Raw genomic sequence first — 111200 nt, forward strand, 5'->3', positions numbered from 1 at the left:
TCCTTCATGCTTCATGTATGTTTATAGCATTTGTACATTGTCGAATAAAAGCTATGTTGAAAATCTTATTTTATTTACGTCTTTAAATTGTATATGTGCGGAAAATGTTCTATTTGCTCGAGCATGAAAATATTGTATTAAACTGTTAACCTTTGGGTGTCTTATTAATTAGGATTGCTTTACCTTTGAAAATTGTTTCTCATATAATATATTCTTTTAAAAGTATAACATACCCAATGTTTTACTGAGCCGTCCAAAAAAAATCAATGTTGGACCGCTGAGTGAGATATTGGACCGCTCTTTTTTTTTTTTGGACGTCAAACTGTAAGTGGGATCAGTTATATCTTTTCATATATTATCGCGAACATGGAAGCCAGCGCCAAAAAAAAAAAGGTAGAAGGTATATAACAAAATATTTTTTTGACTGTGTTCTCGGGCAAAATGCGTTTTGTCGATCCCTGGAACCAAATTTTTGCCTTTCCCCCCCCCCCCCCCCCACGACGATATAGACTTTGGAGTTTGAACGATTTACCTTTCTTTGCTTGTCAAAGTTTTTTCACGTAAGTTGTCATTTTTTCCCTGCACCCCCTCAGCCCCTTTCCTACTACGATACTATGTGTCTCTAATATCTAGCGGTTCCTATATGCAGTCTACTGAAATGTAAGCAAAAAAATGGGGGTCTTAAGGAGAGGACTTTCTAAGTTTGCAGTAAATGCATGTATATATCTACCGGTGATTTTTAATTGCAGATGGATTAAGTGTATTCAAACTTGCCAATACAGAATATTTGGAGATAACATAAATAAACTTGATGTTAAACACTAGCTTGATGTATTCTAATCGTCCAAAAAAAAAAAAATCTACAGGATTACCGGTGTAACGACGAAAAGTGACCGCCGTAGAATATTGACCGAGGATCATTTTTCTACGTAGAAATTTGATCCTCTATGCTATCTACATATCTACATGTAGCAAAATGACACACCTTTTGTAGAAACTATGGCCTTAAGGTCATTTTTCTCCATGAGACATGTAGAAAAATGACCCTGTAGAATAAAGACCATGTGTCATTTTTTGATACAAAAAATGCATGGATTTGAGAGAAGATTTCCTGTTAGGCAAATACATAGGTGTTAAATCAAGCAGCCTTATACATGTAATATGAAGTGTTCATTCTTAAAAGCTTTAAAGTTTAAATGAGAAAATTAAAAGGTTATACTATACTGTACATTAATAATACACTGTAAAAGATGTTTTATCCCCATTAAAGGAAAACCTAACAAGGCTATTAATGAGGTTTTATCACTATTAGAGCAAGAATACGTACATTCTTTGATTTGTTTTGACACATTTAATAAAATAAGTTTCCACAGTTGTAATTATTAAAAAAAAAAAGATCATTTTCTAACTAGTGTAAGAAAGAGAAACATATATACATGTAATTAAAAAAATGCAAAGCTTCCATATTGTACATGTAGCTTCCATAATTGTAATTGTTTTTCTTTGAATAAAGTCTCTCAAACTTCTTCTCATAAAAAATATAGGGAAGATTAAATTTGTGAAAAACTAACACGCAGAACTAAATCAATATGCATCTGACCTTCGATATCAGGACACAAAAAGTGATTAATTCAAAATTTTTACCGATGTCTTTTGTCGTTTGCTAGTGTCAATAGTCTTTAACAAAATGAGGCTTTTTACATCAAAAAATTTGATTAAAAAAAAGAGGTGTTTGGTATACCAAGAATTGACACCAGTCCATTATCACGGTAGTATCGTCTTTCCTCTTTCTAGTTACACATGTTACATGTACATGTAAAAAAAAAAATAATAAATAAATAACCAATAGAATAACCCGAATGTTGCTTTATGAAAAAAGCTTCTGTCTAATTTACATAATTTTTTTCCTAGGTATGATTGGCAATATCAGCACATTTGAAGGTGCGTGTGCAAAAAATATAGAACTGTACCAAAAAGTATCGTAACACATTGTGTTAGAATCAAGTACCATGCGAGATTCGTATGAGCGTACATGTGTACATATAGTGGCGAGTTTTGAGGGGAGGGGGTTATACGGGGTTGTAAGGTCCCGCCCTATTTGCTAGCCTATAGGAAAAATCCTTCTGGTCACGTACATCTTTCCTATAAACAAATTAAGCGTTCTTGCTGTCTGATACGAGGTTTAAAAACATAAAAGGGTTTTTAGGATAAAAGTGAAAAGAAATCTTTTCACCGAATATACTCTTATGAGGACTTTATTTACATAATGAATATATATATATATATGCATTGTAATGCAGGTTATACATAGGTATGTCTATAGTGATCAAGGAAGGGGAGTATATTGCCAGTATTTCTATCACAATCGTAGCTAGGGCACTATTAGTATTTTGTATGCCCCTGAGATCGGGGAAATATTGATTTAGTCTCGTCTGTCTTTCTGTCCTACAGTCATTCAGTCACAAACTTTAACTTTCCTTCAATGTATTGAAGGAAAAAAGTTATTATGGTGAATTCATAGATATGTATGAAGGCTGAAATATCATTTACTCAAATCTTAACTTTTGTCCGTTTTAGGGGCATAATAATGTAAAACACTATACTCCCTTTCCTTCGGAGCGGGGTTATTAATATTCATGTAATAATTTAAATAAGGGTGAAGAACATAAAATATAGGGAAAAAAGGATATAGCTTGATTTTAAATGCAGTGAGTGATAGCATCTCCTTATGGTCGTGCTTGTTCTGATTTTTTTTTCTTCTGTTAAAAAGTTTTAATGCAATACTTTTGATTCAATGCATTGGTGTATCCAGAAACTGATAAAAGATGGGGGTAGTTTGAAAGCAAGCACGAAATAATATAAAGTTAAAATGGTTTGTAATAACATTCCGACAGGTATATATATCGTTGTCAGAAACATATCATGTCATTTTCGGAACAAAACATTTGTTGAATAGCCTAAAAAAAAATTATATGAATGACTCTATTATTTTACACATTGAGCGCAGGGTTGATAACTTATTGTAAATAAGATTGGCTTGTCTCCAAATCATGCACTGCAGTATAGGTCTCCCTATTTTTGCTCCTGTCATATAAATAAATTAATTTTTTGTTGGCTTCTCAAGGAATTTCGAATTTATAACATGTTCGCTCCCCCTCCTCCTTCACCCCTTGTCCTTTTCATAACTTAAACTCTTCCTTCAGACTAAGAATGGAATGCTTGTTTAAAATATGTTTTACGATTTACAAACTTTATCTCTTTGATGTTACATAGCTTGAGGAGGGCGCGACAGAGGCAACCTTGTAATAATTTTTATGCACACATTTTGCATGGCTCTCTTTTTATTGAATGACTTTACTGCTTAATGGAATGATTGTAATTTTCCCAGAAGCATGGCTGAGGCCTGTTATAAGGTGAACATTTACTCAAATTACACTGATGGCCCAACGGTTAATCATTTAACACTATCCATTCAAGAACGTTAAGTGGAAATCTATGGTTAGTAGAGTAGAACCATGCAACACGTAAAGGTTTCATGTAGGTTTATCAAAAGTACGCATTTGAATAAAGCACCAAACGAACATATTCATATGCAATGAGAAAATGTGACATACCGGGTAATGCGTAGAACATTCAACGCAAAGATACGATGTCTGAACAGGACAAAATTATAAAAATATAATATTTAAGTAAACTGAATGCATACAAAGGAAAGCGATAGTGAATGTAAAACCCTAATTACATACTTGTTATTTTATAGACCTCCTTTCAGCATGTGGATAATTTAGGGCATCAGCCACACATCTACTTTTCATAACGGTACAACAAATAATATCCAAACAACGCAATGATCTAATTGTTAACTGGTAAACAGTATTTTCTGTTTTGTGAAGTTATCGCCCCTGTAATTTTAAATTATATTCATTTTTTGCATAAATAAAAAATTCTATTAAGTCCATTTTAAAGTAAAGAGATCAAGAATAAACATTTTATAATTTCTTTTAAAATAATGGTAAGAGTTTTCTCCTTGTTGTAGAGTAAGTATTTTTCTGTTAATTTTTATTATATTAACTATGAAACATCTATGTATTGTGCATATATATAGTTATTTCACATGTTCTAAGCAAAAATGAGTCAGACAAACAAGAAATAAAAGAGAGAGGTAGAGAGAGAGAGAGAGAGAGAGAGAGAGAGGAGAAAGAGTGGGGAGAGAGAAAGTGAAGGGGAGAAAGAGTGCACGTGGGGAGGGAGAGAGGGGAGAAAGAGTGGGGAGTGTGAAAGGGGGAGAGACTTTGGGAGAAAGAGAGAGAGAGAAGGGGAGAGAGAGTGGAGTGAGAGAGGGGAGAGAGAGTGGAGTGAGAGAGGGGAGAGAGAGTGTGTGGGGAGAGAGAGAGGGGAGAGAGAAAGTGAGGAGAGAGTGGTGAGGGAGCGACAGAGAGAGAGAAGGGAGAGTTGGAAGAGAGATTTGATAGGGAGTGGAGAGAGGGGGAGGAAGAGTTGGGAGGGAGAGAGACAGTGGGGAGATATTGGAGAGAGAGGAAGTAGAGAGAGGGGCAGAGTGGAGTGAGTGGGGAGAGAACGAGTAGTTGTGGGGAGGGAGAGAGAGAGAGGTGGGGAGAAAGGGAGTGTGCATGTGGAGAGAGTGGGGAGGGAGAGAGAAGGAAAGAATGGGGGTGAGTGAGGTAGGGGAAAGAGGAGAGTGGGATGGATAGAGTGGTAAGAGGATGACTGAGTGGGAAAAAAGGGGGAGAGAGTGTAGGAGAGACGGAGGGAGAGAGAGAAAGAGCATGGGGAGGGAGAAGTAGGATAGAGACAGTGGAGAAGGGGAAAGAGCGCGGTGAAAGAATAAAGAGAGGCGGGATAGAAAGAGTTTGAAATTGTTTTATTTTTAAAATTTAAATTTCGAACAAACAACTAGGCTGACTTTTTGAGTATTTTTGATGTTGTAAACTTAATGTAAATATCTCCGATATGGGTACTTCAATATTTACTCCTATTTTGATCCGCTTGATATCGTACTTATATATTTCGTCTACTTGTAATGTATAAACATGATATTTAACTTGAATGTGTTGCAAGTTACCAATCAGTTCTCTACATGTTTTTCAGTATTCACAAATCTCACATATCTACAAAAGTTAAGTCTACAAGTTTGTCGATTTTTGACAATGAGAAATTATGGAGAGATAACAGTGCCACAATTTTAAAATCCCCCCCCCCCCTTAATTTTTTGTCTTTCCTAATTTATTTCTTTTTTTAAACTTTTATTTCTTATTTTAATTTCAACTTTTAGTTTAAGCTGTCCAGTTTAATATAATTTTCTTAATGTCATTTTATTTAACGATATTTAACGATAAGCGGGCTCATGTAAGTTTTACCACTTTACTCCCCACTAAAATATTAACAGCCGTGACATAAAAACTTCAGGAGTATTGTGCAACAATATATTTGAGGAGTGGTGTAAATCAAATGTGGAAAATTTTGAAAAATTCAAAGTCACAAAATTTTACAAAAATCAATGACAGAAAAACTTTTCAAATCTATAAACAACCATTCCCCACGAAAAATTAAAGTCCAGGCTTTTTGACATCATCGACAGCTGCTTTTTCAATAAAAAATGGAACTAGTAAATTTAGTAACCTTGACATTGGTCATTTGCAAAATCATTTTGTTAAAAAAATATTCTGATTTGTACACACAGTACTCGATCTGAAGTTGATATAAAAAAAGATGCTTGAGTTTCTGATTGACAATATCTATGTGGTTTTTGGAGACCCAGGATCATGAAACAGACTTCGACTTATGTAAAATTTTCAATCGCCTGCAAAATGTTTCTTATTTATTGAAATAGTCTCTAATTTTGCAAATAACAACACTTTTGTGGTGCATTATTGTAAAATATTTTAATTTTGGCCTGCTAGACTTATACTACATTTTAGTGCAACATAAAGATTTTGACTTAAGTTTAAGATGTTTCCTGATCCCGGAGTCGGGTCTTCCAACAATCTGTTGGAATTCCCATTGGTACCAACTACGCCCCGTTATTAGCAGCTTATTTTTATATTCATATGAAGCAGAATTTATTCAAAATCTTATAAATGAAGAGAAGAAGAAAACACTTCCTGTGGCTTTCAACTCGACATTTACAATTGTAGATATGTCGACGACGTATTATGATTAAAAATAGTTATTTCCATTCATATGTCGACATGATATTTCCCAGTGAGTTTGAAATAAAATATACTACAAATTCCGGTACATCTGTTTTATACTTGGATATTTTACTAGAAAGAGACGTTAATAGTAACCTAACAACAAAGCTTCGTAATAAACGTGTTTTTTTAACTTTTCTATCGTCAACTTCCCTTACTTATGCAACAATATACCCTTATCACCTGCACAGGGGTTTATATCTCTCAGTTAAAACGTTACGCAAAAGCATGCTCTACGTATAAACAATTTCTAAAACGAGATAAGTTATTGACAAACAAGTTGATGAAACAAGAATATCAACAGTCTCGTTTGATCATCATGTAAGTTCTATGGTCGATACAATGACCTTGTCAGCAAATTAAGTCAAATGCTGACTGATGTTTTTCATACTAATTGTTAGGCCATTTTTTACACACTGGATTGTCGGTGAATTTTTCCGTTATTTCCCGATCATGACAAGGAGCACACGGCGGGTGTGACCGGTCAGCAGGGGATGCTCACTCCTCCATGGCAATTTAACTGATCCCACCTCTGATGCTTTAAAGGTCATTTTTTGCTCTGCTCCTGATTTGTATTGTTTGAAAGGACTTTTGAGCTTGAATACTGTTCGTTATCACCATATTTTAATATGAATTATTTCCCGCTTTTTGCACGGCATGCGGGGATCTAGATGGGTTTCGGTTTTTGAAGGTCTCAGCCGAAAGACCATTGACTTTCAATGAATAGTCACCATCTATATGTATGTTAAACATCTAGGTTTAGCACGGCACTAGAAACTTTGGACAATCGAATTCTGAGCTCCCGTGGCGTATGAAGATATCGTCCATAGACACTAGGCTATTGTGATTAGTGCCCCAGTTATTAAGAACTAACTTAATTGCAATGATATCAGATTCTTAAAAATAGCCACCTAATAAATGTAGGTTCGTGACAACGATTTTCAAGGAAGGGGGGGGGGGCTTCCAAAGATGTTTGACGAGCAAAAATAAATGATCAAAGAAATAAAAATATTTAAATAAACTCCTAAAAACTTGTCTTACTTAGTTGGAGGATGAGAGGTGATAAGGATCTTCCTTTAAAATCCTTATAAACTGTAATAGTCAAAATGAAACCTTTAATTTTAAAACTTTACGATAGAATCAAAATAAGACAGTAAAAAAAATTATCAAAAATGAAATCTAGAGATAAAAAATAAAATTGGAATATTTAAAGAAGAAGTGAAAATTAAAATGAGAAATAAAAATGAAATGATTGATATAAATTTGAAAAAACGAGAAGTTAGAATACAGCTAAAAAATAAAACATTTTAAAAATTTGTGGTACTGATACTCCTCCATACTTTCTCATTACATGTATTAAAATTTGACAAACGTTCACCGGTGTATGGTGACGTCTCTGATACTAGTTTAAAATTCTCTAACAGAGCGTAAAACAACATATAATCAGCCAATCAATCATTTTTCTTTTTTTGAAGAAATGGGTGGAATTACCCGGTCTGAGAAGAAGGTGAGTTTATGTACATCTATCGATACTATGTAATAAAAAGACACTCCTCCCATTTACACTGAAACCCCAAACCCAGACCAAGAGGCTGTGGAATTCACAATTATTAAAGTGACACCTTCAGTTTGCACATCATATGTCTATGTAATTGTTGTCCTTGGTATCTATTCAGGAACAGAGAAGAAGATTTTCGAAGTAATTATTCATTTTCATTTTCACCATATGAATTTCAGTATCAAATTTATTGAAATATTTCACAATTTTGGAAGAAGCATCTTTACTCGTTCATTACCACGCACCTAGTTTACATGTATCTGCTAAATATATAGGGAAGAGAGGACATTTTCAATATATGATCAATAGAGTCACGCTTTTACATCAGAACCCCGGACCTGGGACCAAAAATTTCACAATATAGGAAAAGGCACTTTTTCTCAACATTAATTTATCTGCTATATAAGCCATATATATAGGGGAGAGAAGATATTTTCACTATATGAGCATAAGAGACCCGCTTTTACTTTAGAACTCCTGCCCCTGGGACTATGAATTTTACAATTTCGGTAGAGGGTTCAATTCTTAACGCTTGATGTCCAGGGTAAAGAGGTTTTTTTTTTTAAATTGCTCTAATTTTGATTTTTTTTTAGACACTCCCCTCATGTTCCAGGGGAGCAGAGACCATGAAATTAGCATTTTTGTACCCCTTCACTCATTGATGCTACAGACTAAAATTGGTTAAAATTCATTCAGCGGTGCAAGAGAAGAAGCAGAAAATGTTTGAAAGTTTACGATCGAAGCATGTCGCACAAAAGACGTTGGTCGACGACAGACAAAACCAGATAGCAATATATATATATATATATATATATATATATATATATATATATATATATATATATATATATATATATATATATATATATATATATATATATTAGGGATGGCAATCGAATACAGAATTGCTAATCGGTTAACCGCAAAACGTTCCGACCGAATAACCGGTTAATCGTATCAAACTACACAACAAGGAATACTACTACTTTTTTCAAGTAGCTCTATTCCTATGCACAAGAAGTCTTAAAAAAGATGTTAGAGGTCAAAATCATTCTATTTGTCTTTAGTCTTGATCAGAAAACTATGCGCATAATTTTTTTCAATAGACAAGAAAAAATTCAGAAAACCATGAAACATGCCTGAGATATCGTGGATACATGTAATTTTCCAGAGCGGATGTCACACAAGTTTATTCTTCATTGTCACCATAATCAAAACTAAGTCTAAAATGTATCATTTAATTTACAATGTTTGTATTATAATTTAATTTGATAGATACATGTAACTGCAAAAGATACACACACCAATTCACGGTGCTCAACGGTGATTATTATCATTAAAGAATTAGAGGACAGTCGGGGTGACGACATGATGTTTTAACAGTAATTAACTTATCTCAGACTGACCAATTACCCCGCAATTTTAATCTGGAGAGCCATAAATACCTCACAATCAGTCTAAATAAATATATGAAAACGCTAAATTAAACGTTTTAGGTAGGAATTTCTATTTAAAAAATGAATTTTAGAACACTGCCTTCAATTTTACATACATTATAATTTTTTTTCGACTAATCGATTACAGATTTTCTAACCGATTGCCATCGTTCCGACCGAGTAATCGGTTAACCGGTTAGAAATTGCCATCCCTAATATATATATAATTAATCCGAAGCGGATTATAAAACAGCGTAAACTGACCCAAACCAGGTTATACTCGAATAATTTGGCCAAGAATTAGAGTCATTCCTTATAATTTAATTTTAAAATCATTAAATAACTATGGGTGTAAAATTTCGTTGCTTTTTATTAGTTCAAATTTGCCGCTCAATAATACAACCGTAATAACGGAAGTAAGGGAAGTGATGGGAAGCAAGGGGGGGGGGGGGTAAAAACTGATACATAGGCCTAGCAGCCTTGTTGTTTGTTTACATGTGGTAAGATCGAATCATTGTTTGAAGTAAAAGGTACATTTATTAAATCTGGAATTTTCCATGAATTCCGAGGACTGGAAATGAGAGGATTGTATGGATACAGATGATTCAGCTGGTTGTCAGGGGGGGTGTGTCCCCATACCAAACCAGGTTATACAGAAATAATTTGTGTTCCTTTTTGGATATTAACCAATCAGAGGCTAGAGTACAAACAAAATTAAATTATATAAAGTTATAACTGTAAACTCCAGATTCGACGTCTGTTCGATATAATTAAAATTCACTCCATAATTTTACATTTATTATTTTCTAGAGGATAAGGTGGGAAATTATCTAGTATTTTCTAGCAGATTGATAAATGTAGCATCTTCCAGTGTTCTATACTAATCCGTCTAGAAAATCCAGAATCTGAAAGATGAAAAGGAAAAAAATTCTTTATAACCTTAACAATCAAATTAAGGATTTCGCGAGTACGATGGATAAACCCGGGTGTTTCCCTCCATTGAAACCATCGATTAACAGGAATTTCTATGATTCTGTTGCTAAGTTGTGGTCATATCCAAAGACTGTTTATTAAGGACATTAATTACAAAACTATCGGTAGTCATTGGAAAAAAAAAAGATAATTAGAGGCTGATTAGATGCCTTTACCCAGGAACTGTATTGACAATGTGACAACCAAGAAAGGTGGTCTTGACAGAAATATTGATTAATTAGGAGTATATGAACAAATCTCCAAATGAGTAATGGGAGGGGGGGGGGGCAATGTTATAGTAGTGTAAGACAAGTCACTTAATTCGTTTTCAGGTGAAATGGTAGTTACATTGTATTTTACTCTTTAAAATGTGGTGTAAGTTAAAATTAGTTTATCAAAAATTACTTTATCAATAATTTTTTACGAACTTTGACACGTACATGCATGTATGTTGAGAAAAATGCATCATCACACGAACATTTTACGAATGCTATACCTAAAGAACTCGAAGATCCTCCTACGGCACCGTTTCGAAAAGGAAGTGAAACAAGGTGAAAGAGCACTCTTATGTTTCGCATGAAACCTGTCTTTAATCCTTTCATATCTAGGAGTATTTCTGCTTTCTTTATTTAGCTAATGCATTTTTTATCGCACATATGGCTAAAAGGACAACGGGGAAAACTAATGTTATGTTTAATTAAAAACCTTATTTCCCTTTTTTCTCACGTACTTGGTCTGGGGTTTTTAATTTAGGAATTTTCACTTTCAGCATATAAAATTTTGACACTGAGAAGAAAAATACATTTGTATTCCAAGTATTTGATAGACGCAAAGTTACGGATCATTTCATTTTAATATTTCACTTCATCAAATTAAGACTGTCATAGTACAAAACAGAGATTTTAAAGACAAAAAAAAAAAAAAAAAAATACAAAACAAAACAAAACCAAAAACCAAAAAAAAAAAAAAAAAAACAAAACTAAAAAAAAAAAAACCCACAAACAAACAAACAAACAAAAAAAAAAAAAAAAGAAAAAAAAAGCATAGAAGTTGTTTATGATATGTTACATGTACATCAATATTAATTTCATTAAAGTTTTCTTTTTTTTAAAAGGTTTGTTTTAATATGAAAGTGGAATCTGTTAAGTTAGGAAACGTCCAACAATTTAAACGTTTGAAAATATAACTATTATAATATAATAAAGTAATCAAAAATTTTAATCAACCTCCCAAATTGCCTGATGTGTTAATTGGGATTTCGAGTCTCAGATACATGTAGATTCGAGGCTACCTAAATAGCATACAAGATAAAGCTTCGTAGCCTTGATCGATATCAATAATATTCTTCCCATTTTTTTTCCACTTAACAATTTTGTTTCTTTTTTTCCCCCTGAAAATAGTGTTCAACGTATACACCCTCTTTTCAAAATTCTTGGAGAAGCGTTACGAATGTCTTTCTGTCATTCTGTCGCTGTGGAATACAAGAGTTGTACACTCATTGTGAATGTTGCTGCTGAGCTGAATTTGGTCAATTGTGAGGATGTGTGTAGATGAGTTACATGTTGAGTTTACGATTATGATTATAATTAAATGTGAGTCTTAGTTTATAAAGTTATGCAGTTTAATATATACGTATATGTATATGCGTGTACATCATTTGTTTTTAAGGTTTTACCGTCTTCGTCTAGAACATGTACAAAAAGCAAACCCATCTGAGAGAACTGCTGTAATCATTAGCTTATAATTAACAGCGCACATTTTTCAATGAATTCACTTATGTTAATTCGACTTTTTAAAATTTGTACAAATTTCAAAAATATGAAATGTGAAGATAAAAAAAAAAGGCAATGATCTTTTAAACAATGCAAATTTTGAGCAGTGGCAACATAGACCTCTGAAACAGAGGTCGGATCAGAGGTCATGGAGGAGTAAAAATCCTCTGTCGTCCAGTTACACCCGTCGTGATCGGGCAAACAGAAAAAAATCTTTGGACAATTCATCCTGTGAAAATAATGGCCTAGCAATTTGTACGAAAGATGTCAGTCAAAGTTCGACTTGGAGACAAATTGTATTTGGAAACAAGGTCACTGTATCGACCATAGAGTTTATGAAATGTTGACTTTAAACGAAATTGTAGATACCCTTGTATCATCAGCTTGATTGTCTGTAGCCTGCCTCGTTTTAGAAATTGTTCGTACATGTACATAGAACATGCGAATCGAATCAACTGGGAAACATAACATCCATATGGTGGTGATAAGGGTACAGTATATTGCTTATTTATAAATAAGGGAAGTTGACGATAGAAAAGTTGAAGATATCATAAAGTTACATGATTGTAGACAGGTTTTTTTTCTAATAAGACATCCAAATATGAAACAAATATATCAGACTCTATGATGGTGTCTTTCATTTCTAGTTCAATAGGATATATTGAATTAAGAATCCCCAGATTTTAATTTTAATTTTAATAATTGACTTTCAATATTTCATACGATGTGTATGAAGCAGTTGCTGATTGTTTTGTTTTTGTTGTTTTTGCATTGCATGCCATAAGCATCTTTAATTTGTCTGGTTTCTTTTTCTTTCGTTTATTTTTTACAAAATATTACCAGAAGGCATGTTTATTTGACAGCAAAATTTGTTATTTCACGATGGAGCCCATCAACTTGAAAATACAGCTCTTTGAGTGGTGCAAAAAGCATAGTGAAGGGTCAATTGACTTCATTGTTCCAACCTTGTATTCGTTTTTTGACCAAGAGACAGCCAATTATCAGACCCCGAAGTGAGCAATCACAACATGCTCGGTCTTCCTCATTCTTGATAATGATGGATAAGGCTTCTTATCATGCCCAATTAACTGGGTAATGAAAACCTTAGCAAAATCTGTGGTTGTCTTGACTATAGCAGCGTAATCGATAAATTTTGTAATTCCATGGTAAAGAAAATGTTCATATCTCATCAAATTTACCATTATCTGAGTTATTACCGTTACAAGATTACTTAGGAAGCCATACATTTGAGTTAAAAGTCGGTATAATGCATGTCAAATTGATGTGTTTATCGTCATCAATTCCGTGATTTCGTCACGCCCTTCTTGAAAAGGGGAAATCTGTGGACAATTTTTTATGCAAATCGTTGATATGATAACAGTCCGGCCAAATGAAATGAAATTCCAGATTACAAAGTAATGCACGCTTTGTCCCGGATCCGAAACTCTTCATAGATCGTTATATTTTGAACTTTGTATTTTGAAGTTTAGTGTAAATATATATGCATTTCAACCCCAACACGTTAGTTATAATAACTTTTGATTGCAATGAATGAAACAGACCTTTAGTACTTTAGATTGTTATATCAGCAATTATGATTATTAATACATTTCAATCCTTTCATTAAGTAAATGTTGCTTGGTTTAACTGGTATAAATTTTTTGAATAATTTAAAATAGAATTTATATAAATAGTAAATTTTTATAAAAAGAGCCGTAAGTATTTTTTGGTGTTCAAATATGCTACTTTGTACCATTTCTGTATAAATTTATACAATTTTTTGGACACATTTTTACATTCTTATTATTCAAGTTATCTATATGAACACTTATTGCTGATTTCTGAAGAAAAAAAGTTTGTGTTATTTTTCTTTTAACTTTTGATGAATCACAATGAACGAAACATTTTGCGATTAAGTTAATAATACTGAGGAATGCTCTCCAGCCTGTGGAGATACAAAAGTGAATATCACGTAATTGCGTAAAAACAGGTAAAAAAAATGTAAAATATTATTCTGATTTTTTGATATAATATTAAATTGTTACTTATTGAAACTTTGGATTAACACGATTTTATCAAGGAGTGTAAGGAACTGAGTGACAAGTTTTGTTTACATTAAAACTTCAAATGTTTCTCGAGAAATGCTGTGTACACAATATCATCGATATGATTCGTTCGAAATTCCTCGATAATCGTACAAATCTTTAACTTCCCTGTCCGTCGCAAAGAAATAAAAATAAACACATTGTTTATTTCTAGAAAAAAACCTTCAATGTGATTTTTTTTGTTTCAGATATAAATTGTCAAAATGGTTGTGAGAACATACAATGACGAGCTGAAGTATTTGGAGAAAATTGGAACTTGTTGTTGGAGAATAAAGAAAGGCTTTGTGGAGAACATGAATGTAAGAAAAAGAGAAAGATTTTTTTACAGACTTCAGTATACAAGTTCATGCACATAGTTATAACAAATAATAAACCACTTTTTTGGCCACATTAGTGGACTGGAAATGACAATTATCAATCATTTTTCAATATAATGTACGTGTTTTTATTATTTTTGTAAATATGACTTGTTTTCATCATATTACCATTCCCAGGTTAATTCTTCCAACCCATTTACTACAGCAATAAGATATACATGTAGTACACTTTCCTGCTATGGACCCATGTGTAGAAAAACATCTTGACAAACAATTGAAACCAAAATAAAGTAGTGCGCCCCATAAAACTAACGAGATAATTAAGTGCGCCCAAACCTACCAAAAAATGATGGAATACAGCCATATTTATTTTCAGAAGTAACTCTATATTAATAAAATAAATTCCAAATAGTTATGACTGTTTTTCATCATTATTCTAAAAAATGATGAATTTTAGTCATTATTAAAAATCAATTTTATGACTAGAAATCATCATTTTTAAAAGTCCAAAAGGGAGTTCAAAATGCAATGTATTGAACATGTTAAACATATTTTGTTAGCTCATCATGAATCTGATCAATTTACTATATCTCTTTTATAATTTTGTAGGTAGAGGGCATTTTTTATACAAATGAAACTTTGGAAAAATTGATGTTTGATGAACTTAAACAGTCATGTCGAACGCAGGGATATGGTGGATTTCTGCCCGGAATGAAACAGATTGGAAATGTGGCATCCCTTCCTGGAATTGTTGGGGTAAGTTACCATGGTTACTCTAAATATTACCAATGATATATATTTCAAATTATTATTTGAACCCCTCAATTTTAATCTCTACAATAAAAATATAACTGCCAAATAAAGATTGAGGGCATTGATATTAGGATGCAAAATATTGATGTCCCCTCAATGAGTACTTCTAGAAGGGAGCTGAAGGTCAAGAAATTGGGAATGTGAAAGTAAGTTTAGCATAATATTTTTTAATTAGCATGTTAAGACTTAATTAACAGCAAAGTATATATGAACCCTTAAGAATATGTCCCTCAGCCCCCCCCCCCCCCCCAAAAAAAAAAAACATTACCTGAAGAAGGGAAAGGTGCAAGATGCATGTATTGTTGCTATGAAGTATTGAATTCCATGAAATGCAGTGTTTGCAAGTGTATAAAAGAATCAGGATATGGTTTTATGCTTTTTTGAAGGCCCTATAGATTAGAGTGTGTTTATATATGTTTTAAATTAATTAGGTTGAATGAATTAATAAAATTTAAAGGAGTTCATTATTGAAAGGATAAAGTAATGAGATACGCCTATGTATCAAAAGGTCACAACAAAGGAAAAGTTGCCAAAAAGTGCCCTTCGATCTCCTGCACCCCTCCATTTTCAGATCCTAGCTGGAACACTGAAGGTGGTTTCAAGATATTTTTTGTTTTTATAAATATTGGACTACTTCAAACTTTGATAACTAAGGAAATGGTGATTTAAGTTATTTCACAGCCATGTTACTTTGACCCCTCCCCTCTCTCTCTGGAAAGTAATAAACATCATGGAGAAGCAAGTTTCAAGCATTTTGTAGCTAAAATACAATAACAATTGAATTTTACATATCTAATGATATATACTTGTAAAACATACTGGTCAAAGATGTATACCATTTACATACAATTTAAGTATTTAATAGTCAGTACTAAAGAGAAATGATCTGGTAGGGACGATTTTGATAGGTCTGTCGGTGTACATCAGACGAATCATTTTTTGATTAACCCTAGAGAAACATTTTGTCATTTAATATAAATTTCTCTTAATATCTTCATTATACTTTTCTATCAAAAGAAGCTGGCAGGTCTGTAGGGACGTGGTTCAATACTTTGCAGCCACAGTACCTTGAATTTGAGCATCCCTGCCCCTGCTGTGGGTTGAGGGAGTTTAGGATTCTGCAGCAAAAATGAAACCCAGGATTAATAAGTAATAGACAAAATATGAACCCAGGATCCAATAGTTTAAAAGGGAGGGGGCCTCAGAGAGGAAGGGCTGTCAGGATTTTGCAGTGAAAAAAATTGAACACAGGTTAATAATATGATGACATATAAAATAAGGGTCCAATTTTTGATGGTATCAAAATACATATTTCACATTGTTTGGTTAAGGTGCTGTCAGTGATGAACTTTAAACATTTATTTGAGATTACTGTACCAAAAAAATTCCTGAGGCCAACAGATTTTTTTTTACAAGATTATTAAATTGCTGTCTGAATGGATGTTAAATCTTTATTACATTTTTTCTTTTTTTTGTTTTACAGAAGTCTATTGGTCTTCCTGATGTTCATTCTGGTTATGGATTTGCAATAGGTAAGGTAGAATTACTGGCAGTTTAAAGGTGAATTATAGATTTTTGGCAAAGTGACCTTTTGAAGGCAGTACACACAAAGTCTATGCTCAAATTTTACACTGAACCAGAAGTTTCACATTTTTAGATCACCTGAGTCACTCAGGTGACCTATTCCTATCTGTTTTCGTCCGTCGGCGTGCAGGTGTGCGTCGTGCGTAAACTTTTCACATTTTCGACTTCTTCTTAAGAACCACTGGGCCAATTTCCACCAAACTTGCCACAAACTATACTTGGATAAAGATGATTCAAGTTTGTTCAAATGAAGGGCCATGTCTTCTTCCAAGGGGAGATAATTAAGAATTAGTGAAAAATTAATGTATCTTTAAAAATCTTCTTCTCAAGAACCACTGGACCAGGTAAGATGAAATTTATATGGAAACTTCCTCAGGTAGTGTAGACTCATGTTTGTTCAAATCATAACTCCCAGGGGTAGGGTGGGGCCACAATGGAGGATCAAAGTTTTACATAGAAATATATAGGAAAAATTTTTAAAAATCTTCTTCTCAAGAACAGCTTAGCCCTGACTGCTCATATTTATATTGAAGCATCTTCAGGTAGTGTAGATACAAGTTTGTTCAAATCATAACCCCTGGGGATAGGGTGGGGCCACAATGGAGGATCAAAGTTTTACATAGAAATATATAGGAAAAATTTTTAAAAATCTTCTTCTCAGGAAGAGCAAAGCCATGATGAGTCATATTTCTATGGAAGCATTCTCAGGTAGTGTAGATTCAAGTTTGTTCTAATCATGACCCCCTGGTGTAGGGCAGGGTCACAATGGATGATCAAAGTTTACATAAAACTAGAAATATGTCCATAGGACATGAATGCCCCACCAAGGGTATATTAGTTATGCAACATTTTAACACAAATTGAGAAAAGTGAGGTCAAGGTCAAAGGAAAGGTCAAGGTGAAAAAATATTGATGCAGTTGAATAGCTCTCATCAGTATGTATCAGCATATGAAGTTTGACACTAATTTAAGAAAAGTGAGGTCAAGGTCAAAGGAAAGGTCAAGGTCAAAAAATGTTGATGCAGTTGAGTAGCTCTCATCAGTATGTATCAGCATATGAAGTTTGATAACACTATCTTGAATGGTATCTTAAAAACTGAGCTAAAAACTTATTTAAGAAAAGTGAGGTCAAGGTCAAAGGAAAGGTCAAGGTCAAAAAATATTGATGCAGTTAAATAGCTCTCATCAGTATGTATCAGCATATGAAGTTTGACACTAATTTATGAAAAGTGAGGTCAAGGTCAAAGGAAAGGTCAAGGTCAAAAAATGTTGATGCAGTTGAATAGCTCTCATCAGTATGTATCAACATATGAAGTTCGATAACACTATCTTGAATGGTATCTTTAAAACTGAGCTAAAAAATTTTTTTAAGAAAAGTGAGGTCAAGGTCAAAGGAAAGGTCAAGGTAAAAAAAGTTGATGCAGTTGAATAGCTCTCATCAGTATGTATCAGCATATGAAGTTTGTTAGAAATATCTTGAATGGTTTCATTAAAACTGAGCTAAACACTAATTCAAGAAAAGTGAGGTCAAGGTCAAAGGAAAGATCAAGGTCAAAAAATGTTGATGCAGTTGAATAGCTCTCATCAGTTTGTATCAACATATGAAGTTTGATTACACTATCTTGAATGGTATCTTTAAAAACTTAGCTAAACACTAATTTAAGAAAAGTGAGGTCAAGGTCAAAGGAAAGGTCAAGGTAAAAAATGTTGATACAGTTGCAAAGCTCTCATCAATATCTATCAGCATATGAAGTTTGATAAAAATATCTTGGATAGTTTCTTTGAAACTGAGCTTTGAAGAGAGCTAAATGCAAAGTGTGACGGAAAACAGACGGAAGGACGGAAGACGGACATGACAAACACTATATGCCCCGGCCATATTCATGGCAGGGCATAAATATATATGAAAAATCTTTAAAAATTAGGGATGTCAACGAATATTCGAACATTCGAATATTCATTCGATGAGTTGATATTCGAATATAAATTTAAGATTCGAATATTCGGTTTTATACACATTTTCATTAAAAGAAGTACTGTGATTAATAAATACTGATTAAATATAAACTTTCTTGGAATGTCTAAAAGACGTGAAGAGTATACTTATCAAAATAAATTTACTTGATCATTGAATGAGTGTCTGATAGAATTCGTCTGTAATTAATACTGTAAAGGGCTCAATTTCAGAATAAATGTGTAAATAACTTGATTATCTCGGGTTGTAAATAATCCTGAATTTTATATTCATTATCGGGAATTTAGTTAATTACCTAGGAAAATTGTCTATTGAAATATTTGTTTACACTGTATCACAGATAATAATCATATCTCTTATCAGACAGATAATTGTAATTTATTACACGTATTGAAATCTGAACAGTATACCGTTACGACTATCTTGCCTTTTGTCAGACGACTGGTTCCTCAGTTGGAGCTACTATAAATACATGTTTCATTTGTTAAAATTATACTTTTCTACATTTAAATCATTATTTATTTCAAACATTGACAAATATCAAATGGAATTTCTTATTTTAAACCTACAAAAGTCTTCATACAATTTTACTTCCAATATAAGTATATCTACGCTAAACCTTTCATGAGAGTAGGATGATGCATATTTAAAATAAAACAGATTTTATTTATTTCATCGAATATTCAAATATATTAGAATACTTTCATTGAATATTCGAATATGAATTATTGACAAAATTGACATCCCTATTAAAAATCTTCTTCTCTAGAACAGCAAAGCTGGGATGAGTCATATTTATATGGAAGCATCCTCAGGTAGTGTAGATTCAAGTTTGTTCAAATCATGACACCCGAGGGCTAAGGGCAGGGCCACAATGGATGATCAAAGTTTTACATAGATATATATAGGAAAAATCTTTTTCTCACTAACAGCAAAGCCATGATTGGTCAGTATATGGAAGCATCCTCAGGTAGTGTAGATTTAAGTTTGTTCAAATCCTGACCCCCCGGGGTAGGGTGGGGCCACAATGGGGAATCAAAGTCTTACATAGGAATATATAGGAAAATTTATCCTTCTCAAGAACTGCAAAGCCATGGCTCTGCTGTTCATGATTTGATTTGATCAAAGTTTCATCGAAATATATAGAAATAATATTTAAAAATTTTCTTCTCCAGAACTAAGAAAGGTAAAACTTATCTGGAAACATCCTCAGGTAGTGTAGATTCAAGTTTTTAGCTCACCTGAGCCGAAGGCTCAAGTGAGCTATTCTGATCACATTTTGTCCGGTGTCCGCCTGTCTGTCCGTCTGTCTGTCTGTCCGTCTGTCTGTCTGTCTGTAAACTTTTCACATTTTTGACTTCTTCTCAAGAACCACTGGGCCAAATTCAACCAAACTTGCCACAAAGTATCCTTAGGTGAAGGGGATTCAAGTTTGTTCAAATGAAGGGCCACGCCCTATTTCAAGGGGAGATAATTAGGAATAAGTGAAAAAATAATTGCATCATTTAAAAATCTTCTTCTCAAGAACCACTGGGCCAGGAAAGATGAAACTTATGTGGAAACATCCTCAGGTAGTGTACATTCAAGTTTGTTCAAATCATGACCCCCGGGGTAGGTTGGGGCCACAATGGGGGATCAAAGTTTTGCATAGAAATATATAGGAAACTATCTTTAAAAATCTTCTTCTTAAGAACAGCAAAGCCATGATTGGTCATATTTATATGGAAGCATCCTCAGGTAGTGTAGATTCAAGTTTGTTCAACTCATGACCCCCGGGGGTAGGGTGGGGCCACAATGGGGGATCAAAGTTTTGCATAGAAATATATAGGAAAATATCTTTAAAAATCTTCTTCTTAAGAACAGCAAAGCCATGATTGGTCATATTTATATGGAAGCATCCTTAGGTAGTGAAGATTCAAGTTTGTTCAAATCATGACCTCGGGGGTAGGGTGGGGTCACAATGGGGGATCAAACTTTTACACAGAAATATATAGGAAAATATCTTTAAAAACCTTCTTCTCAAGATCAGTGGAGCCATGATTGGTCATATTTATATGGAAGCATCCGGAGGTAGTGTTGATTCAAGTTTGTTCAAATCATGAGCCCCGGAGGTAGGGTGGGGCCACAATGGGTGATCAAAGTTTACAGAGGAATATATAGGAAAAAATCTTCTTTTCAAGAACAGAAAAGCCATGATTAGTAAAATTGATATGGAGGGTAATGTAGAATGAAATTTGTTCAAATGAGGGCCCCCGGGGATAGGGTGGGGCCACAATGGGGGATAAAATTTTTACAAATGAAAATAGGGGGAAAAATCTTCTGCTCAAGAACAGCAAAGCCATTTGTTATATTGATGTAAAAGCATCATCAGGTAGTTTAAAATTCAACCCCCCCCCCCTAAACTTTTCAATACTGAACTGATTTTTGCTTTTTTTTCCCTAGCCAATATGCTCAGGTGAGCGATGTGGTCCATGGGCCTCTTGTTTCAAATCATGACCCCCTGGGGTAGGGCGGGGCCACAATGGATGATCAAAGTTTTACATGGGAATACATTGGAAAAATCTTCTTCTCCAGAACCACTGGGGCAAGAAACATGAAATGTGGAAACATCTTCAGGTAGTGTAGATTCAAGTTTGTTAAAACCATGATCCCCAGGGGTAGGGTGGGCCACAATGGACAATGAAAGTTTTACATTGGAATATGTAGGAAAAATCTTGAATAAATTCTTTTCTCAAGAACAGCAAAGCCATGATTGGTTATATTTACATGGAAACATCCTCAGCTAGTATAGATTCAAGTTTGTTCAAATCATGACTCTGGACTCTGGGGATAGGGTGGGGCCACAACGGACAATCAAAGTTTTACAAAAGCTTCTTCTATCAGTTTATTTTATACTCTATGGATCTTCTATGGATTGTTGTTTTGTACTCAGGTGACAGTTAAGGCCCTTGGGCCTCTTGTTTTTTTTTTGTTGTTGTTGATTATTATGAAATTTAGCATTGTATCATACAAACTTATGTTAGATTCACTATTTTTGCCATATTGAAATATGTTTACAATAGCATTAAGACCAGTAGCTGGTTTCCCCATTTCCAGTACATGCATATACAGTAAACTTCTTTTATAACGTACTCGGTTACAAAGTATCTCCGGATGTAAAGTAGCCATTCCGTAGTCCCGGCAACATGTCTATATATTTCATTGGAAAAAACACCGCTTACAACGTATTTGTATATAACGTAGTATCGCTTATAAAGTATTAGAAATTTGGTCCCGTTACATAATTACACCTCTCATAACGTATTCTGACACATGGTTTCACACCTTTTCAGAGCAATGACTGCGGATTAGTCATGGTTTGTTGACCTTATAGCTTCTCTGTATGGGTGTTTTTCTAACGAGGTTTCTTTGTTGTTTCAGGTAGATGTATATATTTATAAGACCGCGGAACATTAACTGGCAAAATTGGAAATATGCAGCTTACGTCATTTCCATCTGTTACAATCAAAACATTTAATGATAGACATGCAATGGAATGGGCGGGTACAATTCGAGACGGACGTCCTAGAAAACATTGGATTGAAATTCTTATTTGAAATTCATTTTCAATCCACCTCAGCTACGCTAGATGGCAATGTCTTACTAATTGACCCAGAACACAAATAATTTCAATTTCGGAATATTTTGAAGTTTAAATGTAAAAATCAGAATTTCTGTCCAGCGTTTTTCAAGAAATATAAAGGGACAAATATTTTATTTCTGTTAGGTATGTGCATGCAGAGTAGGGGGGGGGGGGGGGCTGAACGATCTTGGTAATAAAAAAGAAAGTTTTTATTTTTTTAGTTTGGACAACCCCTCCCTGTTTTTGATTGTCAAACATTTTTTGCAGTGAAGAAAATGCTAAAGAAAATACCTCTTGTCATCCTAGAATTAAATATATTTTGTCATGTGAAGGCATGATCTGACTCGACAATTCCCCCCCTTTTTTTTTTAGAATCAAATAGCCATTCCCTAAAAAAATATTCTCTGTTTTCTATAACTTTTATGTGTCCTTAAAATTATAGGCTAAAAACTCATATAAACAATGATAAATATGAATTTCAAACAACATGTATTTGGGAATTGAAATGATTCAAATGTCTTTTTGATCATACATTCACACTCTGTGTTTGAAAACAGGTCAGGTGGATTGAAAATGAATTTCAAACTAGAATTTCAATCCAATGTTTTCTCGGACATCCGTGCCGAATTGTACCCGCTCTATCATTAAATGTTTTGACTGTAACAGATGGAAAAGACGTAAGCTGTATATTTCCAATTTTGCCAGTTAATGTTCCGAGGTCTTAATAAATTGTTTGAATAAAGTTCATCGAGTAGATGTACTCAAAATTGTTTGAATAAAAATTCATCTTTGAGTCAGTAAATAGCAATATAACAGAAAATGATATAATTTAACTTGTGAAAGAAAAATACATTGATTCACTATCAGTAGACAGTGAGGACGACGAGGTCATGCCTGACACGTGCATACCATCTACCCAGACGATCAAAGGGCATAAGTCCGAAGTTTTCACGACTCTGCCAACTCTGGAGACTTTAATATGTAAATAAATGTCGTCAGGCCAAACAGACAAACATTACGGACTTTTTATATGATCTGACGATCATCAAGATTGTACAGCACTTAAGTATACCCGTAAATCATTTATTTACATACTATACATACTTTAAAATATCAATAAGACACTAGCGGTTTGGAAAGTGCTTACGGTAAAGGTGTACTGTGTACTTCCGGTCTCTGTTTATAACGTACACCGGTTATAACTTAGGATTTATCACAGTCCCCTGAGATAGGTTATAAAAGATGTTTACTGTATCAACTGACCAGCAAGGCTGCACTCTAGAAAAAGTAGTCCTGTAGATGGATATAAGGCCAAAAAAAATAATAGTCTAGTTTCCTGCTACCCGACCTACCCTATTTTTTGCACCCGACCCTAAAGTTTTTTTTTTGTTTTGGAAGAAAAAAAATCGGGAATTTCCGGAATTTCATCGTTCTTTCACGGTAATCGGTTTCTGTGTTAACACAAAACAAGCATTTTATGAAATTCTTGTTTTAAATATGGACTTTCATAAAATGCCACTTGAGTTGTGCATAAAAAGACATGAAATTCAATTTTAAAAGACAATACATGTATTGACCTGTGACATGTTTAATTTTATCTTGTATTAGTTCATATCCAAAAAATGCTGTTGGAAAAAAATAAAATAAAAATATAAAATGAAATAATTTTCCTACCTACCTACCCTATTTTTTCAGGCTGGTAGCAGGAAACAGGACTATTATTTTTTTGGCCAAAACTTTTAAATAAGAATTCACATGTATACATACAGCAGTATAGAGGGAAAAATTGCTAGAGAATTTCAAATTATTAATATGCAGCTAATACAGTAGACATTAATAATTGGTGGAATCAGTGCACAAATGGATTTCAGGGGCATATATAAAATTTTTATGTAACAAGCATTCTGAGAGCATTGCATTAGAAATGCTAGTCCCATAATGTCAAGTTTAATCTGGTTCCCCTTAAAAATTAAAAAGGCTGGAATTCCATCAAAAATCACTGAAGTGGAACTAGATGCATACTTGATCTATAACTCATCAAGGTAGATTCACATATCTAAAATCAGCTCAAAATCTGCCAAAAAAAAAAAAATGCAAAAAAAAAAAAAAAAAAAAAAGGGAGACACTGATAAACAGACATAGGAACAGCTAGGCAGACAGATGGATATAGACAAGGAGGAAACTTATACATGTAGTTCCCTCCATCCTCACAATGTCAAGGTTTTGTGAATTCGGAACTCCACACAAAACCTTGACATAAGTCATTATTTAAAAGTTGGGCTAGAAAGCTACTAATATTTCATTTGTTCCTGGTCTAGGACTGGAACCAATCAGAAAATGGCTTTTATTGTAGGTACATGTAGGTTTTGTAAACAAATATGACTCGGCTTTAAAATGGAATGTGTCAATATTGTAGGATTTGTTACTTTAAATGAAACATTGGGGACTAATTTTTTTGAAGATCGTCCTCCTTACAGTCACAAAAGATATGCTCTGGAGTTGTGCAATTTGATAACAACAGATTTGAAAAATATATTCTCATTATCCTCACAATGTTAAGGTTTTGTGATTTCGGAACTCCACACAAACCCTTGACATAAGTCGCTATTTAAAAGTTGGGCGTGTGGTTATACACATGACGTAATGGATAATTTTAAACTAACCAATGAGAATATATTTCTGAATATATATTGACCTATGTCAAGGTTTTGTGTGGAGTTCTGAAATCACGAAACCTTGACATTGTGAGGATGTATTCTCATTGGTTAGTTTAAAATTATCCATTACGTCATGTGTAACCACAAGCCCAACTTTTAAATAGCGACTTATGTCAAGGGATTGTGCGGAGTTCCTAAATCACAAAACCTTGACATTGTGAGGATGAGTTCCCTCCAGTTTCACCGGTAAGGGACTATAATTATATCACTATAATTATATCATGTATGTTCCTTAGGTAAGCAGTGTAACTCTGTTCCTGTCTTATATGAAAGAAGAACTATTTTGTACATTCAGATTTTTTAAAGTCAACCTTCCAAATTAATACACTGTAGTTATATGGAAAATTTTAAAAAAAATCAGAGTTAAAATCTTTAACATTTTATGAATTTAGGAGACTTTCTCTGTAGAAAGTTGGTCAGATTACAAGTATAGTTAATAACGTACATGTATTTCAAAAATGAAATACAAATGTTATTGATACAGTCTTGAAGAGAAAAAAATACTTGTAGGCAAACTTATGGAACTCAAATTGGTCTACTAATTGCTTATTCAAGAACTTATTTGAAGAAGCTACTGAAATTAATTCAGTTATCAAGACATTTTGCAGCAGTATAAAAGGCACTTTAATTGTAAACTGTCGATTCTAAAGAAAAAATCACTATTTTTTGACGGGGGCTTGTTGGTGTTTTTTTTAAAATCAATGTCATCTCCTTTGTGAAGAAGTAATTCAACTCTCTGGCTCACTAGTATTGATTTGATTTTAATGTCGTGAGCACGATATCGAAGATGAAAGTAACAATAATCCCTTTGAAGTTTGTTGACGTGCTTCATTATTAGGTATTCACATCCGGCATCAAAAACTTGTGAAAACTAGAGTTATTGTAAGTGAATGAAATTTAAACTCTCATTAGATACACTTTCGTTTGGCTGTAGATACATGGAATTGCTGTTACATGTATAGCAGTTAAAAGACTTTTAATGATTTTAAGGTTATATTTATTAATGAATATAAGTAAGTGTTGGTTTCTACATGTAATTACTGGTAAAATTAAAATCAGTAATTTTGGTTCAAGTCCTGACATTAAATTAAATAATTATATTATTTTGTATAGATTGAAATGCAATTTTATTTATAAAATACAGTCCTATATATATAAGATCACCCAATCTTATATTAATCTAATTCTATTGTATTGGATAAATTTTCTTATTTTGCTTAACAATTAAACTTTTTTCTTTACGAAATTCATAGTAGAGCTTAATATTTAAATTAGGTAAATGAGACAGAATAGCTAATTTTTATTATACGTTTATCATATTTTTTATAACATTACATTTAGCATACTAGGTACTAATAAATTACACTTTGTGTGTATTTTGTGGTAATAAAAATGAGCACTACAAATGGGCAAAACTTAGGCAGATCCAGGAATTTTTTTTTTTTTTTTTTTTTTTTTTGGGGGGGGGGGGGGGGGCATAGCCATTTAAAAAAAAATCTGACAAAATGTTTTGCCAAGCAATAAAAAATTGGGGGGGGGGGGGGGGTTGCATAAACTAAATAAATGAAAATCCTGGGGGTCCATTCCCTCAAATCCTTCTAGATCTGCACATGCAATATATTGTTCTTGTATCTTTATAGGAAACATGGCTGCATTTGACATGGGAAACCCAGAGTCAGTTGTCTCCCCTGGAGGGGTGGGATTTGACATTAACTGTGGGGTCCGTCTTCTACGTACCAACCTGTATGAGAAAGATGTCGCTCCTGTCAAAGAACAGCTGGCCCAGTGTATGTTTGATCACATCCCAGTGGGCGTCGGCTCCAAAGGAATCATACCAATGACTGCTCAGTAAGAAGAACCATTGCAACATATGGTCTTAAGGGTCTATCAGAAATTTAAGGGAAAAATAATATAATATAAAAAAAATTAGTTTGCATTAGGAAAATGTGTGTATGAAGTTTCATCTTTCTCTGATGGGGATGTATTGAATTTGTGTCTGTGGTCTGTCTTCACTATTTTGTCTCAAGCTTCATTTAAGATGACTAGGTCAGTTAACAATGAAGGGTAGAAATCATTTCAGAAATCTTTTTTGATGAGTATTATCTTTATGAACAGAGAATTTCAAAAATAATCTTAATGTTGAGAAAGTTCATAAACTGATTGTACAGAATAGGGTTTGTTTCCATGCATGTCGTACATGTATAGTTAATAACACCTGAATTTAACTTCTGTTTGGAATTTCTGCGAGATTCTTCATAACAGAGTCATTACAACATGTACATGTCAAAGAGAAGCAATAGCAAAAATCAATGTTTCAGACTGTACATGCAGTCGTATAGCCAGGATAAAATATGATGATCAGAATGAGGAAGTCATTAGACAGTGCTTTGGAGACATATCCAATAGAGTGTTGACCACTGGGATTTATAATGATATCATTAGGCCAGCTCATCATAGACATAGATTTGTCACCGGTCAAATAAAGTCACAAATACATAACAAATTATCTATCATGAGATTTTGATAAACTGCAGTTCTCTAATGTTGTCTGATTAGTCTAGACAAGAGAATTTGCCAGATTATTATAAATGGGAATACTGGTATGTGTTTTATTATTTCCCATTGGAAGTCCACTTTTCAAAATGTTGGATTTGGAATCAATTTTGTCCTTTTTTTTCCTTCATCTCGATCAGACTGTCATTTTTATTTTGCACCTGCATGTATATGTTTGACACATAAAAAATGTCCTCTGGAAGGTTTATAATAAGTGAGATTTATGAAAAAAACATAAGCTGTTCCAACCCAGGTTTTAAAAGTATTATAAACTTAGGTAGCTAAAGAGGCATTTTTTGTAACCAGCTATTACATGTACCAATAATTTAAACAATATTATTACACATTTATCATGGGAAGTTTTGGTATATTGTTGCTTTCACAACCATCTTTCTGTAAAAAAATTTTCTCGTCACGTACAATTCCCTCTACATTTTCAGGGGAAGCTCAAATTTTTTGCATAATTGGTCATGTTGATGTGTAAGAAGGTTTTTGAATTTTGATTTCTGCCTCAGAGGTCCCCAGGGACCTTTCAGGTGTGGTTTAAAAATTAGAAGGTTGTCAGGGAACTCCATTCATGTTGTTGAACAATATTTTGTAAAAATTAATCTTTGCCCCAATTAAGGCTACACAGGGGGCTCAAAAATGTGTGATCTTTATAAGAGTTTATCATTACAACCCTTTCTACATTATTTTTGAACTAGTTTTGGAATAGCTGTGCTAATTAAGGTTGTAGATGTGTAATACTTATGTTGTGAATACTGGAAGTGACCTACATTTTCCAAATGAGTGATCAGCTTAATTTTTTAAGCACTGATTTTTCACTTGTAATATTTCATGTGTTGATCATGTTAGTCAAAACTTGCATGGCAGATTACACCATTAGTTTTGCTATGTCATAAATAAGAGTTAACTGTAAGCATGTAGCTAAAAGCAAATACCAATTTTTATCATTTTCATCATGTTCATTTTAACAATTTTCTTTAGCTGATCAGACATCTAACTTCAAAGATCTAAACTTGAAATAAATCTTCATTGTAGTATACAATGTATGTGTTAGACATTGTATATAATAATATATTATTTCTGTCTTATATTTATTTATACTCTCCAAAGCTAAATCTGTGAATGGATTTTTCAGGAATTTAGAAGAGGCCTTAGAAATGGGAATGGACTGGTCACTCAGGGAAGGTCTGTATTACTGAGAAATCACTGATTTTTTGGGGGGTGGGGTGGGGGGATGGAGGTTTAATTTTCATTGTTTTCGAGTAATGAAGAGAGACATGAATTCACATAACTACTTTACAATCCTTTATCCACGAAATCAAATCCCCACAAACCTATTGTTTTTTGTCAAATCTCGAAAAATTTACCCCACAAAAATATGTGATTTTACAGTATTTCCATCATTAAGAAAGGTCAAGAGATTTCCATCTTATTACACATACATGCAATTACAGAAAGTTAATCCTCAAAGGAATTGATATTAAAATTTGTTCAAATACATGCAATAGACAATTTATGTGTTGGTTTAATTTACACTAATTTCAAAGTATCTTTGCAGAATTATTACCTTACTTACATAAGCGCCATTATTTGTGTGTGTTAGTGAAACACGAGAGCATTACAGATATTGACACATGCAAATGTTCTGCCGTTTAGATTTGTATATTACTTTACAAGCATTCTAAAAGTACTGCAGAAGAAATTCTGAGAACTTTGCTTGTTTGGGTCATAATTCTATCAAAAATCAATGAAATAGAATGAAATGTATGTAACTGTTCAAGATTGACTCGCATACTAAAAATCAGTATATGCAAAAGTCTAGGAAAAAAGGTCTTTAAAACCTAGTGAGACAGTCTGTCCGACCGACATGGATAGACAGAGGGGAAACGTATAGTCTTCTCTGGTTTCATCATTAGGGGATAACTAAGGTGCAGAAATTTTCACATTTACTTTAATTCTTTATATACAGTGTATCTTATCAGGGTAAGCCTTGTATATTTATTTTTTTTTTATCAGGTTAAGTGTGATATGTGTGTATTTTTCATCAAGGTAAGTCTGATATATATGTGTCTTTTTCATCAGGATATGCCTGGGCAGAGGATAAGGAACACTGTGAGGAGTATGGGAGGATGTTACAGGCTGATCCCTCCAAAGTCAGCAGCAGGGCCAAGAAAAGGGGGCTCCCACAGGTCTGTGTCAAATGATATAGAAACAGATTCTGGAAAAGTACATGTAATTGGAAGAAAGATAAAGTATGTACATGTAGGTGCAAGATTGCACAAAATTTTGTAACCCTAATTTTCGTTGTTACATAGAACATTTTAACTATGATGAAAATTTTATCTGTTGTAGTTGGGGACTTTAGGGGCAGGTAACCACTATGCAGAGATACAGGTGGTGGATGAGATCTACAATAAGTTTGCAGCGAAGAAGATGGGGATTGAGTCTAAGGGACAGGTGTGCGTGATGATTCACTGTGGAAGCCGGGGGCTGGGCCACCAGGTGGCAACAGGTAAAAACTATACACACATTCTAATTAAAATCAGATCTTTCATGCTCTCAGAAATTCTGATAGTGACTATCAGAATTTAGGAGTGGATCAAAGATCTAATTTTAATCAGATTGCCTGAAAACACAGATTCACTTTGCTTGTAAGGATTTACACCAGTTGGTTGAAATGTTGTTTTTTTTTTAATTTAATTAGAGTATTATTTAAAGTGATATTGGTAATGAAAATATGAGATTGTTGGCAAATAAGGAAATTAGAAATTTTACCATACACATGTACAATGTAGCACTGAAAGACCTGATATTTTTCCTTGAAGTGTGTTGAATATTATATAGCTATATAGGTAGTTTCTTTTGTCAAGAGTGGTAGATTTAAAATATTCTGCTTTTGTTTTTCAGACTCGCTGGTTGCCATGGAAAAAGCTATGAAGCGTGACAACATTAATGTAAATGACCGACAGTTGGCCTGTGCCAGAATTAACTCCCCTGAAGGTCAAGACTACCTCAAAGGAATGGCCGCGGCTGCCAACTATGCATGGGTGAATCGTTCAAGCATGACCTTCCTCTGCCGACAGGTAAAACTTAAACTATACAGACATTTTTACAAATTTACTTCTTAAGAAGACTTGAAGGAGTGTATAGAAAAAATTAACATATGAGGTGAGTAAAATGTTCTTTGTTGAAAAAAAGAATTATAAATACTTTATTTCTATGTTCAGGCCTTTGCTAAGATGTTTGATAGTACCCCAGATGATCTGGACATGTTCATGATTTATGATGTATCACACAACATCGCCAAAGTGGAAGAGCATTTTGTGGATGGCAAACAGAGGACCTTACTCATCCATAGGAAAGGTTCAACTAGAGCGTTCCCTCCCCATCACCCCCTCATTCCAGTGGACTACCAGGTAAAATAATGGCCAGGTGTAAGAATCCTACCTCCAAATGGTAAAACATTTGATCATAGAATTACACAAATTATGGATGCATGTGAAATATTGTATTTTACTCTCTGATATAACATGTACAGTGTACATGAAAATGAAGAAATGTAAGAATTGTTCTGTGGGCGAAAAAAATTTACTGGAGAGCTGGAGAGAATGTGAATTCAATGTTTATTACTCTCATTTAAACATGAAATACTGTAAATAAAGAAATTGTTAAGCAAAATCATTTATTCTAATTTTCAGCTTAGACATTTCAATGTGCATCAAGCACTGTTGAGTAGAAAAAAAGCATCTTTATCACAGACATTAACTATAATTCCATACTTGTAATGTCTAATTGGTGGAATTGATTAACAACATGTATTAACACAGACATTTATGGGATAGAATTGTCAATATTGGACTTATTTTTTTTCTCTTATCAGCTGACAGGACAGCCAGTTCTGATTGGAGGAACCATGGGAACCTGCAGCTATGTACTCACAGGAACTCAACAGGGAATGGAAGAAACTTATGGTACCACGTGTCACGGAGCTGTAAGTTTACATATCCAATTAAGCTGTGTATTTTAATGTTTCAGTGGACATAATTTGCTTCATTTTTTAATTTTGGAGGAATTTTCAATGCTTTGGTTCATGTTTAGAGTTTTAGAGAGAAGATTAATGCTAACTTTCACAAGTATAAATTATAAACATAATGTCATTAACAAGATACTGAGGGCAGTTTATTATGTTAGCAAGATAGATAATATAACATTAAGTTTTAATTTTATTTTTTTCACTAGGGATGAGCCTTGTTTAAATATACTTTAGACATACCTATTTTTGCAGTGATTATATGTTAGCATCTTTTGATGCTTCAATCTTGACTGCTAATTTATGTACATGCTATTATATAAATAAAACTGATACATGTTGTTTAGCTAATTTATCATTGCACTTATCAGTAGATGAAGACGATTATGCTAAATTTTGAGTGCACTAATTTATGGACTTTTACAGTAGATAATATATAACAGCGAGTTTTTATTTTTCCAGTGAGGATGAGTCCTGTCTCAAGATAGACAATATCATACTAATTTTTTTACAACTAGGGACGTGCCTTATCTCAAAATAGATATTCATAAAACGTTGAGTTTTTATTTTCTGCTAAGGAAGTGCCTTGTCTCGGGATAGATAATGAAACATAGAGTTTTTATTTTCTGCTAGGGACGTGCCTTGTCTCGAGCCAAGTCTAGGAGGAATCTTGACTACACAGAAGTGCTGAGTGCTTTAGAGGAAAAAGGGATCAGTATAAGAGTTGCCTCCCCTAAGTTAGTCATGGAAGAGGTACATGTTTACATGAAGTAATATTTTATATGCAGTAACTTTTGTTTGGTACTGTCTTATACAGGAATTATAGCTTTGGTAACTGACAAATACAGTTCATAGTTAATATGAATAATTTTTTAGTAACACGTACATTACTTGTTAACCATTTAGGTAATGGGGGGGGGGGATATTGCAGTAGTTGCATGAATTTATTTTCTCTCTCCTCTTATTCAAAAGAAATAGCAAATGAAAATAAATGTTTTATGTCTGTGCATTTTTGTTCACATCATATAACAGGACTGAAAATTCTCTTGTGTGGATTCTTCCTTGAGAAATAATACTTTGTTTTTTCCTCACTATACAGGCCCCAGAATCATACAAGAATGTTACTGAGGTGGTTGACACATGTAAGTTTGTTTTCACTGCAATAAAACTTTTTCTCAAAACTTTTAATTTAAAACAAATTACTTCAATATCAATTTTCATTAATTATGATTTTCATTATTAATAAATCTGATTTTCAGAAAGGAAATACTTAACATTATTGTCATTTTTTATGTTAATCTTGTATGAAAAATTTTGAAATGGGTAATAGACTTTTCCAATTATTTATTTATCTATATATAGGTCACATGGCAGGAATTAGTCGGAAGGCCATTAAACTTCGTCCAATCGCAGTAATTAAGGGATGATATATTACGAGACATCAACAAGGCTGTACCTATGGAATAGATGATATTTGGACTTTTGGTGCAATAGGGTGCAAAATTTAATTGATTTGTTCATGTTGATTAAAGTGTTCTACCAACAACATTTAATTTAAAAATTTTTGTCAAATATGTGTACTTATTTTTTTTCCAAGAGAGAGAGGATTTTTATGAGCAAGTCTACCAGAAAACAGTTATTTTTTTCATTAATTTTAGAAGATTGTACATGTATGAATGAAGAGATGAAGAATTATTTTTGCAAAGATGTATAACCATTTTTTGTTTTGTTTTTTGTTGTTGTTTATTATTTGTCAAACAGAAAGTCCCTCTAATACCCTATTTAACTTTTTATGTGCCAAATGATGTTGAAAATGAAGATCTGTTCCTACTGTTTACATGACAGGAAATTTGAAATTCTGTTTGATCTTGGTAAAACTTGTCTAATCTGTACATCACTGGTTCCATAGAAATTGTTCAGATTAGACAGCATTTCTGATTAGATAACATTTTAAACAATTAAATTTACCAAAAGGGACTAAATGTTTTCACCATTATAGACAAGATTTCGGATTACAGAATATCTGGATTAGACAAGTTTTACTGTATCTTTATTTTGAAATCAGCAATTTTTTTTCAAGCTCCATTAAGAAAGCTGTTCAGTTTAGGAGTTCAAATTTTAATCTGTATAGATTTAAACTATGAAAACATTATAATTTTGATTTAGTGTCTTGCAAAAAACATTGTTATCAATGCAAATCAAATATGTAAGGAAATTTTGAAGTATGATTACAAATTTAGTAATTACAGTTGAACTTCAGTATCTCGAACACAGATATCTCAAATACCATGGATATGTCGAAGTCATTTTGAAGTCCCAACTGCTTATTCCTTATAAGTATTTCATATCTCGAATCCTTGGTTATCTCAAAGTATTTTCTTGGTCCCTTCGAGTTCGAGATAAGGAGGTTTGTCTAGTTTTAAAATAAATATGCAAGTAGGTCAATTTCATCATGCATATTGTTTTTGCTATATTTAGATGTGCACAAATGCACTTGTTGAGACTTCCTAATTATACACATGTATGTGCAGATGGGGAATAAAATAATCATAAAAATCTTCATGACTTCAAGCTAGAGAGGTTTTTATTAGTCTATAAGTATTTTTAGCTCCTCTGAATTGAAGGCTCTAGGAACTAATGCTATGGTCATTTGTGTGATGGGCTACATTTAACTTTATCAATTCTATGGTTTAAACACTTTCATTCAACCAGAAAAAAAGGTTAGCTGCGGAACTGTAGCTCTCTGGTTTAAAATTTTGACAGACTGACCGAGTTTTTTCAACCAGAGATACAGTTCAGGATGTGACCATTAAACAAGGGAAGACAATCAGGAAAATGCCAAAAAGTAGTGGTTGCTTAAAGGATCTTTTTATCAAGAATGACTGAGTAAATTATTACCAAACTCATACATAAGGGTGAGGATATACTTTGGTCTCAAGGTGACTTCAAAGTATAGACCTAAAATGATATTTTGTAAAAACTTTGATATTTCGCATACCCTGATGACCAATATCACCAAATATTGTCAGTTGATGTATCCTAGGACCTCAGAAAATGTTGACCTTTAACAAGGCAATAGTGAACAACTTGAAAATTTTGCAGCCATTCTTTTTTAGCTCACCTGAGCTAAAAGCTCATGTGAGCTTTTCTAATTACCCATTGTCTGGTGTCCGTCTGTCTGTAAACTTTTCACGTTTTCAACTCCTTTGATAGAACCACTTTTAATCAAAGTAGGTACAAAGTATCCCTGTGTAATGGAGATTCTAAGTTGTTAAAATAATGGGCCAAGTCCCCTTCCAAGGGGAGATAATCAAGGAAAGACAAAAATAGAATGGGGTCATTAAAAAATCTTCCCAAGAACCATTGGGCCAAAAAAGCTGAAACTTTGCAGAAGCTTTAGTGTAAATTGTTCAGATCATGTCCCCTGACTGTAGGGTTGGGTTGCAATAGGGGATCACAGTTTTACATTGAAATATATTGGAAAAATTTTAAAAATCTTTTCAAGAGCTGCTGGATCAGAAGAGCTGAAACGGATGTGAAAGCTTCTTGAGGTAGTGTAGATTATAAATTGTTCAGATGATGAACCTTGGGGATAGGGTGAGCCTGGGGTCACAGTAGGGATTACATAGGGAAAAATCTTTTAAACTCCTTTTCTCAAGAACAACAAAGTCATGATGAATCATATTAATGTGGAAACATCCTCTGGTAGTGTAGAGTCATTTTTGTTCATATCACGGCTCCTGTGTTTAGGATGGCCACAAAAGTTAATCAAAATTTTACCTAGGAATTCATGTATATTGGAGAAAAAATCTACAGGGTAATGCAGAACAACAGGGCCAAAGTGACTCAGGTGAGCATTGTGGTCCATAGGCCTGTTTTTGAGAGGTATATCTTCGATATAGTGAAGCCTAGGATCATAATACAATACAGCAATCAAAGTATATAGGAAAAAAAATCTTTATAATTCTTTTCCTAAGAACAGCAAAGCCATGATTTGTCGTAATTATATTGAACCATCCTCAGGTAGTGTAGGTATTCAAGTGTGTCCAAATAATGGCTCCTGGAGGTAGGGTGGGGCCGCAACAGAAAATCATATTTTTATACAGGAATATATAGGAACAATCTTTAAAATTCTTTTTATGAACAGCAAAGTTGTTACGTTACATGTGTGTTAGTCATATTGATACCAGTATTAGTGCAAGCATCCTACGGTACTTTAGATTCAAGTTTGTTCATATCAGGGACTTGGGAATAGGTTGAGGCTACAACAGGGGACCAGAATTTTGCTTAAGAGTACAAGTATATAAAAAGATCTGACCTACATTTTTGGGATGAGTGAACAGGTTAAAGTTTTTTAAGAGGATTCATTTTAAAGTAAGTATAAGCCTTATTTTGATCAAACATGCATGGATGATACATCTAAGGATGCACACTACCAGACGTACCTCAAATGCTTGATTTGACCTACATTTTCCAGAAACCAAGAAACCATAAGGCATACCTGAACAAAACTTGCATGGATGATGCATCAAGGAATGCCCACTAACAGAGTTGCTTTGCATCCTGGATTTGACTTACATTTTTCAGATGAATGACCAAGTTTTGGAGCAGGTTTTATACAGTGTAACTCCAAGCCCTGTGTGAACCAGACTTGCATGGAATTGCATCTAGGGATGCAAACTAGCATACAGGTACTTGCTTCAGATGCTGGATTTGACCTTGACTTTCTTGATGAGGGACCAAACATGTTTTGGAGCAGGTTCATTCCAGTTTATATTAAGCAAAGGACAAGGTATGGTAACATCCGACTTTGGCCCCTTATTTGATGTAAAAATCAAAACACAGTTAAAATTGTGATAATTTGCAGTTAAGAACTTAAAATGTTGTTTGTTTTTAAAATTTTGATTCAAAGAGTGCAGGGAGGCCAAAAGAGGGTGCCATGCCAAAGTTGGACATTTTTCCGAATTTCCTCAATTCTGATGGAATTTTGTCAAATTTGAGATACTTATCACTTTGGAAAACATAGAGCACAGGCTTGCCTATCTGAGATTTTTATACACAAGAAGGATCTGATACTAGTGCATGAAATATATAAATTTGTTAGATAGGCAAGTTTGTGCTCTGTGTTTCCTGAAACAAAATGTGTTATAAAATTGATGAAAATTTGCATAAAAATGAGAAAATTCGGAAAATGACATATGTTGTGACCTTCCTGTGACCTTTGTGTACCACATAACTTAGAATCAATACTCATTTTGTAAGAGAGATGACAACAGGTTAGTAATGATGAACTATTGCATCGCTCCTGGAGACGCCAGAAATCAGGAGCCAAAAAGGGGTCTTAGCCTATCTTGTCCATTGCAATGATGAAATATTTAGGGATGCATGCTACTAGACATAATTTTAATCCTGGATCTGACAAGAAATATGCTTTCCGTACATGTACTGGTGGTCAGATTAAAGTTTTTTAAGCAGTTCCATTCCCAAGTAACTGTAAGACCTACCTGGATCAAATGGAAGATACATCAAGGGATGTACACTAACAGACTTGCTTTGTATGCTAGATCTGAGTTGCATTTCCTGGATGAGTGAACAGTTTAATTAAGTTATTAGAACAAGTCCATTCCCAAGAAACTGCAAGCCCTACCTAGACCAAAATTGCATAAATGTTGCATCTAAAGGGATCAATCTGATTGAAATCAGCTGTTCTGATAGCTACTGCTTACGATCGGTAGCGTATCAGAACAGCTGATTTTAATCAGATTGAAAATTAAGTTTCTGGGTTTTTTTTCAATACCTTTTGCAAATATGTTAGCTAATGTTCAAGTATTATTTCAAATAATTCGAAGACATGCATTAAAGAAATTCTTAGATATGAAAAAAAAACCCAAACATTCCATACAACTTATTTTAAAAATTTGATCATTGACCTTGTATAATTTAAATTCTATTAGATTAAGGAAATACAAGTAAACTGGGGCTATAAATTATTTAGAGTTCTAATCATTCAGGTTTTTTGGATATATTAGATTAAATATGCCTTAATTGGGTAGAATTAAGAAAATTAACGGAAGAAATTTTAACCTCAATATTTAACAAGTTAATTGCTCAAACTCTGTGTATGTCATTTAGCAACACTATTCTTATTTTTTTTTTTTTTAATATACATGTATTTCAATATCCGAAAAGTTATAATACTTGTCATATTTTTTTTTTTTTTTTTTTTTTTTTGAGAAAGAAATTCTTGGTCATTATGCAACACTTTAAGCATATTAATATGGAGTTTTTTTGAGAATTACTCAGAGGCCAGTGGCCACTAGCATGAAAAGTAGGTCACTGGCCTTCAGTGTACTTATTCGAACGCGAAAAGTAGCACCACAGTCATAGGTTTACCGTGTCCAATAGGTTGCTTTTCATATATATTTTAACATTTTGGCGCTCAGAGATTTTTCAATTCGAACAAAGGTCAAAGTAGCCTGCCTCGGGTTAAGAATTGATCATGCTCAGAACATGTTGTTACACGTTGAGTATCGAATAAGCTGGGAGATATAACTACCAGATGCAGGTAATAGTGGAATATTACATGTACTTCATAAATGAGGAGGTATGGCGATGGAAAAGCTTAATTTATCACAAATTTAAAGCAATTCTCTGGGTTTCTTAATTGTTACACAGGTATATTTTTCCTTGTTTGTGAATAATAATTATTCCGATAAAAATTAAAACATTCAATGAATGCAAATATTACAAACGAAACCCTTTTTAATGAGAATACTTGATTTTTGACTCAGTATTATCAAGTTGAAAGTACATGTAATTATTCAGACATTCTCTTTTTTCATAAAATGGTCTAGGCAGATTTTCCTGACTTCAGACTTTTTCTTTAACAAATCCACCCTATCTTTTCTCCTCTCACCTAAATCAAACATAAAGATACCCATATATTATCCGTATTTAATTGTGCCTGGATGTTGACATTTATTTGCCTTTTTGTGTTCAGTCATAACTAGGACGATATTGTATTTTACAAACATTCCAGCATTGAACTCAGTGAAATAAACTGCATGATAAATCACAAACCTCTCGAAGACCTGGGACATTCCTCAATTTATTACAATTATGTACACAAAACAATTTTGCGAAGAAAACACTTTGCCTTCTCTTACTTTATTGCTAGTGCAAATGGTTGTTTTACAGAAAGAACTGAATGTTCAAAGTAATCTGTATTTTTTAATCCATTTCAGTCAATAGCTTGGAAATGTTGTTTTCTGTTTTATGCTGTAATCAGAATTCCGTTGTAACAAATAATTTAAACATCGTTACTATGCGTATCCTAACTGGATTCCTTTGTTGCTTTCATTTGGACACTCTTGTAATTGTGAGGGAGCTATAGACGAAGTTTTCTTTTTACACAGCTTTGTATGCAACAGTGTTCTTAACCTTGTGACAAGCAAACACATGAAGTATAAAAAAGGAAGAATTAGCAGCAAAATGCCAAGCATGAATAATGCTGTTTGTGGCATGTTGTCCCAGTTCAGCTGAGTATAAACCACATGACCAGTGGTTTTCTGGTAAATCACAGAAAAAATCAGATATACTATGCCATACAGCAATGGATGAAAGACATGGAGCATGCGCATTGGTTTTGCGCAGACGATGACGTTTGCACTGACGTAGACTGTGTTCATGGCGTGAACTAGAATGCTATTGGGACTGGTATCTGAAATTAATTATAGCAAATGTTACATTCCTTTAGTTTCCATATAAGTAACATCTCTTTCCAGCATATTTCTATTTATTGTTAATCACATGCAAGTTTGAAAACCATGGCTTTGTATCTAGATGAAGAGTATGATAATGTTCATGTTATTTACAGTTGCGTCTAGTGAATATTCTGAACATTAGTTGCATGGTCACTAAATGAATAATTTACTTTTTTCTTCATTCATATAATTTGGAAATAAATACCATACTAGGGTATCACTCACCATTTGGAATAAATAAGTAAAACAGAATGGTTATCACCAGTGCTATCGGGGTGTTCACGTTAAACTGCACCCAAACTGCCTTCAAGTACCATGGCATCGCTTTGCATTCTAGAAAGATGACAGTAAATTGTGGTTGTGAAAATATTGTACATAGATCGAAGGGTTGATAACCAATGGAAACAGTCGTTTGATGGTGAAACGCAGGTTAACTGCATTTAGGTAACATACTCAGTATTAAGACTTTTGTACCGGTAATTGTAATAATTTTCACATTGATTCCAGGAAGTGCATGATTATTGTTTGTATTTTTTAAGGACAAAGCTATAGGAAATTGAAAGAATATGTCATAGAAACATGTAAATTACATGTTTATTTTTATAGCAAAAACATTATTACATGTACAGCCATCACGGGTTACAGTTACCCTTATTCTTGAATTCTCTCCAAATCTATGAAAACTTCCGTATCTGTATGAATATTTTAAAAAGAAATCATTTAAATAAAATGATATCCCTCAGAAATCTTCGTATAGATGTTCTGAATATTGATATATTTCATGTATTTATGATTGATTAAAATTGTTATGTGATCACGTATACTGATTTCAAATACACACGTACCTCCTCTGATGATATCTTGTCGCCGAATGTGAACATAAATGGCTGCCACACTGTCCCATAATGTGAACACACACAGAGTGGTGTACCCCCAGTATGTAAGATAGGAGAACCACTTCAGGTCAAAGTCATAGTTCCTGTAGAAGTAAGGCTGGAGTCCTAGTCCGAGTACATGTAGGATCGCCCAACACACGGACCAAACAATGAACAGGACAGAGGGGCCATACTGAAAAGGGGATGCCATGATTAAATACAAGATTTAGACAATCTACGTATTCCTATCAAATTTGTAATATTAAAAATGTCAATGAGAGCCTCTTTGGACATATATATGTAGATCGCTCTTGAGAGACCAGATAATGTAATTAATGAATAACATTTTCCTATCTGTGTAACTTTCGTATAGTCTGCCCAGCTGTGGTCAGTCGGAATACCTAGCTTTAATAGTTAAATAACCAGAAAATAAAATTAGACCCCCTCCAAAGAAAAGAGAATCCTTTGAATACATGGTAATATTCATATGCAGGATCATAATATGATTATACATGTGTATGTAAGGATACATGTAAATGTATATTGACGTAAATTATTATACACGCTAGATGTGCAATACTTTATAAACTTTAGGGTATATTATCAAATGAGATCGTCTCGTGGTTTAATGTAAACTTTTCAAAATGATCATTAGGTGATAGTCGAATGGAAATCTTAAAGACACTCCACCATAAAACAAACTTCAGACTTCACATTAGCATACCACGCGTTGAAGTCCATGAAACTCTTTAAGTAAGAAAACATTTTCCAAATAAAGATTTATGGTCCATGTGTGTTTTGAAACTTTACTTTGCAGTTAATCTGTTGGTTTTTACTTAGTGGTTTAACTTTAGAAATATAATTATGTTTTAAAAACTTGAAACTTAATTTGCTAAAAACTCTGTACTTTACCTTTTCAAAGTGATCATGTCAATATTTCCCAGGTAAAACTGAAGAATTCACAAGTACTGAATTTAAGGGTTTTAAAATAAAAATCAATATAAAACCAGTACCTTTTAATATTTTTCTTTAACTTTAATGGTAAGGATGGGAACAAATAATAAAGAATTAGAACAAAAAGAAAAAAAAAGAAAAGAGAAGACCTAAAGAACAACTGAGTATTTCTTTTTAGGTTTCTAATATATTAAATCTATTAATCAATGAATTTAAGATTCAATTGTCGTTAACTGATGAACACGATGTACACTACATGATTGTATTGATGTGGGTACATATACATGTAAGTGCGAAATTGTGTGTGAGAAATATAAATTTATTTCACAAGCATCCGGTACATTTAAATTCACTGAGTACAAATATATATATACATGTAATATACACTGTATACATATAGGATGCGTAATCATGCTATAATACAATCACCAAAGAGTGTACTGATACTTTCATATAGATATAGAGAATAATGTTACATGTATTTTAATTAATAAACCTCTCCCCCGAAATCTTCCTTTTTAAAAAGCAAGTAAAATAGCTTTTGTATTTATGGTCTGAAATTTATAGTCTGTATCTATTCCTACAGAATGTATATTTTGTAACATTTATTGCAATAGCACATATATACAATGATTTTAGCATAAAGAAAAATATACATTGTATCTATCATCAATTCCATCTATTTTAATAATTATATTAATTATGTTGTCAAAATATTCGAAAAGTACGACTTGATTTATCTAGATTAACGATAATCCGATTATTTAAAAACAACTACATTAATTTACATTTATTCGAAGAATTAATCAACAACCACTAACTGTTCATTAAAGTTTATCCATGAATAATCCATTCTTGATTTTAAAAGAAAATGAGAGAGAGAGAGAGAGAGAGAGAGAGAGAGAGAGAGAGAGAGAGAGAGAGAGAGAAGTATTATTAATTCTAGTAGTAGATGTAAAACAAAACAATTATTAAATGACATTTTGTTAATGTTTACCTTGAGAGGTTTTTCACTTCCTAGAAACTTTTTTGATTTTGATAACTTACCTGTAATTTTACAAAATCAACGGGGTATTCATATTCTAAACGAAAATTTTCCCGGCTAAATTCCTTCTTGACTCTCTTTAAACAAGATACTAAGCGGCGAGTGTCGTCCGGCTCTCGTGTCATAACGTTGACCAAATGCCATCCTTATAGACCCAATGCCAGTCATTTTATGCATTGATATATACTTTTCCTAAGTTGCAGTTATAATATTTTCTCTTGTCTTCACTTTTAAATCTTTGACCAAATACTTCATGTATTGACTTGGAATATTTAGGTTTAACGTTTGTGTCCATTTAAATTCTTTTTTCAACAAAGTTGTGCACGATACTGTAGCTTTACATTTTAAAATTGATTGTTTGCCAATCACAAGTTTTAATACGATATGAATAAATGGAACAAAGCGTTGTTGGTTGTTTGGCACCATTTTTCATCCGTAATACTTTGGGGATCCTCAGTTATAATCAGATTAGAGATACTACCTAACTATTCGAAATCTCTTGTAATGTAAATATTCATTCAACATTCAAACTTTAAAAACATTCACTTTCGTTTTCTTCTTGTCTGTCATAATATTTAACCCTTTTAGACTATGGTAGACATAAATTATATGATCTTTGAATATACATATACATGTATATTCATATTTATATTTTTTTGTGCTTCATCAAGGATGATTAAATATAGCAAAATTTTTGAAATAACGTTTACACGGTCCTTTATTTGAAGAATAATTCTCACTGCAATCATTTTCCTCCACACTGTATTAGGGTATTCTGTAGAACACGCAGTCTTGTCCGAAACTTTAAAAATTGAATTAAAATGGAACCTCCTCAAAAAATTACCCTTGTGTTATATAGAATTTAGTTTTCTACCCCCCTCCCCCAAACATATGGTAAAAATGTGAGAGAAAAAAAATCCAGCAAAGATCATGATTTAGCCTAGCAAAATGTTTTAAGTGGCTTTATTCGCTTTGTTATTAATGAATAAAAATTAAATTTTTGAATTTTTGTTTATGGTCTCGCAGAAAGTCCTTTTCATGCAATCAGCGTGCCATAGATTTAGTCCATTTGAAAAAAAAAAAATCAACAAAGTTAGTATTTGGTTCAGTGTACTAGTTTAACATATAGTATTTATCATCAAAATATGCTTCATGGAAAAACAAAATTCATGAAAAAGAATAATATTTCAGAAAAAAAAATATTTTCGAACAAATAAGGAAGGTTTTCATAAATTTGAAGATAGGCGAACAAGGCGAGCAAAATGCCTTTAGTGCGACAAACATGAAGGTGAAAAATTAAATCTAATTATAACAAAAATTTCTTTGATATTTCATCTAACACTTAAGTATACTTTATGTAAAATCTCCATAATTTGCAAAAATCTCAATGTTGAGGTGCTTCATAAAATCACCTTTTTCGCAGGGGCATACGTTTAAAAGATATTGACCATTTTTTTTAAAAAAACATTCTTTAAGAGGGCTGGGTGGTCGTGGCCATTTTTAGACTATATTGATCTCCTTTAGTAAAAGAGCTCCATATAAAGATATAATTTTAAAACTAAAATGTATGAATTTTTTCTTTGCCAAATGATAGTAGACAGCTTAAGATATCATATCTAAAAAAAATAAGTTATATCTGATGGTTAATTTGTTGACCCCCCCCCCCCAGCCTCCTTAAAAAGATATATTCTTTTACTTGAAATGGGCTGCTGTTTCCGTCACACATATTTCAACTTGAGCCCAATTACTTGAAAGGACAAGATTATTTTGGGCCCTTTTAAACCCTGTGAACTTCTGAAAATTCAAAGCTGCTTACTCTGAACCCTTTGTGAAATTAGTAAAACATGACGTAATATTCTTGCTATAGTCGATATTTATGACACCATTAATTGTGTCATTATTCCCGTATCCTATTTATTTCTTCACAAATGGCCTTAAATTTAATAAAGTGAACCCAGCTCTTTAATGTAATAAAATACCAGTTCTGTTTAAAGCAGCAGCACTTTCTAGAAACTACAAACAATTTATCACTTAAATTTTTAATTTGAATTAGGGTATGCATTTGCAATATCAAAATTTATGACCTCCATGCAGTACACATTATATGCTTATATCACGTGAATGTCAAAGTAGGTGATCAAACTAAATTCAATACAGTGTGTGGTTTACTATGTTATTTCAATTAATATTCAAGTAAAATAAATTCAGCTTAAAAGGATATCTATTTGTACACTTCTATATTATGTTGATTTCATCATAGTACGCCTAACAGTGCATGCTGCAAAAATAAGTTTAGATGGAAATCATCAAAATTTCAAATTAGTATACATATAACTTAAATTATAAACTAGATTTTCATTATTATTTTCATTATGTGTTTGTAGTTCATGAGTATGCAATCTTTTAAACATACCTGTATCATAAAAATCAAGATATTTGAAGTCTTAATTTTCTGTTACTCAGTTTATGGTCTTGGAGCCTGAATTTTTCGTCAACAAAATACCGACAAGTTAGTTTTCAAGGAGATAAGTATTACAAATTACAAACTTGACTTTTTCACTTATGCCTTGACTTCCCGCATTTAAAATCTAAATCTAAGACGTACCTAAATACAATGTAGTATTACAGGAACATATTAAAAAAATCTATATCTCCACCTGAAAACCTCTACTCTAAGCATTCTAAATAAAAAAATTAAATTAAATCAAATCAAATCAAATGTGTACTCATCGCCTGGTTTTCTGGGTGTCTGTTTCTTCTCACTATAGCTACAAATTCGTATGTACGAGTATACGATTTTTTATTTAAAAAAAGGTTTTTATAAGAAGATCGTCACATTCAACTGCAACCACACTGAGTCTCGATTTCATAACTTCTATTTGCATCACGCAAATGAAACCAAAGACTCATGCCAAAGAAAGAACGATGTAAATGTTACAACAAGTTTGGCTTTCCAGAAAGTCTGAAATGTCATCTCTTTGGCTTCATTAATGTCAAAGAATAAACAGTGGAATGTTGTTGTATTATTTTCTCAGTTATTACAGCCAGTAGTATCGCTTTTGAAAAAAATGGGGGGGGGGGTGGAGGACAAAAAAAATTATAGACGATTTATCTGAACAATCTTTGAAAAGGGGAAAAAGGGGCTATCCAAACTCAATATTTTCATTTCTTGGAAGGAGGGATTACAACTTTTCCGACAAACATATTTTATATTATAATACATTCTCATGGGATGATTTGACGTACCATGCTGCAACAAAAGGTGGAAGAGGGGTCAAGGGTGCGCCTTTTCAACGTTTGGGGTAAAAAGTGGAAGGGGACGGCCCTCCTGGTGCTATGTGCCTGTAATATTTTGCCTGTTGTAAATATGCTTTATTCAGTTTAAATATATTTTGTATAATGTCTGTAAAAAATTCTAACCACTGAGAAATATGCGTAAGAATTATTTAAAGTCATGTATTGCGTTTTTTTTTTATAAGTTCAGACTACCTAAATTAAAAAAGATCTATCTATTTGTTTTATTACTTATATAAAAATAGGACTTTCCTGTAAATTACACAGTTTAAATCAATCACGTTTCAAAGATATTAGAAATTTAAAACAAAAACCGATTTATTTACCGATTCAGATTTTAATCAACAGACACAGTTTAATTTTTTTTTAATCAGTCGAACTATGGAAATATGAGGTTATTCAAGTTCAAAATCGGTGAAAAATTTAATTTCAACGTAAATAACATATATCATGTTTAGCTACTCCCAATCTCGTTTTTTTTTTTTTTTTTTTTTTAGCTCAGATACGCCATATATATAGCTTTAACAATTATTCCGAAAGAAGATGGATAAAAACTAAGCTATAGCTTCCTTTTGACTTTAGTTCTTAGCCTCCTACTACGGCAGCAAAGAAGTTTTAAAGCGCCAACTTAAATCAATCTGAACCCGAATTAATTCCCAAGACTTTCCTTATTTTCCTTAATCGTATCCTCTGAAGTGACTTGACCAGCGAGCCACTGGGATTTGATTGATTATCGAGCCACTGGGAATATCAAGGGAAAAATTGAAAAACTCCTGCATCATGTCCTTCTGCTGCCCATGCAGATTCATGTTCTAACGCTATATTATGTATAATATAAGGACATGTACATGTATACCCTCCTGGGAAAAAATCATGCATAGAAAGGTAATAAAATTGAAACGTTACCATCTTATACTTATAAATTAATAAATTTTGCAAATAAACTCCGAAACGGGTGCACCAGAGTTCTTACTTACTCCTCTAACAATACGCTAGGTACAAGCTGATGTCCGTAAACTATATTTAGATTTCACTCGCATAGTAAATATCGTACATTAAATTAAAAGTCTACTTTCATTTTCTATAAACAGCCATGAAATAGCTAAAACGTGAGTACGGTGGCGTTTCCGGTTGGCGGATCTAAGTTACTGGCAATTTTTAATGAAACTGACAACAAGCAATCGTTTATTTATTACAGAAAACGTCATCACTGAATTATTCAATCAAAACTCGATTTAAATCATATAAAAGAAATAAGTTGTGATAACCGATTAAAAAAGGAAATGTGCAAAATATTTTCGTCATTCACCGATCTTTATATTGACGGAAGCTTCTAGAACATCATATAGCATCGAGCCCGATGTTAAGAAAAAAACGAGGCGATTATAGCTACATGACCATAAAAAAGCTTTTGTGTAAATGGTCATAATTGAAATAATGGTAAATCACTGATAACACTATAAGTTGTGAATATAATTATATATACATATATATACATATACATGTATGTAGTAGGTTTTCCTAATTTATTAATCGGTAAAATTTGTACATATTCCATACTGAGAGCATCGTGGCAACGAACCCGAAGTACAATTTGTACTTCGTAATAAACTTGCTTACATGAAAAGAGAAAATTAATGAATAAGGTATTGTTCAAATACAATTAAAGATGTAAGATTTTGCGCTTTAATCAATGCACAGTTTATTTCTGAATGCAATCTTTTATAGCTGCAATAATGTAGCCCTCTCCTTTTTTGAGGGGGGGGGGGGGCAGAGAGAAAGGCCAGAAAATATCAGATCAAAAAAAAAAAAAAAAAAAAAAAAAAAAAAAATCGGAGAGGGCTACATTATTGCAGCTTAGTCTTTTGTATCATATACTCAGCCTATTCATAGGGAGCTAAAAGCTAATTTTTACACAGGTACTTGGTTCTTGGTTTATAAATATGTATGTACCTTATTGATAGGTAAAAAAGTAAAGTACATTTTTACATATCAATAAGGTACAAACATATTCATAAACCAAGACCCAAGTACCTGTGAATTTTTACCCCCCTCCCCCCCCCAATCAATTTATTAGTAAAATGTGCATATTCGTTGCTTTTATCCTTGACGGAAATAAAATAATTAAGAGCATCAGAAGTACAATATCCATAACACAGTATAACAGGTTTCACAAAAAACGTCAATTAATGAAATTGCTATTTTTCAAGTTAAAAAAAAATAAAACAAAACAAACACAAAAAAGGGGGTTGGGGGGGGATAGGTAAATCTTCTTCATGCAGGATTTGAACAAAGTATTTGTTCCTGCTATAAGCCTGTAAGCTGTCAGTAGAGAACTACAATATATTTTCTGTTGGTAGTCGTATAAATTCAATTCCCCGCGCTTGCGCGGGATTTCATCTAGTTTAAAATTAAAGTGACAGTACGGCGCATCTCATCAAAAAACTGACTAGATAAAATTTTCCGACAAGATTTGGAATTTTTTTACTACTCATAAATGTATAAGCTTTCAGAAAATTACAACTTTTACAATTAAATAATTTGGATTATTTCATTAAAATTAATAGTTATTTATGGGACGTAAATATATACATCGCAACGTGTTCGGGGTTCCACATTCCATGCTATGCACGCATGCGTAGTTTTCATAAACAAAACAGCATGGTTAGAGAGGGAATCCCGGTAGGCTCGGGTAGGCCTGCTACATTGACAAAGTCGACTAAAAATAAAAAGAAACTGAAAATAGAACTTGAAAAAGCAACTTTCCTGACTAAACTTTAGTTTGGGGATTAATATAATCGCTGGATAAGGAAGAAACGGGAACTCGGCGACACTCATGCAGGGCTCTCGAAGGTTCTATTCGACAGGTTTGTTGATACTTGTTATCATTTCTCATTTTTCCGTCGCTTTCAAAGAAAAACAATAGTGTAAACTCAACATAAAAAATACATCTTTGACTTATAAAAATTGTTGCCATTTGAAATGCTAACTTTTCTTAACTGTGCAGAAAAATATTTTGTTTGACATTTGCCGCGATAACGTATGCATGGTATGATTAGTTGGTTTTTCCTTCCTCGCCTGAATGCAGACTAAAATCTTTACGATTATTATTTTAGATTGTTTTATCAGAAAGTTATGATAATTTGTGTTTTTTTAAAATTGCTTTCACCTAATATTCAATACAACTGTAAACTCTACAGTGTAGGCACGTGCCGTTTTAGAATTCACGTGGTGTGATGAAAAAGCACACATTTTGCTTCGCCCGTTATGCAAATTATCCCACGTTTCCAACCATCGTTGATGCCCTGGCATACTCTACTAACTAGACAGTGATTCCTTAAATAGAGGGAAAAATTACATGTATCTTCATAAAAAAGCAAAAGATTCGAATGGAAAAAAAGGAAAAATAAGATTTCTCAGCTTAGATAATTATAAGAAATGAAAGAGAATAGAAGTATCTTATAGGAATTCTTAGCAAAGACGTTTTCGCCATCGCACAGAAATAACGCTGCTTTAAATCTTGCCCCTTGTCTTGCTGAAAACTGGACGTCTTAATAAATAAACCTTTTATTTGAACATTTCAGAAAGGTATTATATCATTTTTTTGATCATGGGATATACAATGTAGATATGGAATGGTCACGTGATCAAATCCCATAGAGCCAATTGTTCATTTTCATATGTTTTGAATTCTAATTTTTTTTCCTAAATTATTGACATATTTGCTACATTTGGAACTTATTTGATTATCTTTAATTAAAAAAAAATATTAGCGCTAAAGATGACGTCACAATCCCATGCTAAATGCTTTGCTCATTCTCATTTTAAAAACTCCTCATAGGTAAAAAGAGTTGTCGAGTTGCAAAAGTACATTTTTACGAACTTTAATTTTCCATATTTCCTATGAAATAAAATTTTTAATTTTTATAATAATGGTGAAAATTTTAACAAAAAGAAACCGCCTTTCTCTGATAGGTATATTGCTTTTCTGTCAAAATATACAGGTTCATATCCACTTAAAACTTCATGTACTTGTACATTAGTATCTTGTTTTTGACCTTTGTCTTCCAATTCACTGCGCATCTTTAGACGACATTTTACAAGTGGAAAATTGGTCAGCTGACATTTATATCATCAAGGAAGTCCAAAATATGTCGCTTTTGAAGACAGCATTTTCTTTTCTGTCGTGTTCTATAATTTTTACAAATTCTCAGTATATTTATATGAATACTGGTTTTTGGAATGAGGAGAGTAAGAACGAAGTTCTATACAGCAAGATCATGAGAGACGTCCAGGCAATTCTAATACAGCAGAATGAAATTTATATGAATGAGATCAACCGTCTTCAGCGTGAAATAAAACAACTTCGGAAAGATGGAATAGCCAAAGCAGGAAACAGCAGTCAATCACCATTGAAGTGTATGTATTTGATCGGTATTTTAAACTTCTGATTAGGTGTAATTTTGTATATATACATGTATTAACATAATGATATAGGAAATCCTAATATTTGTTTTCAGATTTAAACCTTTCAAAAAAAAAAAAAAAAAAAAAAAAAAAAAAAAAAGAAGTTTGCTATTTTAATCGTTTAAATATTTTGTTTCGTTTGGTTTTGTATTGTTGGTCTAATTATAAATTATAATGACTATTTAATTTTATTTCTTTTTTTTATTTGTATTTTGATTGTTTATTTGTTCTTTTGTTTAATTAAGTTATGTTTAAATTGATTTTTTTCCTTTTATTTTTGTTTTTTCCCTGTTCTACGTTTTTTTTCAAGAAGTCCATTCAGCCATTCGATAAAGAGAAAGTAATGATCTTACAAATGTAATATGTATCACTCCAGAAGCAATACTTTGAAATTACACATTTATCCCGTCGGCATTCACGTAATGTACCCTCTAACAGAAAAAAAAATCTTTGTCTACATTAACTACTGTAACTAAAAAGCACCGAGAATCTAACAAAACCCTGACGAAGTACTGAGTTGTACTGAGAAAACCCTGAGTGGTACTGAACCTGGTACTGAGTAAACTGAGGTAGTCCTGAGTAGCACTGAGGTTTTCACTGTGGACACTTAGGACATACTGAGAGGCACTGAGGTTTACTCTGTTGGTACTGAGGGGGTACTGAGGGATACTGAGGTGGCTCTGAGGGAACTGAGCTGATACTGAGTAGCCCTGAGGTTTAAAACTGTGGATACTGAGGTAATCCTGAGTGACACTGAGGCTATTTGTTTCAAAAATTACTATTTTCTTTTGAGTTTTATTGTAATATAATGGTCAAATTTCTTTATTTTAAACTCTCCTTAAATCAAAATGTGTAGGTACAAGTATTTTGAAACCTAATATCAACAATTAAACTGGAATTGTTTTTGCTTCTCATTCATTGAATTAAATAAATTATTTGCTTTTGGAATTTTAAAGGGATATTTAATTAAGTGTTCTATGCATATATTTTTTGAAATATGATATCAGATTTATTTGTCTTTGATATCAACCAATTAGTTAATTATTTGTGAAATTTCTTTTCTTTTTCTTTTTTTAAATTTATTTAACCAATATTAAACATCATGATAAATAGTTTGTATTGTCCAATAATTCTCAATCCACACCTGAATGTTTAGAGTGAGTTACGATTCTTCTGTGCAAATACAGGAGTCCTTAATGTCAGGATAATGGTAATGTTTCAAACATATTCTATTGCACGGCACACATAAAAATTTTGATGAACATGTTGCATCCTTTCCTTGTAAAACATAATGTCAGTTAAAAGTTACAACGATTCTCAAACATCTTTTACTTGAAAGTTGTTCGTTTCTGGTGATCAATATCATAAAATAAATAATAAATAGATAAAATATAATTAAGTGAATAAATAAAAAATTAAAACAAAAACTTTTTAGATGATCTTTAATTAATTAAATCAGATATATATATAAAGAGAGAGAGAGAAATAAAGCGGTGATATGTCACAACTTAACTTAACAACTTATCAAAATAAATTTTACTGTATATCAAAATTATATGAAATAGATGTATTTTGACTGATATTAATCATTTATTGCATATTTTTAATGCTATTACTATTATCAATATTTAAGCTGTTGGTGCGACATCTTAAAAAGAAATATTTCGAATTTCAAAATCATATCCCATATCTCATTGCATTGTCATGTTGTTAATTTATCTGGTCAATAAGTAAAAGTAGCTGTCACTTTGTAAATTTTGTATTTACTGTCACTCGGTTAATTTAAAATTTTACAACATGCATGAAAACATTTGAATTTTTTTTTTTTTTTTTTACCTATCGCGAATTATGAAAATTATTTTGAAAATGAACATGGGGGGATAACTGAAAGTTTTGTTATATGTGTTTGTTATTAATTAAAATGAACACCGACAGCAGTAAATAATACCGATAAGTTTTGTTTTATGCTCAGGTGAGAAAAAGTTTGCTGATTGTTTCAGCACACACGCAAATAAAAGTAGAAGAAAGTAGTTAGAATCATTTATAACACAAAAAATTTAAATTAAATTTGCGATACATTAATAATTTTTTTCTTGATAATCCAAGTTGGGAGTTTCAAGATAAATTCTAACCGGTTTAATTTTAGTTTTATCTCTACTAATCCGATCAGTTACAAACAAATATCTAAAATACAGTGTGCTTGATTAATTAGAAGTTTTCAGTAAGCGATAAACATTATCCAACCTCTCAGGGTCCCCTTACAGAATAAAGAAATCAACTGAAATAATTAGAAAGAAAGAAAAACTAATATATTTGAAAATTCATTTTGATGAAAATGGAGAATATTTAATGTTTAACTTTGATTTCCGTAAAGCAAGAAATAAGTACAGTTTTCTTAGTCAGATAATATGTAAAATTCAATGTTTTCTGATCTGATCTGCAATAATTTCTATACAATATACTTTACACTTTTGTTAATATGACAGTTGCAATGTTTCCGTTTTCTCAACAGAGCTTTCTAAATATCCTGTTATTGCAATAGTCATAATAATAAACATGTCACCATAAAGAAAAAAGAAGGAGAAAAAAAAAAAAAAGGACACGAGGCTTGTATTGCCTTTCATGTTAAATCAAGTATATAGTATAATTAAGTGTTTGGAATTAATGTGTTGTAATTATGAATTTCTCTTCAACATCGTTTACATGTACGATGTACTTAAAAAATACGGCAAAATTTTAGTAAATTTATTTTCTCTCCATTCAGGAAAGGTCGTGTGATTCGCTGTTCTATACGGTCGGATGTCTCCATAAATTCCAGACATCGGGAACGAGCATCAAAATACTTTATTTTCAGCAATGGTTTTGTTTAGAATGTTAACAGGCGATAGTTAATGGCACATCAACTTTTTTTTCTAAGTGGTTACTGTCACAGATAGTAGTACTTATTCTTGAACTAGTATTAAATATCGGTATATGGACAGTTTAATGGAAATAGAAAACCATGTAGTATAAGAATGACAAAACAATTAGAAAATACAAATTACATAGTAGTTTCATGCAGTCCTACATGTATAACCACCTGGGATTCACGACACCTTTCACTAAAAGACTGGAAAGAAAATAAGCATGTCACCGTAAAAGTAATTTTTTTATGGCCAGGTTATTGGCAAGCAAATATTGCTGCTTTTTAAAATAATATTTATTTATTTAGATAAAATGGTTCTCGAAAATAAATGAATAATAAGTGGTAATTTAAAATAAAAATGTCCCTGTACATCTGTATATTTCAGTAAGTAAGTAAACAAGCACCTAATTCCATGCTTGCGGACAACCACATGTTAAATATGTTAAAGCCAGGTATGCATGTGACCTTGACATGTTCTAATTCATGCCGATGAAATAAGTAAAGAAAATCATGTACATGTATGTAAAGCATAAATATATTGTTTTATTTTTGACAGTTCCCTATTATCTACACTGTAACTGGCCTTATGAACAGGTATCTAAAAACCACACTGTTATATTTGATTTCCGTATCACTTTCAATTTTTACATTGTACAGAGTGGTAGAAGGAAAATATTCAAATTCTGTGACATCTCTACAAAGTAACAAATGAATTAATTGACCGTAAGAAGTAACGCGCATACATTTACATGTAAGTTGTATATACTGTTTATTATATCTCATAAAACATAAAATAACTACCGGTATTATACAGTGAACTGGGGTGGGGGGTGGGGGGCACTGCATGATTGACGGGTCTGCATACAGTGTATAACATGCGCGGCCTAATAAAAGTTTAATGCACAAAGATATTTCTTATTCACAGAAAATTTACGTTACACGTATCAATTTTAACATGTGTTACAGTCGAGGAGAAACAGTGACGAATTATCATGTACATTCACATTCACAGCCCGACTTTAATACATGTAGAGCCTTTTTGGTCATCGAGCTGTCATATATTTACAGGCTCCTTTAATTGGCGAATGCTTTAAAAAGAATTCTGTATCTATCCGTTTTATGCATAATTGTCACAGAAATACTAACGACGATGGGAGTTTGCCATTAATTCAAGTGTCTACTCTTCAATTAATTAATTACATGTATAATGCTGACAATCTAATGCAAGCCAATGTGTACGTAGTGCTAAGAGGGGGAAGGGGGTATTTTCCTATATAATGTTCATAAACTGGAAACCCATTTTCTTAACTGTGATGAAGGAATTAAATCTTGCATGTACGGAATTGCGATGTACACTGTGCATGTATCTGTCAATTTACTTTTGTTCATTTTTTTGTTTATCATGCTGGAATTATCATTTTTACGTTGATGTACATGTATATGTTTCATGCCTCTTATGATAGAGATGCTATAATAAGTTTTACTAAAGCTATTCAACGCTTTAATTTCCAGTATTTATTTTTCATGCAAAGGTGAGAACAATTTCATGCAAGATGTGAGAAATAAAAAAGACATAGATTAAATGCATTTTGGCAAAGACCACAGACGTAGTTGCAAGTTAAATCATGCAACCCCCCCCCCCCCCCCACACACACACACACACACCCGTCTTTCTCCAATGAGATAAATCATTTTAATTTATACTAAATAAAAGAATTGATGAATTTAAATATAATTCCATCAGACTGATTTTAAACTTACTGATCATTTATAAATATTCTGTCAGGGCATTAATCCTTGCTATCTGTGTGATTGTTTTTTCTTGGGTAGTTTCACTTGACTTCAGTTCTGAACATTTAAAGTACGTGTCTGCGTGCGTAATTTTTATTAAAAAAATCTTCCTAAGCATTCTAATTCTATATAACCACAAATATTTCGTTTAATTGTGGATTTTTTTTTCTCTATTTAAGAATCTGGGGGGATAAGACGAGCCATGTGCCCATGCCCGTTTTTCGACTATGCAATAACATTTATTGAAAAAAATCTCTCAATTGTTCGAATTTACTTAAGCATTTTAATGTTTACCGTAGTTTTCAAAATGATATTTATATTCTAAACAAGCTAAACAGTTGACTTTCATTTACTGTCACAAATGTCTAACATGGGTAAGGACTTCTATTAATTAATCTGCATATTGAGTGTTTACACTTATTGTGGAGATATTATAAAAATACTAACATCGTATGTAATGATAATGGTGATCTAGAAGCGCTTTTATTTAAAGTAAATAAAAACGGGAATAAAAGTATTCAAATATCTATTATAATTTTATCCGGCATTTTAAATAATTTACTGTAAATAAGTTCATTGCTACATGTATATATTTTATTTCCAGTGAAAAATATGTTATTCCTATAGACATTTTTTATGAAGTAAAACAAAATTAAAACAAAAAAAAAGTCAAAAAATCAGAGCATGACTCGATCACTTTCCTCAATAAACGTCCCTTTAAAGAGCTCCTCGCTAACCACTAGACCACGGAGTCACACTTACATGTCTATTTAAATAGCATGCAGTTCTCTATATTTAGCAAGCGTTTTTGGACTTAGAATTTTTTAAGACCACGGTGAAAATTTAAGTAAGTTAACTTAATTTTTTATGTAGAGTGGGTCTTCATACCAAATTTTTGCAAGTGAAAAAAGCAACATCTTTCCATTGCCTTTCATTAATCGTTCTCAAAAAAATGGTACGATGACCCACTCTATTTAAAAAATGTAGTTATATCATCCAAATTATGTCAGTTTCTGTGAAAATTGAGCGTGATGCCATTTTGTTGTGTTAATCAGAATCATTTTCGCTGTTACAGTATTCAGGTTTTGTCAAATTTGTATGCAAATGGTAATAAGCATTACATTAATTCAACAAAAAGTGAAATTTTTGTAAAATGAATTTATTGATTTTTTATCGATCGTTTTGTAGGCATATGGCTCGGCTTATCCCCCCAGTTTCTTTTTAATTATTGAATATTGCAGTCATCTTATAAAATATCATTGTAGAAAAATTAAAAACGACTATGAACTTCACAATGCCTCAAATCGCCTAGAATTGACAGGTAGGATCAATTCAGAGAAATGGCTACCTCGGAAGTCAGCTTGTAAATTCTGTGTACACTTTGAATTTCTATGTTGCGTAATTACATGTAAATAACCCCTGTCTTTGTGTATTTTAGGCGACACCTATATAGCCCTTTCCCTGCTACCGTGCATCACTGACTGTCCGTTAGCTTATTTCCGGCTGCGTTCGGCACCCGGAAAGAATTAAACTACTTTAGTTAACTCATTACTTTACTTTAATCTTTGTCCCCAACTTTCAGCGCCCTTAAAATGAAGCTGCTTAAATCATTGTTTTCATTATAAAAAGGAATTTTAGTAGAAGTATTTTTAAATCATTTGTATAATTTTATGCCGAAGAAACATTTAAATTTTACGCAAACTTTGAATGCAAATTATCAAGTAAATCAGATTTGTTGTAATTACGATAACTTACATCCCCCCTCCGAGGCCTTTTACTATATATTAATCTTACTGGAAAAGATTTTTTAAATTAAAACTTAACTGAAACATGATATTGGATAGTGTTAAACAATTTTCATGGTATAATTGTAATATGTAGATGCCATGTTATTACCATTCACATACCCAGCACTTTAGATATTTTGTAACACTTGCCACTCAAAATAGGAGCCATGTTAAACTATTATTTTTTAAGTGTGCACAAAAGTGTATTAGTTTTTTGGTAGCTGCTTACTTCTTTTATTTCTTGACATTGAATCCCTTTTCACAATTTCAGATTTTATTTAAAATTTCATGATAATAATCCTCTACATTTTCTTGAATATTTGTTCGCTGCATTTTATTTCCGGAATTTTACACTGCTTTTACGGCAATTGTTATTTTCATTTCTTTCCAGAAATTTATGTGGGAATAAACTTTAACAAAAAGTAAATATTACCTTAAAAAAATAATTTTACACTTATTTTCAACCATGTTTTCCGAATAAAAATATTACAATACACGATATATAAATGCAGCCTAATTAAAGGTTTTGCTTGAGTTAAATAAACACGCGGTTTTCCCCAACTAAACTCAATGTCAACCGAATAACATGTGTCAAAATTATATTGGATATTGATGATTTAGTCTATAAAGTCTTTTATTCTGCTTTTATTGCCAGGAAGGTACTTTATAATTAAAGTCGGAGAAATTAACTTTAAAATGTCGGAAATGAAACCATTAATATTTTAGAGGATTCATTCCATTTTTTCACTTTAAATATTCAGATACTTCTGAGGAATAGATATTCAAATCACATGTAATACAATTCCTCTATTTTTAATAAGGAAATGCAAAACCTAGACATGGTTAGATCACTTGATTCTTAATAATTGATGTTTTTATTTAAGGAAATTATTATTTTCAATAGTCTACTTAAATCTAAATTGAAATAATACTACAACACAATCTTAAAAAAAAAAACTAAGACCTCAGAGTGTCTCAGGATTACTTCAGTAGCCACAGTATTAGACCTCAGGGCTACTCAGTATCAGCTCAGTTCCCTCAGAGCCACCTCAGTATCCCACAGTACCAACAGAGTAAACCTCAGTGCCTCTCAGTATGTCCTCAGTGTCCACAGTGAAAACCTCAGTGCTACTCAGGACTACCTCAGTTTACTCAGTACCAGACTCAGTACCACTCAGGGTTTTCTCAGTACAACGTAGTGATATATATATATATATATATATATATATATATATAGAGAGAGAGAGAGAGAGAGAGAGAGAGAGAGAGAGGACTCCAAAGTCGGATGGTCTCGCCAAAGTCCGATGGTCTGCGCCAAACCCCGATGGTTTGACGTCGGTATGGACGCCAAAGTTCGATGGTCACGCTAAAGTCCGATGGCTCGTTTCCTGTGATACACATGCGCTAAAGTGCGATGGTCTGACACGCCAAAGTCCGATGGTGCGGAGAAACAATAAACGTTTATGACCTTACAATATTCCGACGTCAATCCTCGACACCATAGTCCGTAATTCAAAATCAATAATTTAGGATGAGTCATCGAATACAATTTAACTAATTTTACTTGGTGTTTGCACTCATCTGAGTTAATAGGATTAGTCCTTGCACATCACTTGGCTGATAAGGGTTAGTCCTTATGCACAATAACACTGATTATAGGATGGGTTGCACCCACCCAATACATTTAGGGTTAATCCTTGTACACTATTCGATTGAATAGTTTTAGTATCGCACCCCAAAAAAGGTTTGACTGATAATGGTTAGTTTCTCTCCCATCCAGGATATGTTACAGACTTTTTGACCGATTAGGCTTAGCTCGCACACATCTAAGAGATAAGGGTCAGCATCGCACCCATCCGAAAGATTAGGGTAAGCATCGCACCCATCCGAGAGGTAAGGGTTAGCCTTGCACCCTTTAGAGAGAATAGGGTTAGCCTCGCACACATCCGAGAGGTAAGGGTCAGCCTAGCAACCACTTAAGAAATTATGGCTAGTGGTACAATATATTTTTGCGTTTTTTAGTGAACCGTATTACTTTGGCGTTTAAATACTTAAAATTCATTTAATTTATTTTAAACCGTTTTGCCTTGGCGTGGCGCGGCATCGCAATTTGGCGCAGAAGTACTATGACGTCATAAAAAATAATTAATTTTCTGCGCCATCGAACTTTGGCGTGTGAACCATCGGGGTTTTGCGCAGACTATCCGACTTTGGCGTGACCATCGGACATTGGAGTCCCATCGCACTTTGGAGTCCTTCATATATATATATATATATATATATATATATATATATATATATATATATATATATATATATATGTATATATATATATATATATATATATATGTATATATATATATATATATATATATATATATATATATATATATATATATATATATATATATATATATATATATATATATATAATTATTATCATTAGTTAAAGTTAATACAATTGAAGCTACGATTTGTCAGACACTGTGGAAATATATTACAAAGCTTAAGCCTGACAATTTTTATTGCCTTGTAGGAAAACAATACAATCAACTGTTTTTTAGTACAAAATAAGTCATGATTTTTTTTCATAGTTGAACATGCCTCCATCTCCAGATTTAATTACATAAATATCCACAGGTGAATCGGGTGTACTAGGAATTCACAAATCTCCTTCTCCTACCTGGCCATATACACAAGTAGTCAGCTTCCGTTCTCCATTTCGGGAAATACCAGCATTGACTTATGGTCTGTACCTACTCGATTCTTGGCATCGCACCAACCTTCGTGTGAATGCGATAGTGACGGATATCACCAATAGTGGATTTAATGTGAGGCTGCAGACATGGGCAGATACCACTTTATATGGAGCCAGTATTAGCTGGATGGCTTGTGGAGGATAAAAATACGTGTATCTTCGCTTACAAAATTTTTAGTTTTATGTAGCTTGTAGTGAAACATAGTTTTCAATGAATGATCTTATGTCCTTTTCAATTGTATAGAATAACAAAAGTGATAAAGGCTCAAAACAAAAAATTACATATAATCAAATTTAAATTCAATTTAATCTTTCCATTCCAGAGTCACAGCAAGTCGATATATTTTTTTTTACATGAAAGAGAGATTCTGTAGAGAACAGCTTTAAGTTTTAGTGTACGTTCGTTCGTTGTCTATGCATCTTTCTTGTTTTTTCCCATTTTCTCGTAATTTATTAACGAAACACTGGAATCTCATCCCAGTAACGATTTAAGTGTTAAAAAAAAGTGAATCATTAAGTACATACATGTATAGAAACACTTAGCCTTCATGAGAAGTACGCTGAAAAGGCTTCTGAAACATATACTTGAAGGCTGCAGTGCCGCGTTGTCGAATGATTGATATAAATGAAGCATAAATTTACCTAACATTATCTCCGTAGTTCATTTGTCTCCAATTACACATATTGCTTGGTTTGGGAAACATTGCTGCTAGAATCCAAATATATTTATAAGAAAATAATTATCTAACATTTATACGAAAAAAAATCCTTCCATCATGTACTGTAAGCATTTTGATCGGAGATTATATACATGTACATGTTCTCAGAGAACATCACTAAGCACACGATATTAACATCAATAACAATTTAGTGGAGTTTTATACTAAGTGTTATTGCAAAACTAAACTGTTCAAGTATATACGTGGTAAAGTGTTATACCACGCATATATGTAATCAAAGTACTGAAGATACTGATGGGAGTTGATTTTAAGGACGATTTCAAATAAAATTTTATGTTTTTAACCTTGTTTACAACTTTTCAAATAATCTGCAACATTATTGCTTCTTAATTTGGTATGCGAGTATCAAAAGACTAAAAAAAAATGTCACGAATCTATGGAGTCAAATAAGTAAGGCTTGTTTTGATTTGACCATAACTTTTGAACGATATGCCAAAACGTGTAAGACTTCTTCATTGCTCTAAATTTTTCAGTAGTTTAAGGTATTTTCCTTACCAAAAATTTGTTTAAAAGTGCCAGTGCGACTTTTTTGCGCCAGAATGCTATTCAAGTTGTTGATTCCGCTCATATAATCTTTAATTGAATAAATGATTTTTAAGTGTACGTTTGCATACGGGGTATATATCTCTCAGTTGATTCGATACGCAAGAGCATGCTCTACGTATGTACAATTTCTAAAACGAGGTAAATTATTGACAAATAAGTTGATGAAACAAGAATATCAGCTGTCTCGTTTAAAGTCATCATTTCGTAAGTTCTATGATCGATACAATGACCTTGTCAGCAAATACAATTTATTATTGAGTCAAATGCTGACTGACGTTTTTCATACTAATTGTTCGGCCATTATTTACACACTGAATTGTCGACGGATTTTTCCGTTATTTCCCGATCATGACAAGGAGCACACGGCGGGTGTGACCGGTCGGCAGGGGATGCTCACTCCTCCATGGCACCTGATCCCACCTCTGATGTTTGGAGGTCCGTGTTTGCTCTGCTCCTATTTTGTATTGTATAATGGACTTTTGAGCTTGAATACTGTTCGTTATCTCCATATATTTCATTTACATATAGAGAAATGGTGTACGTTTTGCTAGTTTGCATAGGCGCCATATTGTTTTCAATATGGCAGATTTTTGTTCAGTGCATAATAAAAGAAAAAAAGCATAGATTAAAAAATATCAATACGGATTAAGTTTTTCCTCACTTGATTCTATCTATTATTGTGTCCTGTATCGGAATGCAATCTTTCGTTTACAAAATTACAATGATATTCATGTAGAAAAAAATGTGATGAAAGAGCTTACAAGGTCTTTAATCAAGCAAATATATCAATATTTGTCGTTTTCCGATTTCATCCTCATCTTGCGTGAAGTTGTCAAACTTGCAATTTCAGTTTCTAAGATACATGTAATCAGATGTTGATTTTTTAAAAATGAAAATCCCATTTTAGACAGAATTCAGAAAAAATGAACAACACTCCCAGTGGGGAAAATGCAGGCTTTTTGTTATTTTTTTTTTTACCTGAGAAAATATTGAACTTCATTATTGTTATACGATGAGATAAGTACTTATGTTTCATTATGAAAAGATTGATATTTCTTTTTTTGAAAAATATCACAAAAATAATGAATATTCATTGGCAACGGTCACACTGTCATTAATTCATGAATAAGGTGTACAACATTTAACCATGTGATGTACAGTGCTCTGACCAAAGTTGAATTACGACAAATACCATCTATATTGGTGATGAGAAAATGTATGGAGCAACATGTATACCAGAAATAGAGATTCTTTCTAAATTTATGCCCTCTTTCCAGATTTTTATTGTTTTATAGATTTTTTTGAGATCAATCACTGCCTGTTATCTTCATCTTTTTCATAGTGACTTGGATTCACAATATACATCTTCAGTCTTGTAAGGGTGGAAAAGACTTACCAGATTTTCAAGTCTATACCAATAGCTTACCTTAATTTGATCTTACAATGTCGAAGTGTAGGGGAAATCTACCAAATTCAGATAGTACAGCAAAACTAGTTGCGTATTTACATGTATGTACCCCAAGTTTTAATTTGCAAAATTTCAGTTTATCACAGAATGATTTGGATAACATCCTGTTTATTGTACCGCCAGGGATGCTATTTTTTTTTTTAGTAAATGGATTAAGATAAACCCAAATTTGAAATGCATACAATAATTAAAATAGGGTTAATTGAATGATCAAAAAAGTGAACAGTGGTTTTAATGTCTAAATTTATTATAACTATGAATTTTTTTCTTCCTTTTTTTAAAATTAATTAATTAATTTATTGTTTTTGATAAAGTTAATATACTTCGAGCGATAGATAAGAGCATGAGAAATGATACACTTTCGTAATTGTATTTAGATACACTATATGACATAACAGTGTATTTACATATAAAAAAAATTTCGTTTGTTTACAAATTAAACCTTATTGCTGGCATAATTCATTTTTAAATGTATCATTCTTATTTATTTTTTTTTACTTTTCGCTGGAATCTAACTAAGATTGCTGCGAGATGAAATATTTCATTACAGGTATATTAAACTACAAAGCAACATATTTGGTCTTTGTTCGCAAATGTATACAAATCACACGGTTTTGTTTTAGAAGGAATTAAATGGCTATTTCAACACCCCACTCCACTCCAAAAATACTCAATGTGCCCCAAATTTGCAAAATTCTGGATCCACTCCGAAAAATTCCGTTCTATTAACAGTGAACTAATTGTTGAGACAATTACATGCACAGCATTAATATTCCTGCAAAAATAAAAATATTAAACAAGCCATCTCAATTACACATCTAATAAAAATTAATCCTGTGTTTACTATCAATAATTTTCATCCCAGGCACAAACGTGAAAGGCTGCTAAATTAATTTTGTCAAGTAGGTCACGTCTGCTGCAATTTGGGGGTCTAATCTGCGACTTTAGAACTTTACACATGTTAGAGATACTTGAGGCACATAATGTCCGCTGTGATAATCAGTCTAAACATTATAGAGTTTACATAAGTTGTCTATCAATCTGATTTTGTGTTCTCTGTATATACTGACATGCATTTAAACGTATGTCTGATTATTAATCCCGTTATTATGGGGCTCATATTGTCAAAGCATGGTGTTTATGCATCGTTATAATCACGAGGATACCTTCAGCCTTTCCCTACAAACTGATGACGTATCTAAGCTATTTTAGGAGCGAGTTTCCTATATCTTAAAATTAGAATGTATGTGCTATTTTCTTATTCACAATATCTGTAAATCTGTTTTCTTATATAAATATTTAGGCCTGCCGTTTACTGAGATTATACATTGCATTTTTAAATCTTTACACCCTGCTCAATTTGTAGGTTAAAACTGTAATTTCAACCTTTCTCCCATTTTCACAACATCCTGCATTTAATCGAGGACACCCCCTTGGTAGCTGTTTGTCATTTGTATGTATTAATGCGCCTCTGGCGCCCTGACTATGAGGAGTTGATAAAATCAACTCCCAAAAATCAACTGATAGAGGAAAGGCCAACCAAAAAATATAGAAAGCTATGTTACAACGCAAAATGTAATAACGACGCAAAATGTAATAAACTTGGATTGTAACATGTTGTGTATTTCATTTTGTATCAAAGTTAATTCAGTGGAATGAAATAAAGTAAAATATACAGGACTGTATCTACTTAATACTTTATGTACTTGTACATTAGTATTCGGATTTTGACCTTTATCTTTCTCTTCCAATTTATAGAGCTTTTTAGACGACATTTACAAGTGGCAAATTGGACAGTCGACATTTAAATCATTAAGGAAGTATGACGCTTTTAAAGAAAATATTTTCTTTTCTGTCGTGTTCTATAGTTTTTACAAATTCTCAGTATATTTATATGAATACTGGTTTTTGGAATGAGGAGAGTAAGAACGAAGTTCTGTACAGCAAGATCATGAGAGACGTCCTGGCAATTGTAATTCAGCAGAATGAAATTTACACGAATGAGATAAACCGTCTTCAGCGTGAAATAAAACAACTTCGGAAAGATGTAATAGCCAAAGCAGGAAACAACAGTCATTCATCTTTGAAGTGTAAGTATATACCGGACAGAATAAGTTAAGGAACATGGAGTATTTCACTGATTAAAATTAAACCTTTGTACTTACATGGCAGAATATAAACATATAAAAATTTATTTGATCTGTATTTTATACTTCTGACCTTTAATGGACTAGGTACAGTAATATATAATAACATAATGATATAGAAAATCTTAATGTTTGCTTTCAGTTTTCAAAAAATAAAATGAAAAAAAAAAAAAAAAAACAAAACAATAAATCACGTTTAAGGGGGCCGACTGGGGTTTTAATTGCGCAATACTTTGCGCAGCATATTAAAATAAAGCGTATTTACTCTTTTAAAGCAACTATTTTTACATAATTTATAAAAATTAACAAATTTAGGAAATCTCAGGTTAAAAAATCTAATTACCTTTTAAAATAGCTGATTTTTTAAACGATTTTTCAAATGATGGCCAGATAGACGTCGTAATAGTGTGTTTTTGACGTTATGAATAACCGAAGTTCTTTAAGCGGGGTCATTAATTATGCCATAAAATAAAAAGTATAAAATACATGCTCTTGAAATTTAAACACAGGAAATTGAGAATCTAACAATAATTTTTGTAATTTTTTATGTAAATCTGTGGTATCTGTCATGTTTTGTTGTACTCCATAAAAACAGGAAAATATCATGAATTTTGAGATGCCCCCTCTGGAAACCAGACGGTAGAATTTTGTGTTTCTTGCACAATATGTACAGTATAGTATTTCCCATCAAATAATATAATTTGAGCAAAAAGTCTATAGTAGCATTTGTATAATTTGCTCCGAAGTGCGAAAAAATGGTATTTTCCTATATAATCCTATAGTAAATGTATCTGTATTTTGAGATGGTCCCTAAAAAATAACCAGACGGTAGATTTTCACTAAACTTGGCACGTATACCGAAGTCAATGTAAGGTACATATGGTATAAAATTAATGAGTTTCTCTGTAGTAGTTTTCACACAATAAAACCCCAGTCGGCTCCCTTAAAATGGAGTTTGTTAGTTTCCTCATATAAATACTTAATTTGGTTTGGTTTTGTATTTAATTTGTTTGGTTATTTGGTTCTGACTTTTTAAAATTTAATTTTTTTTAAAAATTTGTATAATGTTTATTTGTTTGTTTTGGTCAAGTTAAGATTGAATTTTTCTGCTATATTTGCTTCATTTTCTGTTCGTTTTTTTTTTTTTTTTTTTTTTTTTTTTTTTTTTCAAGATGCCCATTCAGTCATTGATAAAGAGAAAGTAATGATCTTACAAAGATACTACTCCAGAACCAATACTTCCAAATTAAACGTTTATCCCGTCGGCATTCAGATTACGTACCCTATAGAATAATAAATATAAATCGTTTTTGAATGCCCGTTTAGCTTGAGTAAAGATTTTTTTTATAAATCAGTCTCCACGTTCTTGAAGTCTGCTCTAGAGTCACGAAGTAAGGAGCTGATCCTCACGTCGCGGGTTCGAATCCCACTGTGGGACGTGGAGACCGGTCCTTCGGATGAGACCGTATAAACCGAGGTCCCGTGTCGCAGTAGGTGCTGGCACGAAAAAGATCCCTCACTGCTCAATGGCCGTAAGTGCCGAGTATAGGACAAAATTTGCAGCTCTCCACCGGCAAGTGGTGGCGTCTCCATATGAGTGAAAAATTCTCGAGAGGGACGCTAAACAACATACAAACAATCAAACGTTCTTGAACATTGTCTTCATTAATTATATTTACTAAAAGTTACGATTCTGAATTATACAAACATAATTCACCTCTCAGTCTGATTGAAAGGGGCAGGTACACAAACTAACTCATATATTTTTTTAAATTTTCTAAATAATATCATGACTTACATGTTGTTAGAGTTCACGCCGAAATATATAAAAATGTGTTTAGAATTTTCTTTTATCTGGAAAGTATTAAAACTACGAATTTCGGGACGCATTAGATTAGGTAAACTTTATCCATAATGCTTAAGAAATGTGTATTAATGAAAAAAATGAAAACTATAATCCAGAAAGTTCAGCGTAGAAATGCGAGAAAACAAAACCAACTCACCAGTATTGTCAGTCCGTACTCAGTGATGTTTGCAGACTAAACAAATTGAACACACCCGGTAAAACGTAAACTCTAACAATATGAGCTCGTGCCCTGTTTACAAACACAGGTGGTTGATGTGATGTTATGAAGAATTGTTATCAGAATTGTTATTGAATTCTTAGAATATTCATGTAAGTTCAAATCATAAAACTGAAGATATTTTTTGAATAAAAATAGATATTTAAATTTGTAAACAATGCAACTTAGCCCAGGCCCATTTAAAGGAGCTGATGTTTTTCTGTTTTGAAAACAAAACAAACGATTGGTTGATTTTATGTTGTTTTATGTCCCGTTCAAGAATTTTTCACTAATATAGCGACGTCAACATGTACTGGTGAAGGGCTTCAAATTAAGACCTTGATTCGGCACCTATACCATTGAACAGTGAGGGTTCTTTATCGTGCCACGGGGTTTCGTTTTTAAGGACTCATCCGAAGAAACCGCAACTTTCACTTCAAAGTGCCGAGCGCTTGGCGAAGGAACAGTTGCTATCTATTCTTTATCGACTTAGGTCAGTCGCGGCCATGATTCCAACACACGACCTTCCCATCATGTAGCGAGCGTTTTATCGACTGAGCTACCGTGACGGCCAAAACAAACGGGGAAAAGATGCATGAAGTCAATAAGTTAAATATTAAAAAAATATACATACATTGTATTTTTTGAAAGTTCATACAATTGTAACTACAATTTGCCAGACACTGCACATGTGTGAATATATTACGAAGCATGTCAATTTTTTTGCCTCGTAGAAAACAATACAATAATCTCCATCTCCAGATTTAATTTCATAAATATCCACAGGTGAATCGGGTGTACTAGGAATTCACAAATCTCCTCCTCCTACCTGGCCATATACACAAGTAGTCAGCTTCCGTTCTCCATTTCGGGAAATACCAGCATTGACTTATGGTTTGTATCGACTCGATGTTGGGCATCGCACCAATCTTCGAGTGAATACAGTAGTGATGGATATCACAAACAGAGGATTTAACGTGAGGCTGCAGACATGGGGAGATACCATTTTATATGGAGCCAATATTAGCTGGATGGCTTGTGGAGGATAAAAATTTGCTTATCGTCGCTTATAAAATTCTTAAAGTTTTATGTAACTTGGTTCAGTAGTTCAGAGATGTAGAAGATGTTTTCTAAATCTGACATAACATTAAAAGATTTTTTTCTTTACGTGGGGTATTACAGTGTATATACACTTATGGGAGATGGAATAGTGACCAAAGGGGTGCGGAATTAGCGTAATTTGCTAGGTAAATTGACCTAATTAGCTTTTCTACAGCGATTGAGAAGGAATTAGTTCTATGTTAACCTACAACGGAACACAGTGATTTCTCCGCTTACTGATACCAGCATCTCACCTCACAATTCATGCTAAAGTACATGAACACTTCAACATTTTCTGGCTATGACACGCGGGGTTGCAGATTTGATCGGTTCATGGTGAAAATCTTTACCTAATTTACTCTCGGTATCATTCTTGTACTCCCGGGTGGTACACACTAATACTGTAGTTTTCACCGTTTATTTGGGGGTGAAAGTCCAAATATTATTGGAGTATCTTCTGCAAAATTATGCTAAGAAACCCTTCATATGACTCAAATAATGAAGAATGATAAATAAAGCAAGGATTTTTCACCACCTTCTGCAAAATTATGCTAAAAACCCGTCATATGACTCAAATGATGAAGAATGATAAATTAAGCAAGGATTTTTATAAAGAACCGATCAAATCAGCAACCCCTCGTGTCATAGCAAGAAAATGTTGAAGTGTTCATGTACTTTAGCATGAATTGTGAAGTGGGATACTGGTATCAGTAAGCGGATAAATCACTGTGTTCCGTGGTAAGTTAATATAGAGCTAATTCCTTCTCCATCGCTGTAGAAAAGCTAATTGGACTAATTTACGCTTCAAAGTCCGCACCCCCTATAGTAACTATTCTGTACCCCCATATGTGGGTTTATACATAGTGGATATGTTGTGTTTGTTTCTTATTTATTTTTTTTTATTAAGAGAGAGAGAGAGAGAGAGAGCTTTCTGATGTAAGTAGTTGAACACAACAAAGCAGTGAAACATTGTTCGCATTGAATGATCTATCTTGATCCTTTTCAATTGTATAGAATGAAGACAAAAGTAATAAAGGGATAAGACAAACATCACATAGAATCAAAGTTCGTTGAACTTTCCATTCTGGAGTGCACAGTAAGAAGGCACAAACGAATATTTCATTCACATAAAAGAAAAATTCTATCGTACAGCTTTAAGATTAAATTTATTTTATCTTGGTTAGTCGTATATGTTTTTAACTTCTTTTTCTCGGAATTCATTAAACGAAAAACTGGTGTCTCGTCAAATTTACGATTTCATTGTAAACAAAATGTGTTTTTGAAACACTGATTCCCCCGTATGGCAACTTATGACAAAGATAAAGATTCTCAAATGCAAGTCAAACTTCAAGGTCAAGAGATCAAAAATGGTACCCAAAGAAAAGTCTTGTCGCAGGGAATATACATGTAACTGTAAAATATAAAAGTCTTAGCATCAACCGTTCAAAAATAATGATCGCGTTTTTCTTTTTTAAAAAAGTAAGTCAAATGTCAAGGCCAACGTCAAATGATCATAATTAATGGTGCCCAAGGGAACGTCTTGTCACAAGAAATACACATGTGAAATATGAAAGACCTAGGACCAACCATTCAAAAGTTATGGCCAAGGTTAACTGCAAGATCAATGTTATAATAAACAGGTCAAAAATATTTATACAAAAGGAAAGGCCTTCTTCTCACAAGGAATACCCTGTGAAATATGAAAGCTCTAGCAAAAACCATTCAAAAGTTATTGCCAAGGTTAAAGGTTTGAATGTAGGTCAAATTCCAAGGTCAATGTCAAAGGATCTAAATTATTGATTCCAAAGGGAAGGTCTTGTCATAAGAAATGCACACGTGAAAAATGAATACCCTAGCACCAACTGTTCAAAAGTTATGGCGAAGGTTTAAGTTTCTCAAAAGTAGATCAAACTCAAAGGTCAAAAGATCAAAAATATTCATACTCTAGGAACAGTCTTTTTACAATGAATACACATTTGAAGTATAAAAGCCTTAGCACCGACTGTTCAAAAGTTATTGCCAAGGTTAGAGTTTGGTAAAATTTTGCAAAAGTGGGTAAAACTCCTAGGTCAATGTCAAGAGGTCAAATATGTTGGTAACCAAAGAAAGATCTTGTCATGTGAAAAACGAAAGCCATAGCTCCAACCAATCAAAAGTTATGGGCAAGGTTAAAGTTTTTGAGGACAAACAGACAGACAGACAGACGGTCGGACGGACGGACATGCCAAAAACTATATGCTCTCGAATCTTCGATTACGGGGGCATAAAAATCACATTTATAAGTGAATCAATAAGCACACACATGTAAAGAAAACACAGCCTTCATGAGGAGTATGCTGAAAAGACATATGCAACATACTCGAAGCCTGTAGTGTAACGTTGTCGAATGAATGATATTTACCTAAAATTAACAACTGAATTCATTTATGACTCCAGTTTGACATATTGCATAGCTTGGGAAACATTGCAGCTAGAATCCACATATGTTAATAAGAAAATGATCATCTAATATAACATTTATACAAAAAATCCTCCCAACATTTCTGCATTTTGATTGGAGATAACATATATGTTCTCACAAAACATCACTATGCACACGATTCTAGCATTACTAACAATTAAGTGGAGTTTCATTCTATGTGCTATTGAAAAACTGTACTTTTCAAGTATGTACGCGATAAAATGTTATACATTGTACCGAAGCATTTACGAAAAAAATAATGCCAGAGGAAAGGCTAACCGAAACATATAGAAAGCTATGTTACAACGCAAAATTTAACAGGGTTATTAGATTTTGCTTTATAACAATTATTTGTGTCAAAGTTAATGCATAATGCCATAGGGCAAAATAAAAAAAAACTTTGGATTAAATGATTACATTTGTGTTATTATATTAAATATAAAGTAATTCTATTTTTTTTTATTTAATGAAGAAAATGGGAAATACAATGCAATCCACAATGTTTTCTTGTTGCAAATTTGACTCTTCTATCCAAAATATTCATACATTTCCTGTCGATATACGTTTTGGGTTAATCCCTGAGGCAAAGTTAATTAATTAAAAACAAATTCTCATTATAATTTTTGTTAATTGACTAAACGGAATGATTGGCATATTTTCGAAGTTTTCGTAATTTAATCATTGTTCCGTTCATTATACCTCAAATATATTTTTAATAAATCGAATAGGATATTTTTTAATATCTGCTGTTACAAAAGAAGTGTTTCTATTATATTTTTTGTTCCTGCTAACAAAAATTATTTAAAATTTTGCTCCTCGGGAAATGATTTCTCCCATCTTAAGATGGAGGGATAAACTTTTATCCTTTAGTATACTAGTGATTATTTCAATTTGCGTTAACAAAGTTTACGTGGATTTCGACACAGAATGGTTGAAACACAAAATTTGCATTTTAATATATCTTTCAAAAACACTTACCTCTGAGGTCCGGATTGGCTCTGTCCCAATTTGTATTGTTCCAGTGGACTTTTGAGTTTGATTACCTTTCATAATCGTCATATATCATTATATTGGCAGAATTTTGAAACTTCGGAAAATATGATTAAAATCAGTCAGAAATATTATATAATAGAGTTTATAATTACATTTCGCATTAATCTTGATGCAAAATGTAATAAGACAAAATTTAACAATCCAAAAAGCGGTCTATTATATTTTGCGTTGACCTCAATACAAAATGCAATAACGCAAAATGTAATGATCAAAAAGGTGTTTTATTATATTTTGTGTTATTACATTTTGTGTTCATCTTGACACAAAATGTAATAAAGCAATTTATAAGAATTATATTTTATCACATTTTGCGTCGTTATTTTGCGTTGTTGCAAAGCTAAATCTCCTTACTTCTACACATGACAGACAAATTTGTGTCTATGTGTATTGGTGTATTTGAAGATACCAAATATATTTGTTTATTAAAAATTAACAATGCCATGAATTTGCATATTATGAAGGGAATTCAAGGTGATCAAATTAAACTGTGATTCCTCAAAAGTTCAATAAACAGTGAATTCTGTAGGGTGGGACCAACTGAAAAAAAAATCTTATTTTCCATAACTACTGGGCAAGTCTTAAAATACTAGCAGTTTATCGTGATATTTATCACATTCATGCTACGTAGGGTCTCTATAGAGGTGATAATTTTGGCACAAATCGGATCAAATTATTATTATTATTATTATAATATTATTATTATCAGGCCCTCAGGAAGCAATTTCACTTTGAGGGACACAACCATACATTTTTAGTGGGGGGCATTGTCAATTACCAAAAATTCCTTGACAAGCAAACAAAAAAAACCCAACAAACAAACAAAAAGGGTCATCAGACGTTATTATTGAGGGGGCACAAGCATATATAGTAGCTATGTTTTCTAAATTATTCTATATATCGGCGAAATTATTTGAGGCACGCCCCTGTGCCCCCCCCCCCCCCCCCCGATTCCTACGGCCACGAATTAAAAACTGCTTTTACATGTATACAGCACCTTATCTAATTATATAATTACCCTAAAGCACTTAACGCGTAACGGAAGTACAATATTAAAACGGAGAACAATAAATAAACCGAAAGGACATAAAAATAATCGAAAACTTAAGTTCAAATAGAAATTAAAAGTAAAGAATTTTTTCTACATTTTTTATTAAATCAATTAGATGCCTAATTATTACATAATAAATCAAAAGAAAGTTTTGTTTGTTTTAAAAAATTGTGTTTTTAACTTTTTTTTAAAAAACAGCAAGTGATTGTTCGCACCGAAGGTCCAGCATGTGGCTGTTCCACATGATGGCTGAAGATACATCGAACTTTCTATCACCATACAGCCTATTATGAGTGCCGTGGCTTTAGAAGGCACAATGAATCCCCAGACTGAAGTGCACGCTGTGAGCGGTAGACCTGAACCAGTTCCCGGATGTATGCTGGGGCTACATTTAGTGTCTGTAGAGCCTTGAGGGTATACAAAAGGATCTTATATTATGTTCGATATGCCAGAGGTCCCAGTGAAGAGTTATGAGAATCGGTGTAATATGCTCATGTTTCCTTGAGCGTGTTACTAGTCTGACAGCAGTGGTTTGAGCTTTCTGCAACTTTGCAAGGATGTGGCATTAAACCATGAAGAAGTGAATTTCCATAATCAAGTCGAGATGTAACGAGAGATCTAACGGGTATCCTGCACGCCTCCTCTGTTATGAGGGATCTCATTCTATCAATCTTACGAAGATGGAAATTACAGGATCCAGTCACTGAATTTATTTGACACTCCGTGCTAGAGTTGATGTCGAAAAATACAGGTACCCTAAGATTTTTGACACAGGAAGCATAAGTGATGACAGATCCACCAAATGTGAGTTGACATCTTGAAAATTCATTAGCCTTACATTTTGGGTAAAAATGATTAATTCTGTCTTTCTCTGATTTAGTTGAGTATGTTGTTTTGCATCCAGTTTTCTATATCAGAAAGACACCGCTCAAGTCTATCATTAATGTTGTCCCAGCTGTCCTTCGGATTTATAATCAGGTATACCTGAGTGTCATCAATGTTAACACATTATGTCTCCGGCAAATTTGTCCGATTGGTTTGGAGAACATACAGTATAGACGAGGTCCTAAAACAGGCCCCTACGGGACACCAAAGAGGAGTAACCTCCCTAGACAATGTAGACCCAACAGCAATTTGTTGACTTCGACCAGCTAGATAAGACTTAATCCACGACAGAGCCGACCCTACGATACCAAACGCGTATTTGATCCGCCCGATTTGTATATTATACTCTATATAACATCGAATGCAGCCGAGAGATCAAGCATCACGAGGGCAACACATGGAGGATCAAGCATCCCTTGTTGACCGTTCAAACTCGCCGTCAGCCCATGTATTTATCAGGTGCACGGAACATTCTGTCGTCAAATTTAGTATAAAAAAAAGGCCTAACAACTGGTATGAAACACAGGCAAAGTATAATTTATTGATAGGTTACATTTGCTAACAAAGTCATCATAGCTACCATAAAATTTACGAAATGTTGTCTTTAAGCGAAGTTGTTGAAATCCCTGAAGCATCGACTTATCTGTCAAGTAGCCTGACTCGGTTTAAAAATTGATCGTACTCAGAGCACACTCTTATGTATAGAAGAAGTTGTAAGATGTAAACACCATATGCATGTGAAAGCAAAATACATAAATAAGGGAAGTTCACGATGGAAAAACTGAAGTAATCATGTTGTTTGTCGTACAATTTAGTTGCTAGTTGGCCCTCATCATCTCTAGTCAGTAAAACATCCATTTCAAAACTCTGTTGTGTCTTTTAGTTCGAGTTCACTGGAATTTATCGAGTCGACATATGAATGGACTTAACTACTGTAAATAGATTAAGTGCTGTCGATATACCTGAATGTGAAAATATAGGTCAGACCTAGTGTTTTTTTCTCATGTACAAGTTTTTGAACTTATGTGTAGGGACGAAGGCTGTAAATTATTATATAGACATGATATATACAATATGTTCAAATGGTCCCTTTCTACAAAAAAAAAAATCTTCACAGAAATATTTAAGATCTAATTTTAATTTTATATTCTTAAGAACAGCAAGACCACGTTAGCTTATTTAGTCCTCTTCTCCCCTGTAGGGGCATAGGGCCTTCACAACTCTCCAATTGTCTCTGTCTTTGATTGCATGTTTCACTCCTCAGCTAGGTTTTTTGAAGAGATCCTAAGATCTCTTCAAATAACTTGGCCGAGGAGTGAAACATGCGTATTCTAGACTTAAGTATGTTAACGTCTTACCCCCTCAAGGTTATTGTTTCATGGACTCTCTAAAGTACAAGAAGGCTGCAAATTGTACACGTGATATCAAACTCGGGAGAGTATTAAAACATAGAACTGCTTAAATGATGGACATTAGAATTATTACCATTATAAGATTTTTTTCATATCTGTAAATTTAACAAATTATCAGTTCATACTTTTATTCGAAACAATGGAAACGGGATTGTAGCGATTCAGTATTTGGCAACAAATTAGAGGGAATGTGTTATTTACTCAAGAAGAATCCAACGTTTAGGATTAAATAATTACAAAACAAGATGTGTTTGTGAAACATTGATGCCCCCGTATGGCAACTTATAGCGAAGGTTAAACTTTCTCAAATGCAAATCAAATATGTTGGTACCCAAAGTAAGGTCTTGTCCCGAGGAATATACATGTGAAATATGAAAGCCCTAGCAGCAACCATTGAAAAGATATGGAATAGGTGAAAGTTTTTCAATAGTAAGTCGAACATCAAGGTCAAATGGTCAAAATCAATGATGCCCAAGTAAAGGCCTTCTCACAAGAAATACACGTGTGAAATATGAAAGCCCAAGCACCAACCGTTCAAAAGATACGGCCAAGTTTAAGGTTTTTCAAAAGTAGGTCATATTCCAAGGTTAAGTTCAAAGGGTCAAAGTTGTTGGTATCCAAAGTAAGGTCTTTTCACAAGGATTACATATTTGAAGTATAAAAGCCTTAGTACCAATTGTTCAAAAGTTATGGTCAAGGTTAAAAATTTTCAAAAGTAGGTCAAACTCCTAGGTCAAGGTCAAAGGGTCAAAGTTGTTGGTCTCTTAAGGAAGGTCTTGTCTCAAGAATTACACATATGAAGTATTAAAGCCCTAGCACCAACTGTTCAAAAGTTATGGCCAAGCTTAAAGTTTTTCAAAAGTAAGCCAAACTCCAAGGTCAACGTCAAAGGGTCAAAGTTGTTGGTATCCTAAGTAAGGTCTTATCACAAGAATTACACATGTGAAGTATGTTCACCGTTCAAAAGATACGGCCAAGTTTAAGGTTTTTCTAAAGTAGGTCATATTCCAAGGTCAAAGGGTCAAAGTTGTTGGTATCCAAAGTAAGGTCTTTTCACAAGGATTACATATTTGAAGTATAAAAGCCTTAGCACCAATTGTTCAAAAGCAATGGTCAAGATTAAAAATTTTCAAAAGTAGGTCAAACTCCTAGGTCAAGGTCAAAGGGTCAAAGTTGTTGGTCTCTTAAGGAAGGTCTTGTCTCAAGAATTACACATATGAAGTATGAAAGCCCTAGCACCAACTGTTCAAAAGTTATGGCCAAGCTTAAAGATTTTCAAAAGTAGGTCAAACTCCTAGGTCAAGGTCAAAGGGTCAAAGTTGTTGGTCTTCTAAGGAAGGTCTTATCACAAGATTACACATGTGAAGTATGAAAGCCCTAGCTCTTACTGTTCAAAAGTTATGGCCAAAGTTAAAGTTGGGTAAAATTTTGTAAAACTGCGTCAAACTCCAAGGTCAAAAGGTCAAATATGTTGGTACCCAAAGAAAGGTCTTGTCAAGAGGAATAAACGTGTGAGATATGAAAGCCATATCTTCAATCAATCAAAAGTTATGAGCAATGTTAAAGTTTTTGCGGACAAACAGACAAACATACAAACAGATAAACAGACAAACAAATAGACAGAGGACTGACAGGGCAAAAACTATATACCCCCGAATCTTCGATACGGGGGCATAAAAAGGATGAGAAGAGAAGGAAAAAATAGATATGTCCATTCCCAAAACATATTTTTCCCATTATTTTACATATAAATAACAATGTTCTTTCCCGTACAATGAATATCAATTTGTATAGTCGTGTCATTTGTTTTAGTCAACAACATTCTGTATCATATTAATCCTGTGAGTAGGATTAAGTGACGTAGGCGTTCAAAGTACGCACGTCTCTAAATATAAATATATCGCACTTTCGCATAAAACTCTTGTTGAAGAAGAGGCCAAATGAGTATTGTACAACCCTGAGCTGAGATTTTCAAAGAATTAATAAATTATCACTATATAATCAATATATCTACACCTTAACACCAGAACCCCTGATCCAGGACCCAGGAATTTCACTATTTTGAAAGAAGCATGTTTGCTCATCATAATTATATAGGCACTTATAATAAGTTTATCTGCTAAATACCCAGGAGCAGAGAAGATTTTTCAAAGAATAAATGTATTTATCTTTATAATCAACAGTCCCCACCCTATCACCAGAATCCCTGACCCATGCAGTGACCCAGGGATTTCCCAGTTTGGAAGAGGCACCTTTGTTCATTATACCAATATCCATGCAGGAGCAGAAAAGAAGATTTTCAAAGAAAGAATGCATTTTCATCATATAATGAGTAGAGACTTACCCTAACTCCAGAACCCCCTGGCCCAAAGACAATAAACTGAGAACAGACTTAAGTCAAAATTTCAAATCGATATAACTTTCAATTTTTGAAAAGTACCCTTGCTCATCATAACCATTCGCCTTATTTATTTCCTTATTATCCAGGAACAGAAAAGATTTTTCAAAGAAGAAATGCATTTTCACAATATAATGAATACAACCCCACCCTTTCACCAGAACCCTTGACCCAGAAGAAATGAATTTTACAATTTTTAATTTCAATTTTGAAAAAAGACACCCTTGCTTAACATAACCATGCACTTAATTTGTCTGCTGAATATACAGCTGAATATACGGGAGGGGGGGGGAGCTTTTAAAAAGAATTTATGCATTTTCCCTTAATGATCAATAAAGCCACACTCAGCTCCAGAAACCCTGACCCTGGGGCAATGAATTTCACAATTTTAGTAAATGACTCAATGCTTATTACAATCAAGCTAATAGTTTGCTTGATGTCCAGGAGTAAAGAGGAAGATTTTTTTAAGATTACATTATTTTTATGGTTTTACCCCTACCCCTCAGGCCCCAGAGAGGCGGAACCATTAAAATTTACAATTTTTGTTCCCCTTCTATGCTGTATGCGAAGATTTGTTGAAATTTATTCAGAGATTCCAGAAAAAAAAGTTGAAAATGTTCAAATGTTAATTAATGACGCACGGTGACGGAAGAAAACATATGACATTACTTCTGCGTTTCACTCCTTATTTACAACAAATTCAAAACGTGTGAGTTTTCGAAACTTTATTATTTACTCTTTAAAAATGCAGTTATAAATTTTGCTCTCATACACGATGTTACAGGTAAAGTTACTGTTTTTTGTATCAAAATAAAGTTATCATTGATTCTGATGAGCTTCAAAAAAGGGGCTTCGTCCTTAAGCAGGCTTCCATGGATCTGCAAGGAACCAGACTCATCACTATAAAATTGTTCTCCCCTTTTTAAAAGCAAAATTAAAGCTGTAAATGAACTGTGGTCGTTTCATATATACCATTTAAGCGCCGTCACACTCTACATTAAAGCTGAACACGACTCGTAAATAGACATACGCCATATTAATTTTACTATCTCCGATTTCAGCACTGGGGTATACCCATCGCATTCGTTACACCTGACTGCTTTACTGTCACGGGTACTTGTGTGAAATGGACGACACGTGTTCATGCTGGTTACCTTAAATTACTTTTGTCTACATTTTATTGCTGTATACGTGTATTTGTGTTTGTACATCAAATCTGTCATTATTCCTTATGATCTCATTCCACCAGTGTGAAACATTCTCGAAGATAACTGTTCATTATATAACTAATGCCATCCCTATCATGGAAAGCTGTCTATCATTAGATGTGAGTTTCCGGTCACTTTTGACACGACTCTCTCTCTCTCTCTCATTTAATACCTAAAAAATAGGAGCTTTAGTTTTATAGATAAGTATTCTATATTGCAACTAATGTTTTTTTAAATGGCATATTTAGCAACGGGATAGTATTGATTTTTTTTTTTTACCTAATTTCAAAATATGCAGAAAATCTTTTAAATATGTATTTTGAGTTTTTATCTTCCTTTTTAAATTAGATATTCTTGCTACATTCGAGGCAATATATGCAATAAAATTTCCTGTCATCCCCTAACAAAAGCTCTGTTAGCCAAACAGAAAAAAAGGAAACAAATTTCAGAGATACAAATCATGAAGGGGCCCTATTAATCAATTACACAATGCAAACGGAATTAAAAACATTTTGTGTGGAAAAACCAAATCTGCAATGAATTCTATAAAATGTGCACTTAATTTTTGCCATTTTATGCGTAAAATACATACATGTATATACTTGTCAACTTATTTTGACATGATACGGATGTCAGTAAGTAATTTTAATGAGGTTAAGTTTTTTTTGTTTTGTTTTTTATTCAAACACAATAATTATTTATTACATTGCATTTCTACTTCTATATGGCTAAAGAAAGTATTTTAAAATCCATTTTCAGAGACTGGCTAGAACATCAATATTATAGATCTAGATGATGAGTCAATTCATTCAAGGTACATTTGTACTTTTAATTACACTATACATAAAACTCATTTCCACTCACCGCATCATACAAGAACTTTCGAATCCAAATATCAAGTATATGCTCAAAGATTTTGTTGTTTGTGATTCCTCTGCAATAATTCTAGCTGAGACAAACTATATCCATCGAATACATGCCGCTGAATTAAGTATAGAAACATCACAGAGAATAGGACCAGAGCTGGACAACCCAAATTGTTTCAATTTACAGAGTCCTGCCTGTACAAAGGAGTTTCTAGATAATTTCATAAAAAACTCTTCTGATTTACGAAAACAAAGTCAATCAGAGGCAAGAACTCATCATTTGTTCGACTTTGTTTCATGGAAGTTGTCAAAAACGTGATGTATCCACTCTCAAGCCTTTACCTAACTGGAATCGCAGCATTACGCGACCAGTTGTACCAAACGATGAAAAGGCATCCACTTTCGCGTTTCTAGCACCTGGTCCAAGTCCAGATGGTGTCTTACAATCCACTGTTATCTATATTGGTGCCTCCTGGACTAACACAGGATTAAAAGGAGTTCGGAGTCTTGTTCCAGCTTTTAGCAGCAGAAACACTGAAGATTTCGATTTCACATATTCAGATCTCGGCAGCAGGTCTTATACTATGGTGGATGAGATCAACAGAGACAGGTTTCCAATTCGGTATATTTATGGATTTGCATATGGTAATTTTAGTTTTATGTGTACGGTGCAAAAATCTGGTGTAGAGGCAGACACTTACATTTCTAAAATTATCTGGGTATGTCTTTTCGATAAACATTTTTACTCGTATGCAGAGACTGAATTAAGATGTGAACATAGGGGACGATCGTACAATATACTAGAAACGGCATACCTTTTTACACCGGGTAGCCTTTTAACTGGAAGACAAAACTTTCTCAGAGATGAAGCAATGCTATTTGCGATGTTTAGCAGAGAAATTTCCGGAACCTCGTTGAATGCCACTAACGAATCCGTTCTTTGTGTATTTCAAATGAATAAGATAAATAAGATCTTTACCCGAAATATCAGGTCTTGTTTTCGCGGTAACGGTAACACAGGTCCAAATTATTTAGCTTCTCCAAGAAAATGCCAGAAAACGGTAAGTAGATTTAATCCGGCAAAAGGTTTATTTTAAGGTTACCTAAGATTTCTAGAAAAAAAGACCCAAGTATAAAAATTTATTTTACCTAAGTGTACTGCGCACATCTCGCTGACTTCTATTCCTTTTGGTAGACTTTAGACATTGAGATCGATTACTGCGGAATGTATGATTTTAACACACCAATCAACGGTCCAGAGCCTGTAAAATCCATTGCAGCCACACGTATCAACGGTACGGCATCGTCAATCTTCATTACAACAACAAATACTGGGTATATAGTGGCCTTTATTGGGACTATGTCAGGCCATGTAAAAAAGGTAATCTTCTGTATTAGACGACATTCATTATAGATATGCAGTGAGCAGGTCCTACGTTCGGCACTTGGAGAGCAAACGTTGTAATTTACTTTGTAAATACATATTTTAGAATTTATGAGATTTTATAGACTGTATATTCATATGTCAATTTAAAAATGGAATTACATGTCACATAGATTTACATACACACGGCGACCACTGCCAGGAAATACGATGATGTGATGGTTGAGTCTGGAATGAATATACTAAAATACACATTCGTGGGCAACGACAAGAACCATGTTTACATCCTTACCCCAAATAAGGTATTCGACTTCTTGTGTTTTTCCTTTACTTTACTTTTGATAATTTTTAAATGATCTCAAAATTGATACTAGTGCCCGTTTAGCTCTCTATTCTACCCTTTTTTCATACCGTCTTATCTCAATTCATTAAAATCTGAATTGCAGATTTACAAAATGGTCGTTCAAAATTGTTATCAGTATATAACTTTTACTAAGTGCCGAAAAAGTGGTGATCCCTTTTGTGGTTGGTGTTCTTTATCAAACAAGTAAGGCGATATTTTTTTTCATATTTAATCATTAAGTTAATGATTATCAACATCTTTTGTATATCAATATTTGTACAAATAGGGCAATTTTTCGTTCTTATATGTAGATGTACGGTTGCAGAAGATTGTCCTGAATATTTTCCTTCTCTTGGATGGTTGTCCGTCATTCGGTTAAATACATGTTCAAAAAGTAGGAACGTGTTCCCAGGAAATATCCTTAAGGAAAATCTACTCTGGAATTCTACAAAACACGTACTTCCAATTTCATCAATATTGCTCTCTCTCTCTCTTTATATATATATATATATATATATATATATATATATATATATATATATATATATATATATATATATATATATATATATATATATATATATATATATATATATATATATATATCTGTGTGTTTTGTTGGGAGTGTGTATGCAAATATTTACATTGCAGGTGCATGTCAACTTTGAAATTCTCCCTACATCCCCGGGTCCTTACACTTGTTTATATAGCGGATATGGTTATGAGTTTATTAGAAATGGAAGCAGACAAAATGTTGATGAAGTACTCTGTGAATTGCCAAATTATCAAGACCTTCCTCTATATCCAACTTCGAAGGGTATAACTATTCTTACCTTATGAGACACCCTAATGTAAAAAAACACAGAATTATTAGAATATTGTTCAATGTTTCATTGAAGTAACAGGTTTCCACACGTCTTAATTCAGTGTTGTTAGTCTACAAATCTTGCAGATTGTATAATTATGGTATTATTTGTGCTGACTGGGGGAAAAGCAATGGTTTCAGACATCATAGAATTTTATAGCCACCATTCAAAATATGGGTGAGTTGGATTTGTCAAGGTGGCAGAAAAGAATTTCAACACTGCAATCTACATGAAATGCAATTATATGTTATACTTTCTTTTTCTGAACATCTCAGTACTTGTCCGAAGGACACTTGCCCTAGTAAGTATTAACCTTTACTATATTTTGTGGAAATAAATTAATGGTTTTAGAAATCAACAAAAACATTAATATTAAAATTTCCTTAAGTTTCAATCCAAAAATATCTATGTCAATCTTATCATTAGTTTTTTTTCGCCAGGTGATGGTTATTGGAGTTCTTTCGGTCCTTTTGGAGAGTGGAGCAGTTGCAGTGAAACTTGTGGAGAAGGATACAAAAATCGAACAAGATTTCGAACATGTACAAATCCTCCACCATCAAACGGAGGCCTTCCATGTAAAGGATCCCAACTTGATAATGAGTTTCAACACTGTTATGAAAAGAAATGCACATGTAGGTGAACATTCTTACTTTTCGTTTCAATTTAACACACCAAGAGCAAATGAATGCAGAGTATTTAAAATATCTTTTATTATTTGTAATGATCTAGTGCGTGGTACTTGGGCGTCATTTGGTGAGTTCCAGGAATGGGGTGAATGCAGCGCAGTATGTGGTTTAGGGACTCAAATCCGCAAAAAGATACGGCAATGCGTGACATCTTCCATTGAGAAGGAATTTAGGCTTTGTAATGGATCAGCAATTCATCAAGAGATTCCGTCATGCAGTATACGTAAATGTCCGGCAGGTACAAAAACGAATTCTTTTGAGAAATTAAATTAGCAATCTAATTAAAATTATATTTCAATTATTTCCTTTTCTGATGTGAGGTATGAAATTACATAAATAAAGGAAACAATAATTTTAATTAGATAGACAAATGAATACTTTGAGGGTATCTTTCAATGAAAAAAAAAATTATTCAAATTTCCCTTTAAAAGAAAAATTGTACTGCTTACATACAAATCTATAAAAGTTTCTTTCTCTTATTAAAATTTTGCTTTATCTGCACTAAAGAAAATAAAAATTCCTTCTCTAGAAATAATTACCACACATATCATCTTTTAAAAAAAAATATCTAAGATGTTACATGTATGAAGAAATCTTGCCAGACACGAAAACAAACCCTTCTTCTAACTATAATGTTGGAGGCGCAGTTGTATCTTTTCTTAATAATGTATTTTTTAAGTCGACCATAAGTAATGAAATTGTATAAATAACTTACCTTACTTCTGAAGTTTCTTGATTGTTTAGTCCTTATTTTTTGACAGGGGAAAGAATAATCTTGGTAAGCGTCTCATCAGCATCCGGTTTTCTTTTTCTCATTCTCTTGACTTCCCTTTTTGTTTGTTATCATCGTAAACATGGATCAAGATCTGTTCCCAAAGTACAGAGACACTCCTCAGAGTATGATGAACCAGAGGAACAGCATTACCTATCTAATATGCTGAGGGATACTAATAACATAATGTGTGAATATGACAACATTCTTCAGACGGATGAAAATGATTACACGATTCCTAATGGATCTGAGCAACATCAAAATGAAAACGACGTTGGAGGGAACGAAATAGAACAAGACAACTAGTGTTCTAATTCACAGTGGGTTTTTGAAGAAAATTCACAGGAATTAGAATACGAAAGAAAACAAAATGATAACAATTAGGTAGTGGCATGCCAGTTGAAAATTGTCATACAGCAATACTTATTTCAAAGTATGTGTCTATGAGTATGGCATATTGTGTTCACATTTACACTGAGGGAAGTGTCAATTTTATAGAAGTAACCAGTAAACCAACGTATTTCCTTAATATTAGAACTGGAGATCTGGATAGTTTTATGACCATCCTTACTGAATGGGTGATGGAAAAGTATCTTAATAATATAGTTAAGGACGATCATATAGGAAGTTTGCTGGTTTGTGGTTCCTTGATATAATATTTTTCTGATCATTAGGAGAAGTCAATAAATGAAGGGAATAAGAATTTATGGGTTTTTTTTATTTACAGAGAAGATTACTGATCACGCTCTCTTGGAAGTATTTTTAGTTAATCCTCTAATGGTGAATCTGGAGTTTACATCTAAAAACCCCTCTAGTAATCTCAAAGGGGGATTTACTGAACCTTTTTTTGTACAGTGGTGAACATGTAATGTTGTAATTGATTATCTTTGCAGATTTCTCTATCCTCACAAACATATGTTTCACAAAGGTAATTGATTGCTTCTAGTATATAGTTGACTGTTTATGTCCAAGAAGTATGTTGTTGAGAAGAAATATTCTTTTCTTTTCTATTCTATTCTTTTGCAAGGAACAATGATTGTTGTAAGTGTCTTTACATTTTTGTAAAAAAAAAAAAAAAAATAAAGAAAGAATATACATGTACTCTGTATTTCTACATATATCAACTGATACAAAACCAATCCGGTTTTTCTAAACGTCAGAGGAGATGCGGTTGATGATTAAAGTATCTATTTCTGATTGTTAGTATGCTTACTGTATCAAAGATTTATTAATACAACTTTTTACGTTCTTACTTTGAAATATCCGAAGTGTTTTCTGCAATTAAATTATGCTCTGACAATCATTAATTAATCTGGAATATTTCTATGCCGTTCCAAATATATGATACAGAACATCTTTGACAATACAGAAAATCTCAGACATTGTCTTCACTGACTTTAGACCATCAAGTTCTTAGGGTTGGAATCATGCACCGAACTGTAAGGATATAACATATAATACGAAGCATATTTAAGGAGCAGGTTAAAGAATACATCACATCACGAAAAAAAAATCTTTCATACTATCACCTCTCAAAGGCTTCTAAATAATATCGGCATATTGGTACAGTGGCTGCAACGTTATTGTTGACAACTTACACGAACGATCACGTTACACAAACGATTCCGCACGATCAACGCACGATAAAATCTGTTACACGAACGATCCTTCACGCACACGATTCTACACGTTACACGATCTTACACGATTGCTAACGCAAACGCTCGATTCTTCACGCAAAATTCTTTAGGAATGGATATTTTCAAAACGAAATAAGGCTGAATACTTATTTTAGTTTGCAAATAATTATTGATATTATTTCATCGAATATGAAAAATGAAAAAAAAAAAAAAAAAATAGAAATGGATATTTCTGGAACCAAATTCATGTAAGGCTTATTAATTATTCTAGATTACAAATAACAAATAATTATTTAAGTAATTCTCCGACTTAAGAAAATTGATTTTTTTTTTCTATCAGATGTACATGTAGGTGGATCGTGAGTTTTGATTGAGTTGGATTTCATAATATGCAGATAGAGATAAGTTTGAAAAAATGACATGAAAATGAACTAAATTATGTAATATCCATGTTTCCATTTGCGAATCTCTTAAATCAACAATTATTTTACAAAACATTTATTTGCAGAAATTATAAAAATAATTAAAATTAAGCTCCAGAGATAAACACTGAGAAACGAAATCCCGACAATCATGTCGTATACATGTACATGTACATTCGCCGACTAAATATTTATGTCAGCATTGAGAGTTGTTTATTTATTTATTTGTAAAATTATCTATTTTTGATCTATTGATTTTAAAAATTTCTTGACCATAATTAGCAGTAAACATAATTAACATCAGAGAAAAAAAAATCCTTAATCATCTAAGTACGGTTTATCACAAAAAAATACGCTATTTGACGAGAACACAATATTGTACGACTTACTATATTGCTTATTTCCAAGCGATAATTAGTTCGTACTGCTTTTAATTATGTCAATCACTCTTCATTTATTTTATTTGGATTGAAAAAAAAAACAGACAAGAGAAATGCTTGTATAACAAATAACATTCCGATAAAAACTTACAAAACGAAATTTACACGTTTCTTAACGCACGATCACGCACGATTAAAACCGCAAACGATTGAGTCTGATACATGCACGATCTCGCACGTTACACGAACGATCACGCACGTTACACGAACGATTCTACACGATTGGTTTGTCAACAATAACGTTGCAGCCACTGTAAATATAATAAGAACTCTCAACTATGGGTTCAAATAGTCATGCATAAGAACAAAATCTAGATTTCTCTTTGATCTCAATTTTACAGTTCGAAAATAAATGCCTTTTGTTTGTTACTGGGTTATGAATATACACAATATGATTTCAGACTTCTAGTCTGTTACCCATGGGTTATCTCTGTCTTTTAGCAGACCTATTTCCTATTCAGCAACAACTATCTACTGTAGTTTCCTTATTTTACGTAAGTACTTAATATCGCCAAATGAGACAAAGTAATCAAATAGCGAGAAGATGAATTCTCAAAAGGACTGTTGATTAAGTTTTTACATGTATGTCAGCAATATAAAAATAAAAGCCAGTGATTTTGATTTGGGAGTGGTGCTTCTACCGAAATCGCGCGAGAATAATTTCCTCACCTTTTTTTTTTGGGGGGGGGGGGGGGTCCACTGTATTTTGTCCATGCCTATATTCTATAAGGAATGTTTTAAATCATTGTTTTGATGATGAGCGTGTAACTTACATTTTTGTATGATCATGGAAAAATAAATTCTTCACTGTAAATTTTTGATAGCTTTTACATTTAAACAAATTTTGATTATGAAAATAATTGAACACAAAATTTACTAAATGCTAACGCGACCTTTTTTGATAATTTTTGAAGTGTTTTAATGAAGAACAGATTCAATTCGACTTATGGAACAAAGGTTAGATGGTTAGTTTATGTATACAAATAATTTGAGTACTCCTACATTTACATGGGATCGGTTGCGATAGTCTAATGGTATGTGAGGGGGGGGGGGGGGTCTTGGGTTCGATTCTCGATCATGGCGTTTCGTCGAACCTAAGATATTTAACATAGGTAGTTGATGTTCCTTCTCAAAGCGCCCAACGATAGATTTGAAATTCACGGGTCTTTCGGATGAAACATAACAAACTGATGTACCTTGTCAAGGTAGGTGTTGGTACGATCAAGATCCCTCATTGCTAAGGCACTTCATCTAAAGCAGGTGACGTTTCTATAGGAGGGAAAAATTACCAAATGAGTGTTTAACAACACTCATTTAATCAATCAATTTGTATGGGGAAAATTCAAAAGGTGGATAGATGACAGTTAACTAACTAAAACAATAAATATTCCTGTTTAATGCTCCTGCTTTTTCTTTGTTACGGAATAAGATTACAAGCCTTTCAAATTTAAAAGTAGGTGCCTAGGAACCATTCAAAACAGCCATCACTTGTGATCATAACTGATCATTCAACTTTGAGTTCATTTCAAAAGCCTGGGAACAATCGTTATTTTATACCCACCCACCCCCCGCTTGAAAAGAGGAGGGTAAATAGTGATGGGGCATTCGTCTGTATGTCCGTCCGTCCGTAACACTTGGGATACTCATCTCTTATCCAAAACTCCTCCTATACCACTGAATAAAATTTAATGAGTCTTTCACAGAATGTTTATTACATAGTGCCATTGTGCACCTTCTATTTTACACTTCGATCGGACAGATCGAAATGGGGTTTCCAATAGCAAAACATGGATACTGCCATTCTTTCTATAATATTACGGGGTACCCATCTCTTATCCACAACTCCTCTTATAGCATTGAATAAATTTAATGAAACATTTGCAGAATCTTTATTACATAGTGCCATTATGCACCTACTATTACATGTAAACATTTCGATTGGACAGATATTTGGGGTTTCCCACAGTAGAAAATGGACTTTGTATTTATTATATCAAATATGCTGGAAGTAAAGGTTTTCAGTTCTATAGGTAAACAGATCAAAGAAGTGTTGTGTTTATCAAGGGGAGAGCATTTTTGTATATTTATGGAATTTTCTTTCATTGCATGTTTTCTATCAATGTAATGAAGATATACACATGTACACCTATCAGTAACACATTCATGTAAAGTGATATTTTTGATCTCAACGAAACACACACACACACACACACACGTATTCGCCTGAAACTCACTACATATGACTTAACACCTGAAAAACACTACACCATGTTCTAGTCATGGTAGAGAATAACAAATATAAAATTTACATAATAACATCTATTCTTTTGCTACTACGGGGTTTAAAATTCCGAAAATCAAATGCTATAATATTTTGATATTACGCCTGAATTCCACTACATGTGATCACGTGATTATTAGTAAAACCACACATTAATCTCACTACATGATAGTTTAACGAGATACACACAGGAAACTGACAATCTATGATTAAAAGTCTTTTGTTCAGTTGTAATTTATATATTTGATGGGTGAAGAGCATTTTATACTTAAATCCCCTCCCAAATTTGGATTTTTTGTGTAAGAATCTGTGAAATGTGACCACATTAACTCTTCCCAGACGCACACATGATTCTCACTACATTGGAGAGTAATGGAATACACACATGAATCAAACGACTTTCAAGTATTTAAGACTTTATTATAAATTATTTTCAAAAATGAAACTTTTTACAAGACGGTTTCGTCGTATTAACCGACACACACGATTCTGATACCGTGGCGTATAGTGATGGAAAAATATAGTACATGAATCCAGGTACACTGGGGAAACAGCCCTTTTCCCACTTCTATCTGCACACACACATTAAAAAATCATGCTGTTTTGTTTTTTTCCTCTTTCTTTCCCAATATTATTTTCGGCTAAGCCCCCCTCCCCATTAAAAACAATAGTTCCTGCATCAAAACTAGGTACTATAATACACGTATTTATTATATAATTATGTAGACGAAGTAATGAAATATCAAGAACCTCAGCATGGGTTGAAAAATATTTATTTCAAAAGAAGGGAATAAAATGAAGAATGAACAAAGCCTTATGAATAAAAAATGCTTTTTCTAAAATCAATTTAAGGAATCACTGTCCAGTTAGTAGGGCATCAACGATAGTTGGAAACGTGGGATAATTTGCATAACGGGCGAAGCCCTTTATGTATAAATTATCCCACGTTTCCAACTATCGTTGATGTCCCTGGCATACTCTACTAACTAGACAGTGATTCCTCATATTTCTATTTCATTGTGAAATAAAATTGTAAATTTAGATTTTAAAAATGTAGACTAATAGACTGAAATTACACGAGGCCTCACATGTCAATTTCAATAGTCCCCGCCCACTGACGTCAAACACAAAGACAGCCGCACGAGAATTACATGCATATTAAGGCTCCTTAGCATCAGACACAAAGACAGCCGCACGAGATTTACATGCATATTAGGCCACCTTAGCTCCTGACCTTTCGCTTGGCGAAATTTACATTCCAGTAGAATGATCAAGAAATCAACTCAACTAACTTTCAAAGAGTTATCACAGAGAAAACAAATAGAAATGGAAATATATATAAATTTACCTCTTGGAAACTCACAGTCTGGGAAATATATCTTTTATTACATTCTGTTATACATGTAATTAATCAAAACCTACAAACTGTAAGCAGTTGTAAAATTTTGATTTTTTTCTTAATACATGCGCTTGTCGTAAACTGACGAGAGGTCGTCTGTAGTAGGCTCTAAATTCGCTCTTGAGTACATCTGGGAGGACAAATAAAGAATTCTGTAGACACGTTTTTTCCTTAGATTTCTTTATGTTTATTTGAAGTTTTGACTCTAAATAGGATAAAAAAATGTTTGAATAGATAATGAAGTCAAAAATAAATATTTTATTAACGTTTGAAATGTGTGTCACGTAACACATGACAGACATATAACGTAACATGACAGACGTGTAATAAAACGTGACATGATTAACTTACATTTCTGATGCTTAGCAATACAAATAATCTGTAAAAAATAAAATTAAACAATTCCTTAAACAATGCAATTTTTTTTTTCACTCTTACGTAGAAGAAAAAAGATTTTTAAGCTACTTTTGATGCACAAACTGATGATCGTAACACTGACAGACTCCTTTACTTAGCCAGCCAAATCAACCATAAACTTTAATTATTTTATCAAAAAGATAATGTTGCCGTAAGAAATGGACATTAATCAAATTTTGATTCCTTATAGATTTTAAATTTGAATTTTTAAAAAATAAATCTCAGCTATATGCTTTGTAACATACAAAATTTCCACCATGTCTGTCATGTTACGATATTTCTTGAGCAATACCTGTTTGAAACGAGCAAATAAAATTTATCATTCAAAGCTTATCTTTTATTCTTGGAAATTATAATACCCAAGACATTATTATTTATGAAAATAATAATGAAATTAAAAAAAATAAATTATTTCATATAGATCAAACATATATCGTAACATGTACGGATGCACGTAACACTGACAGACTCGTTTTAAAAAGTTCAAGAAAACAACTACAAAATTATATTGTTTAAGTTATAAAGACAAATTTTGCCTTATGATATATTAATATTCATAAATAAAAATACTTTTTAGTTTAATTCATTGAACGTATAAATCTGAATGCACCCGTTTGATTCACGTAACATGAACAGACATCCGTTTTGTCCGTCACCGTTACGATAGTATTCAGGCAATGTCTGTCAATCGGTAAGTTATGTAAGAAATGTCAAATTTTAAGTGTTTATGTAGTGATGAAGAGCGTGCAAGTTCATATTTAAAAAAAAAAAATCCAGAATACACCTACTAGTTGACAATATTTGATGATATGTGTTTAAAATCTAGGATAAAGACAACTTATATTTTCATGAACGTAACATCATTTGTGTAACGTAACACTTGACAGACAAACGTTCGTGGCTTCTCGGGCTCTCTCTGTAGCTCTTCTTATCGAAATGTAAACACATTTGCATAGAACACTGGAGAAAATTTAAATATTCATAATCTTTAAGTCAAATGTATAAGAAGAAGCATCTCCAAGCTCCATTCTTAAAATAGAACGTAACGCCCACTTGCCATGACAGACACAGGAAGGATACCACAGATTTGTTAATTTCTAAGCACATGTGCTTTTCTGTTGAATCTGCGATCACTTAATTGATAAATAGGTAAATTTTCTATCAGTAGACAAGAAAGATAAAATAGTTTGCATAAACAATGGCCTATTTTATAATAATGTACCCGGTGTGTTGAGACTGACAGACGTTACGTTCAAAATATGAGAAGAAATAAATTCCAATTTTTCTTTTATTTTAGACATAATGTGCATTAAAATACTTTTGTATGTTAGTTTTATCCTTCCTAAACAGTATTGAATGAAGATATTCTGTGTACAAGGTATTATCGCCGTATATTTGTCTTTTATTTTGACATGGTTGAAAATGTCCCCCTACACATGCGTAATTCTAGTGGAATTATCAAATTCATTTCAAGAAAAAAAGTAAGTTGATGAAAAAATCTGCTTATTTTATCTTTTTTATATATTTGCAATATACTTTTCAAAATAAAACATTTCTTATGTCAATTTATTAAATAATTTATTTTATATTCCTCTTGTTAAAATCATAGGTCAAGATGTACTCAAGAGCGAATTTAGAGCCAGTATGCAAATCCTAGATACGACAATTTTTATGAAACTTCGATGTTCTGTTTGGGTTACTTGCTTCCTCTTCCCTCTTCAGTCTGGGAAATATATCTTTTATTACATTCTGTTATACATGTAATTAATCAAAACCTACAAACTGTAAGCAGTTGTAAAATTTTGATTTTTTTCTTAATACATGCGCTTGTCGTAAACTGACGAGAGGTCGTCTGTAGTATGCAAATCCTAGATACGACAATTTTTATGAAACTTCGATGTTCTGTTTGGGTTACTTGATTCCTCTTCCCTCGTACTTGGAATGAGTATGCAAGAGGGCGAGGGACTTAAATTACATATACGCTCTCGCATTCATCACTCTCTCTGTCGCTCTCATGATCAATCAAACCCTTACCAGTTTGAAGTAAAAAACAAGTTAAAAAATTAATGGTGTTACGAACAAGAAAAGAATTCGAATGCACTTTTACTAAGGTTTCAGGTCTACAATAAAATTCATATTATATTCTCCTTCACTTCGTTCATGCCAATATCGCACATAAAGAAAAAATTAAGAAAATTAAAAAAAAAATTAAGCTGTTAAGGTTATGGTAGGTGCGATTCCTAATAAATGAAATCATATGAGAATTATTTTATATAGATGTATGATATTAAATTATATTTTCTGAATTTATGTTAGCTACAGAGCCCCCCCCCCCCCTCCTAAAAAAATACAATAAATATTTATGCATAAATACATAATACATACATGTACATCAATTGCCAGATGTTGTAGTTGATAGTTAATCAGAATAATTAGTCATGCCACCCTTATAACTCGGAAAAGTAATATATAACGACATTCTTTAATCGGAAATGGTCTTAGTTCATAGAACACTTGTACATGTAAGAATGGAATGGAAATGATTTGATTTTTGCATTCTCCCTCTCTCTTAAAATTATTTGGTTTTTACTTTTTTATTTTGTTTTCTTTTCTGTTTCAAGAAAAGCAGGGTTCGAATTCATATCTTCGACCACATAGAAAATAAATATATTCTTTCGTCAACTGGCTCATCAGAATGGCAAATGCAAACTATAGAATTTTATTGTGTCGAAACACACGCTACGTTTTCTGGGATTAAACCCATGACCCTCGGATCACATGTCTACGAAAATTTCAAAATCAAGGAAATGTAAAGTTAGTTTAAAGTTCATGTCAAAACAAGGCCGACTTGCTAAGAATTCAAGGTAAATTCAGGACAGAAGGACTCTTCATATTTAAGCAAAATCTAAGTATTTTAGTGTGAGAACCCCTGCCCCCATCCCCCTTTCTTTCGAAGACTCACCCTAGAGTCATGCTTCCATCTTGTAGGTTTTGCTCTAGAGTGAAACTACTCTAGGAGATAGGCTCATTCTAGAATCATACGCTTCCTCGCAAAAGCCTTGCTCTAGTTTGAGACCCCCCCCCCCCCGTGAATTCTGTTATCAACGTAAGGGGACGGAAATGAAAAAAAAAATAAATTCAACGTTTAGCCTAGTTAAGGTCACAGGACAAAAACAAAGAAAGAACGATCATATAAGAAATGTCTTTATATGTAGAAAAAGAAACCCCTTGTAGGTATAATTATTTCTTTAAAGGTCAGGCCACTTTGTTTCAAAGATTTTAGCACAATTCAAAAGACTTGATCTCACATGTAATACCCTCAGGAAGATGCAAGTAAGAAAATGGCTTGTTATTTACAATTGCTTTTTATTCTCTTGTGATTAATTAACGAATATGCAAAATGGTCAAATTCACTGCAGTGTCTTGGGACGTTAACAGTCTTCATGCATTGACTGTAGAACGAGTAAAAGCAAGAATAATTGAAGGGGGAGACTTACGATATGGGAGGAGTATACACTACAAATAGTTGTACAGTAGGTTTTTGCCCGGGAGAGTGTGGCTTAAATGTAAAGTGCCTTCACCAGGGGCTCTCCTGTTCTTCGCCCCGAAGAAGAGGGGATATCACTCCAGAGCAAAACTTTTGCTGCGATGTCCCTCTACTTGGGTAGTCTCACTCTACAACACTGGTATATATTAAGATCATACTTCTTGTGATGGTGTTGTGCATGGCCATCCATTTTATAAATACACAATGATTGGAAAACTTTAAAATCTCCTTAAAGTATAACATTATATAGTTTGATAAACTGAATAGTCAAAATTAAAGGTCATAAAATTCATTACACCATGAATTCCCAAAATATTTTTAGCGATCAAGCTAAATGTTTCCAGGATAATAAACCCAGCGCAAATTAAAGTTTATCATTTGATATTTTTTTCTAACTTAAAATCATTTCTTTGTAAAAATATGTTTTCCTTTACTGATCCCTTCAGAGAATAAGGGTGCATTGATTGGCATTCGACAGGAATCTGGGCACACTTGAGAAATGAAAAGGAACACTTCTCAATAAATGAAATCCAAGGGAGTGCAGTTTCTGATTTGTAGTCCAAATGTCTTCAAAACTTGTTATATTTTACAAAAGATAGATACACCTCTTCATGCATTTTCTCAAGTCAAACTTTAAAAAAAAAAATTGCGATAGAAGTGAAAAAAGAAAGGGGGGATTTAAGTCTTTTTTGTTTGTTTGCCGATATTATTCTTTTCTTTTGTTTAGATCAACCATTGAATTAAAAAACAGTAACTCTTTGTATGTGATAAGACAGCTACATGTACATATATATGCATATAAAGATCTCAAGATCAACAACGGGCTGATACCTGAATCTTTGTCACGTGATGATGCCGATGATACCTGCAGAATAGGCTATGCTGCACGGCGCGATGCAATATGTAGAAAAAAATATCCATGTGTCATTTGCAGGTGTAGCATATTCAAAACAATTTTACTAGCTGAACTTTTCAATTTTTATTCATCATGTACTTTTACCAATTATTATCCGGAAAGTCATAACCATTGCATTCATATCTTACACACTCCAAGGTGGGGGAGTACCTATTGTAAACTCTTTTTATATAATCATAATCTATAATTATCTGATGAGAAATGAAAATGAAATTGAAACATAATAACAAAAATCAGAACTTAGTTGAAAGCAAATTAAAAAAAAAAAAAAATATTTTACTCATGGTTTTATACATGTTATCATTAAAGCATGATTATTTTACTGAACTAATAGAGAAATAACGTCTCATTTCCCAATGTGCACTTTCTAGCACAACCACAAATAGATCGGCCGCTGCTGAGGCCGATAATAAGGAATACAGGATTTATGATATTAACTTCATTTATCAATTCATGATATATTAAAGTAGATATATGAAAATATATGAATAATTATGCTTTTAACAGAGAGTGAGGGAAAATGCACAAATACTTATTTTTGTTTGACTGCTTCTAAAGCCGTATCAATGTCAACCCAACTTTTTCCGATCAAAGAGCTATGCAATCTGAATTTTCTCTTAATTACAAGCCCTCATGCATACGTTATGTTCCTACGTTGCATTACTTTTCTAAAATGGGTAAGTGAGTTTTGCTCTGTAAGAAATATTGCCTGTAAATTTCGAAAAATCATTTGGGTATTGTCTTTATTAATTTCGGGTATGTAATTTAGGACATTCTTTCTTTATGAAATTAACTGCATACTTGTTTTTTCATAATAAGTTTGTTTATTACATCTGCACTCTTACTTTGATACTTTTATAAGACGTTAGTTAACGTAGAACCTACGTCGTATGACGTCATAGTTAAGTGAACGAATGCGAGACTGTCTCAGCTAATGACACAACTTTGATAAATAAATGACATGCAACTATTTTGAAGGAATGCAAAATTGCTAAGAAATCTTCAGTCAACTATTAAATAGAACAAATATCTTGATGATATATCGTCAGAGTCTTAAATCTATTAAAGATTGTGTTGAATGTTTGTAATGTCTATTATGAAAAGAAAAGTACAGTAAACTGTTTCCATTAAGAAAGAGGATTTTCTATTCGTGTCCTCTTTTTTCAGTACAAAATGAAAAATGAATATAAGGCAATTTCAGAAATGAAGATATTTTTTATTCCATTTTCTTATTTGACATAACAAGAAATTGGTGAGGCCACCACTTTTCTGCAGTGAAAACAGATTTGCAGTTAATAGAATCACAAATTCAGGCTAAAAATTTGTGAATACACCATTTTAAATCTGAAATGAAATATATCAACAACGGTCTTGGTGGTTCCACCAAAAATACAAAAACAACAAAATCTGTAATTAAATGATATACAAGAATTGGTGGTGTCACCAAGATTATACAAAGTGATTTTAAAAAACATCTTTCAATGACGACGAATACATTTCTTAAACTAATAAACATTGCTGGTGAATCCACCAATTTATAAAAAAACTAATGTTGAGTAAATATTAATAATAAAAAAAAACGTACTCCACCAAAAACATGTAAAGCCTAAATAAAAATATTGCACTGAACGAAGCTGGTGGAACCATCAAAAATATTTTAAACCATTTGCTTAATTAGAAGTTGGTGAAGCCACCAATTTCCTGTCATATCAGGTTAAATCATACATCGAGGCTACAAATTGGTGAACACACCATTTTGAATGATTAAATATCGTCCCTGAGGTGAAAAATATCACGAAAGATCTTGGTGGTTCCACCAAAAATACATACGCAAAATCATTTGAAAATGCTTCTATAAATAAATCAACTAGAATTGGTGAAGTCACCAAGATAATACAAATTGGTTTTAAAACATCTTACAATGACGATGAAAACATTTCTTAAACTAATAAACAGTGCTAGTTAATTCACCAATTAAACCAACAATAACCCATAATAAAGTTAATTTTATAAACTAATTGAAGCAATGAGCTGACGAATCCGCCGTAAATAATGATAGGCAAAATGCAACAATTTTTGAACTGTTGCTGGTGTAACCACCAATCTTGTGAATGTGAATTCACAAAAGTGAAGCATAATTGCAACATAACTTCAGTGAAAAAATTGCACTGAACAAAGCTGGTGGAACCACCAAAAATATTTCAAACCAATAGCTTAAATGCATTATAATAAGGAAGAAGTTGGTGAAGCCACCACTTTCCTGTCGTGCAATCAGGTTAAATCACAGATATAGGCCAAAAATTGGTGAATTTATCATGATTGATCTTGGTGGTTCCACCAAAAATACAAATCAAATTCAATTAAAAATGCTTTTACAAATAAATCTACTAGAATTGGTGAACTCACCAAGATAATACAGAGTGGTTTCCAACCGTCTTACAATGATGATGAAAACATTTCTTAAACAAATTAACAATGCTAGATAATCTATCATTTTTTTAGAAGCTGCAATGGAAAATGGAAATTTTAAAAATATATTGGAAAATACGAAAGGTATCAAAGACACAGTGACAAATAGTACCACTAGATAGAATATATATATATATATATATATATATATATATATATATATATATATATATATATATATATATATATATATATATATATATATATATATATATATATATCTTTCATATATGCCTATATAAAAGAAATGGTTGAGTCGATAAAATGCATCAACGTGGACTTAAAAAACATAACATGACAAGCTATAAATATTTGCTAGATTTTTTTTTTTTACAGTTTTGAAACTCTGTGAGTTCCAAATAGCAGTCTGACATACCTACCTTTCTCTTATTATCGAGGAAATATACAAGCAATGATAGTTCATTTCCTATTATCGTTGTCATGTGACAACAAAACATGAATTCTTTCTTAAACAGTTATAAAAATTTTTTAAATAGATAATAGAAAATTATTCTAGAGTACAAGTAGAATAAGGGATACATAGAAGCTTTGGGGAGGTATTTGTTTACTTTGGGAAAAATCGACAACGTTTTTGTGAATCATTATCATTATAAAAATCATTAAAAAATGATTTAAATGGTAAATTCTATACTTTTTTTTCATTTACAACATATATCTTATTTTACTTGCTCAAAACAACAGGTTCAATAAGCTCATCATTCATCATGTTCTGTATTGTGTCTGGCAGTAGGTTCTCTTCTTCGTTTTCATCATGACTCAACTGTTTGGGTAGCATTGGAAGAATCCATTGTGCATTCGCAAAAAATAGCCTGCGACGTTCAGAAGAATTTTCCTCACATTTCTTCCATAGCTTGAGAAAACGTCCCCACCAATGATATTGGGTCTGATCAATCTGATCACTGAATAAACATTTCCAATGCTTTAACTGGCTTGATATTCTTTCTAAACCAATTCCATCGAAGTTAATTGGAGACAGTTTTGGACTGCCTCGAATGCTGATAATTTTTTGCTGGTTGTTTCGAGCCATTATACCTCCTTCAAGTTTCTTCCAAGGAGAGTCATACTTTCCTTTATAAAATGTTTCCACTAGAGACTCGTTGCTTCTAAACTTAAAATGAAGGGGACGAGTATGTTTCCTCAAATCGCATATACTGTTTTGAATCCACGTCCGAAAGTCATATATGAAGTTGATGACCTTGACATTTGGAAGAAGCTCAATAAGATCATCTAGTGTTTCGGCATCATTTCTCCGCAATTTATCGGCCACTTTACTGAAACAAGCATCAATATCCTCGTGCGTGTGGCCAACCATCAAAAACAATAGATGAACCTGTAATTGATTTTTTGATACATATATATCAATCCTATTTTGACTTATCAATTTATTTATATTAGGGTCTTTCGCCTCTAACGGCAGACCCTTCCATTATTTCATTGTTTATTAATGTTCTTGTTTTTTTTTTCTTTATAATATTTGTGCAGAAGATTTCTAGGAGTTTGCTCGATCGATTTATTTGAAAATTTCAGCGAAGGTATATCTTTGTTTGAATCTCTAACAATCAATATTTTGTTTAACATTACTGAAGCAGAATTGTGTATCTTAATAATGTACAACTATATACGTATTATGATATTTATGTCATACGTTACATTATTGGGGGCCACAAGGAGCCAGTAAGCTAAATCTTTGACGCTTTATATCTCAAAAGAGGAAAATATTTTGAAAGCAAAATTGAACAAAAAATAAAAAATGTTCTGAACAATGTGTAACCTTTCAAAATGTCCCCAATAAGAATTTCAAGGACCGGTCCCGAAGCATTTCTTTTGCAAATATCTTGGAAACGAGAAAAAAAATTCTGAATACTTATTGAACAGAAAGTGTTTAAAACCCCAGGTATTTAAAATGATACCAAGAAAAAAGGGGCTGGCCCCTAAAATTAGGGGCCTAGAGGGGCCAAAGTCCTCAATCAATAACACTTTAACAATCAATATTTTGTTATACATTACTGAAGCAAAAATGTTTATCTCAACAATTTAAAACTGTATATTGAATTTACATAATAAGTTACATCATTAGGGGCCATAAGAGGCCAGAATGTTAATTATATGGCATTCTGTTTCTCAAAAGTGGGAGATATTTTGTTTTGTTTGTATGTTGTTTAACGTCCCTCTCGAGAATTTTTCACTCATATGGAGACGCCACCACTTGCCGGTGGAGAGCTGCAAATTTTGTCCTATACTCGGCACTTACGGCCATTGAGCAGTTAGGGGTCTTTTTCATGCCAGCACCTACTGCGACACGGGACCTTGGTTTATACGGTCCCATCCGTCTCATCTCCACGTCCCACAGTGGGATTCGAACCCGCGACGTAAGGATCAACTCCTTACTTCGCGACTCTAGAGCAGACGCTCTAACCACTGCGCCACGCGGGCGACGGGAGATATTTTGAAAAACAATAATGAAAAAAAAAATCGAAGAAATATATTGAACAATATCTAACCTTTCTTTTTTTTTCTTTTTTTTTTTTTTTGCTGAATGTCCCCATTAAGGATTTGAAGGATTGGTCCTTAAATATTTTTGTTGCAAATATCTCGGAAACAAAGAGTTTCTGAATAGTTATTGAAGAAAAGGTGTTAAAAATCAAGAGAGGTTGAAGATGTTACTAAGAAACAAGAGGCCCAAGGGCCTTAATGGTTACCTGAGTATAATACAACACTGTAAAGGATCCATTGAGGTATAATACAAAATTAACTGAAAGACGAAGATATGTTGCCCAAGAATTTCAAAAATCTGGTTAAAATGTCCTTGCTTATTGTAAAGTGCTAGACCCGAGTGATCTCCTTGGGATCATACTTGGTTTTCCTAAGTCTTACAGGGATGATAATGAATGAAAAATATACAAATACAATCGACACTTGCCTATTGTGTAAGGTATTCAATATATACAGATATGTTTTTGTCAATTGTCTAGTGCTACAATTTAGTACACACAGACTTGAGTATACAACGTGGCTATTTGCCATTTGTCACTAATTACATTAAGTCTCTCTGGCTCTCTGTAAATCTTTGTTCACTTTGATAAAGTATAAAACAACTATATCCACTCTCTTGTTGACCATGACTCTTCTACAGTGACAATAACTTAGATCACCACATTGTAAACATGCTGTGTACAATTACAAGTTTTGCTAAATATGCATGTATAAATAATTTTTATAATGCTTTTATCTTTTATAATGCTTTCTAGGCAAGAATCTGACTTTGAGCACGCATTGCTCATTTAAACCGAACATTCATTTTTATTTTGTTTCTATATCTATAAAACATTCTTTCTTGAATTCTCATTCAATCAAATAACCTGTTAATTAAATTATATACAAGGATTTCTTGATTAACAACATCTAGCAAAAGGGAGCAACTCTCATTTGCTTCACTTGTCATAATTGTCTATTCAGTGTGCCTCATAGATACCCAGAAGCAAAGAAAAGGCACATTTACTTATATTTTGATACATTGACATTAATATCATTGCATTTAGTTTGTTTGCTAAGTACTCAGAGGCAGAGGAGAAGATTTTCAAAACATTTATGCATTTTTGCTAATTAATCAATAGAGCCCCACCCAAGCGCAAGAACCGCGACCCAGGGACAATGAAATTCACAATTTTGGAAGAGGCACCCTTTCTCATCATAACTATGTATTCAGTTTGTTTAATTAACATCAAGGGGCAGAGGAGAAGATTTTCAAAGCATTAATTTATTTTCAGTATATAATACATGCAAATAAGTCCCCCTCACCACAAGGAACCCCTGACCCAGGGGCCATGAAATTCACAATTTTGGAAGAGGCAATCTTTCTCATCATAACTATGTACTTAGTTCAACGGCTTAATATACAGAAGCAGAGGAGAAGATTTTCACAGCATTAATTTTCAAAGCATTAATTTATTTTCAGTATATACGGTTCACGGTAGCTCAGTCGGTAGAGCGCTCGCTCCGTGACCGGGAGGTCGTGAGTTCGAATCTCGGCCGCGACAGACCTAAGTCAATAAAAACGGGTAGCAACTGTTCCTTCGCCATGCACTCGGCACTTTGAAGTGAAAGTTACGGGTCCTTTGGATGAGACCTTAAAAATCGAAGCCCTATGTCACTGCAGGCGTTGGCACGATAAAGATCCCTTACTGCTCAATGGTCCTGAGCGCCGAGTAAAAATTTGAAGCCCTTCAACGGTATATGGTGACGTCTCTATATGAGTGAAAAATTCTCAAATGGGACGTAAAAAACATACAATCAATATTTTCAGTATATAATAAATAACCCCTCCCCCCCCCCCCCCCCAACATGGAACCCCTGACCCAAGGTCCATGAAATTCACAATTTTGGAAGAAGCACTGTTCCTCATCCTAACCATCTACTTACTTCATCAGCTTAATACCTAGGAGTAAAGAAAAGATTTTCAAAGAATTAATGTATTTTCTTTATATTTGAGCCCCGCCCTAACACCAGAACACCTGACCCAGGGGTCATGAAATTCACAATTTTGGAATAAGCACTCTTGAACATCATAACTTTGTACTAAATTCATCAGCTTATACCCAGGAGCAGAGGAGATTTTCAAAGAATTAATGCATTTTACTATATAATCATTAGAGCCTCTAACACCCTACCACCAGATCCCCTGACCCAGGCGCCAAGAAATTCACAATTTTGGAAGAGGCACTCTTATTCGTGAATATGTACTTAATTCATCGGCTAAATACCTAGGAGCAGAGGATAAGACTTTTAAGGAATTAATGCATTTTCACTATATAATCATTAGAGCTCTGCCCTAGCACCAGAACCCCTGACCCTTGGGCCATGAATTTCACAATTTTGGTACACGGCTCAATGTTTACTACAATCATGCAAACAGTTTGACTGCTCGATGTCCTGGAGTAAAGAAGAAGATTTTTAAAGATTGCATTAATTTTGATGGTTTTAGCCCCACCCCTCAGGTCCCAGGGGGGCAGGGGCCATGCATTTCACAATTTTTACCCCCCTTCACCCATAGATGCTATATGCCATAATTGGTTGAAATTGGTTCAGTGGTTCCAGAGAAGAATGTACAAATGCTCAAAAGTTTACGACCAATTGACGACGAACGACATACGACGAACGACGACAGACTAAAACAGATAGCAATAAAAGGGGCTGACCCTAAATATAAGGGACCGAGGGGGCCCGAAAGCCTTTAATTAATACTTTGTCAATACTTTGTTATACTTAACTAAGACGAAACTGTTCGTCTTAACAATTTATTTATATCATTATATTTGAATGAAAGTCTCAGTCAAATTCTTATCAAAACTCGGTCTGAAGACCCACTCGTTGCTCGCAACGAGATCGCATCCAGTTATTATTATTATCACTACTACTACATGTATTATTATTATTATCATTATTATTACAATAATAATAATTATTATTCATATTATTCTAATATTTTCTTCTTGAAGTCGAAAGTTAAAAAATACTTCTTTCAAAAATTGTACAGACCCTATGAAATACACAATAATTTTTGTTTCATTGATCATGTTGATGACGTATACCAGAATTGTTTGAAATTGGTTTCAAAGTTCCAGAAAGAAAACTGAAAATGTTCAATAGTTATGGATTATAGACTAAAGTCTTATTTAATATGCAATATTTAGAAATTGAAGTACAAATTGTTTATAAACATAGAAAAAAAATCCTGTACATTGTACTTACTTCCTTGAAGACTTTTATATGCACTAAGTATTCACAAAATGCAAGCACAAATTTGTTCTTGTTTTCACGCCAGCAGTTATCTGCCTGTAAATAAAATGTGGGTGGCAATTTTCCTCCCTGGAAAAAAAAAATTAATTCATATTAAATTTTCATGAACTTTGGCAATATATTTACATAAAAGTGTTCTCTGACCAATATTATAAAACAAATTAATAGAATAGTTACCATTATATCTTTTATTTTGAAGAGTATCTGGAGAATAATGTTGATCGTCAAGTTGGAGTCTTGGGGATATTGCCCAATGTCAAGAAACGTAAAAAATTCATTTTGACCATGGGCAATTACTCCAGAAATGTGAGTTTTTAACTGGTCAGCAGAATTTACTGCCTGTAATAAAAAAAATATTTCTTGACTTATTAGAGGCGCTAGCTTGTCAAAATGAAATCTAGAGAAATCGAATATCGAATATATATATATATATATATATATATATATATATATATATATATATATATATATATATATATATATATATAAGTACCTTTGCTGTCCTTCCTACAAAATGTGGCAGGTTACTCTTCGCTGAAATGAAATTCAGAAATCAGTTACAGTGTATTCGATAAAAATGAGCTGTATTATATAAATCAAGTTAGTCTTAAATCAAACAGCAATGCAAATATTGTTTCATATACAATTACGATGAATGGATTTCACTTAATAAGACTGCATTTGACATCTTCTCTACACTATACACTCATATATAATCTCAGACCTACAACATGAACGAAGCTTAAGAAGCTATAATTATGAAACTTAGAATAGAAAATAGTTTGAAAATAAATTGAAACAGAATAAATTAATGAAAAATTTTAAAAAATATTTTCAGGAATTATATGCCTTGTTTTAATCAAAGACATTATATGCCTTGTTTTAATCAAAGATATTTTTTATGTTTTTTTAATTATTTATTAAAATGAAAGTTTGAAGCTTGGTCTCAACGTCCTTTCTTCTTTTTATCTAAGCATTCTTCAAGTAAACTCACTTGCCCTTACTCGGGATTGCAGTTTTTCCTATCTATATTCAACTGCGTCAGTTTGTCCATAATTTTTGGGTGTTTTTGCAAGTATTTTTATAAATGTGATAATGCGGTGTAAATTTGTGAGTCATTATTTCAGGAAGGTACGTTTTGAAAGTTCCCTAGTTTTCTCAGGCTGTAAATGTATTTTTAAAATTTATATACATATTTTAAGCAAAATCCCTGTTGATAACATTAAGATAGATATAATATATCTATCTTAATGTTATCGACAGGGATTTTATATATCCCTATATTTTTCATTTCTAAAAAGTTTAATACTATCCCGAAAAGAAAATAAAAAAGGAAAGACAAGTTTAAACAGAATAAAGCGGAGAAATTCAAAAGCATCGAATTGATGAAGATAAGTGTATTTTTAAATGACTGCATGTTTTCTTAAACATTGAACAGATACATGTACTTTGCTTATTAACATTTTTAACATTATTTTCCAAATTGTTATGCTTTGAATAGGGCATATTCTTACAAAATACTTTTTTGCATGTCTTTTATTTATAAATTAACATTCAACATACATGTATATAACTTATAAGTATTTCCAAGAGATGTCTAAAAATTACTTGTAAAATGCAATTTCAAAAGGGCTTCATGTTTGTAAATACAGTAAATCCTCATTATGTCATAGAAAATGGGACTGAGAAAAACTTCGAGAATCCAAGGATTCGATATATTTGGTGTAAAATATTTATAGAATTTGAAAAATGAGTGGCTGGGGCTTTCAAATAACTTCAATTTGTATTTGTAATGGTATTCGAGGTATCGTGGTATTTTGTTCAAAATTCAACTGTATTGGTCAAATTCGATCGAACTTTACTGTCATTTTATATGACTCATTATTATGAGGTCGAAATTCAATTGCCAATTTTGAACGTATTTTTTTTTTTAAAAAAGGTGGACTGTGAGGTGAAAATATGTTGCCAAAAAGAGCTTTCTTTTGAAACGATACTCTGAGGAAAGGGGTTTGATTATATGTGAAAATGCTTTCATCTATATAATCCAAAAGTGTTCTTAGCTAGCATTTCTTAGTCGAGTTATGGTTTATAATTGTTATGAGAAAATATTGGACAAAAATATAAAAGACTTTATAATCATATATCTATATATCATACTCTTACATTTAGAAATTTTAAGAAACATTAAAATTCTAATAAAAATAGCACTAGAACAAAAGGCCTGTTTAAGACAATATTACATGTAGTTGTAAGTACGTGACAAACTTGTGATTTTTGTGGACACAACTTCAAGGGAGTCTATGTCCTTTGAATATTACACTTCGCATAATTCTTTCACATTATAATACATGTAGATCAAACCTTATTAATTCTCAAGACTTATTCCTAGGTTATATACATGTACATGTAAAATGATAAACGCAGATATATATTAATAATAAATAATTCTTTATATAACTGAATTTGATTCTCAAATATTATTGATGAAAAAAGAACAACTAAAGCCTAAAATAAATTGCTTACATTGATCCATGCCATCAACAATGACGCTTAAAAACTTTGTTGGTGCTCTTTTCGCTGCCTCTCTTTTCTTGTAGTAATACTGCCTTTCCATCCTACAAATTTGTATCCGTTTAATTTTTAAATATGGTAAGACTTATAATTTCTTCATTTTTAATACTTTTTGTTTAGATGATAAGTATTATCACCATAATTATGAAATAAATTTATGGGGTACGTGTGCTGGAATGAATTTGAAATTCAGGGGTGAAATTTCAGAATGTCTTCTGTCTAATCAATAAGTAACGATTCTCATCAAAGATAAAACTTGGTAAGGATGTTGAAAGTGTACTTAAGAAATTGTTGGTTATTGAATTGCAGGTTGTGTTATCTACGGGTCATCGGAGGTGTAAATTAGACAGTTTAAATCAAAACAACCCAAAGTTCAGAGGGACATCAAAATCCAGAACCAAATTTTTGGAAGCTTTGAAGAAATTTGTTGCAGGTAAGCCTTTGATTTTTTTTTATTCTCGGTTAAAAATAACTAAATAACAAAGTTTTTTATGATCTTGATTTAAAGTCTCCCGATTAAATAAAAAAAATGCGGAGAAGGGGCAGGGAAATAAAAAATGAGATTTGAATGTAATTGGTTTTTACAACTTTTTTTTATCAAGAGTTTCCCGAAAGACAACAGAATCAAAGGACAGAAGAGAGCGAAAACACACCTTGTGATCAAAATGTAAATCAAGCAGAGTCATCTAGTGAAGGTAAATTTTGAAGCATGAAATATGTGGAGATAACGAACAGTATTCCAGCTCAAAAGTCCATTAAACAGTACAAAAAATACATATCTCGCCCTTTCCAAGTTTTTCCTCTTACTTCCTTGTTTAAAAGAAAAGTACTTATTAAATTTACCTTTGGCATTAATTATCTATTTAATTTAAGGAAACCAAATTAATGAAATAAGTATGCGGATATACTAACATATCTATTACATAGAAAAAAATCTAGTAAACCAATTCTCTGATTCGGGATACGTATATAAATACACGAGAAATTCTCCATACTTCATACGAGATATTTCTTGTCATATCCAGGGTTCGAAATAAACTTTTGTAAGCACTAGTCCGTACGGACTAGTGACTTCCAATTTTCACTAGTCCGTAAAGCATTTGACTAGTCTGCCTTCTGTCTTATGATAATGATAACATACCGATACTCCTACCTTGTGACTTTAAAACACCCCTCTCCTGCAACCCGAAGTAATTTTATGAGTTAAAATTAAATTTTGGAATACAGAATTAAATTATAAGTAATCTAGAGCTACAGGAAAAACAAATTTTGCAAGGTATCAAAAAAAATTTATTTGAATCAGAATTAAAAAAAATATTGAAACATAACAGTGAAATACGTTTTAGAACACCCATCCCCCACCCCACCCCCGGAAATGTTAATATACGGAGTAACATAAAGTGTCAAAAACAATTAAAACAATGAATGCATATTTTTATAATTGTATCATTAAGAGAGAGAGAGAAAGAAAAATGGAGAAAATGGTTGATTAACATTTTATTGTGCATTGCTGGTATTAGTTTCACCCTTGACCTAATTATGTCCGTAACATCACAGATTGACAACTATGAGCAGTGTGTTATTAAATAATTTTTTAAATAATGTTTTGTGCCATTATAAATCATCTGTGATCATTTACAAGCAAATGAATTTCAACACTAAATTTTTATTGCCTTAATTAAGATACGATATTTCCATGTTGATTTCTAATTCGAAAAAAAAATATTTTATTGATTATAGTGATATTATCACTATAATCAATATTTTTTTTTTATTTTTTATTATTATTATTATTATTATTATTATTATTTTTTTTATAATTTTGATATTTGTAATTTGTTTGACATTTGAAAGAATAATGTATCAAGATTTTTTCTTGAAAGGTTTTTTGGTTGTTTCTCTCTATGTTTCTCTTCTTTCCAAAAAAAAGTAGAAAAATCCACGATTTTTAAGTCCAGGGTAACATTAAATTCAATGTTAATGTGGTAAGCGGATACGTTGGAACAATTTCGATAGATCTATCTATATGTTTCTTCTCATGTGTATATTTTGTAAAAAAAAAAAAAAAAAATCCGATGATTAAAAATTTATTAGTTAAATAAAAAAAATTAAAAAATAAATTAAATATTGAACTATCATTTATGAAAAGAAAAAAAAAAACACGAAATTAAGTGGGATTAACCCGGAGATCGATCCCGAACACAAAAGCAGTTCAGCGTCACTTGGCTACGCACACAATTAAGTTTTTTATGCATAACCCCATAAAATAACTAAATTATATAATCATTTTTTGATAAAAAGACCAAGTTAAAAAAGATTTCAATATATATAATATGATATCAAAAGAGCATAACCTATTCAAGATTTCTCCAATTACATATATTAGCTCAAACACATTTTAATTTTTTCAATGCTCACTTTATACATGTAGTTCTCGATAAATTTCAAGTAATATACGTGAATGTTATTTATTTTGTTTGAGATACTTATGACCATTTTTGCCAGATTTTTAATATATTTTTGTTCATAGGTAAATTTATTTGATGTCATAAAATATTGAAATATTATGAATATTTGTAAATGCGAAACATTGAAGGCTGTAAAGTATACCAAGTGCCCTTAATCTCTTTAAGGTTAACATGTATCCTCTTAAGAATTTTATAACAAACAAAGTTTTCTATAGAGCTTTTCTAAACGATTTACATAATACATGTATGTCATAGAGTTTTCCTTTTAAAACTAACTTAATATGTGAGGAAAAAAGAAGAGTTCAATCTATATGTAGTTTAATAAACACAAATCTAAGTCCATAAATTAATCTCTTTGCTAAATAAATCCAGTGTCAACAATTAAAAATGTAGCTGAGACAAGAATTTATTTTAAGTACATTTTAGGATATATTCGCTGCTTTTTAAAATTATAAAGTTATAAAAAACAAAAATCTAAACATTAATAGTTAATGCAAGACGCATGTAGTTTTAATTCTGAAGACAGAGAGGTTTAGTATGCGTTGAAAATAAACATCTGATCTATTACTTAGTATAAGTGATATGGATCTTCGACAAGTGTTTATATGACAATCTTCCTTCATGCGGTTTTTCTCAACATACATGAATGATGGATTTGAGAATTGTCACTTGGAATGGATATTGTAATAAAAATGATTTGGTGTCAGACAGTAAGGCTTGTTGGTCAAGTCGTTCTATAGAAAATAAAAAAAATTCTGATATCTCGATCTTGGAAACTTTCTTAACTATCAATTAGAGACCATGGGTATTGATGATAATATCCTAAATAATATCCCAAAACAAGCCAGAGCATTAAACCTTATGTCATTATTTATACATTACATAAGGTATACCAAAACAACAGAAATGGAGCTAGTCAAGTCAACATGTGTCGAATATCCTTATTAAATAAACCAATGGGTGGAATAAATTCAATGCATTCCATAATTCTCTCAACCTTTAGAATTTAAGTCTATACATATTCATAACTTACAGACGTTTGATTAATTCATTTTTACAAAAATATGTAAGTGAAAGATAGATAGCGAAATTCAATTTTATTTTAATAAAATGCAAAGATGTTAGCGCATTTGTTTATTTTTTTTAACATTTCATAATTATCCAAACTTCTCACATTTGATGTTTTATAGCTTTTTATGTAGCTTTTTTTTTTCAAAAGCACCGTATATTTTTTTTTTTACATCCAATTACATGCGGATGAAATTTCACTTGCGGAGGGAGTGCACAACCAAATATTTTAATTTTAACCCCCCCCCCCCCCCCCAGTCACATTTCCAAAAACGACAAGCGGACGAAGTCCTGCCCGATTTTACATCTTTTTCGTCGGCCAACCAATTTTGTGTTCAGTAATATTTTTTCTGCGTCGCTTGCCGATTTCTTTAATTGAATCAGTAATTGAATAATGAAAAATAATAATGAATATAATGATAATATGAATGAATTATATGTCAGAAGAAATAACGAACAACAGTTAAGCTTAGTTTTTTTTCTTCTATAATTATTGCGCAACTGATTTCTAATCAATCAACAAAGTATTTTTTTTTCTTTAATGAAACTTAAAATGTTTTTAATTTTGTTTCAGATTTTTCCAGTCATCTTACAACGAGCTCAAGTGACACTGAATTAGAACTAGAGAGAAAACTTATTGGTGAGTGTAAAAAAATGTGTATATATTTTACAAAGGTTAATTACTTTTCCACAGATGGAATCTCACCAACCTAGTTTGGAAATAAGACGATTTAATGCATTTATTGTCTTTATTTGAATATGCCCTGTGGCAACGTACTTTGAAAAAAATACGCACTTTGAATTTTTTTCAAAGCGCGTTAAAATTTGGACAAAATTAACGCACTTTGAAAAAAAAGTGCGTTAAATTTGGAACAAAATCAATGCACTTTGAATTTTTTTTCAAAGCGTGTTAAGAATTTATATCAACATTTTTTTTTATCATGGAGACACTTAACACACTTTGAAAAAAGATTCAATTAAACCAAAATCCTGGACTTAGATTTCAGAAATAGACAGCATTATTTTATAAAATTTCTTTCGAAAAACTGATAAAGAAGAAGACAGGTAGAAGGTCCCTCAGCCAAACTCTTTATCTTTACTACCCAATTATATGTATTTACATAATTGGTATAACATTGATACACTTTATCTGAATTAAGCTTTAAGCTACATATAAAATTGATGGGGAAAAAAAATTGGGAGAAGCTTTCCTGAAAAAAAGTTCCCTATTATATTAAAGAAGATAGAGTCAGGGGCCATATCACTGATCTAAGCAACAATAGCCAATTGACTATTCTTTGACCATATTTGCCTTACAAAATAAAACACAATACATATCAACAACAACAATGCATGTAACAACAACAACAAACATGACAACGACTTGTATAAAATGCATAAATATTTTTTTTTCATACATCTTATTACTTATCAAATAACTATATTAGTAATAAAAAGACCATCATATTGTGCGGGAAAAATAATATTCAATGAGCATACAAACTTTGACCCATTTTGTCGCATTTCTCATACCCCTAAGGGTCATATTTGAAAAAAAAATCTACATCTATGTAATCTACATAAATCTACTGCATCTACTGAACTTATTACAGACTGGATAAAATAAAAGACACATTTTCCTTTTATAACAATTACGAGAACCTTTGGGAAAAAGGCAACCCCTAACAATCTATAAAATGTCTATATCTCAAATCCTGAAGTGACGTCATCACCGAAAAGTTATCCAACCAGGTTCAATTCATTTTTTTATCATACCTAAACTTTGCAAGAATATTGACTAAGCCGTGCACCTTTTAGCATGTTAGGCAGTTTTAATTGTTTATTTATAATTGACCTAGATTACTCCCTAACACACATACGTGCTGCTCACCTTAACTGCAGCTAGTGTGCTTGAAATCTATTCTTAGAATCCGGGTTTGCAGTGTGAACCATTAATCTAATTACTCCATAATACAGACAACTGCAGCTAGTGTGCATGAATTTATTTTTAAAATTCAGGTTTGCAGTGCTGCTTTTCACAATAATATGGGATAAATATGCCAACAATGTCACATTTTGTAACATAATTATCGGTGACTTTATTTACAGTTACTTGCAATTGGATCCTGGTTTATAAAATGTATATACCTTATTGATAAGTAAAACAAAGATCAATAGCTTTTGTGTGTGTGTGTGTGTTATAAGTTACTTAGCATAAACATAATCATAATGTACAAATTAAAGTAAAATTGTGTGAATACATGTATATAGTTAGGCGGATCTTGAATTTTTTTCCCCCATAAATGTCTCTTGTTTTACCATTACTGTAGGTTCTTTCTTAGTGACTGTAGCTTACGTTTATATGTTAATTTTTTTTTCATTGTTACCTTTTCTCCCTTTTGTAACATGTTTTTCCCTTTTCCCTTTTGTTTTTTCACTTTATTGCAGTTTTTGTTTCTAAATGGAACACTGAGATCTAGTCAGATTTATGATAAATAATAATTAAAAAAAAATGAAGTGATCGAAGTTTTTTAAGACTTCAATTGAGGTCAAAAGGTGGGAGATAAACCCTTAACCTTTCTTTACTTTTGGAGGTGTGGGGTAAATTGAGACCTTTCAAATTTAAACAGATGTATTCTGATCCTTATTCAAAATATTGAAATTTTTTTCACATTATGTAATCTTATTTGTGAATTTACAAACCCAGACTTTAAATAAATAAATAAAAAGTCTCGAATTTTGAAAGAAAATCTAACAAAATGATGTTGGCTAAAACTAAAATCTAAGTCCAGAATTTTTGTTTTATAAAAGTTTTTTTCCAAAGTGCGATAAGTGTATCCATGGTTAAAAAAATGTTGATGAACACTCTAAACACAATTTGAAAAAAAAAATCTATTTGGACAAAGTTTTTTTTCCAAAATTTAACGCACTTCGCAATTTTTTTTCTTAGTGCGTTGATTCCATCCCAATTTAACGCACTTTGAAAA

At 32.6% G+C, this 111200-nt stretch overlaps 5 protein-coding genes and 2 pseudogenes across 5 annotated transcripts; 5 read left to right on the top strand and 2 right to left on the bottom strand.

Annotated features, from left to right (window-relative positions):
• Positions 1 to 14246: 14246 nt before the first annotated feature.
• LOC133195960 (RNA-splicing ligase RtcB homolog) lies at positions 14247 to 34230 on the top strand. Its single transcript, XM_061331945.1, has 13 exons — positions 14247 to 14354; positions 14982 to 15128; positions 16669 to 16717; positions 26724 to 26931; positions 28778 to 28827; positions 29725 to 29831; positions 29995 to 30154; positions 30550 to 30725; positions 30870 to 31058; positions 31523 to 31633; positions 32306 to 32425; positions 32772 to 32814; positions 33035 to 34230. Exons 1-13 carry the CDS (start codon positions 14259 to 14261, stop codon positions 33097 to 33099), a joined length of 1521 nt encoding a protein of 506 aa, XP_061187929.1. The 5' UTR covers positions 14247 to 14258; the 3' UTR covers positions 33100 to 34230.
• Positions 34231 to 38994: 4764 nt separating this feature from the next.
• On the bottom strand, positions 38995 to 42434 carry LOC133195341 (protein rolling stone-like). The gene is made up of 4 exons (XM_061331185.1): positions 42312 to 42434; positions 40281 to 40503; positions 39661 to 39768; positions 38995 to 39392 (listed from the first exon to the last, which is right to left on the bottom strand). The coding sequence occupies exons 1-4, from the start codon at positions 42432 to 42434 to the stop codon at positions 38995 to 38997; spliced, it is 852 nt and encodes a 283-aa protein (XP_061187169.1).
• Positions 42435 to 49801: 7367 nt separating this feature from the next.
• LOC133195963 (uncharacterized) lies at positions 49802 to 60694 on the top strand. The gene is made up of 2 exons (XM_061331947.1): positions 49802 to 50022; positions 59194 to 60694. Exons 1-2 carry the CDS (start codon positions 49827 to 49829, stop codon positions 59454 to 59456), a joined length of 459 nt encoding a protein of 152 aa, XP_061187931.1. The 5' UTR covers positions 49802 to 49826; the 3' UTR covers positions 59457 to 60694.
• Positions 60695 to 63939: 3245 nt separating this feature from the next.
• Positions 63940 to 67774, top strand: LOC133194837 (uncharacterized). The gene is made up of 2 exons (XM_061330742.1): positions 63940 to 64155; positions 67062 to 67774. The coding sequence occupies exons 1-2, from the start codon at positions 63960 to 63962 to the stop codon at positions 67322 to 67324; spliced, it is 459 nt and encodes a 152-aa protein (XP_061186726.1). The 5' UTR covers positions 63940 to 63959; the 3' UTR covers positions 67325 to 67774.
• A 10970-nt stretch (positions 67775 to 78744) lies between these two features.
• LOC133194275 (plexin-A4-like) lies at positions 78745 to 81886 on the top strand (annotated as a pseudogene).
• A 15085-nt stretch (positions 81887 to 96971) lies between these two features.
• On the bottom strand, positions 96972 to 104720 carry LOC133194838 (uncharacterized). Its single transcript, XM_061330743.1, has 5 exons — positions 104630 to 104720; positions 102600 to 102640; positions 102284 to 102445; positions 102059 to 102175; positions 96972 to 97640 (listed from the first exon to the last, which is right to left on the bottom strand). Exons 1-5 carry the CDS (start codon positions 104718 to 104720, stop codon positions 96972 to 96974), a joined length of 1080 nt encoding a protein of 359 aa, XP_061186727.1.
• A 165-nt stretch (positions 104721 to 104885) lies between these two features.
• The window catches only part of LOC133194276 (uncharacterized), a 7454-nt pseudogene continuing 1139 nt past the window's right edge, over positions 104886 to 111200 (top strand).

Source organism: Saccostrea echinata, unplaced genomic scaffold (assembly GCF_033153115.1).
Source record: "Saccostrea echinata isolate AGI-Se365-2 ecotype Australia unplaced genomic scaffold, CSIRO_AGI_Sech_v1 ptg000029l, whole genome shotgun sequence".
In the NCBI taxonomy this organism is placed as follows: domain Eukaryota; kingdom Metazoa; phylum Mollusca; class Bivalvia; order Ostreida; family Ostreidae; genus Saccostrea; species Saccostrea echinata.

Bases quoted from the DNA above. Each gene is read 5' to 3' on its own strand.
- LOC133194837 (XM_061330742.1), top strand. From the start codon at position 63,960: ATGAATACTGGTTTTTGGAATGAGGAGAGTAAGAACGAAGTTCTGTAC. The intron at 64,156-67,061 runs GTAAGTATATAC...AAATATCCACAG, and splicing joins CAGTCATTCATCTTTGAAGT to GTGAATCGGGTGTACTAGGA.
- LOC133194838 (XM_061330743.1), bottom strand. From the start codon at position 104,720: ATGGAAAGGCAGTATTACTACAAGAAAAGAGAGGCAGCGAAAAGAGCA. The intron at 102,641-104,629 runs GTAAGCAATTTA...ATTTCATTTCAG, and splicing joins TGTTGATGGCATGGATCAAT to CGAAGAGTAACCTGCCACAT. The intron at 102,446-102,599 runs GTACTTATATAT...TTTTTATTACAG, and splicing joins TTGTAGGAAGGACAGCAAAG to GCAGTAAATTCTGCTGACCA.
- LOC133195960 (XM_061331945.1), top strand. From the start codon at position 14,259: ATGGTTGTGAGAACATACAATGACGAGCTGAAGTATTTGGAGAAAATT. The intron at 29,832-29,994 runs GTCTGTGTCAAA...TATCTGTTGTAG, and splicing joins AGAAAAGGGGGCTCCCACAG to TTGGGGACTTTAGGGGCAGG. The intron at 32,426-32,771 runs GTACATGTTTAC...CTCACTATACAG, and splicing joins CTAAGTTAGTCATGGAAGAG to GCCCCAGAATCATACAAGAA.
- LOC133195341 (XM_061331185.1), bottom strand. From the start codon at position 42,434: ATGACACGAGAGCCGGACGACACTCGCCGCTTAGTATCTTGTTTAAAG. The intron at 39,769-40,280 runs GTACGTGTGTAT...TCATCTTTCTAG, and splicing joins ACAAGATATCATCAGAGGAG to AATGCAAAGCGATGCCATGG. The intron at 39,393-39,660 runs GTGAGTGATACC...AATTAATTTCAG, and splicing joins TTACTTATTTATTCCAAATG to ATACCAGTCCCAATAGCATT.
- LOC133195963 (XM_061331947.1), top strand. From the start codon at position 49,827: ATGAATACTGGTTTTTGGAATGAGGAGAGTAAGAACGAAGTTCTATAC. The intron at 50,023-59,193 runs GTATGTATTTGA...AAATATCCACAG, and splicing joins CAGTCAATCACCATTGAAGT to GTGAATCGGGTGTACTAGGA.